We start from the raw sequence: 143,385 nt of genomic DNA on the forward strand, positions 1-143,385 counted from the left end.
AAAAACCCTAGGAATTTTGTAGTTTAAGAATTTGGGAGAAAATGGAGGAAGGAAAGAGGGAGAAGAAAAGGCGCCGGATGCGGCGAAAACCAGCGACGTCCGCCGGAGGAGAGCGAGAGAGAGACAAGAGAGAAGAGAGAGAACGTAGAGAGAGAGAAGGGTGAGGAAGAAGAACAATTCGTGCTTTTTTTTTCCATGTGGCAATTTTTGGTCCACATAAGCGCCATATCAGCTCGTATTGCCTAAAAATTGCCATGTCAGCCCGGAGCTTCACCGGAAGAAAAATTCATGGAAAAATTGTTCAGGCGTTTAAGTTCATGGAAAATTGGATAAAAAAAATAGTTCATGGAAAATTTTGAAATGGCACCAAAGTTCATGGTTTTTCACGGCATTAACCCTTATTATTATTATTATTATTATTATTATTATTATTATTATTATTATTATTATTATTCTTTATCCTAATAAGAGATATACATAGACTATAAACTCTACTCTTATCAAACTCTTTTAAGACTAGTATAAATAAAGGCATAATATTTACCCTAAGGATACACACACGCGCAGAACTCGAAGCAAGCACTAAAAATCGGTACACCCTTCTTCTTCTTTTGCAAGATTTAACTAGATTGTTTGTTTTCCTTATTCTAAACACTCAGCCCTCAAATTCTTGTAGTTAGTAACATTTATTAAGTATTTTTTTTCAAAATCGATGCTGATATTGTTTTTCAAATTTTTTTTATTTTAAATTTCAATTAGTAGACTGTTTTCAATCAAAACATTAGTCTGTTTTTGTATATGTTGGAATAGTTAGCAACCAGAGGGCTTAGCCCACTGGCCACCGGGTCCTCACTTAAGTGAAGTGACCCGGGTTCGATCCCTCTTGGGAGCGAATTGGAGATTGGAGATATAAGGTGGATTTGGTGAATGGAGAGATAAGGTGGTTCTTGGAGTGGATGGGGAACTAATTACTAACATCTAACATGACTTTGACCGATCAAAAAAAAAAAAATATATATATATATATATATGTTGGAATAGTTAGCGAGTTTGACTTTTATTAATAATTCTTTTATAGTCTTCTTTTCCTAATCACTTAATTATGTTTAATGTTTCTTTTTTTCTTCCTTCAATTTCGTTTTCCTTTAAAAGTTGACTTTTTGTCAATAGTGTATTTAAGTTATACGAATGATCATATATTAGATGTCACTCTTATAAACTCATTAGTTGGTTATTGTTTTAAAAAAAAAACAAAAAGATAATATATTTTTTTCTTTATTAAATTTTGGAATTTCACTCTGTAGCTTAATCAAATTTGTTTTGATTCTTAAAGAACGTGTATATATATATATATATATATATATATTAGATTTATTTATAGAATTTAAATTTAAGTTATAGTAGGATTAATATTGAAACGTTTTATCTATTTAATTAGGTGTGGTGCAGTTAGGATCCTCTTTCCGGATTTGATTGAATTTATAAGTTTCGACATTAAGGTGAGGGATTATATGCTTGTGGTTATATTCATGTATGTTTTTATATGCTCTTAGTTCATGTTTGATTATACTTGCTCAGCCATGTAGAAATACATGTTCAGAATATTAGCCATGTTGAAATACATGTTCAGAATATCAGCCATGTTGAAATACATGTTCAACCATGTAGTAATACATGTTCAGAAATTTAGCCATGTTGAAATACATGTTCAGAGGCTCTCAGTTCGCCCATCAGATTATCAGTATATGTGTATGATAATGTGAATTATTTGCATGTTTAAGCGTATGTGAATATTTGCATGGTTTCTCATTGAGTATATTTTCAATATGCTCACCCCTTATCTTTTCAGTTTTGCAGTTCCAGAGTTGATCAAGTGGCCATGGATGGAGAATGACTAGGGATAAGGATTTTTTTACATTGAACATTTTAGTTGAACTTGTTAAGTTTTTAGTTTATCGTTTTATTTTTTATTATATTTTATGTTGCTACTTTAGTTTTGGCAAATCAATTTTTAAATTAGTTTAAATTTTGATAGTCAAGCAGTTTTATTTTATCTATTAGTTCTTCAAGATTTTAAATTAAAAAGTTTATGAAAAATGAGGCGTTACATAGTATGTAACGCCCCAATTTTCATAAACTTTGCAAAAATTTTAAGAGGTAATAGATAAAATAAAACTTCTTGACTATTAAAATTTAAACTAATTTAAAAATCAATTTGCCAAAACTAAAGTAGTAACATAAAATGAAAAAAAAAAAATGATAAACTAATTAGACTTAACAAGTTCAACTAAAAAGTTCAATGTAAAATCTCTATCCCTAGTCATTCTCCACTTCCATGGCCACCTTGAACTGCAAAACTGAAAATATAAGGGGTGAGCATATTGAAAAAATATACCCAGTGAAGAATCATGCACATATTCACATACGCTTAAACATGCAAATAATTCACATTGTCATACACATATACTGATAATCTGATGGGCGAGCCCCTGAACATGTATTTCAACATGGCTGATATTCTGAACATGTATTTCTACATGGCAGAACATGTATTTCAACATGGCTGAATTTCTGAACATGTAATTCTACATAGCTGAACATGTGTCTAAACATGGCTGAGCAAGTATAATCAAACATGAAAAATAAGAGCATATATAAAAATATATATGAATATTACCATAAGCATATAATCTCTCACCTTAATGTCGAAACTTATAAATTCAATCAAATCCGGAAAGAGGATCCTAATTGCACCACACCTAATTAAATAGATAAAACGTTTCAATATTAATCCTACTATAACTTAAATTAAATTCTATAAATAAATCTAATATATATATATATATATATATATATATATACACGTTCTTTAAGAATCAAAACAAATTTGATTAAGCTACAGAGTGAAATTCCAAAATTTAATAAAGAAAAAAATATATTATCTTTTTGTTTTTTTTTTAAAACAATAACCAACTAATGAGTTTATAAGAGTGACATCTAATATATGATCATTCGTATAACTTAAATACACTATTGACAAAAAGTCAACTTTTAAAGGAAAACGAAACTGAAGGAAGAAAAAAAGAAACATTAAAACATAATTAAGTGATTAGGAAAAGAAGACTATAAAAGAATTATTAATAAAAGTCAAACTCGCTAACTATTCCAACATATACAAAAACAGACTAATGTTTTGATTGAAAACAGTCTACTAATTGAAATTTAAAAGAAAAAAAAATTGAAAAACAATGTTCTGATGCATCACCATCGATTTTGAAAAAAAATACTTAATAAATGTTACTAACTACAAGAATTTGAGGGCTGAGTGTTTAGAATAAGGAAAACAAACAATCTAGTTAAATCTTGCAAAAGAAGAAGAAGGGTGTACCGATTTTTAGTGCTTGCTTCGAGTTCTGCGCGTGTGTATCCTTAGGGTAAATATTATGCCTTTATTTATACTAGTCTTTAAAAGAGTTTGATAAGAGTAGAGTTTATAGTCTATGTATATCTCTTATTAGGATAAAGAATAAAAAAAATAATAATAATAACAATAATAATAATAATAATAATAATAATAATAATAATAATAATCTAGATGAAAAATTAATGGTGCATATCTATATTTATCATGTAATTATCTAAAAAAACTATGAGAGAAAAATACTAGAAATTTAACTTATATAATAAATCTAAAAAATATGAGGTGTTACAACCTTCCCTACTAAAAATAATTTCGTCCTCGAAATTCTAGTCATGCTTCTTGTGTCATCATAACTTTCTCTATCATAAGCGATCTTATAGGCACATTAACTTCTATTTTATCAAAACTTATCGTACATTTTTAAGGTTTTTCCGTCTCGTCTTGTTGTCCCATATAGAATAATTGTCCGTTTCCTCGCCTTTCGGGTTCCCTCCCTCTCTTGTTTGGACAAAATGTTGCTTTATGCCCCGATTTGCGGCAAAAATAACAAACTCCCTTTCGATACAAGCATTCTCCGGTGTGATACTTGTTGCACTTAGAACATTGTGGATAGGATCGTGGCGTTGCCTCGTTGGGTTTGTCGTCCATTCTCTCCTTCTTATTTTGCACATCTCTTTTTCCATCATTTGGATCCTCCCATTTCCTCTTTTCACTCCTAACCATATCCTTACGTGGTAGTTTATCCACTTCCAAACCCGCCTCCACTTCTTGCGCTCGTCTCACGGCCAAAGCATAATCCACAATTCCTTGTGCCGCCAATATTCCTCGGATTTCTGGTCGTAGTCCCCTTAAGAACCTATCCGCCTTTTGGTCATTGGTATTGACTAGGCGTGTGGCATAGCGTGAAAGCTGGTTGAACTTCATTTTGTAGTCGGTGATAGATAGCTCTCCTTGTTTGAGATCTAAGAATTCGGCCTTCTTTTGATTGTGGTAGGAGCGTGGAAAGTATTGGTTGGTCACAATCTCCTTGAACCTATTCCATGTCAACCCTTGTCGCGCTTGTTCGGTCATGGATCGCTTAAAGGACTCCCACCAATGGCTAGCATCCTCGCATAATTGAAAGACAACACATGAAACTTTGTGGGCATCGATGCACTCGATATGTTCAAATATTCTCTCCAGCTCTCTTATCCATTCCTCCATTGCTAGGGGTCCGCTCCTCCCGTCAAATCTTGGTGGATTATAACGTTGGAACTGCTCTACGACTACACTTGTGTTATTGCGTTGTGGGTTTTGCGCACCTTGAGCTTGTTGTTGAAAGAATCCTTGCATTGCGGCGATAAATTCTTGCATCCCGTTTTGTTGATTGGTAGGGGCTCTACAGGGCGGCATGGTTCTCACTTAATCAAGAAGACAAACACATTAAATTTCTAAGTGAAACCTAAATTCTTTAAATCGCAAATTCTCGCTTAATCTTTCATGTTCTTCTTGCAATTTCCTAATTCGTGCGTGTAAAGTAACTTCGGGTCTAGTATTGGTTTGCCGTGTACATGTCATCTAAACAATTCACAATTACAACTATTTCTAATAGAGCTAAACATAATAGTACTAGAACCAGTGGCGGAGCCAGGATTTTTGGGGGGGGGTGGGCTGAACTGTTACGGGGGTTCGGGGGCGGTAGTTTAATAATAATAATAACAACATTTTCATAGATAATATAGTTCAAAACATTTACTAAATTTTTTTTGGGGTGCATTCAATACATTTTAGACATTTTTTACTAAAATACAAATATATTAATAATAATAACAACATTTTCATAGATAATATAGTTCAAAACATTTACTAAAATTTTTTTTGGGGGCATTCAATACATTTTAGACATTTTTTACTAAAATACAAATATAATAATAATAATAACAACATTTTCATAGATAATATAGTTCAAAACATTTACTAAAAAAATTTTTGGGGGCATTCAATACATTTTAGACATTTTTTACTAAAATACAAATATAATAATAATAACAACAACATTTTCATAGATAATATAGTTCAACATTTACTAAAAAAATTTTTGGGGGCATTCAATACATTTTAGATATTTTTTTACTAAAATACAAATATAATAATAATAATAATAATAATAATAATAATAATAATAATAATAATAATAATAATAACAACATTTTTAGACATATTATAAATTTTTTTTTTCAAAATTTGGAGGGGGGGCTCTAGCCCCCCCTGGCTACGCCCCTGACTAGAACATAAAAGCATCATAAATAAAATATGTCATCTAAAACATCATATATGCCATATACTTGAACAATTTGAACACATACCTTGAAGTGGAGTCAATGCAGCGCATGAGTTTCGAATGACTAGGCTTGCTTAAAATTTTGAAAGCTAATTTTCTTTTAAACACGAGTCTACAGAAACGTAGACCCGCTCTGATACCACTATGTAACGCCTCATTTTTCATAAACTTTTTAATTTAAAATCTTGAAGAACTAATAGATAAAATAAAACTGCTTGACTATCAAAATTTAAACTAATTTAAAAATTGATTTGCCAAAACTAAAGTAGCAACATAAAATATAATAAAAAATAAAACGATAAACTAAAAACTTAACAAGTTCAACTAAAATGTTCAATGTAAAAAAATCCTTATCCCTAGTCATTCTCCACTTCCATGGCCACTTCAACTCTGGAACTGCAAAACTGAAAAGATAAGGGGTGAGCATATTGAAAATATACTCAGTGAGAAACCATGCAAATATTCACATACGCTTAAACATGCAAATAATTCACATTATCATACACATATACTGATAATCTGATGGACGAACTGAGAGCCCCTGAACATGTATTTCAACATGGCTGATATTCTGAACATGTATTTCTACATGGCAGAACATGTATTTCTACATGGCTGAACATGTATTTCAACATGGCTGATATTCTGAACATGTATATCAACATGGCTAATATTCTGAACATGTATTTCTACATGGCTGAGCAAGTATAATCAAACATGAACTAAGAGCATATAAAAACATACATAAATATAACCACAAGCATATAATCCCCTTATCTTTTTCCTGTGACACCCGGGGACGAAGTACGGAGTGATCGTCGGTGCAAAGAGGCACGGACAACGAGCGGCTCCGGTTAAGACTTCCAAGCGGAGAGGCGCAGGGATGAACCGGAACACACCCGAACGAGAGGGATTTCGAGAATATGCTGGTATGGGACTGCATATTCGAGGAGAGCTTAAAGGATTTGATTGGGCTACTCATATCAATAAGATGCATCTTCTTTTCTGGTGCCCACACGGAAGAAACTCCAAGGTTAAGCGTGCTTGGCTTGGAGCAATTTCGGGATGGGTGACCCCCTGGGAAGTTTCTCAGGAAGCGTGCGAGTGAGGACAAAACACGCTAGAAAAGACTCGTATTGGTCTGTAAGGACAGCCGTCAAGTATGGAGCCGGGCTGTTACAGGTGGTATCAGAGCCGAACCTCTCCCAGTACGGTGTAGTTCGGGGACGAACCAAGCGGAAGCTGGTGGGCCTGTGACGCCCGGGGATGAAGTACGGAGTGATCGCCGGTGCAAAGAGACACAGACAAAGAGCGGCTCCGGTTAAGACTTCCAAGCGGAGGGGCGCAGGGATGAACCGGAACACACCCGAACGAGAGGGATTCTGAGAATATGCTGGTATGGGACTGCATATTCGAGGAGAGCTTAAAGGATTTGATTGGGCTACTCATATCAAAATTTCCCGACATATAATTTATGAAGGAATTTCGATTCGAGGTGGCATGAAAAGATGCTCCAGAGTCTATGACCCAATACTCGGCCCTTTTCTCCATGGAACATATCAAGGCATCGCCTTCTTCTTCAGCCACAACATTGGCTTCGGTCTTTTTCTCGTTTCCCTTTGAAGGTACTTTACACTGCGTTCTGTAGTGTCCGACCTGACCACAATTCCAACATTCAACAGACTTTGATTTGTTGGAATTCTTGTGGATCCTGGAGCTCTGTCTGCCATTCCTTGACTTGCTCCGTTCACGCCCTTGACTTCTGTTTGAGTTTCTGCCTCTGCTTTCTGCATTTAAAGTGGCACCTGAAGTGGAGGCTATATCTAACTGTCTCCTGATCTCCTCGGTTAAGATCATGCTCACGACATCATCGAACTTCATTTTGGACTTACCGGTAGAGCTGCTAATGGCCGTAACTGTGCCATTCCAGCTCTCAGGTAACTGTCCAAGTACTAACAAAGCCCGGACCTCATCATCGAATTTGATGTCCACAGTGGTAAGTTGGTCCGTCACTTCGTTGAACTCGTTCAAATGTTCTCCAAATCTTCCGCTTTCTGTCATTTTCATATTGAACAATTTCTTGATCAAATGAACTTTATTTGCTGCAGATGGTTGCTCGTACATGCTGGATAGAGCTTTCATGAGAGACGCTGTTGTCTTCTCATGTTTTATATTGAAGGCGACTGACTTTGACAAGGTCAGTCTGATTGCACAGAGTGCCTTTCGATCAAGCACCTCCCACTCGTCCTCCTTCATGTCTTCTGGCTTTTCTTTCAAGGGCTTATACAGGTCCTTCTGGTACAAGTAATCATCCATTTGCATTTTCCAAAATCCAAAATTCACACCATTGAATTTATCAATTTTGGAAATTTTATCGTTTGTCGACATTGCTCCCACTCGATCAGAAAACACGATATTTTCTCAAAAAAATCGTTTCTGATGTGGAGGTTCAGTTTACACTGCAACCACAGAGCATACTAAGAATTTTAAAAGAATAATTACTGACTGATTGCGCACGAAATACTGTTTGCAAATTTACTATTCACAAATTCACTATTCACGTGAATAGTACCAGCGCTAGAAAAAATATTTTCGCCACCAACGTGGCTCTGATACCAGTTGTTGGGGAATTAGATGCAACTAATTCCGCCCTGGATCTAGTGTGACGCAATATTTTAGATATCGACCGATATGAAGCGACAAAATATTACACCGATATTTTTAACGTGGTTCGGCCAAACTGCCTACGTCCACGGACCCACACCAATATATTAAAGAATCTCAAAAGGAGGAGTACAACAAAAATACCACACTGTATTTTGTATCTGCCTACGCAAAGGCTATCTCTCAACTCACTTTTATCACTCGTGTATAACTTCTACACTGAAATTTTCTCTCACAAGATTTTTTCTCTCTCTAACAGAAGAAGAAATGTTTCTGTCTTGGTGGTTCTGGTTGTTTTTCAAGCTGCTACGAAGCACTTCAATTTATAGCCAAAAACTAAATAGTGTTAGCCTCCATATGAATAGTGTTTGCAGCAAAGGTTGAAATTGTTACCGCAATGCATGAAGGAAATTGTAGAAGCATTGAAATTGTCTTTGGAGCATTAAATGTTGAGCATGCATGAGCTATGCAATAGCCCACCATAGCCATAGCCCTTTTGACTAACACCCTATGCAATGAACTAGGAAGTAATGGTGATAATACTCAAACCTCATGATATTCGAATGCATCTAAAGTGTGATGAATTTATGTAAATAGAGCTTGCAAAAGAAGAAGCTTACCTGTTCAGAGCAGACAGTTTCTTAATGTAAGGATAAAAATCTCTAAGGTACTGATCCTCGAAAATCTCTAAGCTTACCTGTTCAGAGCAGACAGTTTCTTAAATGCATAATTTTAGGGGATTGAGGGAGTATACTTCTACGGAGGCATTTTCTTTATTCTCCTTGTTCAATGAATTTATCGATTTCTAAGCCTAATACGCGAGATTTTCAGGTAGTGAAAGGTATGTGCAAGCAGGGACGGATCCAGAATTTTTGTGTTACGGGGGCACAAAATAATTATATATAAAAAATACGTTCAAAAAAATTACTACACGATAATTCAAGTCTATTACAATTGAAATCTGCGAGTTTTCATTGACTGAAACATTTGCATGATTGACTCATTATCAACACTATCAAAAATCTCTTTCTCAATATATACAACCAAACTATCATTCATCCACTGATCTCCCATCCGACCGCGTAGACGATTCTTTATGATATTCATTGCAGAAAATACCCTTTCAACTGTAGCAGTGGCAACCGGAAGAATAAGAGCTAGTGTTATAAGCAAATAAAGCAATGGATATACCTCATGCTTTTTCGTCTCAACCATCTTTTGTGCAAGAGCTCCAATACATTTTAATCTTCCAAACCCATCAGTAGAACACATATCAAGGATATAAGTTTCAAGCTGATCATCAAGTGCCTCAATCTGAAATGTAGAGAAGTCTTGAGGGTAGAATCTAGCAAGATTAATCAATCTATGCTTATCAAAAGCCGAGAATGAATCATCTGGACATAAACATGCAACAGAAAGTAACAAATCTGTATTTGCCTCACTGAAACGGTCATTTAACTCCATGAGCTGCATATCTACGATAGAAAAGAACACATCAAATCGATAATGATGAAACGCCTTGATTTTTTCCCGAAGGTTGTAAAAGGAAAATTATGCTTCAATGGTTGACAAGGACCCCTCGATATGTATGCCCTTCGAACTTCATCTCGAATATTTGGATTATATTCCAAAATCTGAATTTTTAATCCCGGATCTGTAGGAAGGTCTTTTGCATCAAAACTGTCCCTACTTGATTTGGCACTATCATTATTTTTTCCAATAATAAATGGTGGTTCCAATGCTCTTTTATAAAATCTTTCCATGTAAACCTAAATTAAAATCATGTAATTCAATAAATCAAAATTAAAATAAAATTTTCGAAATAAACAATCATAAATCATATTAATATATATTACTACAAATTTATCTATGATTGTTTTATGATACCTGCTGTCTGTTGAGATAAAATCGGAGCTTCAAGCCTTCAATATGATTATATGAGATTAGGATGAAAAGAGGAGAGAGAGAGAGAGCAGTTCGTTTGAGGGTTTGGGTGGGATTGGGGATACTAGTAATTAAAAAGGAAAAAGTTGAGTGGGGAGGGGGCACGTGTGACATATTGGGTTGGGCTTTGGGGAATGAAAACAAGTATATATAACATATACATATATAATTAGTAAAAAAAAAAAATGTTGTGGGGGCACGTGCCCCCATAGTGATCAACGTGCATCCGTCTCTGTGTGCAAGATGAATCCCCAGATTTTCGAAAATCTCTAAGATTCTCGAAAATCTGGGGATTCATCTCGCACATACCTTTCACTACTTGAAAATCTAGCGTATTAGGCTTAGAAATCGATAAATTCATCGAACAAGGAGAATAAAGGAAATGCCTCCGTAGAAATATACTCCCTCAGTCCCCTACAATTATGCGTTTATTTTCTTTTTGGTACATCTCTCAAATATACAGTACTTTCTATTTTTGAACACTACCCCACACATAATTTAGACAATTTTACCCTTACAACTTACATTTATTTACCCCTAATCAACTAAACAATAGGGACCATTTCTCCACTATCAATACACTCAACAACTTTTTATTGAAGCTTGCGCCAAAAAGTTTGTCTACATATATTTAGGGGACAGAAGGACTATAAAATAGTGGTATGCATATACCTATACCTACACAATAATAGGAGCACGGAGTTGTAGAACTCGATGGATCTCCATATTTGCCGTCTCTTCCATGCTTGATTGAAAATCGGATGCTTCTCTCGGCACATATGTTCGCAGAAGAAGACCAGCTTATTACAAATTGTGATGAATCTCCATATTTAACGAGTTTATTTTCTCTCATATATATGGTGCAAACTGTCTATACATTAAGCTGAAATTCATCAAGCTGTTTAAGAATTTTGATTCATGAAAACAACTCTGCTCTATTACAACCAAAAAAATATAAAGAAGAAGCAAAAGTTTAAAAACGAGCGAGAGTTGATCTCAATATTGTGAAGATATTGTGAAACACAAGGAAGCGATGCAAGATAAACTCTTCACTCTAAGGAATCCACCAAGGAGGTTAGAGAGACTCGTCACCTTAAGAAATCCACCTAAAGGCTAAGAGAAAAGTAAGAAGAAATCCTTCTTCAAACAAGTTTAGAGACTCAATTTAAGTAAAACAGCCATAACTCCTTCTAGAAAACTCCAAATGACCTGTAGTTTATTGCATATGAAACTAGACTCATCTAGCTTCGAAACCATACAAGGCTCATGGGCTAATTCGTTTTCAATCACAGTCGGCTGCTCTTCAAAGTTGACCCATCTACTGCAAATTCATGCTGAAACTCTGCATCAAGGAAGAGAGTAGCAACAAGATATGAAGAAACCACAATTGCCAAAGCAATTACATGTCATTTACAAACACACAACCACCAAGGGAGAAAATCTAGATAGAAACTATCCAAATTAACACCAACAAGCAAAACATACGTAACAATGATGCAGACAATTGCATTACCTCATGGATTGATATTCACGATCCCTATTTCGGAGATTAAGTCTGAATTCTTGATCTTTGTTGCAATGCTTTTGGTTGTCACTATCTTTATCTCCTTCATAAATGGAAACGACCCAATCACTTCCGAGAGGGTATCCAGATATGGACAATCATGGATTTCTAATTTCTCGAGCTGAGACATTGCACGTTCTCCACATTCAGTGGCGGATTCAGGGGGGGCTAGGGGGGGCTGAAGCCCCCTCCCAATTTTTGAGTTTTTTTTTTTTTTTTTAAATATAGAAATTTATTTCACTTAATATATCAATATATATGTATATGTGTATATAAATAAGAAATAGAAGAAAAAATATAATACATTATTTCTAGTATATCCAACTATCCATATTAATTCTTTTTTCTTGTACATTGATTTGTTACATTTATCTTATTTTTATCCTATTTTTTTTCTTAATTAATTTTTAATGTTGAATTTGAGTCCATTCTAAAGTTAAAAGTAAAATTACTAATTATTAACAATGAAAGTTAGTTTATTTGTTTAGAAAATGAAATATATTTTTTTTAAAAGAATGCATAAAAGTATTGTTTTGTATACTTTCAATCTACTTGATGTTGAATTAATTGAATTGCAAACATATATCTATTATATTAAGTGATTGTTAAAAAAATGCATGAAAATAAAGTGTACGGAATGTTCAAAAAAAATTGCTTCGGGGGCTCCCGCCCCCGAACCCCCGTGTAAATGTCTACATACGTCGTAGATCAATAAATTCAGCCCCCCCTAACCTCAAATCCTGGATCCGCCCCTGTCCACATTGTACATTTCTTAGATTCCACAACTCTTCCATGCAAAGGACTCGAAGCTTGGGAAAGCCGTGTTTTAAGATCTCCATTTCTTGACCAGTGTATGCATTCCGCAATTTAAGGTAATGTAGACTGGGTAGATTCCTAAGTAGTGGCATGGGGTCTTTATCAAGACAGCTATTAACCAACGTCAATGATCCAATATATGGAGGGAATCTTGGAAGCCTGCTAAGGAGTCCATCCAATTTGAGTGTCCGGAGATTATCTAGAATAACAAGCTCATCCAAACAAGGCATGCTTCTGAAACGATACCCTCTTAAGATTAGGTGATTAATAAACGACAACTGACGCAATGACACAAGGATCTTGCTTACATCTGAGTTCCCATCCAATCCTACTATGCCCAATTTCTTAAATTTCATATTTTTGCCCAAGCGCTCATATCTCCAATTATCAACCGAGATGTAGGTTAAGGTCTTCAGATTCCATAGCGCACCAATTATCTTCAAAGGCTTACGGCAGATCACATCAGACAAGTAGAGGTGGCAAAGGCTACGCAATTCCCATATAATATTTGGCACCTCCACCATAAAGTTTTGAGCTATGTCAAGAACCTCAAGCTTTTTCAAGCACCGCAACGACTCTGGAAGCTCTTTTAAGTAATTATTTCTCAACCCCAAGTATCTTAATTCCATCAATGTGCCGATACTTTCCGGTAAAAACTTCAACCCAAAATCTTCCAAGTCCAGTATCCTAAGTTGTCGGTCAAAGCTCTTCCAATAAGACGGACTAGTGTCCAAGTAGCCACCTCCATGGAAGAAGAGAGAAACAAGATGGTTATCTTGATCAGTGGAGTAGTTGAACTTGTCTCTGCTACAAATGATAACACGATGATGACGTGGACTCTCAGAGGGCCGATTATTTCCATTGTTCCTTAGGATCTCAAAGTTGAATCCCTCCTCTGCTTTTTGGATGGATAGCATGTGTAGCACAATATTCATGCTATACTTCGTGCCCTTGTCATTGACATCAATAACAGATTCATTGATTAAACCATCTAAATATGATTCACATGTATGTTCTTCTGCTGCTCCTACTACATTCCAAATCTGTTTCAGCTTTTCTGCCCTCAAACTTGTATCTTCCTTAAAGAAGGCCATAGACAAGAAACATGACCTCAGTTTGGGATCCAACTTATGATAAAATGGTTCCAACAACTTCAATGTTGAACCAAAATCAACTGATTCAAGAAGTTGTTCCCATTTGCTCTGCCCTGAGACTTTCTTTTCCGCTAACTGTTTTCCCACCTCTTTTATAGCTAATGGCAGACCGCCACATTTTCTCAACATTTGTTTTCCCATATGCTGTAAGTCCATTGGGAATTTGTTGTCACCCGTCAATTTATTGCCATGGTTTATTGTTTTCAGAAACAATTGCCAGCTCTTGTTAGAATCCAAAGGTTTCATCCGATGAACATTTTCATCATATACAAGTATGTCGGAATGCATCGTATGACTTGTGAGCACCAATCTACTTCCATTGTCTGCTTGCATAAGAAGAATACAAAAAGGAAGAGTCAAAAGGTTAAAAAAACATTGCACACTAATTATGTTTAGAGGTTATTTTAAAATCTAAGTTAGAGCAACACGAAAGATGATCATACATACTTTCTCGTGGAAGAGCATTCAAGAAAGACCTCAAGCGCATTTGCTTGCGCATGTCATCGAGAACTATAAGATATCGCTTTCCTTGCAGGTGTTTGTAAAGCGTATCTCGGAGACTTGGGTTGTCCATATTCTCCAATAAGGAATATGCATGGAGATTCTGAGGATCTTCTAGCTGTTGTATTAGTTTGATAAGTAGCTCTTTCATAGTGAAGTAAGTAGAATTAGACACCCAAGCACGGCGCTCGAATCGATCAACGACGGTTGGATGGTTGAATATCTCTCTGGCAAGAGTTGTCTTTCCAATACCAGCCATCCCTTTGATAAGAATATTATTCAAGTCTTCTCCCCCACCAATAATCTTTTTGCTAATCAGAATCCCCACGTCTTCGTCCAAGCCCACCACATCTACATCATCTTCAACATTTTGTGATGATCTGATGTTGGACTCATCACCACCCAGGTTAAGCATCTGCTTTTGGATCTCTCCCATCCAACCATGGATGGTATCATAGTAGGAAGAAAAGGAACTATATTGTTTGAGTTTGAGAAAGTAGAGGGCATCGTCTGCCACGTCGACAAGATCACATACCAAAAAATTTGGGCTTCTTCTCTCTTCCAATTTCTTATCCCTCACAATATCCACAATCTTTCTCATCTCTTTAATTACGCTTTTCAAGAGCTCTTCAAGCTCTGGATAACTATAGTACTCTGTGTCCCAATAATTATAGTACTCTTCAAGCTCTTTAATTTCGTCGAGCTTCTGTATCACCGATAAGAGGAGGGCCTCCGACATGTTTCTGCTTCCACCAAACTGCCCCTAATTAATACCCAATTTAACAACATTAGTAGCTACGAAATACTCCATCCGTCCCACTTCAATAGGCTCATTTCTTTTGGACACCGAGATTAAGAAAACTTATTTTTTAGTAGAAAAGTGGTGTGGTTCACACCAATTAAGTACACATTTTTTACTCAAAATGGAAAACGAGTCTATTAGAGTGGAACATCCCAAAAAGGAAAACGAGTCTATTAGAGTGGAACATAATATGTGCGCACATAATGCCCTCCAAAATTTATTACCTAATTTAAATTATTATTATTACTAAATTATCCTTAAAAGATATTTTTTCTTTTATTAACTTCAACAATTTTGGAAACAAATTCTTGATATATATGGCCACTAATCAAGATGCCACTTTGTTTTAGAAATGATATGGAACGGTTTATTAATTCTTTTTATTTAAAATAAAAATATTTTATTAATCATTATCCAATCTACTAATATTTGTTTTAAAGAACAAAATTCACGGATAAGATAATAGTACGATTTTTTTTAAATATCCTTTAAAAAATTTCACAATATTCTTCCAATATTTAATTGCACAAACTATATAATATATATAAAAGAAGAGCTTTTTTTCCTCCAATTTTTCTCTCTTTTTTTCTTTCTCTTCTCCCATTAATTTTTTTAAAACTATTTTTATATGTATTTTTTTATAAAATTTAATTATTTTCTAAAGATCACCAAATTTTATTAATGAAGAATATGCATCTTAAATTTAAGTTTGTGACAAATTATTTAATAAGATATAAAAAAATCATCAAAAATAAATTTAAAATGAATAAATTATGAAAACTTTAATATATTTTATTTTCTCTCTTCTTACAATTTTTTATTTATGTTTGTGTACGGAAATATTTATTTATTTATAATAATAATAATAATAATAATAATAATAATAATAATAATAATAATAATAATAATAATAATAATAATAATAATAATAATAATAATAATAATAATAATAATAATGAGTCATGTTAATTTTCATTATCAAAAAATTTAAAATTATTTAATGAGTATAATTATCATTACACTTTATACAAAATTGAAAATTTATGTTTTTAAATTCGAGATTTTATTGAGTAATTTATATGAATTATTTCATTTATTTTTAAAACATTATTTGCATTTATTTATATTTTTTATTTTATTTAATATTTATACTTATTTATTTAAATATGTCGGTTATTTTTATGTTCGTCGTGCATCGCACGGATGGACGTACTAGTGTACTATAAGAGTAACACTTTTTGTTTTGTTTTTCCTTTCCATCTCCTTTTTCATTTGTGTTTTGTTTTTTCTTTTTGTTATTTTTATTAATTTATTTTCAAAACTATAGTAATTCCTTCATATGTTATATTTTTAATTTTGAGTTCATTAAATTTATTATGGTATAATTTTATTGATTAATTGATCGATGTTCTCAACGTATGATATTATTCTAAATATTTTAGCTATCCCTTCCTATTTTTTTTTAATTTCAAGTTCACTAATTTATTGTAATATATTGTCCTATAGTATAATTTAATTTAGTAATTGATCGATGCGTCAGCGTATGGCATTATTCGAGTTCTTAAATCTATCTATGAAATTATTTTCACCATTATAGTCATTCATTCATTTTTAATTTATATTTTTATTATTTCAAGTTCACCAATTCATCATATTATAATACCCTATTTGGTTATATTATGATTTCATTGCGTAATCGATCGACACATTATTCTCACAATTATAGTCATTCCTTTATATTTTTTATTTTAATTTCACTAATTCATAAAATATATTATATTATAATATAATTTTATTATTTAATCCATCAATGCAATATGGTCAACTTATGATATTTTTTTTCTCAATTATAGTAATTCATTTCTATTTTCTAATGTAATAATAATCAAATAATATATTATATTATAATATAATTAATTATTATTGTTATATGATAATCACTAAATTTAATATTATACTATTTGAGTTCATAATATTGTAATTATACATTATTTCAAATCAAATACTAATATTTAAATTAACACAACTTAACTTATAAATATTTCAAGTATTTATTAATTTAAATAAACAATTAATCAATTCAACAAAAATGGATCCAAATATTATTATATTAAAAACATTCGCAAATATTCTCTTGTAATGTGACAACTTATAATAATGTGTGTGTATGTTGGCCAAACGGTGAATGGTTACTGCTCAATACCAAAGGTCTTGGGTTCGAGTTCCCTGTGGCACGACTTTTAAATTTCTTTATTTAATATTGTTAGTGTAATAATAATAATAATAATAATAATAATAATAATAATAATAATAATAATAATAATAATTATAAGAATAATAATAATAATAATAATAATAATAATAATAATAATAATAATAATAATAATAATAATAATAATGTAAAATAAATAGGGTTGCATAATATGAAAATTCAAAATTGCTAAAAGTTCATACCTGAACTTCATTTTTGACGCCTTTTATAAATTATATTACAATAATAACCACTAATTAATCTATAGCAAAATAAACATTCTTTTATATACTTTATAATTTTTATTAAATTCTTAACATTTCAGAATGTAACATGCATGATTACCAATTAATATCCTATATCTTTCATCTTTAAGTTTATTGTAAACTTTTTATTTCTATTGACATTTATTAAGTATGAATATGAAATAATAATTTAACCTCACTTTATAATTTATGCATTCCGATTTATATTAATTAACGAAATGAAATATTGTACTATGTTTTATAGGAATGCAATTTGATTCTTCTCGTAGGATTTGACTTCATGATATATATATATAATATGTAAAAATTCATGATATATTAATGTCTAAAAAATTAATATTTGTATAAATTAGAATATAGATAATAAGTTATTTCAATTTAAGGAAATAAAATATTTTAATATTAAGGAAAGATATATATAAGATTCAATGAGTTGTCCCTTCCTTAATTATCGCTAGAGGATAAATATGTAAATTACAAATTCAATTAAAATTTGATTATTTTCTTAATTTATGAAAATGTGTAAAATGACAAAAAAATCCAATTATGTGCGCACATATTATGTGCATTCAGCATTATTGTTCCAACAAATACATAAATTATCAGCATAGAAAAAAAATGATTTTTGATTGAATAGAATTTACTCAAGCGAAAGATCATTGATTATCATGTGAATCTAATCGACGAAGCAGGAAAAAGCTACCCTTTTGTGATTTCTCTTCTTATCTTTGCTCGTGTTGATCGACTTTTTGATTCAATCCTCCCTTCTAATCAAATTAGCTGGTCTTGCTCTTCCAATGAATCCTTTGGTTTGAAGGGTAGAATGTAACATACTTAAAGTCAAAACAAATTTAAAAAGAAGTTTACACTTGACTAAAACTTTAAATGACTGTGTCGAAAATAATTAGGTCAAGTAAAATGAGACAAAGGATTTAATTTATTCAAGCTTCCGAAATGATAAATTTCGATTTAATAAAATTTTATGAAGGGCAAAAATTTAATTATCTATATCTATACTAATAGAAAAAGAGCCTAAGCATTCTATGGAACAACTTGTAGATTGCCTATTTTACCCCTATTATTTATTTTGTATTTTATATTTATAAAATAAATCTATTTGATATATATTTATTTGTCACCCAAATCTATAAATAATATTTTATACTTATAAAACCAAATATATACATAAAACCGTTGTCAAATTAATTAGATCAAAAATTTCTTCTACTTAGGTCCAATATTGATGTTTCCCTCATCTAATCTAATTACAATTTGTAAATAAATCCCGAATATAATTGGTATTTATACATCACAATTCGTTTTTCCCTAAAAGAAGTTCATCAATTAAACCAACGATCAAGGGGATTCCAAAATCTTATGGCATTAGAATTCTATTTAATTTATTGCATATGTTATTTTAAGGTTATTTTACAGTATTATATATTTATAACAATATATTATTCATTAGATATTACACTAAATATATGTGATATATATATATATATATATATATATAGCTATTGATAAGGCTTATAAATAAATATATTCATCCAATAAATTATCTAATGAAAGTAATAAATTAATAGATTTTCTAAAATAATAGATTATTAAATAAAATAACATTAATTACACGTACAACGTACGTCCTTTCTGCTAGTTTTATAAAAACTCCGCATAATTATGATGAGACTTCATATTATTCAGATGGAAGAAGGAAAATTACCTTTTTTGTGAAATTTCTTCTTATCTTTGCTCCCTCTCTCCTTGTTTTTGGATAGCTAAGAGTGATTTGGGGTCGTGGGTATGGAGGGTCGAGTGGAGGAGGGAGTTAAGGGAGAGGGAGAAAGGACTTGTGGAGGATCTCCGGTTGGTGATTGCTGATTTTGCTCCTTGTGTAGATGTAACAGACGGATGGAACTGGAAGGCGACACCAGATGGATGCTTCACAATCAAGTCGGCATATGAAATTGTGGCAAAAACAAGACAGGAGCAACAAGTTTTACCTTTGGAGATGGCAAGGGTTTGGAAGGCCCCAACACCAAATAAAGCCAAGGTGACGACATGGAGATGTCTTAGAAACAGATTGGCAACATGTGATAATTTGAGTAGAAGAAATGTTCAGATCAGCGTGGAGGAGAGATGGTGCAATGCATGTGTTTCTAGTGAGGAAACGACGGAACACCTGTTCCTCCATTGCTCGAAAGCAGCGACGGTATGGTATCAGATCTTTCAATGGCTCGACATCAAAACGGCAAATCCGAGAGGTATCTTTCAACACTTCATTTCTTTCATCGCGGCTGGAAAAAAGAAGAGAGAAAGAAGATTGCTTATAGCTTTGTGGGTGGGAACAGTGTGGTTGCTCTGGGAAAGCAGGAATGGTAGTCGTTTTCAGGACAAGGCTTGGGATATTGATAGACTTGTATTACAGATTAAGGGGAGACTTTGGAGTTGGAACGAGGCCTACAAAATCGTGGAGTTAGGAATTCCTTTTACTTCTTGGTGTTCCAAAGACTTTAAACTTGTTTTATTGTTTTGATTGGCATTCCTGATGCCTTGATCCATTTTCTTTCAATAAAAGTTTTACTTTACTGATCAAAAAAAAAGCTAAGAGTGATTTGACAATCCAAATTAAATAGAGTTGGGAGGGGTTATAAACTCACAAAGTTACAATTATGGTGTGACTCAACAAGTTATATATTTTATTGGGTAGGTTAAATAGAAACAACAAAATACATAATTTTCAACAAATATAACTTAAACAATTGCAATAGAAGACAAAAGGGGGAAGACAGATGCAACCCACCTTCTATATTTCTAAATTCCTAATAATGTCATCTTAGCTGTACTCGACGCATGATTTTTATAATTTGTAGTTGAAACAACCTTATTTCACCCAAATTAGGGATCAACTGTGGCTGGCTGGCGTCGGGTCGGGTTGTTTCAATTAATTGAATTAAAAATTTTATTAGTCGAACCAGATATTTGATGAAAGTATTAATTTTATTTAATTTGTATTATTTTTAGATTATTTAATATGAGCTATACACGTCATACTCCCTCCGTCCCATCTTCATAGTCCATTTACTCCCTTATTCCTTTTTTAGATATCTCACAATATAGTCCACTTTCTAAATTAAATTAGCATTAAATTTCTTTTTTTACCAAAATAACCTTATTTAAATATAGTCAAACATAGAATAAATAAGGGCAAAATTGAATAATTACATATATTTTGTATTTTTCAAGCACTATTTATTACATTTTTTTAACATGTGTGAAAAAGTGAAGTGGACGACTGAGGGAGTATTACTTTTCGGACAATCTCATGTGAGAGCGTCAATTAACGAAAAACAACAATTACTAGAATCATCAATTATACTAACTCAAAGTTTTTACAACATTTTTTATCATTAATTAACTCTCTTATGTGCGCAATTTCACGAGTAGTTATTTCTGTTGAATTTCAAAGTGAAGAAAATTCCTCACAATACAATTAAAAAACTGTCTCCAAAAATGCAATATATAAATGTGCTGGAAATAATCACATATCCTATTCTTCAAAAATCCATTTTTTCCAAGCCTCCATGACTGCTTGAAATAATGCCAGAGTTCTAACAATCTAGTAAATTCTACTATAGATATGGATGGCCTCAACAGGTGCCAAATGAAGTCATTTCTACAAAGAAAAAAGGTAAAAATAAAAATTTACAGTGAGATAAGTAAAACGACCCCAACGTCTTTGCATTTACAATATATTACTCTCCAACCGGCAACATCGTGCTGAGCTGCGTGCTAAAAAGATCTGCAAGCGCACTGCGAACGTCCATCTGCAAAAGAAATCGCGAGTTCGAGTTATGGTAATGTACAAGAAGTAAGAACTACAACGAAAACTGTCCAGTAGTGACACAGCTTTAGTGCCATTAAGAGATGTGTCACATAATCTATTACATCATTTGTGTAACAAAATTTAGATATGTCCACACATGCATTTATATACTTTTGCTACATACAAATATTTAAGTAAATTTTATTAATTAAACAAATTGATATACCCTCAAATGTTACTATATTAATTTTTTGACATGCTTTTGTTTTTATGACATACGTAATAGCTATACATCACAAAATGTAACGATTCTATTTAGTGACACTTTTCAGAGTAACAATCGTTCAAAAATTAAGTGCACGAGAAGAAACCCACAATAGTGGTTTTACAACTACTTTAAACGAGCCCCATTCATGAACTAGGAAGTAATGTTAATTTTTCTAAAAATGATCGTTGCTTATAAGCTGGAGCTTATTGTACGCATTATAAGTTGTTCAGAAGCTTACACAAGCCCTATGCAACGAACTAGAGCTAGGAAGTAATGGTGATATTCAAACCTCATGATAATCCAATTCATTCAAGTCTGATTGATTTATGAAAATAGAGCTTGCAAAAGAAGGAGCTTACCTGTTCAGAGCAGATGAGTTTCGTAATGTAAGGATAAAAATCTCTAAGGTGATCCTTGAAAATCTGGGGATTCATCTGGCACATACCTTTCACTACCTGAAAACACCGCATATTAAGCTTAGAAATCGAAAAATTCATTGAACAAGGAGAATATATACAATAGTGGTTTCAGTCAAAAATTAAGGAAAAAAGTATTTGCATAAACCTGTACCTTCACGATTATAGGAGCACGGAGTTCAAGAACTCGATGGATCTCCATATTTGCCGTCTCTTCCATACTAGATTGAAAATCAGATGCTTCTCTCAGCACATGTTCGCAGAAGGAGACCAGCTTCTCTTCAGCTATTCCTTCGGGTTTCTCTTCTCTGGCTGCTTCGTCGTCTTGAGCTTCAACTGGTGCCGTTGTCTTTTGCAGGATGTCGAGATAGATGCAAGTTGCAGTCAACTCCTGGCGGAGGAGATTCAATGGAGGCCTGTCGAGGAGAGACTTTTGCATTTTAGAAAATTGCTTCACAGGAGTAACCTAGTGAAGTCGAGGGCTCGTTTTAGCCAACCTTTCCGTAGGAATTTGCTGCATTCGCGATCTGAGGTTGGTATATGAGTTGTAGGTGGCGGCAAACTCTAGGATCGAGAACAAGATCTCCATCATCGTGATCTTCGCATCTGCGCTCAACTTGTTCCAGTAATTCTTCTGAAAGTCGAAAAGTGCATCATGCCAATGATATTAGCAAGAGGCAACAGTTATGTGCCCATCATAATGTTTATATGTAAGGGGAGCGGTTATCATACAAACCAGAATTATCATATAAAATAAATACACTATGAATTCACTATGAAAAATGATGAATTCAAAAAAAATAGTATAATTTTGTCACCTATGGGATCACAAATTCAATTAAGGAAAATAACGAATCCATCATAGATCTTTATGATCTAAAGGCTAAAAATAGTTCATTAGTATATTATATGGAGTATACCTAGACTAATTTGAAACACTCCCTATATGTAAGATTCAACCAAACATAAGTATACAAATTATTTTACGAGGTGAATCTCGCTGACAATATTTTCTGCACCTCCGACACTCGAAGAAAGGCTCATACATTAGCAAGATTGGGGAACCACATGGAACCAGAACAAGTAAGCAGAAACAAGATATACTAAAAAAAAAATCATAAACGCACGAAAGAGATAGTACCTGAATGCCATCAATCGAACCTAGAAGTAACAGCTGTGTCACGCATTTACTCCTAATGCTTCCCAACATCAGACTTTCCTCTGCATCTTTCGCATTAACTTCCTTATTTGCATCAGGAAACTACACCACACACACAAAACATAAGGTCGAATTTCTCAACGAATTATTTAAGCTCACGACGGAATCAAGATACACTAAACAGCCAGAACAATGACTCGTAAACGTACAAATTGGAAAAGACCAACCTTGGATGGAGAAGACGCCACCGCTGCATCAGATGTAAAGTTCTTTGGTTTGGATGTAAAACTTCTCATAAACATATTCCCCATAATTTTTTGTCCAAATGTTTGACTCCGCTGAATGCTTCCACCATCAGATTCCGTAGCTCTAGCAGATGGCGATGGCATGCCTACAGAAGCGACATGTCACTTTCTACTGATTTTGATTTGGAACTAGATGCTGATAATTTTCTTTTAAAACATATTGCTGCACGACTAACCTTGAGATCCCTCCATATCCACTGCGCGCATTGTTTCTTGATTTTGTTCCGGTGCGTTGAAGGATGGTGTTCCCACGGCACTCCCATTTGTATGAATCGCATCATGATTGTTATGAAATATGTCTCGGGACACTGGTGTGCCGCCGTCCAAGTCTCCTGATAACACTTTGCGATGCTTCCCATTCTTGAAGCTCGGATCGTTGAGAAGTTCACGTGGTTGGGTTGTATATACAGCATCTCTGCACAGAGTCATTCGTTAACGTACAATAAAATACTATGACCGCATATAGAGATATTGCGTGTGTGTGTGAGAGAGAGAGAGAGAGAGAGATTACTTCAAACTTTTCAACAAAGTAACCCAGTCGTCGGAGGTGAACTGGTGACCTCCAACTTCAATCAGATGAACCAATGCACCCAAAGCTATCGACACCACAGATTGATCAGTCTTTTTTGCACAATCTAAGAGTAAACTGAGCAGCGGGGGCAGCATAAAACACACATCCTGCATTAAACGAACATCAATTATCGAGATTCCATCTTCAACTTACGAAAACCTTATATAAAATCAGTAACCAAATTAAAGAATAATGCTTTAAGGGCAACATATATTGATGAGCCAGCCAAAGTTCAGCAACCAAAATAGTTACAAAACAGTGGTAAGAAATATTTAATAGCATAGTAGTAATAATGATAGTCATAACTATATGTTTGGACAACTTGGGCTACCTTGTAAAAACTATTGAAAAGGTCGCACAGCAACTGGAGAGCATGAATAGTGCTTTCACGAAGCCACTCTTCCTCCGAAGATATGAAATTCTCTTTTCCAGCATGTCTCACATGGTCAAAAATGGGGAACAGGATTTCTTGGAAAATACTCTCCCAAAATGCCGATGAGAATTTGCTTCCTCTCTCGTTCAGCAAATCGAATAAAACCTCGAGTGCACAATTACTGACCTCTGATCTTGGATCAGATATAAGTCTAGAAAGACCGGACAGCATGGGGAACCAATAATGCTCGGCCAATTTGCAAGTTTCATCGACTGTGTTATCTACGGATCTCCGAGAACCGGCTGGTATAAGGCCCTGGAAATGAGAAGAAAGATATAATTGATAGATTCATTAGCCGAGAGTTTGATTTAAATAAGCACAAATCCATAAACTATTAGTGAATTCCGGTTTTTCCCATGTTCTATAAACTTGATCGGAAAACATCAAAGTTTGTGTATTTATTCACCAACTTTATAGAACATGGGAAAAATCGGAATTCACTAATAATTTATGGATTTACAGCCAATTAACCCTTAAACAAAAAAAGCATATCATAATGAATAACTAAGGATACACGGAATATCTCCTTTCAAAAAGAAAACATTTGTATAAAACCCACAGAACTATTCCAAATTATTAGTACTTGAAAACAGACCTCTGAAAGACGATTCTCAGATATTCGGAGGAGAGCAATAGCCTTCAAGCTAATGTCGACGGAGCTCTTATTTTTGGAAAATGCAATCAGGCAGTTCACACAATCCATGAAGCAGTCAACAAAAACCTGATTGAAGTGCTCCAATATGACTGCAGCACCCTTTGTTAGACATACATATTTCTAAATCGTGCAAAAATGTCATAAGAGAAAGAGGAAGTTCGTTTCAAACCTTGTTCAACGTTCTCGAATGCACTTTCAACTATGGGTTCCAGGCCATCATCGGCAGCCATAGTGAAAATCATGAAAATGCTATGCCATCCAGACTTTATAATTCCAGCTTTAGATCTTATAATCTGTTTAATTCAACTAGAATACATTGATATCAAAAAAAGCAGCAATGAAAATCGAAAAAGATCAGATAGTACAGGGTAAACATACTTGAACAATGCCACCTAATATAAGCCTTCTTATGGATTCACTTCTGCTGCTTTGCATGAGCACGACGAATGGTTTTAGAATTCCTTTCTGGAAAGTAAAGTGTGAAAGCTCAGGATGCTCCAAATATTTCATCCCGAGTCGTTGTAGAGAATCAATTGCATATATTGCAACTTTTTCATCAGCATGACTCCCAGCAAAGATGAAATGTTGTGCCAAGACCGACCATATTCTAGCCCAAACCTGAAAATAGAACAAGTAGGACCATAATCATCCCAGGATTGCCAAAAAAGAATACATATATATAAATATAGATATAGATATAAATATAGATATAGGAAAGGGTGGTTCAAATGAAAACCCTTAATTATTGTGAGAATGAAGAACTATTTCCAGCTCTCGATCACGAAGATCTACAGTGAATGCATCACCTTGTTGGATGAACGCATCACCTGGGGCGAAAATTTTATTTTTTCGGGGTGCAGTAAATTTCACGAAAAATGCAGTAACTTTATACGTTCAGTGCAATGCTCTCACGAAAAATGTAGTTCTCACGATAACCAACCCCTATAGATATTTGAGGAGTAATTATATGACAAACGAACACTCAACAAAATTACTGTATAAGATAGAACTTTGTAAGGCGATCAAATTACCATGTGTATGCGAGCCATATTGGAATAGCTAATTCCAACAATCTTCTGCAAGCTAAAAGTACGAGCTGGTGACTGTTTTAATTCCTCGGCTGATACATTACACAATGCGGTAAAAAACTCAATCACTGATTCACTGGGCAATTTGACACTATTCGAGAAGACTTGTTCAGCTGCTTTTCCCGAGAGTTCTCTCAGAGATTGAATTATAGCATCTCTAGAGTTTTGATTTGCTCCTTGCACGATAGTTGCAGTCATAGCAGGCCATGAAACGACATATTCAAGACGTGAAATACATTCGAGAATGGCTAACCAAGAGTCTTGAAGGGCATACATATCGGTATCACACAAATCAAGAAGGGTCCGTAGAGCTTCTACATTTTTTCCACGCATATCTCTAGGCGCATGTAAGAAATTATACCTGCATTTCAATTTATCTGCTATTATTATGCTGCCCAAAGCATACCAGAAACTTGCAGGTGTACTGCTGCTATTAACATGCCTCTTTCAACCATGTCAAATTTTTTAGCTATATTTGGAATTATAATTGGTGAACTTGATCATTCAAAAACCTTTCCTCAAATCAAATCCCTCCAACCAAAACGTTTCCATTCGTAAAGCTACCTCAAAGATTTATAAAGAAGCCACAAATTTGTCTACTAAAACAAGACCATAGATTGTGTGCATGTATTGATTTTGTGGTAGAGTGATTAATGCCTAAGGCCAAAGGTATCAGGTTCGAGTCCACCACAAGATCTTTAAAAAAATTTGTTCATCAATAAAAGACCAAGACCATATAAGCTTTAGATGATAACTTTTGCCATTTTTATCTTCACGTTAAAAATTACATCTAGAGTATCACCATCTGGGACATGCTGATAAGATAGCCAGGAATCCTAAGATCACTTTTACGTGATAGAACAAGAATAAGTTGCTAACTATTAGGCAATGTTTGTGAAGACAAGTGACTAGAGTCGAGAGCTACCTCAGTAACGATGTCAAAAATGCATAGCGGATGGTGTTCATTCCAAGGACGTATGTTAAAAGTATTCCTTCCTTGAACCCTTCCATACAAATGCTAATCCTCATTGAGCTGTCTGGTTCGCCCATGGCGACAGAAAAAGTAGCTAGTAATGGCCACCCTACAACTTCAACCATTGGTCGTAAAATCTCAATCCTGTGAGAAGTGTAAAAGACCCCCTTTTTTTCACCTTGGTCCTTAATCACAGTCTGTATCTGATTAAGAATAGCCTCCTTATCAGACTTGGAGTCGGTTGAAGAGCTTCTTCTAGGAAAGGCCAGATTGAGAACACTGAGAAGGCCGCGTCTCCCGTTCAGTTCTAATTTATGCTTACTATTTTTCAAACAATCCACTGAATCATCTTTCATTATTAGTTCTTCTTTAACAATGTTATCATAGATCTCCTCCAAGAGTTTTTGGGGAGCAGATTCTTCAGCACTACTGGTATTCATGTGTATAAAATCGCTTTTGGACAGTTTCGGCCACCCCGTTAAATAGTGAGCATCAGCCTGAAGCATAATAATTGCATAAGAAAGCACATATGCTGTGTCTGCTGTCTTGAATAGACCAGGATTGTCGGCACAGTAGCTGCAGAAAAAAGCAGCAGAAACATTAAAATCCCAAAATCGTAGCCTTAGCTGATTAAGAATTACATAATCCTAGTGAGGTTTAATTGGCTGTAAATCCATAAACTATTAGTGAATTACGGTTTTTCCCATATTCTATAAGTTGGAAATAAATGCATGAACTTTGATGGTTTTTGGAATTCATCCAAAATCAAGAGTGCGGCCAACTTGAACATGTGTGTTACCCTGAACAACTAAGAAGCAAAGTACGATGCTAACACAGAAAAAGAGGTATCTCTCATCAAAGAATAAAAATTTTCCATTGGCATCATAATTTTTTTATAATTATATACCATCCATGCCTTTTGTATTCTCTATTTTTCTCAGGATGCTTCATTGAATGTGGTGGTACAACAAATAATGCTTACCGCTCTGCAAATGTCTCCATTATGCGATCAATCATCTGAGCTTCACCTGGAAGTTCAAACCCTTTGAGGAATTCATGTATTGCAATATCAAGTTTCATTCCGGAAAAGTTGATAGATTCCACGTAAGCATGCAAAACAGAGTTGGGGAATTCCTCATGCTGGCCTAAGTAGTCCCCAATCATAGCCTGAAAATCAGATTCTATAAGATAACTTTTCTAAGAGAAACAATGCAAACATTGATCATCATATCTACCTTGTCTAAATCAGGAGTATGTCGAAGAAACTGGGCAACTGAAGCTGGATTCTTCTCCACTACCTGACTGGATATTAAGTGCTCTATGCCCTTCGCTGGTTGCTCATTGAACTGTGCACATTGAAAGTATGAGCCTTCTAAACAGCTAAAAACATATTATTCGAGAAAAGAAATAGCTATATAATTTCATTGCTAGCACTGCACGCACATCAGTAAATGTTCCCAACTTTCGTTTTCTATTAGAAACCCCCAAACTTTCAGCGTTTTCCAAAAAACGCCTTGCAATACAAAATCCAGGGACGGAATGATGAGTCTTCTCGTTGGATTCATTGGTGATTATTTTTTCCGACTCCCCCAATAAAACGACATTGTTCCACCTAAGAATCCGGCAAGGTGACTCATCATTCTGTCGCTGGAGTTCATATAAAATGCCAGTTTTTGGAAAACAATGAAAGTTGGGGGTTTCTGAATAGAAAATGAAGGTTTGGGACATTTCTAGAAGAAGCTGAAAGTTGGGGATACAAAACATGATTAACCCTATATAAACTAAAAAATGTACATACCTCAGAGACAGAAGCTTCCACGGTGGACTTGTAAACCTTCAACTCCTCGAAATTGCTCGGTGATTCTCCTGTAACTTTTGATCCATCCAATCCTCTAGCCGAAACTTCAGATGATCTGTTGTCCTCATTCTGATTATCGGATTTTCTGTGCCCCTTCTCCCAAATTACTAGTGACTTGAGAATATTCACAAGACCCTAGAGTGACAAAACACACAGGTACAGGTCAACTCAAATGACAACGTGGAAGTTAGTTCTCATAATGATAAGATCTTGAGACGGAAGGCAATGGTCGAGATAGACCTGAAGAGATGATGTTTTAATCGATACTGTCTGGGTTGCAGTAGAAGACTTTGGATCCACATTTTGAGTACCTTGAGCAATTTTGGATAAATTGGCAACCTAGATGAGAAGAGACTGTATGATGATAAAGTTATACGGATTGAGCAAAGAAAATATCCTATCGAAAACACATACCATCTTTTCAAACAGGTTTGGTGCTTCATTATCACAATCGTAATTTACATAGAGGTCAACAAGCATCTGAGGATCCTTGCAGATTTTCTCCAATGCCCTGCAAATATTTATTAGAATAGAAACTTTACTAAACGATAATTAAAAGCCGACATGAACTGCTTTAGCCACAAGGTAGCAGAGCAAAATACTCGAACGGCCAGCATACCGGAGTACAACTAGCTTTTGGTTAAGATCTGATCCATCCAAAGCTTTTAGAACAATTATGGGAAAGAAAACTCCAATTTCAGCCTGTAAAAGGATTAATACGTTCAGCTTGAGAAGCCAATGGAGACGAAATATTTTGTTTGTCTAAGACAAGATGAACAATGTTTCTGAAGTTTGTTTGACCTTGAGACTTTCCCTAAATCGCAACAAAACAACTGAGAAAATCCCCGCTGCATGCTAGCAAGACATTAAACAAAATTATTAGAACTTCAACAGCAATAAGTAAAGGGTATCAAAGCACAACCATAACATACCTGAAATAAGACAGGAGACTGGGAAGCCGATGCCCGCAATAATGCAAATGAAAGGTGACCTCTTAATGAGTCAATAAGCTGAGAATTCTTTGTGAATGAGATACCGCAATCACCCAATATACCCTGTAAATCCACATGAACTATGTTTCGTGAATATACTTCAGTGAACAGTGAAAGGTTAAATGTCACTTAAATCAATTTGCCTACTAACCGTGAATCCTCAGTTCACATTAAATTGTTATTACCAAACAAATAAAAACACACTAACCCTCTAGGTGAAGAAATAATGCATCTTTTTATAAGAAATAAAAATATGCATTCATTAAATCAAAAGGTCTTCAATTCTTTATGTTTTGAGATCTATTAAGCAACCTTAAACAATCCTGTCTCATACCTCCTGAAGGTTTCCTTCCTCGCAATCTTCAAAATCTATCCTTATTCTGTCTAACCAATCAGACTAGCAAATTGTACGAAGATAACTCTCTCAAACCAACTATTTCATTACATGTTTACACACCATTACACCGACAAAAGCCTAATTTATGCCTAATCTATAGCTCTTCTTTTTGGGATGGGGGGGTAGGGAATGGTGGAAGACGGAGGTAAGGGAATTTTTAACCTGTAAAAGCTCAAGAGAGAGAATACGATTTTTGGTAGTAACTTCATCATTACCCTCCTTCATAGCCATCTGTAAACAAATTGCTAGATTAATTCAAAATGTTCAGACAAAAAAATTAAGCTAGCATGTAAGAATATTCCATCCAGATACACAAACCTTACAGAGAGTACGAAAAAGAAGTAAAGCATCACGTTGTGCAACACTCGTGCTCTTTTCACCCGTTCCTCTGAAAGAAATTAGCAATTTAGTTATTTTAAGTCAGAAGATAAATATAAATTAAAATAAGGAAACAGGGAAGAGGTACTGTTATTAAAATTTATCAGAAGATAAAGATAAAGATACACTAAATCAATCCCTATGCTCCCTTTGTATTAGAGACCATGCAACGTGTTCTTCTCCTACTTATGCGAAGTTGCAAACTCAGTATTGCGACTGTACCTTTCAAGTTTACTACCATCTTCAAGATCCACAACCTTCTGAAGGACAGCTTCGAGAGCCTATACAGAGAGGAGTTTTAACCCAAACTGCAGATATGAGATATCTATAGAGAAATCTTAAAGAATCTTATAGAAGCAAATGGATAAACATATCATCCAACTGCACAAGAAAGAAGTAAACATGTCAATGTAAGTGATATACCTTTATGTCAGTGCCACCTACAAGATTCTGAATTCCTTCACCAGACGCAATGAATGTACTATCTAGACGTTTCACAGATATAATGTCATTTGAAGTCATTTTTGGATCATCGTGATCACTGAGCGACACTTCTGAAACCTTTGAGTTTGACCCGTCCTCCATTTGAGCATCTTCGGTTTTAGGAGATTCCGAAGATACCTAAATGAAAAGGATGTATGTGTTCCATCATGTATAATCACTCACCCATGTTGACAATTATGCAAAAGAATTTTTACAGGGATGTATCTCATACCACATCATTTTCCATTTGTCTAAAAACGATGCTGACCATTTGTGTCAGTGATGCCCTTGCCGTTGCTTGGTTTATAGGACTCTTGCTAAACATGCCAGATAGTATTAGCACTAGATGATGTTTAAGTCAAACAAATCGAGACAACTTATTGAAGATACCTAGTAATAGCAATGTTAAAGCAAACTTTGATGACTCCCAGCAATGGCCCACCATGGACTGCATAAGAATACATCAAAAGATTACAGCATGTCAATTTAACGGGGCAAAAATATCTTAGTAAAGAAAATTCAATTAAGATTTTCTTGAGATAAGTCTGAACTGTATGTTTGCACAAATTTGTGTTGGTAGGATATGAAGGTACAGTGATACAGGGTCTATAAGATGTAAGAAGAAGTAGGATCGAACAAGAGGAAGTAAGAAGAAACCGCACGAAAGAATGTGGCATTTTCAGTTGTTTATGCAAATACAGAACAATCTAAGGGATTGAGCCTCCCAGGTGAAGGTAACTCCAGGAGAGCGGACAAAAGAAATACATTTTGAGGTGTTCGTAGCCATCCTTAAAGCACATATGGAGAAATCCATCAAACAAGAACTCTTCTAGACAATTCATCATTTTATGTATTCACTGTCTATTATCAACATAAAAGTCCAAGACATTTCACATATCTAAAAATAAAAAATACATATGTTTTGGCTTGTGCTACGATTATAAGGCCAAGCTTAGATTTTGAAATCATGCCATAGAAACAAAAAAAAAAAAGTCGTCAAAACCAAGGAGAAAAAATGACAAAAAGAAGCAGGTAAAAAAAAACCAATGTCATCATGCTTCATTTTCAAGAATTATATGGTAAAATGGGGTATCATAGCAAAATTATATTATATTAGGACAATTTAGCAATAATTGAACCCATAAAGTGAAATACCTCGAACCTTCGTGGATGCTATAGCAGTAAGAAGCACTTTCATTACTTGAAGAGTGACACTGCATTTTATTTTTTCAGGGTTATACTTGGGAAATGTCAAGTGACAGCTCATTGTTAATGTATCAATACATGTACCTGTCAGGTGTCGAATTATCTACACAGCCACACACCATGTTGAGGATGTCTGTCAATAATTTTGAATTATTATCGCCGTCAAGACCAGGATCACCTTCTAGATGATTGTACACAACCAGTTTCTGCATGTCATAAAGAAAAGAAAAAGAAATGTAACCAATTACATTAGATCCATCCATAACATGTTTTTGTTCATGAAAAGCCCTTGATACTTTAGAGTGAAAAGGATATGAAACATGATATGCAATCAATGATATGCGATTAAATTTATTCCTATTGAAGTTTGAGAAATGTAACAACCCAAATCAACATGCCCTGAAGTTGCAATGTAATAAGCCAAAGAGAATGCATATTAAAGAAAAGATAAGGTCGCCACATACACAGCAAAATATCAATATCAACTTTCATATTGGCAAGTATTAAATTGTGAATAACCCAGCCCATGAAGAAACTTCTATAAACTAAACAACTATGAACAAAATGGAGCACCTACATGAAAGCAATCCAATGCAAGTTCCACCAATTTAGTATTCTTCGTTTCAAATGCAAGCTTAAGGGGATCCAGCACAAGATCAGCATCTGCTTGTCCTTGCATATGACCAGCAACTTCTGACACTGCCGTGGTTGATCCACTGCTGCTTGTAGGTTCGACATCCTTAGCAGCCGATTCAGCTCCCTCATTTTTATCAACTCCAGAGTCAGATTCAAATGAACCACTGAAATAAAATATTGTACAAATTGAAACTATATGGGACAGAAATAAAGAACCAAGATTGCAGTAAATACGGAGATACTCCATCAGGGGAAATTAACCGTTAATCTTAGATACAAGTGGTCCATTTCTTAAGATCCGCAGCCAGAATAAATCCCATCTCCAGTATGGAATCACATTTTCCAAATGTGCTTAGTTGCAGGGGAAAAACTTACTCTCCAAAGGCAACTTATGTATCTATATTTCTCCACATGCATACCTACTTACATATCTGTATTTCTCCAAAAAAAAGTGAAAAAATAAAAATACAAATTTGGCTTCTCAAAACACAAATCTATTACTTCCCCTCGAAATTCTCTCTCCTACAACACATAATTTGGAAACATATATCAAACAAGCATTACTTCTACTCTAAATCATGTCTCAAGAACATAGCATAGAATTCACAACCAAATGTTGTATGATATAATGTATAGCGGATGCATGAGGACAGACTCAGTGATCCATATCAAAAACCAATGATATGCCAACAATCATATCATTAAGTTATCGTTTGATGTATGCATAACTTGATATACATGTTACATCACTGATGTTCTGAAGGCACGTGACTCCATTTAAGTTCTCTACTGAGGGAAGTGTATATTCTGAACTTCACTTAACCTACATAGCATTCTGGTGTATCTATGTATATAAATGAGTATGCGTGCATATAGACACTCTCATGAGCCTACATATCTTCCCCAAGGTTAGCAAAATAGCAATTATTTCGAATGCATATCCATGCACATTTCAAGCTTGATTTTCTCATCTAATAGTCCTTTATTCTTGCTCCCCTTCAGCCAATTGGATACCTAGGTTCTCCAAAGTCAACATCCGAACCAGTTATTAAGCAAATGCAGTTTGACAAAGATGAGAATGCTCGGATACAAGGATGAGATTTTCATAATATTATTTGCCAAGAGTACCAAAACCTAAATCTCACTGTCGCTAGAACACCTTTGCTTTGGAGCTGCCGATGAATCTTGCTTAGTCTCACCAATATTTGACTGTTGATTGAAATCCTTTCCACTGTCTGAAGCATCAAAGGAAAACGAAGAACATATATAAGCTTGAGAGATTTCAATTCTCATTAACAGCACAAAAATGTGAAACATACTGCCAAAATATTGCTGAATAAGGCATTGTTGTGAGATAAGCAAGCCCACACACATAGATCCACCACCACTCCCCCACCCCCAAGATAAAGAAAAGGAAGAACAGAAAAAGACATTCCCATGCAGAGACATAAAGTAGCCAAGGAAAAGCATAAACAGAAAGAAGTATTAAAACAGAAAATACATAGGTGAAAGATGGAAAACAGTCACAGAGAGGAGATGCAAAGAAAGATCATTGAACACAAAAGTCCTGAGAAGAATGGAAAGTGAATCAAACAGCTCAAGTAACCACCAGTTTTACTTTTAGAGGGCGTTTACTTTTCTTGATTGATAAGATACATGTTTATTCTCACTACTAGGATTTGTCCAATCCAACCCTTCCAATGGGATATGAATCAAGTAAAATTATCTCAAATGATAGATATTATCAAGGGCCTTTGGATATCCCAAAGTCCCAATCCATCTTAGCAAACAATGGATTAGCCTATACTATTTTTATCTATCTAGACTAATCCTCAAAAGTAAACACCCCCTTACTATAAGTTACTTGTTTTCCACAAGTGAATAATGGAGCTTTTATTTCTCTTACAACCTTAGAATGAAATAGCCCGCATTCACAAACAACGCAACACGTATTCCACACTACCACTTCCTAGAGAATCAAGCATCAAAGATAACTACTCCCCGAACTCAATCAAGTGTGGCAAACCAAACAAAACACAAAAAACATAAACTAAACAAAAAAACACCGCAACATATTGATCTCATAGAGCCTGAAATAGTAAAATGCTGAGCAAAAGAGACATTAATTAGGGATTCAAACTCACCCAAATACGTCTGAATGGCGGATTGAAGAGCATTGTATTTCTTGTTAGAACATTCTTTGAGCATCGACTCAAATGCCCGCGCCACAAGGTCACCCGGCGCGCCGCCCGACATCTCCGCTGACCCTTTTTATCCCCTCAGTTCAATTCAGTTCAGCTCAATCTGCATCAGAAATCCAACCATGAAAATTCGCAAAATTCCCTCGCTGATCAAATTGGATCAGGAACAAACGATCACATTTTCACATGCATTAGGTATACTAGATTAAGATCTTCCGATTAAACGCAGCGAAATGAACGAAATACCGAAGAAAATATTGAATTTTTCACCTGGTTTCTGCAAAAATTCTATCTTTGTTGGAGAAAAGTCAAGAGATCTGGCCTGGAAGAATGGGCGCTGAGAGCGCCTCTGTTTTAAGACAAAGCTCCGGAAACAGAGTCGTTGAAAATGTTGTAAACGCTTTTTGTTTTGTTGAAATGTATAATAGAATTTTTCAATGGGAATTTATAGGAAGAGTTCCTTTTTTTTTTTTTTTTGAGGAAATTTATAGGAAGAAATTGAGCACTCCAAAATTTAATTTATATCTATATAAGGAGATAAACGCTTTGGCAAAATTAATATAAAGTAAATGAAATTATCTCGTTTTATGTAATATACTTAATTCTCTCTCGTTTATTTATGGTAAGTTAAAAACATTTTATGTGTATATATTTACTATACCCTCCTCTAAATAAAAAGGGTTATGCAATTATCAATGTTTGACAAGTTTGATAGTTGCCATTGTATTTTATAATTGTTTTTAAATCCAGATTAATGTCCTTTATCTGCAATGTTATTTAGTTATGGTTTGAAAGAACTTTACATTTAAATAGTTCTACTAAAGATCAAATAGTAACTCATCATGATAATAATTTTGTTTACTATTTTTCTGTGATGAGTCTTTCGTTGTTTATTTCAAATAATTTTAAGAATCGCATAATTGTGTACTCGAATCTCACATTCACACAAGTTTTTTGTTGTTTTCTTCTTTTTTTCATTTTTGGAGAAATAAATAATTTAAAAAACTATGCGACATTGACAGTAGATTCAAATTCGAGACCTTTGATCTCAGACATTAACTATTATATCACTAGATCAATACATGCACACCATTTTTCCTCTTTCAAACCTCTTCAGAATAAATTACCTAAAATAAAGTCGCATGTGATCAATTGAAATGAAATAGATTCAGTAGTAACTAAAAAAATGCATGTACACATGTTGCGTAATTAATGAGCAAGTGTAAATACACAAAGCTCCTAGAAGTAGCAATTTTCCTTTTTCGAGGAATACTTCACATTACAACACTATAAATTTGTATATAGAGTTTGGAGTAGCAACTGCAACTCCACTATAATTTATCTATTCGCCCCTCTAATAATTTGATCTGCTTTATAGCATGACCAATTAAGAAATTGCAGAAGAGACCTCATCTTTCTGATCTGCCTCTTGAATGTTTAGTGATGAGTCCACATTCATAGTCGAAACCTCCAGGTTCGGAATCACAGGAGCTCGTTGCCTTCGCGTAACTGTCATTTTTAGGCCCTCTGTGGTGTGGATTGTCGCGCCAGTAGTCATCTTGACCTGCAAAGAGCAATAAGGGGGCGTTTACTTTGAGTTATAAGCATCTGACTGATTAGACGATCCAACTAAGTTCAAGAAATGTCCAAGCCATCAAAGTACGTGGTAGACTAGGCTATATTATTTTCGTGTATTCGATCAATTTAGTAAACAAGGGATTAGCCTTACTAGTTTTATCTAACTAAGCTAATCGTCAAGAGTAAACACCCCCTAATTGTATAATCAGACAACTTTCACATAGCATTTGTGTAGATGAAGCGCGATTAGCTGTGATTTTTGGAGATTACTTACAGGAGGGGCACTGAGCGCGAGTTGGAAATCAAATCTACGGACAAGCATGGCGACTGCTACAACAGTCTGCAAATCGAAGAAGATAGTTGCTCTATTAACGTCACGGTGACTATATATCACCATCAAAGTAATCAAGATTAGCCTAGTGGAATGTAACTTTGTGAAATATACATTGAAGAATATCCAGATAACTATTTAAAGATAGTTTACCTCGAATGTCGCAAACATGTCTCCGATACACTTTCTTGGCCCTCCCCCAAATGGCAAGTAGCTGTAACAGAAAAGTTTCCTCACATTAGCTGACGAATGTTTGGGATATCTGACTATTAGTTGGGAATGAAATTCCATGACATGTTAATATTTGAATAAGTTCTTCTCATTTTTCTTCGTGCTGTTCTGTCTAGCAGCCGACTGAATTCTTGGTTTTTGATAGTATAAAACCGAGATGGATTATAATATCTTCAGAAGATTACAATGTGAGTTACCATAAACCAAATAACCAGCCAGAAGGGCTTGAAAACTATTTAGGGTTCGATTTTGGAGTAGATAATTGAATTTGAGCTCATCCATTAGTGACAAATGAATCAGAAAACAAAAATCATTTTAGATTTGGAGATAAAATCAGTAGCTGAGGATTCAGACCTGAAATTCTGGTTTGTCTCATTTGGATTCGGGCCATCTAAAGGCCATCTTTCGGGATTGAATTTGTCAGCTTCCTCCCAATGATGAGGGGATCGGTGCAGATTCCACACGGATATGAATATATCTTCACCCCTGCAACGCCAACTCCGTTATATAAAAAGAGAGAAGGTCTATCTAAACAAAAATTGGCGATTTCATAGTTCAACAACAGATAATACGACACACTCATTCTAGATAGTCTGACACCACGGTTCCATGCCCCCGGTTCACCATTTGGACCATCAGTTTGACGGGTCAGGATTCGACGAAGCCTAACCAGCCCCCATATGGCAGATTATGATTACAGATTAATGACCCAGTAGTTCAGATCCCACGCTTCGAATTTGGCTATTCAGTTGAGAGTTTGTATCTATTTAAACACAAACTGTAAAATTTTGTACAAAACGATTTCAAAAGCTGGTGGGTCCACAGGTCGACCGGGCCCACGATTCTGATGTTAGGAATCGCTCCGACCGTTATACTAAAAGCCCATTGACCTGTTCCTAGGTCTAACCCGGCCCATGGCTGACCACTTCTAGGTATAATTCAAAACAATGAACTTGAATATTTTCTCAGTCGATAAGTTTCCAATATGTTATTCTGTAAGGTCAAGCTCAGTTACATAACAGTTCACTGTTCACTCTTGTAGTTTAAATGGAAACTTTTCAAAGTAACATATATCTCATAATATATTTCGTGGTTATTCAGAACTAACTTTTTAATCGGGTACTTCCCAAGTATGTCATCACCAAGGGAACGACGAATCAAAACAGGAGGCTGTGGATAGAGTCTCAACGACTGCGAAAGTTGGAAAGATGTAAAAGAAGTTAAAATTGAGAGATGAGAAATGCAGAGATAGCTTCCAACAAACATTTTGTTGTAAGGGCATTACTCACTTCATTGATAACTCTAGTCGTATATTTGAGCTTCTTCATGTCTTCAACAGTTGGAAATCGATCACCTAGAACTGAATCGACCTACATAGCAGTTTCAAAGATAACATCAATTGAAGTGATCATATATATGGGGGTTGGAATGCCTCAGACTTAGAGACAGAGGTGCAATGGACAAAGAGACAAACCTCATTTCGAAGCTTGGCCATCACACTAGGCTCCTAGAAGTTATAAAACAGTTAAGACAGAAATGCATAGTTAGAATCGTATTACTTTACAACATTTGGTATTTATCAAGAACAGAAGATAATTCATAATTATTAGAACTTAATAGGATAGTGTACCGTCTAATCCAATATCATAGAAAGTTTATATATACAACCCCATATATTTCAGTTATATACACATTTAAAGGCAATAACATTCTGGGAGTTGAAATACTTTTTTTTATTTATTTTTTGATAGATTAACAGTATTAAATAAATAAATTTAAAGACCGCGCCACGGTAGACTCGAACCCATGTCCTTTGGCCTTAGGCATTAACCACTCTACCGCTTGGTCAACACATGCACACATTAAAATACTTTCTTGCTTCTATGTTTACAAGCGCCTAGTTAATAGCATATCTCTCATCGATTTTTTTCTTTCATTTCGAAATCCTAGAACGGCATTTTGTTGTGATTCTACATACGCAATGGTCCAAATGACCAAAGAATGATAAGTTAGTGAAAGAAAAGAAATGTAAATCACGTGCCCCTTTTGGATGATGAGGAGATTTAAACAGTGGGCAGTCATCGTTAATACCTGTGAAAGAAGATAAAATGTCCATGTCAGCACAGCTGCAGATGTTTCATGTCCAGCTATGAGCATTGTCATTAGATCATCACGGAGTTGTTTGCTTGAAACCTATGGATTATCCGCATGAGGATCTTACCAGAAAATTCATGTGATATATCTAAAAATATACAGAAGAGATGAACCAATTCCGTACATCATCCCCGGATGCTAATAGGAAATGAAGAATACTAGGATCTCGTTCGTTCATGTACTCCTCATGGAACTGCAATTCTTCTTCATCTACAATTTTCTGAAAAAGTACAATAAGCATAGGTCAAGAAAAGTAAAAAAATTATTCCAGATTAGCAATAACATAGAAAATGAAAGAAGAGCATGAAACAAGCATCAGTAATAGACAAATAAACTTTACCTTACAAATTGCAATCAGATTGTCTAATGTTTCGTTCACTAGCTTCAGAGCAGTATTAACCTTCTTCAACTTTGGCGAAATATCTTTCCATATAGGAATCTCCCAAAAAGGAATTGGCGCGACACTTCTGTCCTCTGCTTCTCGTAAAACAGTGTAAACAGCCTGTAGCAAAGACGGCGAGCATCAGAGCTGATTTAACATAAAATAGCGGTAAGTGATCAGCTAAACAGTATTAACTTAAGAAAGAAAGAATTCAGAGGTGCCAAGCTGATACCTCAACAATTCCAGTATCAATGCTTAAAGAGTCGAAATCATAATTGAATACAGCTTTCCCAATGATATCTAATGTCAAACGGGAAAAAAGGGACTCCATCTCCACATCCTCACCATCAGATGCAGCAGTATCAAGCTTTTTGCATAGTCTATCAGTTGCATCTCCAAACAGGCTAAACATTGCAGCCACAAACTAAGAGGAACAATGTATAGTGATATCAGTTACATAACTTGCATTAACATATATACTAGCATTACATAAAGCAGGATAGCTCATGAGCCCATTACAGATCATATTTATCTTTTATTCTTTCTTGTTTTTTTCTTCTTTTTTGGGGGTTGGGGAGGGGGAGTACAATGGTTGCACCATCTTTGTACTACCTTCTGATGCAGCGCAGGCACTATAGCACGTCTTCTAACACGCCATATTTCCCCATCAGCAGGTATAAGTCCTTTCCCCATTACAAAGTCTAAAATTTCAGCTAAAATTCCCTGGTAGAAAATCAAAGAAACTGATTTTCAAAGTACGAACTTAATTCAGTTCACAAATAGATTCTGAAATCAAAATGTTCACGAGTAGACAAGAAACGAAGCAGAAATAGCTCATATCTGCAAATGCAATACCTTTGAATAAGATTTTGGATTGTCTTTCAATATATGTTTGGCGATTGAAGGATCTGATACTATTAGAAAGGACTGCAATAGAACCCCACAACAGTTACTCGGCAAAGCACAAATTTGAAGGAAATCAAGCACTAATTGAGCTGAAGCTAACCTTAGGACCAAATGTTAGTCTAAAAATACCACCATAAGTAAGGTAAAGCTCGTACAAGGGAATGAAAAAGGGTTCGTCTCTGATGGCAGCAATCGAACCTCTAGCCTCTGGAATCTTCAGATCCCCTGAACCACCGATGACATTGACTATGAACTCAACTATCTCTTTAGGCAAGCCCAATTTCGACAAACCATCTTTGAGTTTCGATTGAAAGCTATCATCCACAACAAACATGCAATTTACTATCCGGAAAAAGTATGAAACAAGAAAATAATAGCATAACACAATCTCTTATAATTCACATTCATAACTGCAGTATAAATGAAAATCATATAATGTTTCCGTTGATTGTAATCTAAATTGTAATCATTCGCTTTGAAGATTTGAATCACAAATCACTTCTAGGGTAACAAGTACAGAGCAAAATCACAAAATCCCCAATTCTAAAAGCTCCAATCCTTTTCCAATGGTACAACAAATAAAGCACATAGCGCAAACCCTAAAATCCACATTTGTACCTTGGCTTCTCAACTGTAAATTCGCCGGATGCTATTCGCGCCGAGAGCTCCGCCCGCCGCTTCTCTTCCAAAAGCCTCTCCACATCTTTCACCGCATCATCTCCGGGCCCTCCTCCTCTCCCATTACCCGACAACGAGCAGCTAACCATAGAATTCCCTGCAAATGCAATCTAGATTCACCAAACAATAAACACGAAAACAACCAATCCAGTTCTACATTACGCCTCATGAATCGTACCATTGAACTTCAAATTAACAGCTGGGTTGAATCTCCTCCTCCAGTCTCTCGTCTGAAACGTATGCGGCGAGAATTGATGGAAGGATAGACTCGCAGACATTGTTGTTTTAGAGAGAGAAAGGCGATAGGAGAGACGAAGACGATAAGTTAACTGTAAGTCGGCAGTCTGCCACAACTGCTGAGAAAGATTCTCTAATGCCAGGCAGACTGTACAATACGCGATGCGTTATGTACTACTTAGAAAATAGCACGATGATCTGTCGATATCAATATCGGGGTGGCGTTAGTAATATTAGGCCACCCAACTGCTAACGAACAAACGGAGGAATCTACTGTTGTTTGGCGCTATTAACATTGCGAGTGATACTTTCATTAAATTTTTAATTTTATTTTATTTATCGTTATCAAAATTTTATGCTTCCACGAAAGAATTTTCTATTTTTTCTTAAGAGAAGTAGCAAAATAGTCTCATATCATATGACCTCTAACAAATTTGTCTCTTCATCCTTTGATTTTGGACTGTCAGTTTCTCAATATCATATGACGAACGCTCAACTTCATTAAAAAAAATTCTACTTATTTTTTAACTATAGCCTACAAATTATAATGCTTCATTTACTCTTATTTTTTTTTGTATTTTTTCACTAATTCCAATACTAATTATAATATTTTTTCACCACTATCAATATACTAAATAATTTTTTCTTCGCTCTTAATTCACTCAACTATTTCTTCTTGTTAGTCAAACATCAGCCACAATTATTGAAGAAACACAATGTAAAGATTGTGTTGGCTGCTAGCTACTATTGAGAAGTCAAAGGTTAGGTAAAGAAAAATTGCAACTTAGCCCATAAATCTATATAATTAATCTATAATAGTTGAAAATGCAAAAAGCAGCCGTATACTTCTTCCACAACATTTAATGTTGTTGTCTCCCTCTCATGCCTATAATTATATATTAATCTAATTAATCTATAATTATATAAATTAATATTTGTACTCATCCATAACAAAACAGATTCATATAAACAAATTTCATGTTTATCAAAAATTCCCCTATAACTAATATAAATAGGGAATCATTCTTACCCCACGTTGATTTCAAAGAAAGCATTAGTATATGAAATTTTTACTTCTTTTCGCATAGAGCTATATTTTGTTTCCCAGTTCGTAGCTTAAAAGGTTGGCTAGACGAAGAAATTATTTTCAGGTTAAACGTATTTAGGAGGAAGTACGTACCACTTTTACCATTCGGATTAAACGTATTAACAATGTGACATAAATTTTGTGGACGGAGGAAGTACCACTTTTACCATTCGAATTAAAGGTGGGGCCATAAAATGTCGGATTAAAGGTGGGGCCATAAAATGTAATTATCCCTTAAATAAATTAAACCACCAAAGACAATCATTTTTAATATTTCAATCGCTCAGCAACGCTCCCTCCACCAATCCAAATTGTGTTATTTTAGAATTAATCAAGCTGGTAAACCTGGTCAGAGAAATGAAAAGAATATTCAAAGAAATGGTGATTGAATCACTCGGTTTTGCATTGATAAATTAATATTGAACAGATCAAACAACTCACAATTCACAACTCAGAGGTTTGACAAATCATTTGTGCAGAATCGAGATGGCTTATGAAGCTCTTGATAACCTGCAACAAACCTTGCATCAAATCCTAGAGCGCCGTGATAATCTCCTCACTCATTCTGTAAAACTACAAATCATATCCATCCGCGACCAATCTATTGTGTTGCAATGGAATCTCAAACATTATCCAAACAAAGAAAGAATCAGCAAGTAAGACACATGAGATTATTGAATATCTCTTCTGTGAAGAAAATATTTCATATCGTGGACCCGTAAAGCCGGAGGTCAGACTTGCAAACAGGCTGAGGGAATTAGCAGCACGGCTGGAGTCAGTCGTCGGAGATGTGGTGGATTGCATCAAGGGTAAGGGCTCAGTCAGCAGTCTGGAGTCAACCGTTGGAGACGTGGCGGATTACATCAAGGCTAAGAAGAGCTCAATCAGCAGCATAACTGATTATGCAGATGTTAGTTCATCATCAAGATCAGCAATCACAAGCAGCAAAGATGACGGCGTGGTTGGTTTTGAAGAAGATGTGGAAGTGATCAAGGATTGGCTTCTGGAGGGATCATCCAAACTACAGGTCCTACCAATTGTTGGAAGAGGAGACATTGGTAAGACCACGCTTGTTAAAATTGTTTACGATGATGCATCCGTTATGAAACATTTTCACATCTGCGCTTGGGTCACAATATCACAAGATCATAGTGTAGAACGTATTGTTCTAAATTTGCTAGCTTCCATGAAAGGAATTTCAGGATTAAGAGCAATATATAGAGATGTTGAAAGCGAAATTCCTACGGAGTCCTTAATTCGCAAATACTTAGAGTACAAGTATATCAGATATCTTATTGTAATGGACGACATATGGAGTAAGAAAGCTTGGGATGATGTAAAGATGTTGTTTCCTGATGCCGGTAATGGCAGTCGGATCATAGTCACCACAAGGCTGCAGGATGTGGCTGCTTATGTCAACTCCTCTAGCTTCATTCGTACTATGAGTCTGTTGGATGCGCCTCATAGTTGGAATTTGCTAAAGCAGAAGGTGTTCGGAGATAAAGACATTCCTATTGAATTAGAAGGCATTGGGTTCAAAATTGCTAAAAATTGTGGAGGGTTGCCCCTTTCAATCGTGGTGGCGGCAGGACTTCTATCTAAGATTAAGATTCATACTCGAGACTCATGGAAGCAAATTGCTGCAAACAACACGCAGCTTGATACAATAATTTGTTCGAGTTATACCCATTTACCCAATCATTCCGAGAAATGTTTCTTATATATGGCTGGCTTTCCAGAAGATTATGAGATTCGTGCCTCAGAACTTATTAACCTTTGGATAGTTGAAGGTTTTTTAAAACATTTAGATGAATCTAAAAGCTTGGAAGAGGAAGGGGAGGATTGTTTGGAGGATCTTGTTGACAAAAGTCTAGTTTTGGTCACTAACAGGAAGTCTGATGGGAAATTAAAGAGTTGCAGCCTTCATGATATTGTGCGGGAATTTTGTGTAAGGCAGGCTGCGAAAGAGAAGGTGATTCTTCCTGTTATGGATTACTTACCTACTCCCATCCTGCGAAGGCATTTTGTTCCACGTCTCATAAAAGATCATCACAGCATAAGTTTTAGTTTCTACGATCTACATCTAAAAAACTATGTGCATAGCTCACACATCCGCACCATAGTATGTATTCCAAAGAAAGGGTACAAATCCATAGGCGTTGTAGAGAAGTTTAGTTCGCTGAGGGTCCTTCATGTTTTACGTAGAAACGATCATTGGGATTGGGAGCCAGGTCAAGTGTTCGATCTGGTTCATTTAACTTACCTTGCTTCCAACATTCCCAGTAGTATTGTTCCTTCAGCCATATCAAAACTTCAGAATCTTCAGACTTTAATTATTTATAGATCTGAGGTTCTTTTGCCCATAGAGATTTGGGGGTTGCAGCAGTTAAAACATCTTATTGCCTTCTCATTTCAACCCTTACCCAACCCTGAAGGGGAAAAAAGTCCCCTTGAGAACCTGCAGGCACTTTCGCTGGCAATGGACTTGGTGTGGAGTAAAAGAATGGTGGAAATGATTCCAAACATTAAAAAGCTGGGAATATGCTACTCCAAGGTGAAGTTTGACGTGGATGCGAGCTATTGCCTTGACAATCTTAAACAACTATGTCGACTTGAGAAATTGAAATTGGAGAAGCAACATGAAGATTTTTCATCTACACAACATGATGAACTTGGATGGATTTCATTTAGACAAGCTAATAAGAGACTTGGAGGTCTAAACTTTCCTCTGCAATTGAGAAGGTTAACCTTGAGTGGTTGGAAGCTTCCTTGGAGTGATATGACCATCATTGGTTCATTACCACATCTTCAAGTGCTGAAGCTAAGAAACTATGCTTGCCATGACAGCTACTGGAAAACATCTAAGGGACAATTTCGTGAACTGAGATATCTGCTAATCGACAGGTCATATTTGGTTGATTGGACGACTGAAGCTAGCCACTTCCCGAGACTCGAGTGCTTAATGCTTCGTCAGTGTCGCAGTCTACGTGGAATTCCAACTAATGTTGGACACATTCTAACACTTAAACTGATTGAGGTTGAGGTTGACGGTAAGTCGTCCGAATATCTTTTGAGAACGGCAAAATGGATGGAAGAGGACCGGCAGAAGTTTGGATATGAAAGCTTTCAAGTTCGTGAGAAGTGTTCCTGATAAGATGCTCTCCTGACAATATAGATACTCCTTTTCAGGTTAGAGATTTGTAAAATTTGAATAATTTGGGTGCCTTTATTTCGAAACTAGAAATGTTTGTTTGAGCAAATTCATGACTCTTCTCCTTCTTTTCCAATATGCTTTGTTGTATTTCCGACAGCTGAATGTGGATATAGAAATAGTCAAAGCTGTATCAACGAATTAGAGATAAAAGGGAAGATAGTTACCGATTTAGATATATTTCTGAAGAGTTTAAAATTATTTAAGTCCACTATCTTAGGGAGATGTGCAAAAATAGGTCAATATTTTTCAAACTTGCAAGAATAGGCCAATATTTTTCGAATTTGCAAAAATAGGCCAAGTATTTTAATTGTTGGTGTTCTTATACCACATTTGGGCCCAATTCGGCCTTTATAGGCCATATTTTTGGGTCAAGTGACCCAAAATAGCCTGTTTGGGTTTAAATGTGGTTCACGGATGCCAACATTTAAAATAATTGGCCTATTTATGTAATATCGAAAAATATTGATCTATTTTTGCAAATTGCTTTAAAATAGTGGCCTTAAATAATTTTATACTCTATTTCTGAAAGTAGTATTTGTTTGTGTGTAAATGATCATATCACCTATTCATTAAATTCATATCTAAAATAGACCGTTCAAATAAATCCTATGTCTGGAAAACTTGGTTTTAAGGTCAAGAAAAGAGTCAGTTTCAAGTTCCAGCCAAGTTAAGTATATTGTTTTATTTCGTTGCCCATTAGTTTGCTCATGTTGCTGTCCCTTGGTATATTTCATCTGTGACTGTAATTGCATTAGCTAGAAAGTTTCAGAAACATAATCAGGAATGCACAGGAGCTCAGCCTCTGCTCTCTCTCTCTCTCTCCTCTGTTTCTCTCTGATTTAATTGTGGAAACTAGATTCATTCTTTCCATGTGATGCTCTCAGAGATGGTTAGCTGACTAATTAGGTGGTTGTTGCATGTAACTGTTCAACTCAGTAGATGATAAGTCTTCTAGAAGTCTTTTGAGATCAGCAAAATGGATAGAAAACAAACAACAGGTTTCTGGAAATGATAGCTTTCAAGTTCGTGTGAAGCGTTCCTGATAATTAAGCTGCTCTGCTGACAATATATATATACCATGTCTGCTCCTTTTTCAGGTTAGAGAGTTGTAAAATTTGAATAATTTGGGTGCCATTGTTTTGAAACTGCTCCTTATAGATATAAGGATGGAGTCATGAGAAAATGAGGGATTTAAATCTCTCCTTTTTTTCTTCATTTTTTTTTTCCATTTTCGAAAAGGGTGTATCACTCTTTCACAAGTTCAAAACACTAAAATTGGAGGCATCTACCAATTTAGATACCAACTTACATTACTTATTGTATGCATTAGTTGTTTCTTTACACAGATTGAATACTTTGTCACTCAAGTCCGTGTGATGTAGTAATAAAATCAAATACTTCACATGATTAACACTTAGTGCTCGTTTGATTCAAGTAGAGGAATGGAAAGGAAATGGAATCAAATAAAGGAGTGGAATGGTAACAATAACTATTACATTTATTGAGTGTTTGGTTTAACGATAGAAATGAAACATTAGTGAGGGATTCCCTTTCTTTTGTTTCCCCTCTATTTTGAGGGGTAACGAATTGAGTGATTGGATTACTCTCAAGTAAGGGTAATGATTATCTCATTACCCAAATCAAACAACAAGTAATTGATTCAATTACTTGATTCTCTTTCCAACCTCTAAAAACAACCAACCAAACCTGGGCTTAACATTAACTTGTTGAATGCTTGTTGTTAGAGGCAGGTCAAAGCTGTATCAACGAATTAGAGATAAAAAGGAAGAGAGCTACCGATTTACAAATCTTCATCGTGAAATTGAGAAGAGAGCAGCTGGAGATTCGCCCTGAGGAAAGCAGCCCAAAACTTTGATCCTCGTCAAAGTCTACAAAACAAGCCCGGAGGAGTTATCCAGAGATGGGAGACCACTGAAGGAGAGGGGAGCACTAGTGTCGCCGGAGAAGGAAGCTGTGTCTCTCAATCTCTCTATGCGTAAGAAAAGAGAGAGAGAGAGAGAGAAATGATAGGGTTGGGCTCTCTTTTTCATTCTTAGACTTGGGCCTTTTCTTTTATGGTTTTTATTGGGCTTTAGCCCACTAAGGCAAGGCTGCTATTTTACTCCTCGTCCATTGTGATAGTGAAAAATTGTAAAGAGGTGTTTGATTTGAATGATAATATACGATTGATAAAATAATTGAATTATTGGCTGTATGTTTCGATCGATGATGAATAGCTTTTGCTATGAAGTAATTGGTTAGTTCTATACGATGAGTGAATTTTTGGTAGAAAGTATTCAATACCACTTAAGATCCACTATACCAAATTTTATGTCCCAAGACTTCCATTTTTTTTTCATCAATTATTATTAATTAGTGTTTATTCCACCTGATTAAGGTATATAATTATTTTTTATCATTTAATTTCATTTTTATTAGTTAAAACATTGGATCTCATCCATTCAACATAAAAACATACTTCGTTTGAAAAAAAATCAAGATGCATAAAAACTAACCATTCACATTAGATGTCAAATACAATAAGGGAAGAAGTAGTATTGATTATTAGAATATATGTTTCATTTTCGAATAAATTTCTACTTGGATGAATCAATACATGCATTCGTGCAAGAACCATTTTTTTTTATTCTTCAATGTAATTTGAAGAAGCGTTTTTACTTGACAAAAACAAATGCTTATATTACTCAACTCTAATAAACCTGGTTTTGTAGTAGCTAGATCTGTCAAGCGTGACTTTAAACTTGCAATAATATTAAAATAAATTGAATATATTAATTTATTTATAATTGTGTCTGTTTATAGTTTATATATTTGGGCCTTAAATGGGCCTGAAACACCTTATTTGGGCTTTCCTTAATAAAATGGAATCCCTAGCTGATTTCATCATTATCCGTATCAAATCAATCCTCATAACAATATAGAGAACTTTGAACTCAAAATTGATTGATGTAGTTTGAAGACCATGATATAGGTTACTCCTATTTTCAATTATTATTGTCGAACGTATGTTTCTCCATTCCAAAAAAATTCTTATTCAATTATTTTGTTACCGAATGTCCTAAGCTAAAATTGAAAATGTGATCAGACAAATCCGGAACATGAGCTTCAAGAGCCTTTGATAAATTTTGAATTTAAAAAATCCTCAATATTAACTTGAGAATAAAATAGATAAATTTTAAAAGTTGGAATAGACATAAAAAAGTAAAACGAAAGGTTGAGATAGAATATGATATTAACCCAAGCAACAATATAAAAATATCTTATTGTGAGAACGGTAAGAAATTATTATTGATTTTCTTTGAAAACAAAAACAAATAACTTATAAATTAATTGCACTGGACCTATAAAGTAATTGTACTGAATTCTATACTAAATAAGTACCTTGAATTACTTATAAAATCCCGTACAATTAATTTAGGTTGCGTTATCTTTGGTTGTAAATTTATAATGGGAAAACGAAGGATAAACAAAATTTCACCCTTTAAATCCTTTCTTTATTTTCCCTCATTTGTAGTGTAAATGAGGAATGAGTATGGGTCAAATAGGAAATGAGGAAAAAGAAAAGAAGGATTTAAAGAGTGAAATTTTGTTTATCCTTCATTTTTCCATGATAAATTTACAACAAAAAATAACCCACCCTTATAATTTAACTGTAACTAATTTATAGGTCCAGTGAAAGAATTCTCAGTGTCTAACAATAAGAATTCTCCACTAAAAATGCTATCTATTCACTTGATTGCAATTTGAAATGGGAGATTTGAGTCCCTTGAGCTAGGTAGTGTGTGATTGGACTGGGTGACACGGTTTCGCACCGACGGAATAGTGATTGGATGGAATCGCACTGACGAAAAGATAGGGAATGGGTGGCTCAGTTTTGCTTTGAAATTAGAACATGGAAAAGAAAAATTGAACATATCACGACTCAAACCAGTAAACAACAATTTTGAGAAAATTTTTGTGCAGAATCGAGATGGCTTATGAAGCTCTTGATAACCTGCAACAAACCTTAGATCTGATCCTAGAACACCGCGATTATTTCCTCACTCATTCTGCAAAACAAGAAATCATATCCATCCGCTACCAATCTATTGCGTTGCAGTTGAATCTCAAACACTATCCAAACAAAGAGAGAATCAGAGAGGCAGCGAGTAAGACACATGAGATTATTGAACATCTCTTCTCTGATAAAGAGATAAAGCCGGCAATCAGACTTGCAATCAGGCTGAGGGAATTAGCAGCGCGACTGGAGTCAATCGTTGGAGACGTGGTGGATTGCATCAATGGAAACGGCTCAGCCAGCAGCTTGGAGCCAACCGTTGGAGACGTGGTGGATTACATCAAGCTGGGAAACGACTCCGATGTTAGTTCATCATCAAGATCAGCAATCGCAATTGTTGGTGTTGATAAAGATGTGAAAGTGATCAAGGATCGGCTTTTGGTGGAATCATCCAGACTATGGGTTCTCCCAATTGTTGGAACGGGAGGCATTGGTAAGACCACACTTGTAGAATTGTTTATAACGATGCATCCATTAGGCAAAATTTTGATATCTGCGCCTGGGTCACAATATCACAAGATCATAGCGTAGAACGTATTGTTCAAAATCTTCTAGCTTCCACGAAGGGAATTTCAGATGCTAAGAGCGACATCCCTATGGAAAACTTAATTTACGACTATCTAAAACGTCGGAGGTATCTTATTGTTATGGACGACATGTGGAGCAAGAAAGCTTGGGATGATGTCAAGATGTTGTTTCCTGATGCGGGTAATAGCAGTGGGATAATAGTCACCACAAGGCTGCAGGATGTGGCTGCTTATGTCGACTCTTCTAACTCCATTCATAATATGAGTTTGTTGGATTCACATCAGAGCTGGAATTTGCTAAAGCGGAAGGTGTTCGGATATAACGACATTCCTATTGAATTGGAAGACATTGGGTTCAAAATTGCTACAAATTGTGGAGGGTTGCCCCTTTCACTTGTGATGGCGGCTGGACTTCTATCTAAGATTCCGATTCATAATCGAGACTCATGGAAGCAAATTGCTGCAGACAGCGGGCAGCTTGAAACAATAATTTGTTCGAGCTATACCCATTTACCCAATCACTCGAAGCCATGTCTTTTATATATGGGTGGCTTTCCAGAAGATTACGAGATTCGTGTCTCAGAACTTATTAACCTTTGGATATCCGAAGGTTTTGTAACACTTTCAAATGGATCTAAAAGCTTGGAAAAGGAGGCAGAAGATTGTGTCGAGGATCTTGTCGAAAGAAGTTTAGTTTTGGTTACCAACAGGAAGTCTGATGGGAAGATAAAGAGTTGCAGCCTTCATGATATTGTGCGGGAATTTCTCGTAAGGCAGGCTGCAAAAGAGAAGGTAATTCTTTCTGTTATGGATTACTTACCTACTCCTATCCTGCGAAAGTATTTTGTTCCACGTCTCATAAAAGATCATCACATCATAAGTGCTAGTTCATATGATCTACATCTCAAAGACTACGGGCATAGCTCACACATTCGTACCATAATATGTATTCCGAAGAAAGGGTATAGATATGTGGGCTTTGTAGAGAAGTTTAGTTCGCTAAGGGTCCTCCATGTTTTACGTAGAAATGATCACTGGGATTGGGAGCCAGGTCAAGTGTTCGATCTGGTTCATTTAACTTACCTTGCTTCCAACATTCCCAATAGTATTGTTCCTTCGGCTATATCAAAGCTTCAGAATCTTCAGACTTTAGTTATTTATAGATCTGAGGTTCGTTTACCCATGGAGATTTGGAGGTTGCGACAATTAAGACATCTTATTGCCTTCTCATTTCAACCTTTACCGAACCCTGAAGGGGAAAAAAATCCTCTTCAGAACCTGCAGGCACTTTCGTTGGCAATGGACTTCGTGTGTAGTAAAAGAATGGTGGAAATGATTCGAAACATTAAAAAGCTGGGAATATGTTACTCCAAGGAGAAGCTTGATGGGGATGCGAGCTATTGCCTCAACAATCTTAAATATCTATTTGAACTTGAGAAATTGAAACTGGAGATGCATGTAGATTCTTCATGTATAGAACAAGAATCGGAGATGCCTGCACGTGAAGATTTTTCATTTAGAGGTCTAAACTTTCCTATAAACTTTCCTTTACAGCTGAGAAGGTTAACCTTGGGTGGTTGGAGGCTTTCTTGCAGTGTTATGACCATCATTGGTTCATTACCTAATCTTCAAGTGCTTAAACTAAGAAACTTTGCTTGCCACGGCGGTTACTGGGTAACATCTGAGGGAGAATTCCGTGAACTGAGATATCTGCTAATCGACGGATCATATTTGGCTTATTGGACGACTGAAGCTAGCCACTTCCCGAGACTCGAGTGTTAGTCAAAAGTGGCTGCCACCAACCTTCTTCACCAACCACCTCACACCAACCACCTCTCACCTACCACCTCCAAATCTTCCTATAAATAGAGAGCTCTTCTGCAGCATCCAACACACAACACACCAAACAACAATCTAACTTTCAGCTAGAGAGAGATAGAGAAAGAGAGAGAGAGAGAAAATTCTTGTGAGAGAAAACTTCAGTGTGGAAGTTATACACGAGTGATAAAAGTGAGTTGAGAGATAGCCTCTGCGTAGGCATATACAAAATACAGTGTGGTATTTTTGTTGTACTCCTCCTTTTGAGATTCTCTAATATATTGGTGTGGGTCCGTGGACGTAGGCAGTTTGGCCGAACCACGTTAAAAATATCGGTGTCATTTATTTTTCTCGTTTCATATCGGTCGATATCCAAAATATTGCGTCACACTAGATCCCGGGCGGAATTAGTTGCGTCTAATTTCCTAACAACTGGTATCAGAGCCACGTTGGTGGCGAAATTTTTTTTTTCTTGCGATGGTACTATTCACGTGAATAGTGAATTCGTGAATAGTAAATTTTGCGAACAGTGTTTCGTGCGCAACGGTAATTATTCTTTTAAAATTCTTAGTATGCTCTGTGGTTGCAGTGTAAACTGAACCTCCACATCAGAAACGAATTTTTTGAGAAAATTATCGTGTTTTTTTTTTTTGATCGAGTGGGAGCAATGTCGACAGACGATAAAATTTCCAAAATGGAGAAATTCAATGGTGTGAATTTTGGATTTTGGAAAATGCAAATGGAGGATTACTTGTACCAGAAGGACCTGTATAAGCCCTTGAAGGAAAAGCCAGTGGATATGAAGGACGACGAGTGGGAGGTGCTTGATCGAAAAGCACTCGGCGCAATCAGACTGACCTTATCAAAGTCAGTCGCCTTCAACATAAAGCATGAGAAGACAACAGCGTCTCTCATGAAAGCTTTATCCAGCATGTACGAGCAGCCGTCTGCAGCAAATAAAGTTCATTTGATCAAGAAATTGTTCAATATGAAAATGACGGAGAGCGGAAGATTTGGAGAACATTTGAACGAGTTCAACGAAGTGACGGACCAACTTACCACGGTGGACATCGAATTCGATGATGAGGTCCGGGCTTTGTTAATTCTTGGGCAGTTACCTGAGAGCTGGAATGGCACAGTCACGGCCATTAGCAGCTCTGCCGGTAAGTCCAAAATGAAGTTCGATGATGTCGTGAGCATGATCTTAACCGAGGAGATCCGGAGGCAGTCAGATGTAGTCTCCACTTCAGGTGCCGCTTTAAATGCAGAAAGCAGAGGCAGAAACTCAAACAGAAGTCAAGGGCGTGGACGGAGCAAGTCAAGGAATGGCAGGCAGAGCTCCAGGATCCACAAGAATTCCAACAAATCAAAGTCTGTTGAATGTTGGAACTGTGGTCAGGTCGGACACTACAGAACGCAGTGTAAAGTACCTTCAAAGGGAAACGAGACAAAGACCGAAGCCAATGTTGTGGCTGAAGAAGAAGGCGATGCCTTGATATGTTCCATGGAGAAAAGGGCCGAGTATTGGGTCATAGACTCTGGAGCATCTTTCCATGCCACCTCGAATCGAAATTCCTTCATAAATTACATGTCGGGAAATTTCGGAGAAGTATATCTCGGAGATGATCACCCATGCATCGTGGTGGGCATAGGAGAAGTACAGATCAAACTCAATGGATCTGTATGGAAATTGAAGGACGTGAGACACATTCCAGAGTTGAGGAAGAACTTGATCTCCGTCAAGCAATTGTCAAGAGAAGGATGTGATACACACTTCTCAGGTGATTATTGGAAAATCACTAAGGGCGCAATGATTCTTGCACGTGGCAAGGATACTGGAAGCCTATACACAACGATGAATGCGTGTGTGACAATTGCAGTTGCTGATAGCAAGAAGAATGCAAATTTGTGGCACCAAAGACTTGGGCACATGAGCCAGAAAGGGCTCAAGTATATGCATTCGAAAGGGAAACTACCAGAGCTTCAGTCTGTTGATATAGACTTTTGCGAAAGTTGTATCTACGGGAAGCAGAAGAGGGTGAGTTTCAATACCAGTGGTAGAACTCCGAAGCAAGTAAAGCTTGAGTTAGTCCACACAGATGTTTGGGGCCCAGCAGCAGTTTCATCCAATGGCGGAAAGTCTTACTTTGTGACTTTCATCGATGACCACTCGAGAAAGGTGTGGGTTTACTTCTTGAGACACAAGTCAGAGGTGTTCGAGGCGTTCAAGAAGTGGAAGGCCATGGTGGAAAATGAAACTGGTTTACGGATAAAGAAGTTGAGATCCGATAATGGTGGAGAATACGAAGATATGGCGTTCAAGAAATTTTGTTACCAGGATGGCATCAAGTTAGAAAGGACGTTGCCAGGGACACCACAACAAAATGGAGTTGCAGAACGCATGAACCGGACGTTGACAGAAAGAGCTAGGAGCATGAGGATACATGCAGGACTGCCAACACAATTTTGGGCAGAAGCTGTCAACACAGCGGCATATCTCGTTAACCATGGGCCATCTGTACCATTGGAGTACAGAATACCTGAGGAAGTTTGGAGCGGCAAAGAAATTAAACTTTCTCACTTGAAAGTATTTGGTTGTGTCGCGTATGTACACATTAGTGATAATGCCAGGAGTAAGCTCGACTCCAAATCACTAAAATGTACTTTCATTGGATATGGTGGAGATGAGTTCGGGTACCGTTTTTGGGATGACAAAAACAGGAAGGTCATTCGAAGCAGGAATGTCATATTCAATGAAAATGTGATGTACAAGGACAGGAATGCAGTGCAGTCCACCGACACAACAAGTGACGATCCAACATACGTTGATCCAGATGATACTGCAGAGTGCAGTACATCAAAGCAAACAGATGAAGGTTTGCAGACGGAGGAGCCCAACTCTGAGGCTGATCCACCACAGTCTCCAGTTCCAGCTCCAACTCCTATACCCAGGAGGTCATCTCGACCTCATGTTCCAAACAGGAAGTACATGAATCAAATGTTACTGACCGATGCTGGTGAACCTGAATTCTATGAAGAAGCATGTCAAGTCGGAGATTCTGTCAAGTGGGAGCTTGCAATGAAAGAAGAGATAAAATCTCTTATCTCTAATATGACGTGGGAACTAGTTGAGTTGCCCAAAGGAAAGAAAGCTCTACACAACAAATGGGTGTACAGAATCAAAGAAGAGCATGATGGTTCAAAGCGATATAAGGCAAGATTGGTAGTCAAAGGTTTCCAACAGGAAGAAGGAATTGACTACACAGATATCTTTGCTCCGGTTGTAAAGTTGACAACAATCCGATCGGTCCTGAGTATTGTTGCAACGGAGGACTTGCATCTAGAGCAGTTAGATGTGAAAACTGCTTTCCTCAATGGTGACTTAGAGGAGGAAATATACATGCAACAACCAGATGGATTCTCTGTCAAAGGAAAGGAGAAGCTGGTGTGCAAGTTGAAAAAGAGCCTGTATGGCTTGAAGCAAGCTCCGAAGCAATGGTACAAGAAGTTTGATGGATTCATGCAGAAAAATGGCTACATGAAGTGCAATGCTGACCATTGTTGTTACTTCAAGAGGTTCGAGTCCAGCTATATCATCTTGCTACTTTATGTTGATGACATGTTAGTAGCCGGCTCAGACTTGAACGAAATCAAGAAGTTGAAAAGGCAGCTTTCAGCGGAGTTCGAGATGAAGGACTTAGGAGAAGCAAAGCAAATTCTCGGGATGAGAATTTACAGAGACAAGCAAAAAGGTGTTTTGCAGTTGTCTCAAGCCAACTACGTCAATCGAATCTTGCAAAGATTCAACATGAGCAGTGCTAAACCGGTTAGCTCATCATTAGCTAACCATTTCCGCCTATCCAAAGAGCACTCTCCAAAGACTAAGGAGGAAAGAGACTTCATGGCTAAAATTCCTTACGCCTCAGCCATTGGAAGTCTGATGTATGCCATGGTCTGTACTAGACCAGATATCGCTAATGCAGTGGGAGTTGTGAGCAGATTTATGGCAAATCCAGGAAAGCAGCATTGGGAAGCAGTAAAGTGGATATTGAGATATCTACGTGGATCTACTGATAGATGCTTGTGTTTTCGACGAGGTGATGTAGCACTACAAGGTTTTGTAGATGCAGATTTTGCCGGTGAGGTAGATCGCAGGAGAAGCACTACCGGTTATGTCTTTACTGTTGGCACGACTGCTGTTAGTTGGATCTCGCAGATACAAAAGATTGTTGCTTTATCCACTACAGAAGCAGAGTACGTGGCAATCACCGAGGCTAGCAAAGAAATGATCTGGTTACAAGGGTTGTTGGCAGAATTGGGTTTTGATCAGACGAAGAATGTCTTGCACAGCGATAGTCAGAGTGCGATACATCTGGCAAAGAATTCAGCATTTCATTCTAGAACAAAGCATATTGGACTTCGTTATCATTTCATCAGATCTCTGTTGGAGGATGAGGTGTTAATACTTGAAAAGATCCAAGGAGCTCAAAATCCAGCCGACATGCTTACAAAGGCAGTAACCATTGATAAATTGAAGTTGTGCTCAGCTTCAATTGGTTTGCTAGAATGACAAAGACAGAAAGGCTGCTGCGTTGATCGAGGTGTGAAGACAGATTGAAATCAGTCTTCAAGTGGGAGATTGTTAGTCAAAAGTGGCTGCCACCAACTTTCTTCACCAACCACCTCACACCAACCACCTCTCACCTACCACCTCCAAATCTTCCTATAAATAGAGAGCTCTTCTGCAGCATCCAACACACAACACACCAAACAACAATCTAACTTTCAGCTAGAGAGAGATAGAGAAAGAGAGAGAGAGAGAAAATTCTTGTGAGAGAAAACTTCAGTGTGGAAGTTATACACGAGTGATAAAAGTGAGTTGAGAGATAGCCTCTGCGTAGGCATATACAAAATACAGTGTGGTATTTTTGTTGTACTCCTCCTTTTGAGATTCTCTAATATATTGGTGTGGGTCCGTGGACGTAGGCAGTTTGGCCGAACCACGTTAAAAATATCGGTGTCATTTATTTTTCTCGTTTCATATCGGTCGATATCCAAAATATTGCGTCACACTAGATCCCGGGCGGAATTAGTTGCGTCTAATTTCCTAACATCGAGTGCATAGTGCTTCGTCGGTGTTATGATCTATGTTCGATTCCAAGTAATATTGGAGACATTCCAACACTTAAACTGATTGAGGTTGACGATATGTCGTCCGAAACTCTTTTGATATCAACAGAAAGGATAGTAGAGAAACGAAGGAAGTCCAAAACTCTTTTGAGAAACAACAGGGGAATAATATTGAAACGACGGAATTATGTAAATGATATCTTTCAAGTTCGTGTGAAGCGTTCCAGATAAGCTGCTCTTTTTCAGGTTAGAGATTTGTCAAATTTGAATAATTTGGGTGCCTTTATTTCGAAACTGCTCTTTATAGATATAAGGATGGAGTCATGAAGTCATCATCTTTAGATTTAATTTTTTCCAAAACAATTGGTGAAAATGCACAATAATTAAGGGCAGATTGGCTATGTTTGTGATGATAAGTCGTCTAAAACTCATTTGAGATCAGCAAAAGGGATAGAAGAGAAACAACGAAATTCTGGAAATGATAAGCTGCTCTTCTAACAATATAGATACGATGTCTGCTCCTTTTCAGGTTAGAGATTTGTAAAATTTGAATAATTTGGTTGCCTTTATTTCAAGAACTGCTCATCATTTTCAGATTAGTTTTTTTCCAAAAATATGGATGGAGTCATCATTTTCAGATTTAGTTTCTTCCAAAAATATGTATGGAATCATCATCTTCGTCTCGTTTGAATATTTAATTTGCTACTTGGTTTTGTTAGATGACTCGTATAATTACTTTTTTTCCCCCTCTGCAGAGTTCAGAATGGCCGTTGTTTATGATGTAGCTCATCAAATACTCGAATGTTCAAATTAAGAAGGCAAAAAGCTGATGGTAGAGTATAGTTACAGTGGATGATATGTTTGTTTGAGTGAATTCACGACTCTTCTACTTCTTTTTCATGCTTCTGTTGTAATTAATGCTCTATTCTATTCAAGTACTTCTGCCAGCAGAATGTGGTGGATTAATTAACATTCCTTCTTGCAATTATTAACATACCAAAAATTAAGGGTTATTAGCCTGTAAATACATGAACTTTTTATATTTTCTGAAATTTAACATGACTTTTATTTTTAGCCCACAAATACACGAACTTAGCATTTTTTTTTTTGACATCGGCATGAAAAAACTCTATTTATTGTTGAGGTGGAGGTCGAAATACATGACGTGGACTACGAAATATGCACTTGAATAGAGTAATTTGATTCATTATTTTGATTGGAGAGTGAATGACATGGTATACCGGCCTTCACATTAATAGTAAATTAGAATTTTTTCTTGTCGATGTCAAAAATCAGAAAAAATGCTAAGTTCTTGTATTTGGGGGCTAAAAATAAAAGTAATGATAAATTTCAGAAAATATAAAAAATTCGTGTATTTACATGCTAATAACCCAAAAATTAACTGCTAATGATGGTCTTTTTTATTTCTATTTTTTGTTTTGATATAACAATCGAATAATATTATAGTTGGTTACTACTTTTTTTAGAAATATTTTTAAAAATATTAACAAAACTCGGTCGTAAAATCCTCGATTTTATATGTAACACCTCCTTAATAGTTTTCACAAATCACAAACGATGAGGACTAAATTTAGTGGGCTAAAGCCCAATAAAAACTACTAGTCTATGACAAAAGGCCCAAGTCTTAAAATGAAAAAAGAGAACCCAACCCTCTCACTTGAATTTCTCTCTCAACTTCTCTCTCTTCTCCGGCGATACTGGTCGCCGCACATTATTACCACCGCCACCGCCACCGCCACCACCTTGCGCAGCTTCATCAAAGGGTCGGGCTGTTCCAGGCGAATCTCCTGCTGCCTTGAAAAAATTTATTGTCCAAATTACCAATAAAGTATAACTGTGTAAATAAAAAAGTAATGTTGGTAATAATGTTATCAACAGAATGTTAATTTTGTTAAATTTTAATTTTTAGTGTGAAATATTGAATGGGTGGCTCAGTTTTGCTTTGAAATTACAACAAGAAAAAGAAAAATTGAACATATCATAACTCACAACCAGCAGCAAACAACCAGATGGGATCCTCTGTCCCACAATATTATGTGTACCACATGTACCACTCTTCATTTCTTTGTTTTATAAATTGTTTTTTATAAAAATAAAAATTATTATTATATTATAAACTCTAATTAGTATTTACCATTGAAAAATTAAAATTTTAAAAATTATATACCCTAACTTTGAATTAATGAACCCAAATAATCTATTATTAATTCAAATAAATATAAAAAAATAATTATAAACCCTAAATGGATTAGTGAACCCTTGTTAATTATCTTTATATTATATAAAAGCATAATAAATTAAAATTGAATAAAAATAATTTATAAATATAAAAAAATGAAGAGTGGTACACGTGGTACACACTATATTTTGGGACAGAGGATCCCATTTGGCAAACAATAATTTTGAGAACTCTTCTTTTTTGGGTAGAATCGAGATGGCTTATGAAGCTCTTGATAACCTGCAGCAAACCTTAGATCAGATCCTAGAATACCATGACGATCTCGTCACTCATTCTGTAAAACAAGAAATTTTATCCATCAACGTCCAAGCTGCTGTCTTGCAGTTGAATCTCAAACATTATCCAAACAAAGAAAAAATCAGAGAGGTAGCGAATACAGCATATGAGATTATCCAATATTTCTTTTTTGGAGAATATCTTTCAGATTGCGGATCGACAGAGCCAACGGTCATAGTTGCAAACAAGCTGAGGGAACTAGCACAGAGACTGGAATCAACTGTTGGAGATGTGGTGGATTACATCAAGGGAAACGACCCAATCAGCACTGTAACTGATTCTCATGATGTTAGTTCATCATCAAGATCAGCAATCACAAGCAGCAAAGATGACATTGTTGTTGGTTTTGAAGAAGATGTGAAAGTGATCAAGGATCGTCTTTGCAAGGGATCATCCAGACTACAAGTCCTCCCAATTGTTGGAACAGGAGGCATTGGTAAGACCACGCTTGCTAAAATTGTTTACAATGATGCATCCGTTGGGCAAAATTTTGAGATCTGCGACAATATCACAAGATCATAGTGTAGAACGTATTGTTCTTAATCTTCTAGCTTCCATGAAAGAAATTTCAGATGCCAAGAGCGACATCCCTATGGAAAACTTAATTTACGAGTATCTAAAATGTCGGAGGTATCTTATTGTTATGGACGACATGTGGAGCAAGAAAGCTTGGGATGATGTCAAGATGTTGTTTCCTGATGCGGGAAATAGCAGTGGGATAATAGTCACCACAAGGCTGCAGGATGTGGCTGCTTATGTTGACTGTTCTAACTCCATTCATACTATGTGGTCGTTTGGTTCGAGTAGAGGAATGAAAAGGGAATGGAATCAAATAAAGGGGTGGAATGGTAACAATAAGCATTACTTTTATTGAGTGTTTGATTTAACAATGGAAATGAATCATTAGTAAGAGATCCCCTTTCTTTTGTTTCCCCTCTATTTTGAGGGGTAACAAATTGGGTGATTGAATTACCCCTAAGTAAGGGTAATGATTACCTTATTATCCAAACCAAATAATGAGTAATGGATTCAATTAATTGATTCCCTTTCCAACCTCCAAAAACACTCAACCAAACATGGGCTATGAGTTTGTTGGATTCACATCAGAGCTGGAATTTGCTAAAGCGGAAGGTGTTCGGATATAACGACATTCCTAGTGAATTGGAAGACAGTGGGTTCAAAATTGCTAAAAATTGTGGAGGGTTGCCCCTTTCACTCGTGATGGCGGCTGGACTTCTATCTAAGATTCCGATTCATAATCGAGACTCATGGAAGCAAATTGCTGCAGACAGCGGGCAGCTTGAAACAATAATTTGTTTGAGCTATACCCATTTACCTAGTCACTCGAAGCCATGTCTTTTATATATGGCCGACTTTCCAGAAGATTATGAGATTCGTGTCTCAGAACTTATTCACCTTTGGATATGTGAAGGTTTTGTAGCACTTTTAAATGGATCTAAAAGTTTGGAAGAGGAGGCAGAAGATTGTATCGAGGATCTTGTCGAAAGAAGTTTAGTTTTGGTCACCAACACGAAGTCTATTGGGAAAATAAAGAGTTGCAGCCTTCTTAACAGGACATTTCGTTTGGGACGGAGGGAGTACCAATAATACATTCCACTTTTTCTTAACACCAGCGTAAAAAACAATGCGACATAAATTTTAGGGTTAATTGCATATAATATCACGAACTTTGTCCGATATCCATTTTCCTCACTTTCTTTAAAAATTCCATTTTTTATCAAATACTTTGATATTTGTTCAATTTCCCCACGATTTTTGTTCCGATGACCGAAAAAATGACATAGCAGTAACATGGATTTAATTTTACACGTAACACTAACGTGGAATATGTATGAATTTTAAATTAGACATATAATATTAAATCATAATAAAAAAAACCCTAATTTCGTTTAATTTCTCATTTTTATCGGGTAAAATGAAATCAAAGATTGCTTTTGGCGCTAGAAAAAAACGATTGCTTCCTCTCTAGACCAGTGTCGAAGTCTTCGTGTCGAGGTCTTCTAAACCAGTGACGCCGATTGCTCGTTGATTGCTGGCGCCGATTGCTTCATGTTTTCAGTCTTCCAAATTAGTGCGCCAATCGTTGGCGCCCTTGCTTCGCCCATTAGTGGAGCTGATTGCTGAAACGAAGGTTTTAATGTTTAAACTAAAACACATCGTTTAATTTATCGGAATGGCGTGTGCCGGTGAGCCACATCAGCGCCACGTCGATTCCGATTTGAGGGTAAACAAATAATCGTGGGGAAATTGAACAAATGTCAAAGTATTTGATAAAAAATGAAATTTTTAAAGATCGTGGGGAAAATGGATTTCGGGCAAAGTTCATGATATTATATGCAATTAACCCTAAATTTTATGGACGGAGAAAGTACCATTTTTACCATTCGGATTAAAGCTCGGGCCATAAAATGTAATTATCCCTTAAATAAATTAAACCACCTAGCTAAGACAATCATTTTTAATATTTCATTACTCAGCAACTCTCCCTCCCCAACAAACCAATCCAAAATTGAGTTATTTTATAATTAATCAAGCTGGCAAACCTGGTCAGAGAAATGGAAAAAAAATATTCAAAGAAATAGTGATTGAATCACTCTGTTTTGCATTTATAAATTACTAAAATTGAACAGATCAAACAACTCACAATTCACAACTCAGAGAGGTTTGACAAATTTTTTGTGCAGAATCGAGATGGCTTATGAAGCTCTTGATAACCTGCAACAAACCTTAGATCAGATCCTAGAACACCGCGACGATCTCCTCACTCATTCTGCAAAACAAGAAATCATATCCATCCGCTACCAATCTGTTGTGTTGCAATTGAATCTCAAACATTTTCCAAACAAAGAGAGAATCAGAGAGGCAGCAAGTAAGACACATGCGATTATTGAATACCTCTTCTCTGATAAAGAGATAAAGCCGGCAGTCAGACTTGCAATCAGGCTGAATGAATTAGCAGCGCGACTGGAGTCAATCGTTGGAGACGTGGTGGATTACATCAAGCTGGGCAACGACTCAATCAGCAGGGTAACTGATTCTGCAGATGTTAGTTCATCATCAAGATCAGCAATCGCAAGCAGCAAAGATGATGACGTTGTTGTTGGTTTTGGAGACGACGTGGGAGTGATCAGACGTCGGCTTTTATGGGGAACGCACACACTAAAGGTCATCCCCATTGTTGGAACAGGAGGCATTGGTAAGACCACACTTGCTAAAATTGTTTATAATCATGCATCCGTTGTCGAAAATTTTGATATCTGCGCCTGGGTCACAATATCACAAGATCATAGCGTAGAACATATTGTGCTAAATCTGCTAGCTTCCATGAAAGAAATTTCATCAGTAAGAGATGCAGAGAGCGACGTTCCTATAGAGTCCTTAATTCGCAAGCACTTGGAGCTTAGCAGGTATCTTATTGTAATGGACGACATGTGGAGTAAGAAAGCTTGGGATGATGTAAAGAGTTTGTTTCCTGATGGTCGTAATGGAAGTCGGATCATAGTGACCACAAGGATGCAGGATGTGGCTGATTATGTCAGCTCCTCTGACGATGTTCATACTATGAGTTTGTTGAATGAATATTATAGCTGGAATTTGCTAAAGCAGAAGGTGTTTGGATATAAAAGGATTCCTATTGAATTGGAAGATATCGTGAAGAAAATTGTTCAAAATTGTGGAGGGTTGCCCCTTTCAATTGTGGTGGTGGCAGGACTTCTATCTAAGGTTCATACTCGATCCTCATGGGAGCAAATTGCTGCAAATGACGGGCAACTTGAGACAATAATCTGTTTAAGTTATACTCATTTACCTGATCACTTGAAGTCGCGTCTTTTATATATGGCTGGCTTTCCAGAAGATCAGGAGATTCGTGTTACGGAACTTGTTAATCTTTGGATATCTGAAGGTTTTGTAACATGTTCAGAGAATGGATCTGAAAGCTTGGAAGAGGATGCCGGAGATTGTTTGGAGGATCTTGTCGAGAGAAGTCTAGTTCTGGTCACCAAAAGGAAGTTTGATGGGAAAATCAAGAGTTGCAGCCTTCATGATGTTGTGAGGGAATTTTGTGTAAGGCAGGCTGCGAAAGAGAAGGTAATTCTTTCTGTTATGGATTACTTACCTACTCCTATCCTGCGAAAGCATTTTGTTCCACGTCTCATAAAAGATCATCATAGCATAAGTGCTAGCTCGTATGATCTACATCTCAAAGACTATGTGCATAGCTCACACATCCGCACCATAATATGTATTCCGAGGAAAGGGTATAGATCTGAGGGCATTGTAGAGAAGTTTAGTTCACTGAGGGTCCTTCATGTTTTACGTAGAAATAATCATTGGGATTGGGAGCCAGGTCAAGTCTTCGATCTCGTTCATTTAACTTACCTTGCTTCCAACATTCCCAATAGTATTGTTCCTTCAGCCATATCAAAGCTTCAGAATCTTCAGACTTTAATTATTTATAGATCTGAGGTTCGTTTGCCCACGGAGATTTGGAGGTTGCGACAGTTAAGACATCTTATTGCCTTCTCATTTCAACCCTTACCCTACCCAGACCCTAAAGGGGAAAACATTCCCCTTCAGAACCTGCGGGAACTTTCACTTGCAACCGACTTCCTGTGCAATAAAAGAATGCTGGAAATGATTCCAAACGTTGAAAAGTTGGGAATATGTTATTCCAGGGAGAAGTTTGACGCGGATACGCGCTATCGCCTCAACAATCTTAAATATCTATGTCAACTCGAGAAATTGAAATTGGAGATGCACGTAGATTTTTCATGTATAGAAATGGAATCGGAGATGCGTGCACATGGAGATTTTTCATTTAGAGGTCTAAACTTTCCATCGCAGTTGAGAAGGTTAACCTTGAGTGGTTGGAGGCTTTCTTGGGGTGATATGACAACCATTGGTTCATTACCAAATCTTCAAGTGCTTAAACTAAGAAACTATGCTTGCAAAGGCATTCACTGGGAGACATGTAAGGGGCAATTTCGTGAGCTGAGACTTCTGCTAATCGACGGATCACATTTGGTTGATTGGATAACCGAAAGCAGCCACTTTCCGAAACTCGAGTGCCTAATGCTCCGCCAGTGTCCTAGTCTATATAAGATTCCAAGTAGTATTGGAGACATTCCAACACTTAAACGGATTGAGGTTGATGATAAGTCGTCCGAATATCTTCTGAGAACCAAAACATTTCAAGTTCGTGTGAAGCGGTCCTGATAATAAGCTCCTCTTTTGACAATCAGGTTTGACAATCAGGTTAGAGATTTGTAAAAATTTGAATAATTTGTGTGCCTTCATTTCGAAACTGCTCTTTGTAGATATGTTTATTTGAGCAAGTTCATTACTCTTCTACTTGTTTTTCAGTATTCCTCTGTTGTAGGATTTCCGGCAGCTTCTTGTATGCATTAGTTGTTTCTAATCTGTATACAAAGATTGCAATTATATTTAACATATCAAAAATTGAATACTTTGTTTGTTAGTCAAACTATCAGCCACAATTGTTGAAGAAACATAATGCAAAGATTGTATACTTCTTCCACAACATTTAATGTTGTTGTCTCCCTCCTTGCCTATAAATATGTAACATTCATCAGCTTCGTAATGTAGAGAGAGCAAGAGTGAGTTGAAGGGAAATCTAAAATACGAGAGTTTGAGGGTTTGAGACAAAAGCTTAGTTAGAAGCTTTTGGTGTGAGAAAATTAGAATTTTCTCAGGGTATAACGGGTTGTGAGTTGAGTGTTGTAAACACTGTATATTTTTTTCTCTCGTGCTAAATAGATCTGCAGCAGCTCCGGAGACATAGGCATGATTGGCCGAACTCCGTTATCAAATTTGTGTCTTTATTATTCCGCATTTATTTCGCTCTCGCATGTCTGGTTAGAGGGAAATTGCACCATTGTTACTCAACTCCATGTGATCTAGTAACTAAAATCAAATATCCTTCACATGATTAACACATTATATTAACTTGTTGAATGCTTGTTGTTAGAGCCGTGTCAAAGCTCTATCAGCGAATTAGAGATAGAAGGAAAGAGAGTTACCGATTTAATTATCTTCTTTGTGAGATTGAGAAGAGAGCAGCAGGAGATGAGGGTGCGCACGGCGGTGGCGGTGGCGGTGGCTGTGGCAATAATGTGCAGCGAGAAGTGTCGCCGGAGATGGAGGCCGTGCCTCCAAAATCAAGAGCAGGTAGGCTCTTTTTTATTCTTAGACTTGGGCCTTTTGCTTTATGTTTTTATTGGGCTTTAGCCCACTAAGGCTGATATTTCAGTCCACATAGCTTGTGATTTGTGAAAACTAAGGAGGTGAAATACTTTCTATATATATATATATCTATCTATTATATATATTGATAGTCCTCAATACATAAATTGATAGAAACTAATATAATACTATATAATTTTTTATTTGATTTTAGTCTTCTTCATTACTTTAATATGTCTTGTTTTTTGTGTATATACTATATTTTATTTATTTTGCAGCTCAATAAATTCGGTCATGGGCTGTGGACAGGCCAGCCCTTCTTCAATATTGAAGGGGCAAAGGCCTAGCACCTCCAAAATTAAAAAATAATCTTATTCATAATAATTTAATATTTAATAATTTTAGATTTATTATATAGATTGAATTTCTAGTATTTTCTTCTATAGCTTTTTTCTTTATAGTTACATGATACATATTGATATGCAGCATTAATTTTTATCTAGGCTATTATTATTATTATTATTATTATTATTATTATTATTATTATTTCGATTCTTATTAGAACTAGAACTCTTTTATCATCTTTATTCCAAATCTTATTAGGAGATATACATAGAAAACAATCTTTATAATTATCAAAACTCTTTAAAGACTAGTATAAATAGAGACACAATTTTCCCCCTAAATTACACAAATACGAACATCTTGAAGGGAGCATTAAATAAGGTATTCCTCTTAATTATTCTTATTTACGTTTTTGTATCAGACCGATTGTTTTTAATAATTTTAATTTAAAGTTTAGGCAAGGTAGTTTGGTGTTTTTAGTTCCGGAATATGCTAGAATTATTATAGCCTTATAGGTAGAAAGAACTAATTAAACTGTTCAGATGAAGTGATTATCACGTAAGTCATATGCACGTAACATGTGTTATTCGGTTTTGAGTAAATCAATTTCAATTACTCAAGTAATCCTTCGAATGTTTAGGATTTTTTTTTTTAAGAGAATTAGTTCAATTTAGTAATGATTGTTTTTTTCACTTTGTTTGCCAACTAGTGCTGCTGCTTTTTTTTTTTTTTTTTTGAGTTTTTAATGAAGTTACTTAAATTTGATTTAGGATTTAAGTTTTGCTTTTTGCATCAATCACCAGTGCATTAGTCGTTTTATTATGTTTTACTTTCAAATACATTTATTTAGGATAATAACAATAATAGGGAACAAATTTTATATATATATATATATATATATAGAGAGAGAGAGAGAGAGAAAAGTTAAACAGAGAATGCTAAATATTTAGAGAATAGAGAATTCGTAAAATAAAAACGAATATATCTACAATTTTTATGAACAGATCAATGTACCGCATGAACAACAATTTGCCCCGGGTTCGTATCCTGTTGGTGGCGAGTTTTTCTCTTTTTTTACTAAATACGTCTGTTCGTAAAATATATAGACTTGTTCAAAATGAAATATATAATAATTCTCTGTTTAACTTGACCCTATATATATTATAAAAATATTTAATATTATATCCCGACTTTTAGATTTTACAAAATCGTTAGATGGGGTAGATTGTTTAAATGTTTTGAATTGGCATATGTCTTATAAAATTGTTAGTCTCTTTATAGATGTTTATTTAAAGATATTATTGAAATAAGTGCATCACAATTAAGACTCGCGTCTCAAGATCGTTTTATTTTGATATTTGTAATCGTCATTAAAGTGAGGGATTATATACTTGTGGTTATATTCATGTATATTTTTATATGCTCTTATTCAGGGACGGATCTAAGAATTTAATTAGGACCGGGCGAGATTTCATCGGATAATTCTAATGAATTTTTAGTAAAGAAAACAGACCGGGCGACCGGGCGACTACCGAGATTTCATCAAAATATAAATATATATATATAGGTAATAAAAAAAAAATTGACCGGGCGACCGCCGAGATTGCCCGGCCTCTAGATCCGTCTCTGCTCTTATTTCATGTTTGATTATACTTGCTTAGCCATGTTTAGATACATGTTCAGTTTATCATGTTTAGATACTTGATCAGAAATTCAACCATGTTGAGATACATATTCAATATATTATGTCCAGATACATGATTAGTTTCAGAGGCTTTCAGTTCGCCTACCAGATTTATCAGTTTATGTGTATGACAATGTGAATTATTTTGCATGTTTAAGCGTATTTGAATATGTGCATTGTTCCTCACTAAGTATATTTTCAATATGCTCACCCCTTATCTTTTCAGTTTTGCAGTTCTGGAGTCGAGGTGGCTACGGAAGTTGAGAATGACTATAGATAAAGATTTTGCATAGAAACTTGTTACGTTTTAAATTATCGTTTTTATTTCATGTTACTACTTTAGTTTTGGCAAGTTGATTTTAAGTTGGTTTAAACTTTATTAGTCAAGAAATTTTATTTTTAACTATTAGTTCTTCAAGATTTTAAATTGAAAAGTTTATGAAAATTGGGGTATACCACTATGTAACACCCCATTTTCATAAACTTTGTAAAATTAAAATTTTAAGAACTAATAGACAAAATAAAATTTCTTGACTATCAAAGTTTAAACCAATTCAAAATCAACCTGTCAAAAACTAAGGTAGTAACATGAAATGAAAAACGATAATTTAAAACGTAACAAGTTCACTTAAATTTTCTATGCAAAATCTTTATCTCTAGTTATTCTCAACTTCCATGGCCACTTCGACTCCAGCACTGCAAAACTGAAAAGATTAGGGGTGAGCATATTGAAAATATACTCAGTGATCGAGGAACCATGCACGTATTCACATACGCTTAAACATGCAAAATAATTCACATTGTCATATACATATACTGATAATATGATGGGCGAACTAAAAGCCCCTGAAACTGATCATGTATCTGGATATGATATACTGAACATATATCTCTACATGGCTGAATTTCTGATCATGTATCTGAACATGATAAATTGAACATGTATCTAAACATGACTGAGCAAGTATAATCAAACATGATGAAATAAGAGCATATAAAAACATACATTTCTGATCATGTATCTGAATATGATAAATTGAACATGTATCTAAACATGACTGAGCAAGTATAATCAAACATGATGAAATAAGAGCATATAAAAACATACATGAATATAACCACAAGTATATAATTCCTCAACTTAAATTCAAAGACAATAGAATCAAAACCGGAAAGAGGGTCTTAATAGCGCTTCGCCTAATCACATAAATATGATTACTGAACATTAATCTAAAATTCTAAACAATCCTAAACATTCCAAGGATTACTTGAGTAATTGAAATTGATTTAACCTAAACTTTAATGTAAAATTGTTAAAAACAATCGGTCTGGTACAAAAACGTAAATAAGAATAAGAGGAATACCTTATTTAATGCTCCCCTCAAGATCTGCTTATGTGTGTAATTTAGGGGAAAAATTGTGCCTCTATTTATACTAATCTTTAAAGAGTTTTGATAATTATAAAGATTGTATTCTATGTATATCTCCTAATAAGATTAGGAATAAAAATAATAAAAGAGTTCTAGTTTTAATAGGAATCGAATTAATAATAATAATAATAATAATAATAATAATAATAATAATAATAATAATAATAATAATAATAATAATAATAATAATAATAATAATAATAATAATAATAGATAAAATTAATGCTGCATATCTAAATGTATCACATGTAAATATTAAAAAAAAAAAGCTATAAAAGAAAATACTATAAATTCAACCTATATACTCCCTCCGACCATCAACTAAAGCCCTACTTGCACTTAAAATTTTGTCCACCATATAAAGCTCTATTATGCCTTTTGTACCTTTTTACTATCATTCTTTTCTTATATTTATTACTATTTGCCAGTAGTGGCACCCCCCATACAACACATTTATCACTTTAGTCAACTACTTTATCACTTTAGTCAACTATCCTTATATTTCACTCACAACACCTTTATCAACTTTCTTAGTTTCCGTGTCGAACATAAAATGGGGCTTTAATTCGTGGACGAAGGGAGTAGTAATAAATCTAAATATTTGGGGTGTTACAATCATTTTCTTATTTGGGCTTTAAACAAGAAGATTTAGCATGAAAGTTTATAAAACATATTCAAGAAACATATCCAAAAATGAAGGAGCTTAGCCTCTCATGTTTTAAGTAATTTGGTATTTTTCCCATAAATTATATTAGTGCCAAAAGTACCACCCGAATTTGTGCCCAACCCGTTCTCATCCGCCAAAATTAAGGACAATACAGTTCGAAATTGGAAAAAATTGCCAATTTTTTTATTTTTTTAAGATGGATGGCCAAATATTGAGTTTCAGTCCCCAATATGGTTATATGAGTGCATATTCTCATTTTTGTTATTACTCTAACTCACACTCTCTCTGTCCACGATAAGTGTGGTGTGGATGGGAGGATATGAGTTTTAAGAAAAAATTGGAAGATGTGTACAAAGTGAAGAAAAAAATCCACTAAGTCAATTTGTTAGGTAATTAATAAATTATTTGTGAGATAGATCTTTTATAAGTAGTGTATAAATGAGGGTAAAAATATAAGAGTATATATCGTAAGATGAAAAAACCACACTTATTATGGACAGACGAAAATGACAAATAGACCACACTTAACATATCCTTGTAGGATGGATGGCGACAAGAGGGAGAGGTGGGGGTCGAGGCAGCGAGGTGTTTGAGGCGGCGACGGATGGCAGCGAGAGGGAGATGAAGGGGGTCGAGGCGGTGCAGGATTTGAAGAGACAAAGAAGGCGGCGACAATAGGAAAGGCAGCTGACGAAAGTGGGAGGGGAGGGAGAGGAAGGAGAGGAGGTAACGTGGTGGTGACGTAAGAAATGAGGTGGGAAGCGGCTGCCGGCCGGCAGTGGCGGATCCAGGATTTTGAATTTGGGGGTGCAACAGATAATACATATTCATAAACGTAAGAAATATTTAATATTCAAAGTAATACATTTCGAAACATTGTTAAGTTTCAAAGTCATACACTTCAAAATATAAAAGAGAAATATATAAATTAAATATTTAATTTGTTCTTCGACGAGTCTTTGTTATTTGAAAGCGTTTTTCACGTATCGTCATTAGAAACTTGTAGAATTATATCTTTCACAATGAAAGTGATCAAACAATCTTTTAAAACTAAATCTATCATGCTATTTCGCAATTTATTTTTGACATACTCTATTTTTTTTTTAAAAAAAAATCTCATTGAAGATTGAAGGTTAAGTTGTTGTCTATTTTGTTCATTTTCTTATTTATTTTGGTGATAGATTGTTTCTTTAGATTGGAATTTAGAACTCTTTTTCAGTTAGACTTATGTTTTGCATTGAACTTATAATTCTATTAAGGGTACAAGTACAAAATATAAAATAATTTATATATAACTATTCCCCTTGCACTTAGCTGGATCCGCCCGTGGCTACCGGCTGGAGGAGAAAAAATAAAATGAGAGAGAAATAAAGGATTGATTAAGAATTTTTATTAAACTTTAATTACGGCCCAAAAAGGAAAAGACCATGTTACTTGAGACGGTCTGAAAAGAAATACAGCTATAAATAATGGGATGGAGAGAGTATTATTTTTCTATTTTAATAGGTACTAGTATTTTTTTTTCAAATAATATTTTTTTAAAGAAGAAATTGCACTTTTTCAGTAATATTAATTTGGAAATAAATAGATTTTACAACTATTTTGACTCTGCTTTTATTTATAAAAAAAAAAAAAAAAAACTATTTTGACTCTGCTAAATTAATATTAATACACTCTTAAACAGATAATCGTTCTAATTCATTTACACCAATAAAAGAGAGAGAAAAAAAGAAAACCTTCAAATTTAATTTGTTGTCCATCAAAATCTCCCTCTTTTTTCTCCGGAATCAAATGATCAAATGCTTAGGAAAATTGCTCAAACGTCTGACGAAGGCCCATATCTTCTTCCATTGATATCATCAATATTCATGCATTTTTCACCTGTTCAAAACAAGAAACCTGTTAATTTTTCTTTTATAGTGTAAATGCATAATCACAATATATATTGGGATTGAAAATTGATAAAAACACATGCATTCTTGGCAATATCATGCAGAATTCTTGCGTGCTGGGATCATCTTTGAGGTGTTAGGGCAATAAAAATGGCGTAAAATTTTGTATAGAGGGCATTTCTACATCGCTTTTTGTTTTTTTAAAGGGAATATCACCCATTGTGTTTGATAAAAGTCGCGAGAGAAGAATTCTGGAGATATGGGCTGCTTCTCGTGTTTTACGAGAAGGAAACTTAAGGGGAGGAAGAAGAATGAGCCTATAACTAGAGCTAGCCCTCAACCACCTCCTCCTGGTATGCATTGTTGTGATTATGATCGCGGTTTATTGCATAATAAAATGAAATTTTTGTTACAGAATTATTTGGAATGAAATGATCTTATTTTGATTGAATTGCTAAATGACATGTTTTGAGAAATGTTGAATGAGCGTTAAAGCTCATCGCGTTTCGAGATTTTGTTTCAAAGAATAAGTTCGCGAGCCTATTCACAAATAAGGTCACGAATAGGCTCGTGAACCTATTCGCGAATAAGGCACGCGAACAGGTTCGAGCCGAATATGTTTGCGAGTTTATGAGCCGAACATATACAGGCTCGAGTTCGGCTCGATAATTTTATCGAGCTCGGATCCAAGCTCGAGTTCGGCTCCTTTAGGAGATGAACGGATTTCAAATGAGCTTGTTTCTAGCCGAGCTCCGAATAGCTGTCGAGGAGCTTGGTTCGTTTACAGCCCTATATAAGCCCATGTTCATTACCATCTGCTAGCCGATTGATTATACATAGGAGTATTTTCTTATAACTTTATTTAATAATAAAATTTAAAATTAAAAAAAATATTGTCAATTTATGTAAGGCTAGTAATAGTAATAAATTTTTCTCAAAAAAAAGTAATAGTGATAAATTAATATATTTTGTCATTCTTGCTCTACAAAACACTCACAATACACGAATTAATTAGGAAAAAAAAAATATAGTTATGACTTATGAGCATTATTTTCTAATTCTGATATTGTGATAATTTAAAATGGTATTACGATTGTATTAAACTTATCATTTATCTCTAATTTTATTTCAATTTCAAAAAAAAAAATCTCTAATTTTATTTCTAAACATTTTATTATATTTTAAAAAAATTCATTTGAAATGGAAAAAATTATTATCTCTTTCAGTACGTGTTGCCAAGAATTCGCCAGTAGTTGCCGAAAACAAGGCGGAAGCAGAAGCAGTAGCAGTAGATGATGATGGACCAAAAGCATTCAATTTCCGCGAACTCGCCACAGCGACGAAGAATTTTCGACAAGAATGTTTGTTGGGAGATGGTGATATTGGGAGAGTGTATAAAGGGGTTCTTCAATCTACTGGCCAGGTAATGCATATCACACTACAAGAAAACGCGGCTCTAACGACCGAATTTTCGGTCGTTAAACTCGAAAAAACGGTCGTTACAGACCTAACGACCGAAACAACGACCGAAAACTGTGGTCGCCATTTTGTTCGTCGTGTGGTCTTCAACGACCGTTTTTTTTCGGTCGTTGAAATTCAACGACCGAAATTTAATTATAACGACCGTTTATTCGGTCTTTAAAACCGTAGCCAAGCTCCCAGGGACGACGAAAATCAGGGATTAGCGACCGAAATTCGGTCGTTGATCAACGACCGTTTTAAAACGGTCGTTGGTGATCTCAGAAGATCAACGACCGTTTTAAAACGGTCGTTGATCAACGGCCGAATTACGGTCGCTAAGCCCTGATTTTCGGTCGTTAAACAAAACGGTCGTTGTTCTTCCGAAAGAATTAACGACCGTTTTTAACTCGGTCGTTGTTTAAAGACCGAAATTTCGGTCGTTATAGGTCGTTTTTCCTGTTTTTTCCGTCATTTCTTAACGACCGTTTTTCGGTCGTTGCTAATTTTAATTAAAATATTAATAATTTCGGTATACAACGACCGAAACACGGTCGTTATAAATAATTATTTCGGTCGTTAATATTAAATATATTTAAATAAATTAAAATACAACGACCGTTAAAAAACGGTCGTTAAATATTTCCGAAAACTTAAAAATATCAGAACTCAAATTTAAATAAATTAAAATACAACGACCGTTAGAAACGGTTGTTACATTAAAAATATATCAAAATTCAAAAAAAAACCAACGACCGTAAAAACGGTCGTAGTTACGGTCGTTATAAGTTAACGACCGTTTCGTTCGGTCGTAGGAAATAAAAAAAAATAAGATTTAAAATATTAAACAAAACGGTCGTTAATATTAAAATTTCGGTCGTTACGGCCGCCTTTTTAACGACCGAAATTTTCGGTCGTTAATTTCGGTCGTTGGAGTCGCTGTTTCTTGTAGTGTCAACGGAGATAGGATTTTAAAAAGGGTTAATAGTGTTTTATGTCCCGAACTTTCATTTTTCCATAAACAGCCTCGAACTTTCAGTTTTTTCATAAAATGTCCCGTTATACAAAATTTGATGACGGAAAAATGACTTATCTCGCCGAATGAAATATTTTGGGGACCTGTCATTGTTGGAAAACCATATTAGAACCCACCATTGTTAATAAATGCTAAAGTTCGGGATTTTTTGTGATCAATTTGTCATTGAATTTCGTTAGTGGGACATTTTAGGGAAAAAATTGAAAGTTCGGATTTTTTTAGAAGAGAATGAAAGTTCGAGACATTTTATGGAAAATGCTAAAAATAGGCGGACGAAATTATATTTTTGAATTTAAAAATAAGTTTGGGCAAAATGTGTTCGATTCAATTCGATTTGAATTTTTGATTTTGTTTTTATATCTTCTCAACAGGTCATGGCTGTTAGGCAGCTAGATAGAACTGGAGCACAAGGAAGCAAAGAATTTCAAGCAGAAATAATTAAATTAAGTCAGCTTCATCACCCAAATCTGGTGACAATAATTGGATATTGTGCTGATGGAGATCAAAGGCTTCTGGTTTACGAATACTTGCCATCCGGTTCCTTGGAAAATCATTTATTTGGTAAACTTCTAATTCCAATAGATTAATTATGTTTTGTGTCTCCAACTTTTAACGTTCGATAAATGTTTTAAATTTTCATTTTTATTCAAAAACCCTCAACTTTCAAAGTTTAAAAAAAAAAACAAAAATGTCTTGATGTACGAAATGTGGCAATGGAATGACGAGTCACTTGCCAGACTGACTCTAAGGCAAGGCGACTCATTATTCCTTTGTCGAATTTTGTATAACAAGATATTTTTTGTAAACCGCCGAAAGTTGGGACACAAAACATGATTAGCCCAATCCAAATTTTGAAGGGTTAAATCTTATTTTGTGTCTCCAATTTAAGTGTTTTTCAAAAAATGTCTGGAACTTTTATTTTCGATTAAAAAAACCTTCAACTTTAATTTCATAAGATATCCCGTTATAAATGACGAGTCATCTTAACAGTTTATTAAGTGGAACAACGTTGTTTTCTCGGGTGAGGTAACTCATCATTGCGTCATCGAATTTCGTACGATCGATCTTTTTTGGAAATACATTAAAAGTTAGGGTTTTTTGAATAAAAAAACGAAATTTAGAAATATTTTTCGAAAAACACTGAAAGTTGGAGACATAAAACATAATTAACCCAATCTAAATTTCACCCTGTATAATTTACAAACACCATTCATGATCACATCTCTTCTCATTGTAAAAAATGGTTTAACTTTGCAGATATTCCAGCTGATCGAAAGCCATTAGGGTGGCCTGCGAGGATGAAGATCGCATACGGCATAGCTCAAGGGCTGGAGTTTCTGCACGAGAAGGCCGACCCGCCCATCATATACCGCGATTTGAAGGCATCCAACATCTTGCTGGACGAGATCAACAATCCGAAGCTGTCGGAATACGGGCTGGCCAAGCTCCTTCAGGGCGGCAGCAACCCCAACGTGTCGCCCAGGATGGTCGCATCTTATGGCTATTGTGCGCCCGAGTACGAGATGCACGGCGTGGTCACCGTGAAGGCCGATGTCTACAGCTTTGGCGTCGTCCTGCTCGAGCTGATCACGGGTCGGAGGGCCTTCGACAGCCAGAGGCCCACGGAGGAGCAAGCTCTCGCAAATTGGGTGAGTAAAACTCCTAACCTATATATGGTTTAATTTATCAAAACAGCTATTTTCATATTGTACAAAAAATGAAGATTGTTAGTTTTTGCTTAAAGTACTATTGTGCCCTTAAGTCGCGACTAAAAAGTTTTTTGGTTGTGAATTGTAGGTAAATTTAGGTCGTTTCACGACTAAGAAGCTTCGTAATTGTAAACTGTAGACGATATAGAGTGAATTCACGACTATGAAGCATTTTGATCGTGAATTATAGCCAAAATAAAGTCAATTCACGACTAATAAGCTTCGTTTGTTGTGAATTATAGATAAAATACGGTGAATATATGATTATAAAGCATTTTGATAGAAAATTACTACCAAAAAATAATATCAATTCACAACTAAAAACTTTTGTTGTTGTGAATTATAGACAAAATAGGGTCAATTCACGACTAACGAGCTTTCTGGTTGTGAATTATTATAATGATAAGGGTAAAATTATAAGAATGACTATTTTATATATATATTTTTTATCTTATTGGCTATTATTTATTTTTACAGCAGCAAAATGATTATTCTATTAATTCACTCTATATATTAACTAGAGTTGTCAAACATGGTCCGATTGTCCATTGCTTGGTCCAACTCCAACCTAGCCAAGTTTATCATATGACCCGATAGCCTCGGGCCAATCCAATTTATCATATGGTCTTGTTGGCTTGGGTCGGGCCGGCCCAGGCTGACTATTCGTTAACTAACTTTGTAACGACTTTTTTGGTAGGTGAAACCGTTTCTCAGAAACCCTAAAAGGTTTCCTGAGATGGCGGATCCACAACTAGGAAACGACTACCCTCTAACAAGCTTGAATCAGGCAATTGGGGTGGCATCGATGTGCCTTCAGGAGGAGCCATCCGTACGGCCTATGATCGCAGATGCCGTGGCTGCATTGAGTTTTTTGGCAATGGCTCCTCCGGAGTCGCCCGTTCCAGCTCATCTTGTTCCAATGTTATCAACCAAAGTTAATCCAGATAGTTTGTAACAATGTAGAGGCCAAAATTTATTGGCATAAACAAGAAATATAAATTTCAACCAATGTGTTGTTTTTTTGTCCAACTTTTTTTTTGCCTATAGTTTTTTTATATTAATTCATGTTGTGATCATAGGTGCATTGTTAAAACAAGTAATGTTATTGAGAAGCATCTAGGTTAAACTTACCATTATAACAACTATATGAGAGTTGTTTTTTAGCTTGACAAATTTAAGATTTCCACTTCATATAATTCTGTGTTTTATGTCTCATCTCGGAATTTCGGATGAGATTCAGTATCTCATAATTTTTTGTGCTACCGCGTGTCTCACTATTTTATTTATATATTGATTTTAATAATATTTTCAGTAAAAAAATAAAATCATTATAATATTATGAATCATACTTAACTTTAATTCAAAGAATTGAAATTAAAAAATTATACCCTATTTTTGAATTTATCAACCCTAATAATGAATTATTAACTAATAAAAATGAAATTAAATGATAAAAGATAATTATATACTCTAATTGAGTGGAATAAATCGTAGTGAATAATTAGAATCAAAAAACTAATTAATAATTTCAAAATTAAACTAAAACATACGAAATCAAATTTGATGAAGAAAAGAAGAAAGAAAATCATAAAAATTGAGTCGAGTGGGACACCAAATTCGGTAATACTGAATTTCAAGCGATGTATAATAAGCAGCTCTCTTATTTTGTGTATTATGTAGAGGTGGACGCACAAAAAATATTTTGGGAGAAATTAAAAAAATTGAAAACTAATTTCCTGCAACATAATATAAGAGTGCTAAAATCAGAAATTTAATTAAAGCCAAATAATAAATACGAGGTTTAAAAACTGTGGTTTTGGGGGTGTGCTTAGCAATTACCACTCCTAAATTAAAACAACACTATTAAAATAAAATACATATGTCTCAATGTTACATAACGATAAGCAAATTAATTTAGTCTGTTATTAAACACATCATGAGACAAACACCTTCTAACAATCAGTCTTTTCTCTGCGATGACGACTCTCCATTTCCTGAAAAAAAATATATATATGATTTTTTATAAGTAAAAAATAGGATTAAAATAAACTAAAAACTTAATTTTTCCGTAAAGACTACAAACCTCTTGCGCATAATCTAAACATAATTACACTGAACTTTAATTAATGAACTCGTGGTTCTGGATTCGAATTCATGAAAGATATAATTACTTTATAGATTCAGTGCAGTCGTAGTGTGAATACTAAAAATTAGGTTTTTAGTATTTAACCCTATCCAAAACACATACTATAGTAATATATATGTAGATTATCATATAATTTTATTGAAATATTGTGTTTCATCAACTAAAGAAAATTTACCGTTTCCATTTGTTGCAATGAAGATGCGTAAATGTGGGTCGACAGGAAGACCGACATCCTCGTACCTCTGGTCATACAATGAATACCTAAAATTCCATATTTGATATATTAAGAGGTTAAAATTTTAATATGCAAATTGATCAAATAAATTAGATTTATATATAAATTTTACCTTCCCTCATTGTAGCTGCTGCTTGAACTGTATCTATGAAGACTTCGACCAAGAGAATTCCAACCTTGATAATTCGGAACTGCATCATCTTGCGAAGGCGCTTTCCTCTGCAAAATAAAATATACATATTACATGTACTGATGAAATAAAATATGAATGTGTAACACAAAAATATAGTGGATAAACCCTTGAGACAAATCAAGATTCGAATCCAGTAAACTATATATGTCTCACAGTAAATATGTATGTTTGAACGAAATAAAATAAAGGGGCAACTAAACTATATAGTCGTAGTTTGTGTTCTCAACTTTCAGCATTTTTCTAAAACAATATCTTCAATTTACGTTTTCACTTTAGAAACCCTTTGCTTTGAAAAAAGTTTGATTTATGTCCCACCTAATCCGATGAAAAATTGATGAGTAACCAAGTTAGGTGAATTCTTAGGGTTTAGAAATTTTCCTCGAATTTTATATCGTATAATGCAGCTTCTGACCAGACGACTTAGCTCATTATTCCATTGCTGGATAATAATATAAACGAGACATAAATCAAACTTTTTTCAAAGTTGATGATTTTTTTGAAGTGAAAAACTAAAGTTGGGTATACAAACTACATATGATATATATATAAAAAAATTGAATGCTTAACTGAGGGTTCGAAAAAAGTAGAAGATTTTCTTTTGAATTCTAGAAGTACGTGGAACAACTTAATTTTAATTCTATTTATTATTTTCCATGAAAATAAAATGTATATAAATATAGAATTCATACCTTCAAAGCTGATGATGAGGGGCCGTTAGAACTACTTGGATTGCCAATGCCTAGGTCGAAGCCACTTGGTGTATTCATTGGATATGGAGTTCCTTGAGTGCTAACCGATCTAAGTATAGACATAAAATAAGTTAGTTTTAAATATTTTTTTAACTTAAATCATAAGATAAGCTAGGCATCATATAAAATAAGCTAGCCAACAACATGGTATATATGAGAGTCAAAGGGTTTTTTAAGACAGTAATTTAGATTGATTTGGAAATTAGGACAATAATTTTCGAACTTGTAAAAATAGGACACTAATTAATAAGTGTTGCACCCGCAGGACATTTTTCGGCCAATTATCGAATTTTCGGACTTTCCCGCATGGACCAAGCACATGAAATACAATCTGGAGCCGTAAAAATGATAGGCTTGCCACATAATCAACCCCTCCGTGCCGCGGGTTGTCATGTGCTTGATCCGTGCAAAAAAATCCCAAAATTCAATAATTGACCCATAAATGTTTTACGGGTGCAACGCTTATTAATTAGTGTCATATTTTTACAAGTCCGAAAGTTATTATCCTAATTTCCAAATCAACCTAAGTTATTGTCCTAAAAAATCCTCTGACTCTATCTATGAATAGAGGGAGTGATTATTATAGAAAGTAGCTATATTTATCATATAAAATAAGTCCATTATGAATTCGCTATGAAACATAATGAATTCGCTATGAAAAATGATGAATTAAAAAAACAATGAAATTTTTATCATATCTTATAGGATTCAAACACTAGACCACAAATGCATTCAGACGGTCTAACACAAAACTTTTTTTTTTTTTTGAATTAGGCATAGAATAAAAAGATGCAACACTAATTTTAGATCGTCTTATTTGTAGTATTATAAGTTCGATTTCTTTATTATATTTACATATTATATCTCATATTTCACTTCACATTTAATTCTCAACTAGCATTTGCACCCCGTGCAATGCACGGAAAACATTTTTATATTTTTATATATATAAATTGATACCAACTCAATTAAATATAAGAAAAAAATTAATTTTCACTTAATATATTTGAGTTGAATATTTAAAAAATAAAAAAAACAAAGAAAAATTCACAATAATAAAAATTGATATTGTGAAAAGGCATAAATAATAAGTAAAAAGAATAAAATAGAAAAAATTTATTTATTCAAAAAAAGAGGAGAGATGAGAGAGAATTTTTAAAAATCATTAATCTTTAAATAAATATAACTCTCCATTTTAAATCAAATATTTACATAAAATATATCAAATGAATGCTCAAATTTCACAATTTTAGAAAGAAATAATATTAAAAAATAAGAACACAAAGAAAAAATTATATTGTACAAATAAAACTTCAATTTTTTATAACTACAAAATTGCCACTTATTAATTTTGAAATCAATTTGAAATTGAAAATTATCTTCTTAATATATTATAAATTATTATATAAATATAAATTTATAAATTATTTATAACCAATGCCTTATAAATTGTGTATATATACACATATAAACATATAATTCATTATGGAATTATAAACGTGGGTTATGCAATTTTTATTTTTAAACGTGGGGTGTGCATTTTTTAAAAAAATTATGGGTTATGCAATTTTAATTGAGTTAGTTACTTAATTTTTGAATATATACAATAAGTCATTATTTTTGTAAGAAATCACAAAATTGCCATTGAAATTGATTTAAATTAATTTCTAATTGAAAACTGCTGTTTTAATATAGTATAGATGTTTACCTAAATGGAAGTGAAGGTTCAACTGTTGCGGCATTGTTTTGCGCTTGTTGTGCCAAATAAGTATTTTGAGTTTCCACGTCATTTAATAGACCAATCATTGAGCTTCCAAATGGTACCTGCATGAATTGTACATGCAAAAATAAGAAAAATATATAAACAATTTTTTTTAAGGAAATAAACAACTTGGTAAAAATAACACACTTTAGTCTCATTTTCTCAACTGACAAATGATGGAAAAAGGTATATAATATAATTAATGTTGGATTAATCCCTAAATAATCACAACTTTTGATCCATTTTGCAATTAATTAAACACCACTTTCAAAATACCTTTAATAATAACTTAACATTTTGATCTATAGCAATTTCGACATGGATCCCTCGCATTTTAAGTGCTAATTAATACTATGCATTTCAATAACAAATTTTTGTTTGAAATGAGGGTTGTCGAAATTATTACAGATTTGGGTTCGAGGATTTCTTTATTTAATATGTATCCAAAAAAAAGATAGAGTTACTAATAAAATATTTTAAAATGGTGTCGAAATTGTAAAATGTATCAAAAATAGTGATTTATTCATCGATTAATCCTAAAATATCTTACCTTGAGTGATGAGGTTGTAGGGCTTTTTCCATTGTTGGAGATGTTGTCAATGCCTAGATCAAAGCCACTGGGTGTGCTCATTGGATATGGAAAGCCTTGAGATCTCATTGATCTAAATCAAAAGGTAAATCAATCACTAATAAATAAATTGTGTTTAATGAGAACCAAAACCATGAGAGATGTTCAAATGAAAATCATTATTTATAAAATAAAAATGGAGAATCATTTTCAGTCCTTTTTCGATCATCAAGATCGACAGTGGATTCACCATCTTGTTGGATGAATGCATCTGATTTCGAATCCTGAAGAGAGAGATCTTTCTTTAAATACATTAATTTTAACAACAAATATATTATTCTCACGAAAAGTGCAGTTCTCATTATAACCATAACTTCAAAATCATACTACAACACATGGACATTATCTTGGTTCTCATTTATTCAATTAATATGCACATAAATTACTTAATTTTATATTGATTTTACCTCATGGAATCTAAATTCTCAGACACCATTTCATTGTTTTGAGCATGAGCTGCCGAATAAGCATTATGCATGCCGGTATTACCCGATGCATCAATTGCAGAGCTTTCAAATGGTACCTATCATGAATAATGTAAAATTTGTTTAATATATCACAAAATAGTGGGTGGTTTAAATAAAATTAATTATTCTTATATATTCTAGTAACTAAAAAACAACTTGCACTATTGGTACCCGTATATTCTATTATTATCATAAAAAAGAAACATTATTATTGCACATGAGTACTTTTTTCGTCCATAAAACATCTTTATAATTTTTTTCGCCAATTCAAAAAACATCTTCCTACTCTTTTATTAACATAATATCACTAATTATCACCCTCAAAACTCCCACATATTGCCACTAATGGACTCACATAAATCCACTAACTATCATCAGTATTTCTAAATTATGGAGCCCTTTTTCCACTTACCAAATACACAAATAATTTTTTTTTTAACCCTTATCCACTACTATGAGGAAGATGTTTTATGGATGGGGTATTATTTTACGTTAAAATTCAATCTACTACCATTGCTCTATATTTGACTCAAATTATATATATAAAAAAATTATCATTATGTATAAATAATCTTACCAAGGTTTGTGAGGATCCAATTTGCACCCCTCCATTTGCAGAGGCAGATGATAACATATGAAATTGAGGAGGCATATTTGATAATGATAGGTTGTATCTATTCATCATCATCTCATCGTAGTGTGCTTGATCTTCACCCAATATCATTGCATTATTATTGCTCTTAAATGATTGACTCGCTTGATATCTATTAAAAAATCAAAAGTTACAATTTTCATTCATTTTGCAATTACAATACAACTATTGAAATGTAAACTTACTATACTTAATTTTTTGTGTCACTAAAATATTGATACAAATTTCAGCATTATAATTAATTATAGTGATCTTTTAGTTGATTTTGCAATATTGCAAAACCAACTAAAAGATCATGATATTAGATAATAAAACCCAAAATAACAATTTATTAGAAGCAGAAGAGTACTTACAATTACAAACAATGACAAAACCAAAAGGAAGCAGGTTAGTTTCTATAATGAATATTAAGTTATTAACATAATCAATCTTTAAAAGTTACAAACTACTGAAAAGTTGAACTTACAATACTAATTTTTTATTTTCTTGTCACTAAATATTGTTCAAATTAATCTCCGGCACAAAAGGAAATAAAAATTCAGCATTATAATTGCAAATCCAACTAAAAAAATCGTGATTTTTAGATAATAAAACCCAAAATAAAGTAGCAAATTAAAGAGTACTTACAACTGCTGATCACGTGATTGTAAATTACCATGCGAATAGGCTGCGGAAAAATCCACATTTGCTCCATGAAATTGTGACACCATTTCCCCCTTCTCACAAGCATAATATTTAATTTAATCATCATGATTACTTAATATTTAATTATCCAAAAACAAATACATAAACCGTATATATAATATCCCATATGAAATCAAAGGATAGATAAAAAACAATTCCACCTGTAATGGACCTCTTGAAAAATTCAGTGCACCCTCAAAATTTGAAGTTTGATATTCACTTGTTTCAGGGATGCTAAAACATTATTTAGATAGTTAGAGACGCATGAATAATATATAAATATTATACATATTAAAATTTTAAAATTTCGTCTAATTATTAATTAATTAATTAATTACCTGTATCTTGAATTTTCAACTGGGAAATCTTGGGAAGAAGGATTCACAATAGCACGCAGTTCATCATTATAGTTTTGCTTCCTTTGATTTGATGGCGATTTTGCTGAGCTTGATCCTTGTTCCATTATTTAATTCTGAGAATATTATATATATATATATATATATATATATATATATATATATATACAACACAAAAATTTTAATATTATTATATCATAGATTCGAATTTTAAGCCATAAAACAATGCGAAAAAATATAAAAAATTTCCATGTAATAGTAACTTAGAAGATGAAAAGAAGATCAATTTAAGTACAAAACATCCTTAGTTATTATTCTAGACGATAACTTCACTTTTCTTTATATTCATTTTGGGAAAATAGTGAGAAACTTTCATTAAATCCTACAAAAAAATCAACATTTTTTTTTTCATTTTCAAGTAAAATACAATATGATTGTTGAAAAATGAAAATAACACACATGTGCGGATTAAATATCATAAATACGATGTATTTATTAAAGTCATATCGTTCTTTGCACGCCGTCAACTTTTGGATTAGATATGAACTCCTATTGAACACGTATCAAGAAGCGACAATAATTCATCAAATTACTACACGACAACGGAATATAATAAACATTAATAAATCAACAATACTTTTGGAGCAGATACGAACTCTTATTAAACACGTATCGAGAAGCGACAATAATTCATCAAACTACTACACGACAACGGAATATAAGTAAACATTAATAAATCAACACACGCTCGAAATTATTAAACTTCAAAACTACTAAATAACCAACATTGGATCTACCTAGAATTAAAAATATGCATCTTTGATCTCATCAAACATACAAATCGAGATTTGATTGAACTCAACCTAAACTAGCACAATAAGCAAATTGAAATCAACCAATACCTTTGCAAGTAACTTAATATTGATTTAAAACTCTTCAAATCTGCAAAGAGTCATGAATTTGATAACAAAAGAAGAATATATATAAATGAAAACTACTTTCACCAAAGGGATTGCAGTCTTCACTTCTACACAATAAAAAAATGAATTCACATTTACTTTTCTTTTAATGATTTATAGGGGTTCAAGCCCAAACCGGATTAGGTAAAAATGAAAATTGAAAAGTAAGAATTAATAACTTTTTTCATGCTGCCGTTTGTGTAATCTGCTCTGTATTATAGGCATCCATTGATACATGCAAAAGCATTTAATTTGAGATTTGAAATTTAAATTTCTATGCCCATGAAAATAAGGGTGTAAGTATCTGTAAGTGCTTGCCTTATATTGACCAAAATGAACTGCCTATTAATGTTATTTGAACTTATATTAAAGTATCCGTTGTGGATTAACATAATCTAAGTTTTTCTCAAAAAAAAAAATAATCTAAGTTAAATTTTAAATATTATTCGATTTGAAATGTATACATTTTTGGATCTTTTGTGTGATACACTTGGCATAAACATAAAAAGGCCCATAACTTTTACGAGCCCAAATAACAAAATGAAATAGTGTTTGTTTGGGGGAGCCCAATTGTGTTACTTTTAAGATCCGTTTATTTGTAAAATTTTAAATCAAAATCATTGTGACGGTGGAGCCCAATTGTGTTACTTTCAAGATCCATTTATTTGTAAAATTTAAACCAAAATCATTGTGGTGGTGGAGCCCAATTGTGTTACTATCAAGATCCATTTCTTTGTAAAATTTTAAATCAAAATCATTGTTGTTTAAATCGAATGGATCCTAATTATAATAATAATAATAATTATTATTATTATTATTATTATTAACACATCATGTCATTATCCTCCTGTAGTGACCCGCTCTTTTATATATTTTAAATCCAGTATTTCGTGTTTATTATTTTTCATCAGTGAATGGAACCGGTTATTATCCGGATATGAATTCAGCTTATGATCCTGAATTTATATTATTGAAGCAGTCAGTGATGTTTTTCAAAAGTTATAACTGACTTAGCGAAGTCATGTTATTTATTGAGCGAGATGAGACTATCGATTCTATTATTTATAATTACTTAAGTCGTGGATTATTTCCGACTCGTGAGTTAATTAAATCTACGGAGTTAATTTAGATTCATTTTACAACCTGTCAATTCTAGCAAGGTGGGAAATCATATGTCGAAAAACGGGATTTATTTAAATAGATGGACAGTATCAAAGCAGATACGAGCACGCGATTCATATTACAATTGCAAAAGCACCGAGATATACGAATATATCTCATTTATTCACCACAATCAACCTCCATTTCTATCTTCTAAATTACACCAACACCAAGTACCAAAAGAAAAGAATAGAATAAGAAAAGGAAAAAGAAAAATGGGCTGCAAGCCGCCTACTTTACAACCTATCACCTTTTACAATTTACCTGCTACTTTATCAAAAGGAGGAAAAGAGAAAAGGAGGAAAGAAAAAAATGAAACGTGTGTGTGTGCACAAAGAAGTAGCTGCCACATCACCCTTTCCTTTCCTTCCCCTCCAACAGTTGGATCAACTATGCCAAGGTACCACCTATAGAGAGTTTTTCAGCCACCCTACGACAGCACCATCCCCTCAGCCAACCACCATCTCCAATCCTTTAACTTTACAGCCAACAACTCACTTATTAAAGCACCAGCCTAACACTTCATTCCTTCTCTCATACACCAACCACCAGAAAGGGAGATGAAGAGAAGTTAATTCCTGCTGCCAACTGCCAAGTATCGAGAGTTCCTTCCCCATCGAATTCTATAGCAACAAGCAGCCAAAAACCAAACATTCACAAGGTACATATTCACTATCTCAATTACTCCTCATGCTACATGATTCACCATCAAGCATGCTTCAGTTTTATAGAATGCGGAGTTCATAGATGAGTAATATATGCACATATAGACTTAGCAAAGTCACAAGCACAGAAATCAGTTCATACGTATTTATTTTTCTCACATGAGACAATGATGGGAGTTCTTATGACAATAGCAAAACCATGATGCCTAGTTTCAATCTATAGCATAATCGACAATAGGAGCCAAAGGTTTAATTTACGGACTGCACTGAACTAGAAAAACCACATCTTGCTGCTTTTGCATTTAAAAATACTAAGAGTTAGGGTCGAACCTTGAGAGGTTTGGGCAGAGAACAGAGATGGTGTTGAAAAACAACACGGGTCGATGGAGGCTATGAGTGACTGCTCCGATACGCCGAACATCTAGCAGCGGCGGCAGCAGCGGCCCCGCTCGCTGGTCGCTCAGTGACGGCGGCGGTGACGATTTCGGGTGGAGGAGAAATTAGGGCTCGCCCTTTCTCCTCGAGCATATGTAATTGAGAGGATAGACATAGAAAGGCAGAGAAGATGGTGGACGGAGAGCCAGCCGACGTTCGCCGGATCCCAGTTCTTCAACGGCGGCGGCGATTTATGATAGGAGAAATTAGGGCTCTTGTTGGTGTGATTTCTGAGGGATTCACTCGAGAGGTGAAGGCGTAAGAGAGAAGCAGACAGGGTCGCGCCGACCGATTGTGCAGCGACCTCGCCGGATTTGCAGAAGCAGCAGACGCGGCGGCAGAACTCGCGTAGAGAGAGAACGATCGGCGCCGATTGAATCGCTGGATTTCGGACGAAAGAGTAGCAGCAGCGGCAACGATGATATTTCAGATCCATGGTCCGATTTAGGGCTCTGCGATGAAGAGAAAAGGGGGCGTTGGCTAGACGTGTAGGAGGTCGACGCCGGTGATAGCGGACGATGGCTGGACCGCCGGAGAAGGTGGAACCGACCGAATTTTGAGGGGCGCCGAGCGAGCAGGCTGGAGAGGAAGGGGCGAGCAGCTCCTTGAGAGAGAGAGAAGAGTGAGACGGCAAGGTGTGCCGCCCTCTGCCAGGCACGGCCGCGCCGGCAGCGGCGGCGGCGCCTGCCTCGGCTGGAGACGGATCGAGAGAGTGAGGGAGAGATCGGCTCCTTGAGAGAGATAAGAGAGAGGACCGACAGTGAGAGAAAAAGAGAGAATGGGCTTTGATTATTTTAAAACTTGGGCTTCACTTTTAAATGAGAATTGGGCTTTCTTTTATTTTGGATGGGCTGGTAGTGATTGGGCCGAAAATTTTTGAAAGAGAAAGAATTTTGGGCCATTTTCCTTTAAATACTAATTTTGGAGCAGATTGGGCTTTCTCCTTATTATTATTAGCTTGGGCTTTCACAGTTAAATTCGAATTGGGCCAGTCTTTTATTTAATTGGCCCTTCTCATTAATTCTATTGGGCTCGATTAATTTAAGGAGTTGGGCTGATGCATATATTTATGATGGGTTATTATTCTAATCCCATTTATATTTTATTGGGCCAGTTTAATTCATCACTTGGGCATAGTTTTATTTAATTTTAAGCTCAGAATAATTCATTCTATTCTTGGGCTAATTTTAAATTATGGACTGAAATTTTATTTAGTTGGGCTTTACATGATTTATTTATTTGAGCCCAACAGACCTTATTTTAATATCGGCCTTATTATTTTATTTCTTTGGGCCGAGGCTTATTTAATTGCAGCTGGGCCTTGCGTACTTATTTAACTTAGCCCAGCTATTCATTATTTATTCATTGGACCAAGATTTATTTAATTACTTAAGCCAATGAATTATTTCGATTGGGCTTTCGTACTATTTATTCAGGCCCACTTCTACTTAATTAATTATCAGGCTGCCTTGTTGAGCCTCTTAATTATTGAGCTTATATTATTGTTTCCTTAAGGCCAAATATTATTTTGAGCTACCATTATTTATTTGAGTTAAGCTACTCGTTTTATTTAATTAATTGGCTACTCTCTTTTGAGCCTATTAATTATTTGAGATTATATTAGTAATTATGTTTCTATCGAAAAGCCCGATAGTTTCTACAAGGTCACACCTCGTTTAAAGCCGAGTTAGTCATTTTTCAATCAAGTACAAATGCGAGATTTATTTCACAACTAGAATATTACGATGAGGAAGGAAGAAGCACAACTTTATTCGACCGCGTTAGACGAGAATTAGTTAAATCTATTAACAAGGATTAATAGTAGAATTCCCGATTATCGCTCAAAAGATTAGATCATGCATACCAGATTCATGCATAGTTAAATTACACTTTCTCATTAATTAAGAATTTTCCTCGAGGCAATGTCTTATTTTATATTCTCGTGATTAAGGTCAAGCGCGAGAGTAAGAACTACACAAGGAGTTAGAGTACCTTAGCAAAACTTTGCTATCAGGTGGGCAATTCCTTACGCGTAAATAAAATGCTATGCAAATGTTATGCTTTAAAATGCAAATTGGATCTTCAAGTATGGTATGCTTTATTACGCTTAAATGAGTTAAGCTTTATTATGCTGCACGTTAAATGATTTACGCTATGCTGTTTATACTATTTACGCCCTATGTAATTTACGCTTGATTACACTTATTTACGCTTGAATGCTTTACGCTGATAAGTTTATGCTTATGTTTGATGCTTGCGTCTGTTGGGGGAGGCCTCCCTCAACAGTACGATGCCGTGTCCGTTGAGGAGGGCCTTCCTCACGGCGCGATGCCTGTGTCCGCTGAGAGAGGCCTCTCTCGCGGCGCGATGCCAGTATGCCAGTATGCCAGTGTTACAGCGTCTATTGGGGGAGGCCTCCCTCAATAGTACGATGCCGTGACCGCTGAGGGAGGCCCCCTCTCACGGTGCGATGCCCGTGTTCGTTGGGGAAGGCCTTCTCCACGACACGATGCGTGTTTATGATTGTTAATGATGAAGAATGCCCTTATGCTATTTATGAATTTGGAAATGTTTAATGAGCAAAGGATATGAAAGAAACTCATGCCTCTTATGCGATATTGTGAAATTGTTAATGATGTTATGTTATATGCTTGGCAACTGCCCACTAAGTACTCTTGTACTTAGCCCTTCGATGTTTATGTTTGTGCAGGTTGAGCTGTGATGGGCGATGAAGTGTTGTTGCTGAGTGGAGTTTTTGTCGAACTTAAAGTAGGCTCAGAAAGGGTACATGTCTTCATACATGTATCTCAGTTATGCATTCCGCTGTAAACACTGATTATTTCAGTTACGCCTTCCGTTGCAAACTCTGATAATATTTTAGCCAAGCCCCTAACGATGCCTTTTTCTTTTTAAGGAATATAACGCGTATACAAGTTCTTTGAGTATTCTTTTATGCGCCCATTTCTCAACCCGCTTCTTAATTTCCCTTCCCCAGTCATGATTTTCCCGGATTAATTATCCTTAATTAAGGCCGGTCGTGACAGAGTGGTATCAGAGCAGTTCGTTTGCTCTGAGCCTAAGAGTTATTTAAGCCAAACTTAGAATGGATCACTAAAGTGTCTAGAGTTCAATCGACAAAGCTCAGCACTTCATCGCATCACACTCAACGAAGCAGAATGGTATGCTCTTCCAAGTTTTGAGTTAATGTTTACAAAAAGTGAGAATTATCGTAATAGCAAAGTGAGTAACTGTTAATAGCTATGTTATGTTGTTATTGAATGAAATGATTTACGCAAGCACGATTAGGTATGCCTATGGAATGAATCCCTATGAACATAGAGCTATTAAGATATGAGATCACCACTACTACAGAACATAGAAGCAAACATAGAAGAAATTAGATTGTATCTTTTGGCGGCTATAGTGAAGGCAGCAAGATAAGTGATGCGTATAGAATAATTTTTAAGCTCATAATTTTATAGCCGCTATAAATCTCCATGACTTATGTTTAAGTATCCAATTTAGATGATGTGATATTATATGCTTAAGAATTGATATGACTCATGGATTTGAGATGCTAAGGACCCTTAAAGCTTACTACATCAATGCTGTCATTGGAGTTATGACTTGTTTACAAGTTATAATAAGTTGACCTTTACAAGAATTCTTTCGAGGTTTGTATTAGATTATGCTAGAGTGTACTAATTGACACATCCTTGCTATCAGAATGCCGCCTAAGAGAGGACGCCCTGTGAGAAACAATAACAATCGCAGAAACCATAACGTTGTACCAGAAGAACCACAAGATGCTCAAGGACATAACCCACCCCCTCCGCCCCCAACTAGGAGAGTCGAAGAACTCTTTTTAAGGCAGAACCCACCTACGTTTGACGGAACGAGTGAACCGGCTGAAGCTGAGATTTGGGTGCGTGCCATGGAACGCATCTTCAACTTTCTACGTTGTACTGATGAGGAGCGCCTATCTTGCGTCTCGTTCCAGCTAACAGGATCAGCGGATTTCTGGTGGGAAGCACGTCGAAAAATTCTGACACCAGAACAATGGGCAATTTACACTTGGGAAGATTTTAAGACAGGATTATATGATAAATATATTCCGAAAAGCTATAGGAAGAAGAAAGAAGCTGAGTTCTACGAGTTAAAGCAAGGAAAGAAATCTGTGGTTGAATACGACAAGGAATTCTGCAACCTGTCTAGGTTTGCTCCGCAACAAGTGGACACAGATGAGAAGATGGCAGAGAAATTTTGTGCCGGTCTGCGACACGAAATTAGGATGACTCTAGCGAGCCACGGAGGACTCTCATACACGGAGTCTCTGAACAGGGCACTTGACATTGAAGCTGCGATGCCGTCGGACAAGTCCGCCCCACCGTTTATCTCGACGCCAAACGACTTACCGGCAGCCTCACATACGCTCAAAGGGAAACGCAAGTGGGACAACAATGAAGACAATATCAATCAGACTAATAAGACAATGTCGCAAGAAAATGAACGGGCTGAACAGTATGTTCAACAAAGGCACGAGGCACAGACTAATCTCGAGCCAACTGGAGGTAACCAAGGTCAGAAAGGAATTTCACCTTGCCCAAATTGCGGTAAGATGCATAGGGGTATCTGTCGGGCTGGAACTAACGGTTGTTACAATTGTGGCCAAAAAGGTCACTACTCCACGCAATGCCCCAACAGACAACGAGGTTCAGCAATTGGGAACACCCACACCCCCTTGCCAGCAATACGTGGACACTTGCGAAATCAGTCTCAATCACATTAGTGAAAGTCTTATGGAGACATCACGGACAAGAAGAAGCCATGTGGGAACTAGAAGACAAGATGAAGGAGAAATACCTCGAACTGTTTTAGCAGAGATATGCAAATTTCGGGACGAAATTTTTGTTAAGAGGGGTAGTATGTAGTGACCCGCTCTTTTATATATTTTAAATCCAGTATTTCGTGTTTATTATTTTTCATCAGTGAATGGAACCGGTTATTATCCGGATATGAATTCAGCTTATGATCCTGAATTTATATTATTGAAGCAGTCAGTGATGTTTTTCAAAAGTTATAACTGACTTAGCGAAGTCATGTTATTTATTGAGCGAGATGAGACTATCGATTCTATTATTTATAATTACTTAAGTCGTGGATTATTTCCGACTCGTGAGTTAATTAAATCTACGGAGTTAATTTAGATTCATTTTACAACCTGTCAATTCTAGCAAGGTGGGAAATCATATGTCGAAAAACGGGATTTATTTAAATAGATGGACAGTATCAAAGCAGATACGAGCACGCGATTCATATTACAATTGCAAAAGCACCGAGATATACGAATATATCTCATTTATTCACCACAATCAACCTCCATTTCTATCTTCTAAATTACACCAACACCAAGTACCAAAAGAAAAGAATAGAATAAGAAAAGGAAAAAGAAAAATGGGCTGCAAGCCGCCTACTTTACAACCTATCACCTTTTACAATTTACCTGCTACTTTATCAAAAGGAGGAAAAGAGAAAAGGAGGAAAGAAAAAAATGAAACGTGTGTGTGTGCACAAAGAAGTAGCTGCCACATCACCCTTTCCTTTCCTTCCCCTCCAACAGTTGGATCAACTATGCCAAGGTACCACCTATAGAGAGTTTTTCAGCCACCCTACGACAGCACCATCCCCTCAGCCAACCACCATCTCCAATCCTTTAACTTTACAGCCAACAACTCACTTATTAAAGCACCAGCCTAACACTTCATTCCTTCTCTCATACACCAACCACCAGAAAGGGAGATGAAGAGAAGTTAATTCCTGCTGCCAACTGCCAAGTATCGAGAGTTCCTTCCCCATCGAATTCTATAGCAACAAGCAGCCAAAAACCAAACATTCACAAGGTACATATTCACTATCTCAATTACTCCTCATGCTACATGATTCACCATCAAGCATGCTTCAGTTTTATAGAATGCGGAGTTCATAGATGAGTAATATATGCACATATAGACTTAGCAAAGTCACAAGCACAGAAATCAGTTCATACGTATTTATTTTTCTCACATGAGACAATGATGGGAGTTCTTATGACAATAGCAAAACCATGATGCCTAGTTTCAATCTATAGCATAATCGACAATAGGAGCCAAAGGTTTAATTTACGGACTGCACTGAACTAGAAAAACCACATCTTGCTGCTTTTGCATTTAAAAATACTAAGAGTTAGGGTCGAACCTTGAGAGGTTTGGGCAGAGAACAGAGATGGTGTTGAAAAACAACACGGGTCGATGGAGGCTATGAGTGACTGCTCCGATACGCCGAACATCTAGCAGCGGCGGCAGCAGCGGCCCCGCTCGCTGGTCGCTCAGTGACGGCGGCGGTGACGATTTCGGGTGGAGGAGAAATTAGGGCTCGCCCTTTCTCCTCGAGCATATGTAATTGAGAGGATAGACATAGAAAGGCAGAGAAGATGGTGGACGGAGAGCCAGCCGACGTTCGCCGGATCCCAGTTCTTCAACGGCGGCGGCGATTTATGATAGGAGAAATTAGGGCTCTTGTTGGTGTGATTTCTGAGGGATTCACTCGAGAGGTGAAGGCGTAAGAGAGAAGCAGACAGGGTCGCGCCGACCGATTGTGCAGCGACCTCGCCGGATTTGCAGAAGCAGCAGACGCGGCGGCAGAACTCGCGTAGAGAGAGAACGATCGGCGCCGATTGAATCGCTGGATTTCGGACGAAAGAGTAGCAGCAGCGGCAACGATGATATTTCAGATCCATGGTCCGATTTAGGGCTCTGCGATGAAGAGAAAAGGGGGCGTTGGCTAGACGTGTAGGAGGTCGACGCCGGTGATAGCGGACGATGGCTGGACCGCCGGAGAAGGTGGAACCGACCGAATTTTGAGGGGCGCCGAGCGAGCAGGCTGGAGAGGAAGGGGCGAGCAGCTCCTTGAGAGAGAGAGAAGAGTGAGACGGCAAGGTGTGCCGCCCTCTGCCAGGCACGGCCGCGCCGGCAGCGGCGGCGGCGCCTGCCTCGGCTGGAGACGGATCGAGAGAGTGAGGGAGAGATCGGCTCCTTGAGAGAGATAAGAGAGAGGACCGACAGTGAGAGAAAAAGAGAGAATGGGCTTTGATTATTTTAAAACTTGGGCTTCACTTTTAAATGAGAATTGGGCTTTCTTTTATTTTGGATGGGCTGGTAGTGATTGGGCCGAAAATTTTTGAAAGAGAAAGAATTTTGGGCCATTTTCCTTTAAATACTAATTTTGGAGCAGATTGGGCTTTCTCCTTATTATTATTAGCTTGGGCTTTCACAGTTAAATTCGAATTGGGCCAGTCTTTTATTTAATTGGCCCTTCTCATTAATTCTATTGGGCTCGATTAATTTAAGGAGTTGGGCTGATGCATATATTTATGATGGGTTATTATTCTAATCCCATTTATATTTTATTGGGCCAGTTTAATTCATCACTTGGGCATAGTTTTATTTAATTTTAAGCTCAGAATAATTCATTCTATTCTTGGGCTAATTTTAAATTATGGACTGAAATTTTATTTAGTTGGGCTTTACATGATTTATTTATTTGAGCCCAACAGACCTTATTTTAATATCGGCCTTATTATTTTATTTCTTTGGGCCGAGGCTTATTTAATTGCAGCTGGGCCTTGCGTACTTATTTAACTTAGCCCAGCTATTCATTATTTATTCATTGGACCAAGATTTATTTAATTACTTAAGCCAATGAATTATTTCGATTGGGCTTTCGTACTATTTATTCAGGCCCACTTCTACTTAATTAATTATCAGGCTGCCTTGTTGAGCCTCTTAATTATTGAGCTTATATTATTGTTTCCTTAAGGCCAAATATTATTTTGAGCTACCATTATTTATTTGAGTTAAGCTACTCGTTTTATTTAATTAATTGGCTACTCTCTTTTGAGCCTATTAATTATTTGAGATTATATTAGTAATTATGTTTCTATCGAAAAGCCCGATAGTTTCTACAAGGTCACACCTCGTTTAAAGCCGAGTTAGTCATTTTTCAATCAAGTACAAATGCGAGATTTATTTCACAACTAGAATATTACGATGAGGAAGGAAGAAGCACAACTTTATTCGACCGCGTTAGACGAGAATTAGTTAAATCTATTAACAAGGATTAATAGTAGAATTCCCGATTATCGCTCAAAAGATTAGATCATGCATACCAGATTCATGCATAGTTAAATTACACTTTCTCATTAATTAAGAATTTTCCTCGAGGCAATGTCTTATTTTATATTCTCGTGATTAAGGTCAAGCGCGAGAGTAAGAACTACACAAGGAGTTAGAGTACCTTAGCAAAACTTTGCTATCAGGTGGGCAATTCCTTACGCGTAAATAAAATGCTATGCAAATGTTATGCTTTAAAATGCAAATTGGATCTTCAAGTATGGTATGCTTTATTACGCTTAAATGAGTTAAGCTTTATTATGCTGCACGTTAAATGATTTACGCTATGCTGTTTATACTATTTACGCCCTATGTAATTTACGCTTGATTACACTTATTTACGCTTGAATGCTTTACGCTGATAAGTTTATGCTTATGTTTGATGCTTGCGTCTGTTGGGGGAGGCCTCCCTCAACAGTACGATGCCGTGTCCGTTGAGGAGGGCCTTCCTCACGGCGCGATGCCTGTGTCCGCTGAGAGAGGCCTCTCTCGCGGCGCGATGCCAGTATGCCAGTATGCCAGTGTTACAGCGTCTATTGGGGGAGGCCTCCCTCAATAGTACGATGCCGTGACCGCTGAGGGAGGCCCCCTCTCACGGTGCGATGCCCGTGTTCGTTGGGGAAGGCCTTCTCCACGACACGATGCGTGTTTATGATTGTTAATGATGAAGAATGCCCTTATGCTATTTATGAATTTGGAAATGTTTAATGAGCAAAGGATATGAAAGAAACTCATGCCTCTTATGCGATATTGTGAAATTGTTAATGATGTTATGTTATATGCTTGGCAACTGCCCACTAAGTACTCTTGTACTTAGCCCTTCGATGTTTATGTTTGTGCAGGTTGAGCTGTGATGGGCGATGAAGTGTTGTTGCTGAGTGGAGTTTTTGTCGAACTTAAAGTAGGCTCAGAAAGGGTACATGTCTTCATACATGTATCTCAGTTATGCATTCCGCTGTAAACACTGATTATTTCAGTTACGCCTTCCGTTGCAAACTCTGATAATATTTTAGCCAAGCCCCTAACGATGCCTTTTTCTTTTTAAGGAATATAACGCGTATACAAGTTCTTTGAGTATTCTTTTATGCGCCCATTTCTCAACCCGCTTCTTAATTTCCCTTCCCCAGTCATGATTTTCCCGGATTAATTATCCTTAATTAAGGCCGGTCGTGACACCTCCTCAACCCCCTAAGTCCTAAATAGTTATACTTTATTTTTGTTTTACTTTTTATTTTTATGATTTTTTGTAAATAGAGAAAATTTAAAACGTGGTAGTGAAAATTGAGAAAACAAGAGGCCAAAAACAAATGGAAAAAAGAGACAACTTCTCCCGCAACAAAGCATTGTACCTTTCGCTGCAAAATTAGTTTCTTTTTTGGTCATTAGCGATTCAATATACGAAATTTGAAAATTATAAAAAATTTAAAAATAATGGCTCATTTTATTTTATTTTTTCACAAATTTCAAGATCTTTAAAAGCATATACAGATTAAAATATTATTGCAATTTTCCATAATTTAAATTTAAGTTAAAATTGAATCGACCTAGTATCATGACACAATTCTAATTTAAACGACGATGTTTTGATTATGTAATACTCTGTTTTAAATCTTTTTTAAAAGAAAGATTCATATCACCCGTTTTTCCCTTCTTCATGTCTCTTATCACGTAAATAAGCTAATTTGTGATGTACATTGATAGAATAAAATTACATCATTTGAATTAGAGTTGTGTTACATTATTAACATCATTTTAGATTCAATTTTTATTGAAATTTGAATTATGGAAAATTACAAGTGTTTGTTTTTCCTTTTGTCGATTCTTATAATTTGTGGAAAAAAAATAAAATAAACCAAAATTGATGTATTTTTGTTAAAATATGGTATAGACATATTGTAAGAGAATTTGAGAGATTGTAAAGATTGTTTCTTGTATTTCTCTTACTTATTTTCATATTACATTGATATCTATTTATAGAATACAACATGAAGCAAAGTCATACAAAATCCTACTAAAGTCACACAAAATATATCTTTAGACTTTTGCTAAATATTTCTATACTTCTAGATGTAGTTGTTTCTTGACTCTGATTAGTATTTTCAACACTCCCCCTCAAGTTGAGTAACGGGATTCCCGATATTCAACTTGCCAAGAACTTCTGAAAAATTCTTGGAGTTCACAGCTTTGGTGAGGATGTCTGCTAGTTGGTCTTCAGATCTTACGAATGGGAGCGTCACAATACCTCCTTCAATTTTTTCCTTGATAAAGTGTCTATCAACTTCTACATGTTTTGTTCTGTCGTGTTGAACAGGATTTTCTGATATGCTGATGGCTGCTTTATTGTCACAGAACATTTGACATGTCTTTGTCGGTTGAAGACCTAATTCAGTCAACAATCTTCTTAGCCACAGGACTTCGGTTAATCCACTCTTGATTCCCCTGAACTCGGCTTCTGCACTAGAGAGTGCTACCACTTTCTGTTTCTTACTCCTCCATGAGACAAGGTTGCCCCCAATAAAGGTGAAGTATCCTGCTGTTGACTTTCGATCGACGGGATTTCCAGCCCAGTCAGCGTCAGTGTATGCCTGTATTTCAAGATGTTCAAATTTCTTGAATAACACTCCATAATCAAAAGTTCCTTTCAAATATTTTACAATCCTGATCGCAGCTTCCATGTGGTTAGCTTGTGGTTGGTGCATGAATTGGCTTACCACTCCAACGGCATAAGAGATATCAGGTCGCGTATGAGAAAGATAGATGAGTTTTCCCACTAAGCGCTGATATTTTCCTCGATCAGTAAGTTCTGCTCCTTCCTCAATCTGTAGCCCGTGATTCATAGCAATAGGCGTCTCTGCTGGCTTGCAATCTAGCATTCCTGTTTCTGCTAGAAGGTCTAGAGTATACTTCTTTTGGTTGATGAAGATCCCCCTGTTTGACCTGAGAACTTCTATTCCAAGGAAGTACTTAAGTCTTCCCAAGTCCTTCATCTCAAACTCCTTGAACAGCCTATCTTTCAACTTTTGGATTTCTTCCAAGTCGTTTCCTGTTATGATCATATCATCAACATAAATGACTAAACAGGAAATAAGGTCACCTCTCTTCTTCAAAAATAAGGTGTGATCGGCATTGCTTTGCTGGTACCCAAACTTTTTCATGGCCGTGGTGAATCTCCCAAACCAGGCTCTGGGGGATTGTTTGAGCCCATACAGTGTCTTCTTCAATTTGCATACTTCACCAACTCCGAATTCTTTTGAGAAACCCTGGGGAACTTCCATGTAAACCTCCATTTCTTCTTCAAGTTCTCCATGGAGGAAAGCATTTGTAACATCGAATTGGTGGAGATCCCAATCCTTATTAGCAGCAATAGAGAGGAGAGCCCTGACGGTGTTCATTTTTGCAACAGGAGAGAAAGTCTCCTCATAGTCGATCCCATATATCTGTGTGTACCCTTTTGCGACCAATCGAGCTTTGTATCGCTCAATTGACCCATCTGGTTTTCTTTTGATGGTGAAGACCCACTTGCATCCCACAGTTTTCTTCCCTTTTGGCAATCTGCACTTCTCCCAAGTATGATTCCGATTTAACGCACTGATCTCCTTCTTCATGGCCTCTCTCCAGTGCTTAATTTCAAGAGCCTGTTCAGCTGTCGTCGGGATATCTTCATCATACAATGCTGCTTCATAAGCAACAGCAGTTCTGGATAGATTTCCTTTAGCGATCTTTCCAATAGAATACCGAGAGTTCTTCCCGACCTTCTCCGGAGTGTACCTTTTAGGAGGAATCCCTCGAGTACTCCTAGGAGGCAGCACGTATCCCTTGGTATCTTTCTCTGCAATATTCTCCTGTTCTTCATCAACAACTTGATGAACATAATCAGGTACCTCAGAAGATAAAGTTTGTTCTGAATGCCTTACCTCGGATATCAATGGTGGAGGAGATATAGAATCAGGGTACCGAGGAGATATGGGCTCTGTAGTGGATGAGACCTGCTCGGTGGCAAGGTTAACTGTTTCTGTTGGTCCTGCTTCCGTACTTGGCATTGGTAACCAGCTTAACAAGTCTATTTTATTTCCTTGCTCTCTCTCCCCCTGACTGTTAAGTTGGTTATCATAGAAGAACTCAGTTTCTTGAAAATCACAATTCGTGGTGGTTAAGACTTGACGAGTTTTAGGATTGTAACACCTATACCCTTTCTGATTAATGCCATAACCTACAAAGACACATTTAATGGCACACGGGGAAAGTTTAGTTCTTTCATGTTTGGGGATATGGACAAAAACAGAGCACCCGAAAACCCTAGGTTGGAGAGTAAGAGCAAGAGGGACAGATGCCAAGGTGGAGAGTTTTTCTAAAGGAGTCTGTAACTGGAGAGTTCTAGTGGGAAGACGGTTTATAAGATAGACAGAGGTAGCAACAGCTTCAGGCCAGAAGTGTGTGGGTACTTTAGATTCAATCATCACAGCTCTAGTCATTTCAAGGAGAATTCTATTTTTTCTTTCTGCCACACCATTTTGTTCAGGGGTATGGGGACATGTAGTTTGATGGATTATCCCCTTTTTTTGACAAAATTCCTGCATAGATCTATTGACAAATTCCCCCCCATTATCGGTTCTAAGAGTCTGAATGTTTTTCTCAAATTGAGTTTGAATCATGGTGGAAAAATGGGTAAATTTTTCAAAAACTTCAGATTTGTGTTTGAGGAAATAAACCCATGTCATCCTTGTGCAATCATCAATGAAAAGCAAAAAATATTTAAAACCCGGACCTCCGGCAATAGGTGAAGGTCCCCAAACATCAGAATGAATTAAAGAAAAAATAGATTTAACCACAGTATTATTAGGTTTAAAAGAGTGTCTGTGGCTTTTAGCCAAAATACAAGTTTCACAAGACAGAGTTCCCCCTTTTATTAATTCAGGAAATAATATCTTAAGATAACTTGTGGAAGGATGCCCTAACCGACGATGCCAAAGCCAAGCGTCACGGTTAGCAGTTCCGTGAGCGAGCATCACCTCGCCTTGTTGAGCTATCTCATCCACATAGTATAACCCATTTCTCTCAGTGCCACGTCCAATAATCTCCCCCGTCCTGATATCCTGAAGAAGACAAAATTGAGGATTCATTAGCATAGTACAATTTAGTTCTTTTGTAACATGGCTAATAGACAAGAGTTTATGAGACAGAGAAGGGACATATAGACAGTTTGAGAGGTGCATAGTAGGAGAGATTTCTATGGTTCCAGCCCCTTCAACACGGGTTAAGTCACCATTTGCAGTTTGAACATGTGTTCGGTATGGTGCTGATGCCTTCATGATATCAGTTTTATCAAAAGTCATCGTATCAGTGGCTCCACAATCAAAAATCCACCTTTTATCCCTATCCCTATTATCAGATGAGTTTTGATATGTAGCGGAAGATTTTAGGGATTTTCTACATAAAAGGCTGGTATTTTTCGTATTACACAAAGGTTTGGGGTGGTTTTTTAATTTATGAAAAACTAGGGAGTTAGTTTTCATAAGATGGGGTTCTTTCTGGAATTTAGAATAGTTCAGGGGTGGTAATTTTGAATTTGCAAAATTTGAGGGACTTGACCCCAAAAAATGGGGTCTTTTATAGTAATATGAGAAAATTAGGGGTTTATGTTGCAAAACACCACCAAACCCTTTATTTTCACCCCCAATACCTGCGCCTCCTTCATAGGCGACTTCACCTCCTTCATTCTTTCGATGAATCAGCCTGTCCGGACGTTCTACAGCCGCCTCCGCCGCCGCCGGTCGCATCATGGCCGGTGCCGCCGCCCTCACGGTCAGCGGAGACTGATCTCCAGCCGCCGACATCTCCCTCGCGCCCCACGTTCCAGCTGCCAGTCGGTCGACAGCCATGGCCTCCGACACCGTGGCCCACGCCGGCCGGTTTTCGGCCACCGCCGTTCCGGTCGGTGTTGCTCCACTTCCGTCTGCCATTTTTCCTTTCGCTATTTTGTTGTTGTCTTCCCACCATTCCGGGTAACCAACAATTTGGAAGCACATCTCTTTGGTGTGTTTGTTCATGCCACAATGAGTACAGTAGAGCTTGGATTTATCTTCCTTTTTTCGATTTTGGAAGTTCCCTGAGCGTGGTGGGTTGTTCCTGCTGGTGGCGGTGTGTGGTGGTCGGATTTCAGCCCGTTGAGTAGGGCGGTGGACGGCGGCGAGTCCGGCTCCGACTCCTCCCGATGATGAGGCGTCGATGTCGGCGTGGTTGGTTGCCGGCTGCAAGATTTGTAGTCGGGCGGCCTCTCTTCTCACTTTCGAGAACGCCGATTCCGCTGAGGGAGCCGGGATTTCCTTGAGGATATCCCGTCGAACGTGGTCATATTTTGAGTCCAACCCGGATAGAAATTGATACAGACGCCGACTCTCGATGAGCTTCTGGTATTTGGTGATGCCCTTTTCGCAGCAATCCAGCGGATTCGGCTCCCGTGTGTCGATGTTGAGCCATATGGCTTGTAGTTCATTCCAGTAGTCCTCTAGGGTAAGTTGTCCTTGGTTCACCTTATTTGCTTTCACCTCCAAGTCGTAGATTTGGAGCGGATCTGTGGCTCCACTACCGTATGTTACTGCTAGACTGTCCCAAACGGCCTTAGCCGTCTGATGTTGGGCGAAGTTCATCACTAGTTTCCCTTCCATATTCTGTAGTAACCAAGAAAAAACAGCCAGATCTGTTTCTTCCCATTTGTTGTAATTCGGATCTGCAGGTTTTGGTGGTGGTGGTTGTCCGGTGATGTGTCCGGACCTGCCCCTGCTGCCTATGGCTACCTTCATGAGGCGTGCCCATAGGGGATAATTGTTGCCATGTAATTTGAATCCGAGCACGACGTTTTTGGAGTTTCGCATCAGATTGGCTATTTGTTGGGTTAGCTCGTTTGTATCTGATTTTGGTTCTATGATCTGCCTTTCTTCTGACATTGTGATCTAATTTTTTTCAGGAAGGAAAATGGAGAAAAAAAACGGCTTGGCTGCCTTGATTTGGGTTGAGGTAAAAAAGGAACAATGAGGAAAATTTTTCTGAGTTCCAAGGATTAAACATGCTTTGATACCATGTTAAAATATGGTATAGACATATTGTAAGAGAATTTGAGAGATTGTAAAGATTGTTTCTTGTATTTCTCTTACTTATTTTCATATTACATTGATATCTATTTATAGAATACAACATGAAGCAAAGTCATACAAAATCCTACTAAAGTCACACAAAATATATCTTTAGACTTTTGCTAAATATTTCTATACTTCTAGATGTAGTTGTTTCTTGACTCTGATTAGTATTTTCAACAATTTTTTCACAACTTTCTAAATTCCGAAAAAAAAAAAAATGAGCTAAAGGTTCCGCAAATAACTCTTGCTTTTTCCAGCTCATTTCCACCTGCCCGCCGCCGGCTATGAGACTCTCCGGCGACTCACTCACTGCCGCCGCTCCTCAAATTCTTCTTCCAAAGTCTGCATTTTCGATCCAACGGCGTTTTCAGCCTCACGGCGAGTCTGTCACCGCCGAGGCGGCGGCGATTCTGTCTCAGAGTCTCGCGCACATCGGAAAATTCGGGTGCCAATACGGCGCGTCGTCACAATATGCTTCTCAATTCGGAGATTTGGCGCCGGAGGCGCAGCGTGGAATTGAATCGTTGAGTTTTGAAGTGCGAAGCCCTTCTTCTCCACCTAGTTTGATTCCGCGCCCTACATTGAGCTTGAGCGACCAAGCTTTTTTGCTCCTTGCCTCCATCGGTTGCACGGTAATTTACTTCCTCATCCGCCAATCAATTTCGTTTCCTATTGTTTGGACTCGGTCTCTGTGAGTCTGTGATCTTTATCTTTTTTAACTTTCAATTTAGTATATTTGATTTTTACACAGGAGTAACTGCATCGATTAGTGGATTTTCCCTGATTTCGGGTTCGGGTCACCGAAAATTTCGGTACGGGTATTCGAATCCGAACCGACACCCATTGTCGGTGGCGGTGGGTGGTCAGTGACAAAAATGCTTACGTGCAAACACTCTTTCAAGTTTAATTATATATATGCGTTGTATCTTTCACACTATTTTTACCATAACCAATTACAAGAGTGTCGGCAACCCCTTTCTCTCTCTCCAAAATATTTGTACCTGTCATTGACGAAACGAATGTGATACTGATTCCAGTGAGCAATAGTGGTTAGAAACACTTTAATAAAGTCCAGTTGTAAGCGCTCTTATTGGACAAGATTTGCCAGCCACCATTTCTCTCCCTCTCTCTCTCTCTCTCTCTCTCTCTCTCTCTTCCACTTCAGTTGCAGATCTTCATAGCAAGAAGAATCTGCAACTATGGCATTCTGCTTCAAATTCACAGCTCCCACCATTTTGCTGCTGTTCTTGCTCTCTTGCTTCTCCTTTCCTTCAACAGGTAATCTCCCCTTTTTTGTTGGATTAGTATGGAGCATAATTTCAATTCGAAAGTCTCTTTTTTTACTTGATGTAGTTGGTTTAATTAGAGGTGATTATCTATAGAATTTTGCTTGAACAATTACATTTTCGAGTGATTGGAGCTTTTAGCATGAAAAAAGAGGAAAAAGTTTGTTTCTTGATTGTTATGAAGCATGGATCTTTGAGTTCTTGAAATGGGATTTGGATAATGAAACTGTTTTTTCCATAAGAAAAAACTGGAAATCTATTTGTGCATAGAGCTTTTATTTGTCTTGTTTCTATAGAGGGAAAGATCAACAGTTTGAAACTTTATTGACATTAACATCAGGTATATCCTATTGTTGCTCCAAATAACTTTATATCTTTCCTAAGTTCCCAAATCAAGTAATCGTGGGACTGCTGTGATCTTGAAAACAGAGTCTTTTCCGAATTTAGGACCTCAAAAATGGCTGATCTTAAAACTACATATCCTATTGTCGGTGCAGTCACTTTATAAGTTGAGTGCAAGAATTCTCACAATAAAAAGTTTTTATTTGGAACTCACCTTGTGTTTATCCCCTTTTTCAGAAGCGTATGATGCTCTTGATCCGAATGGAAATATCACAATAAAATGGGACGTTATCACTTGGACACCCGATGGCTATGTGGTAAGTGTTGCTACTAATCTCAAACAATAGAATCTTGCTTATTGCTTTGCCCCATTGTGTTACATTAGTTCATTCAACTAAATGTCATGTTCTTGTATACTTTTCTGTGATGTATATATGTTCCCACTTATCTGATTTGGTCGAAGATTTAGCATTCTAATGCTTGTTCTTATATGTTTTTGAGCCTCCAAATGTTGTATCAGACTCCTCTCCTGTGATGATAGTTTTGTTTGTATAAAATCTGATTAAAATTGCACTGGCATCTATCTGTAAATGGATAGGCTGTTGTAACAATGTTCAACTTCCAACAATATCGTCACATCCAAGCACCGGGTTGGACTTTGGGGTGGACATGGGCGAAGAAGGAGGTGATATGGAGCATGATGGGAGGCCAAACTACAGAGCAAGGGGATTGCTCAAAGTATAAAGGGAATACCCCCCATTGCTGCAAGAAAGATCCAACAGTCGTGGACCTATTGCCCGGAACTCCCTATAACCAACAGATTGCAAACTGTTGCAAAGGAGGGGTGATTGGTTCATGGGGGCAAGATCCGACTAATGCTGCGAGCTCGTTCCAAGTCAGTGTTGGCGCTGCTGGGACCACCAACAAGACTGTGAGGATGCCCAGGAACTTCACCTTGAGAGCACCGGGTCCTGGATACACCTGCGGACCTGCCAAAATCGTGAAGCCTACCAAATATGTTTCTTCGGATGGGAGGCGAGTCACTCAGGCAATGAGTAAGTTCTTTGAATCAAATTGTTCATCTTGTTTATTGGATGATCATGATACTTCCTGAAAATGAGATTTTCTTGATCAATGGAGAAAGCCCTTTTTGTTCAACATGATACCAAAGTGGAATGATTGACTCGTTCCATACTAGAAATAATCGTAGGAAGCTGATGAAGATAGAATCGTATCATATATTATATCTTTAATTATTGATTTGTCTTGTTGGTCAAGTTAGTTTGTTTCCTTTTAGATGTTTAGGGTTTTATTATAAATAGGAGTTTTATTTATGTTTTAAGGGAGTCGAATTGAGAGTTAAAATGTAGAGGGTGGGATTGTTCCCTTCTCGCGGTGTTCTTCCGGTATTCATGAGTGAATCAACGGATTAACCCTTATTGTACGCATTCCGGTATACAGTGGTTATCAACGGAGTTCGTATATTTATCAGTATCAAATATATTTCACGCTTCTACCTGCATCAGTTGGTATCCAGAGCCTTGCTACGCTCCTACGCGATGTCTCCCCGTCAATCAACCGTTCAGAATGTTCAAGATTATCTCCATCGTGACGACGACCTTCTGTCTCAACAATTCAAGGAATTACGAGCACAGAATCGAGAGATCTTTGACTTCCTACACGGTCAATATGATCGACCCTATGCAGAACATCATCAAGGACGTTTCCGATTCGAGGACGAATCGTTTCAAGGATGGAGAGAATGATGAAGATAGAATCGTATCATATATTATATCTTTAATTATTGATTTGTCTTGTTGGTCAAGTTAGTTTGTTTCCTTTTAGATGTTTAGGGTTTTATTATAAATAGGAGTTTTATTTATGTTTTAAGGGAGTCGAATTGAGAGTTAAAATGTAGAGGGTGGGATTGTTCCCTTCTCGCGGTGTTCTTCCGGTATTCATGAGTGAATCAACGGATTAACCCTTATTGTACGCATTCCGGTATACAGTGGTTATCAACGGAGTTCGTATATTTATCAGTATCAAATATATTTCACGCTTCTACCTGCATCAGAAGCCTTATGTATTTGAAGCTGTTGATTTCTGTATATTCATTCATGTCTCTCTTCTTGCAGTGACATGGAATATTACATGTACATATTCACAGTTTCTGGCTCAAAAAACTCCCTCTTGCTGCATGTCACTCTCGTCCTTCTACAATGACACGATTGTTCCTTGCCCGACGTGTACCTGTGGATGCCAAAACAATGCTACAGATCCAGGAAGCTGTGTCAAGTAAGTCTTCCCATTCCCTCATTCTCTCTCTCTCACACACACGCTCATCTTTTTTCGGGTTCTTCCCTGCAGTCCGGACTCACCATACCTCGCTTCAGTCGTTTCACAACAAGAGAAGAGCAACAAGTACGCGCCTCTAGTCCAATGCACGAGCCACATGTGCCCCATTCGTGTCCACTGGCACGTGAAGCAGAACTACAAGGACTATTGGAGGGTTAAGGTCACCATAACAAACTTCAACTACAGGATGAATTACACCCTGTGGAACTTAGTCATCCAACACCCCAACTTCGATAACCTGACGCAGATATTCAGCTTCAACTACAAGCCTCTCAATCCCTACCAAGATATAAGTAAGTGATCATGCTTTCTTGATCACATCATCTCTAGTAACTAACTCTGTTTTCATATTGGGACAGATGATACTGCCATGCTATGGGGAGTCAAGTACTACAACGATCTGCTCATGGAAGCCGGCCCTCTAGGAAACGCGCAGTCAGAGTTCCTATTCCGCAAGGACAAGTCCACCTTCACTTTCGAGAAGGGCTGGGCCTTCCCTAGACGGATTTACTTCAATGGTGACAACTGCGTCATGCCACCTCCCGATGAATATCCGTATCTACCAAGTGCCACCACCCGCCAGAATGTCTCCTTCCTTCAGCTGCTCATCGCTCTATTGGCCGTCGTTTTCGCATGTTTTTAACAGAGATTTGGCATCGTTGAGGAGGAGGATTCGACGTTCTTGGCATTTCTATGCGCTACGAGATATATCAGAGTCTCAGACTTGAGATTATACAGCAGCAGTGAACTCTGGTGCACAAACTGGTGCAGGGCATGAAAAATGGTTCCAGTTCATTCTTCAATTGTGGCTCGTGTTTTTTACATGGCATGCATTTTAGATCTTGCAATTGTTGATACTATTTATGTATAGAATTGTGATGAGAATAACAACATTTTGGTAGATACAAGTGATGTTTGATTGTTGAAATAGTGTTGAGTGTAAGAGTTTCATAAATATAGAGAGACAATTTTTACATACATGTTATTTCATTATTAATTTATTATTTGCTATGCGTGTGTATATATATGTTTTATTAGGAATCGGATTTATGCTTTGTTTAATTGTAGCATATATAACATTTTGGTTTGATTTTGTTGTGTGAAAGTACAAATATTTATAATAAAACTTTTTTTATTAAATATTTATTATAAAACTTAATATAATTATGTGCATATAAAACAAATAGTTTTTGCAACACGCTGATGAACAAGTTACAATATTGTAGCGAATGCGCATTGATGTATGAGAATATAACAATTATAAATTTTTCATTTACTTGATAAAGTATTGTGTTCTGAACAGATTCAGCTAATAATGAGTCAGCTGATTTAATGCAAATCATTTTAACATTGGTATTGATATCTAGATAAGTTTGTTCTAAAAGGATGTAGTTTTTTTTTTTTATGTTATTTATTTATTTACATTGTTTATATATAGATCAAGTATGGAACTATATATCTATGTACTCAAAATCCACATCCATTCCAAAAAATGTATACATTATTCTTAGCTATCGTTTTACGGATCTCTAATCATAAGACTGTCCTATCAAACTTTGTGTTATTTTTATAGTATTTGATATAGTCTGATCATCACTATATAAATCGAGAGTACTTACCATCATGAAATTAAAAATCACAAAAATCATTTTCATCAATTAACATATACTAGAAATTTTTCTTCGCTGCATGCATTTAGTTGGGCTATCGTCTTCATCAACATATATTATTTGGGTAGACTTAGACTATATATTTATTTTAAAAATATAAATTAAGAATTGTGAATAGAATTTTCACCACCCAAGCCAAGAGAGAGAACCGACAAAAAAGAATAGCCGGCGCCATATAATTGGCAGTTGTTTTTGCATCGTGGAATATTGAACATCCTTGCGCACCGACACTCACATAGTCACATTAATATTTTACTAGTAATAAATAATCAAAGCCCTCAAAAAAAAAAAAAAGTAATAAATAATCAAATTAAAATCTGATAGTTTTTTTTTTTTTTTTGAACAGAAGGGATAACATTCATAACCAAATCAAAGAATGTTCACATCATAGGGAAGCTCCCTATAGGAAAAAGGAAGAGAATTAGCAAAGGCATTGGCAAGACACCTTCCACATATATATTCAGTGGTCGCGCCCTAGACCGTGGTCGCGGATTTCTCAAATCCCGCCCTAGCACCCTGCACTCCGCGGCCGCGTGCTATAAAATTGCAACTCGATTTTTAAACTGATTTGAATTGATTTAAAATTGAAAATTGCCGTATCAAAAAAAAAATTAAAAATTGTCTTTTTAATATGTTAATTATAGATTATAGATTTGGTTAATAATACTTGCAAAAATCAAACTTTATTAAAATCAAATGGATCATAATTATTAGTCTTTTAAGATATTACTTCCTCCGTCCCAATATAAATGTCTCATAGCTTTTGGGCACGAAAATTAAAAAATATGTAGAAAGTAGATAAAGTAGGTTGATGGAAATTATTTAAATACTAGTTATAGAGAAATAATATATTACCAAAAAAAGAATGTGACATTTTTATTGGGACGTCTCATTATAAAAAGTGGGACATTTATATTGGGACGGAGAGAGTATTATTATTATTATTATTATGTACTCCCTTCGTTCCACGAATCTGGACACGTATTCCTTTTTGGGTCGTCCCACGAATTTTGAAACATTTCTAAATAAGGTAATAATTATTACCTTTTATTTCCTACTTTATCACTTTTATACTTTATTAACTACACACTTAAAATACTAATGTACAATTCCTTAATTCTCGTGTCGAAACCAAACGTGTCAAGATTCGTGGGACGGAGGGAGTAGATCAATTCATGTCATTATCAGAATGAGATTCAGTGTACCACACTTTATGTCCCATTTTGTGTCCCACTTTCAATTTTGTTTAATTTCTTATAATTTTTTTTTCAATTTCAACTTTATATGCTTTAGTTTAATTTTGTGATTATTAACAAGGATTTATTCCATTAATCATAAATACTCCTAAACTCCTTCTTCATTCACACAACAACAATTCTTCTCCTTCACTCTTCCAACATTTCTCTTTCAATATTTCCTTTTTTTTCTTCAAAAAATGGCGGATCCGTTGCACGATTCTTCGTCTGATTCAACCGACGGTGTAGCTCAAGGCTTCAAGCGATCATGGACGAGATAGAGTTGCACAAACAATTGATGTCTCAAATCTGTTCCCAACCGACGTCGGAACGTGTTAAACGTCCCCGGTCTTACGTCTACCGTGATCGTGAGGATGTCCATCTACGTCTTATGCAAAACTACTTCAACGACAATGCGACGTACGGGTCTACATTTTTCCTTCGACACGGGGCGTGTAACAGTTACTCTACGGAGAGTGCTGGAGCAACCCCGATTTTCTTCGAGGAATACGTACAAAGAGATACACTTCTCCGAGATAGGCAGACATGATTTGATGGAGCACGTTTGGGCACGTTTCGGACTTCTAAGACCAGAATAGTTATTTTAGGAATTGTTTTTATTTAATTAAGTTTTATGTAATTTTTAGGATTTTAAAATTAATGCAATTTAAATTTGAATTAAATTGTGTTATTTAAATTTGAACAATTAAATTTAAATGAAAAACATAAAAATCAAAACTAAAAAAATCAAGTAAGCTATCAAGAAACTCCACTGTGACCTCCTTACTCATTGTGGTCTCCTCCTATCAAGTAAGCTATCAAGTAAGCCCAGTGCAGATGCTCTAAATCCTAAATAATTATACTTGATTTTTTTTTTTGGAAACAAATCATTATCAATTTGGGTAGAGAAAAAATCTGCACAAGAAATCCAAATTACTTGCATTTAGAGAGGGAAAAAAAGAAAACTGCACAAGAAATCCAATTTACATGTTGTAACGACGGATTCTATATCCTTGTGTGATCTCCCATACTATTGATGCAAACAACTCGAAGGTTGTCATTTCCCATATCCTTCTGTTCTTCCTCTATTCCTTTGGCCGAGTTGACAACATCTCTGTTCCCAAACTCAACTTCAATCAGTTCAAGTGACGGAAAATCTCCGACATCAGCCGGGATCTCCTCCAGATAGGGACACTGGTGAAGCAGCAGCTTCTTGAGTTTTGGGAAGTGATCGGATCCAGTCATCCACTTCCGCAGACCACATCTCTCGATGAGCAGAAAGCTGAGGCTACCGAACTCGTCTTCAGCGGTCTCCCATTCATCGTCTTCGCACCATAATTCTCTCAGTTTAAGCACTTGAAGATTAGGCAACGAACCAACAATCGCCATATCTCTCCATGAGGGAATTATCCAACCTCTCAAGCTCAGCTTTTTCAACGACTGAGGAAAAATAGGATTAGACATCCCTTTAATTCCTGGATACACCTGCACCTTCAGTTCTTCAAGCTGATGCAGATGTTTAAGATTTTCCAAGTGACCATCATAATACTGTGATGGATGCGAGGATATAAAATCGTCTACGAGATAAGAACTTTGCTCGAATTCACATCTTGATGAGTACAATATTCCCAGCTTCTTTATGTTGGGAATCATTTTCACAAGCCTATAAGTGCAGTCGAGATTGCTTACTCGGGATAGCGTCTGCAGATTCTCCAGAGGAAAAGAAGTGGCTCCTTGTGGGCAAGGCAATTGATCAAATGAGGAGACTAGATGCCTTAGTTGCTGCATTCTCCAAATCTCTCGAGGCAGACGCACCCAGCTCTCGAACACGTTAATGATCAAAGTCTGTAGATTCTCCAGGTTTGACACGGCTGCAGGAAGCTCCACCAAACAGTCCAGCACAAGGTATCTCAAACCAGAAAGCCAAGAAAAAATTTGTGACGTTGATAATAATCCTTGATCAGCACCACCCCACTCTAAGACTCTGAGACGTTCAACATCTTCGAGAGTTGTTTCTACAAGAGTTCCATGGACATTTGTGTCGTATAGAGGAATCTTGTCTTGATCAGCTTTTTCCTTGCACAAATCCCTAATCAGATCGTGGAGTCTGCAGCTTTTGATTTTGCCATGAAGATTCTTCCTTCCATCAAAAACTAGACTTCTTTTGATGAGATCCTGCAAACACTCTTCTCCCACCTCTTCCAAGCTTTTGGGTGCACTAGTGGCGTCATTAATGAAACCCTCAGCTATCCATAACTTGATGAGTTTCTCTACATGGATGTCGCGATCCTCTGGGAAACCTCCCATGTATGCGAAACATTGCTTCAAGTGACGAGGCAAGTCTGTGTAGCTCAAAGACAGGATCTTCTCAAGCGGCCCGTCTCTTGCAGCAACGACTGTCTTCACTTTCTCCGCGAATTCCTCCCACGAGGCTCGAGCCCTGTCCACCGTGGAAAGTAGCCCTGCTGTCACCACAATTGCTAGAGGCAATCCTCCACAGCTTCTTGCAATGGCCATGCCAATGTCTTTAAGTTCCCGGTCACAAACTCTATTCATAAACACCTTTTGCCGGAATAGCTCCCAACTTTGATCCTCATGCATCAACTGCATCTCATGAGGAGGGCTGCTATTTGCGCCATAAGTAGCCACATCCTGCAGCCTTGTGGTTAATATGATTCGGCTTCCATTTCCATCGTCGGGAAATATCACACTTAGATCATCGCATACGCCGATATCCCAAATATCATCCATTACAATGAGATACTTCCTCTTCATTAATGTTTGGGACACCTTGGTTCCCATGGATCCATGGCTCTCTTCGACTCCTTTCACCTCTGGTTTAAAGGATCGCAGGAGAGTTGAAAGAACTTCTTCATCGCTATAAGATTGAGATACTGTGACCCAACCACAGATATCAAAGAGGGCCTGAATTGAAGGATCGTGGTAAACATTTCTAGCAAGAGTAGTCTTTCCGATGCCACCCATCCCCACGATCGGGATGATTTGGCGCTGGCGTGATTCTGCACAAAGCTGTTTCGTTATTGCCAGAAAATCATCGTCGCCGGCGACAGTTGGTAGTCTTGATGAAGTAATCGACATAAATTATAGTTGTGCAGTTCTCCTTCTACGAGAGAGAGAGGTATGTCATGGGATTTGGAGGAGAAGGAGATTGGAGAAGGAGATTTCGTTGGGGAAGAAGGACTGGGGTTTGAGAAAGGGTAAGTTGTTGACTTGAAAGATGAATACGACTGCCCTCAAAAAAAAAGAAAAAAAAAAAAAAGAAAGATGAATACGACCAAAACAAAAGTACAACGCAGCTTCGATCTTGTACATACACGTGGCTGAGATCAAGGGTTGCAGTTCGGTTGGTGAAAGGCGTGTTATTTTTATAGTATTTGATATAGTGTTATTTTTATAGTATTTGATATAGTCTCTCAGAGCATCCACATTGCGCTACCCAATGACCCTTATTCGACTAGCCCAATGCAAGGTATGCCTACTCGAGAGCTACTCGTTCATTTGAGTGTACCCAATTTTGCTTAAATTGTGGCGCGTGTAGAACGTGTTTTACACGCGCCCTTATAAAAAATAAAATAAAAAATTAAATTCAAATTTTGAAAACGACAACTTTTTGGTAGATTTTAATTTTTTTTTTAAATTTTTGATCCATTTGACTGTTTTTTTTATATTTTTTTTTCTTTTTTTCTCTTCTTTCAACCTCTTCACCATCTTCAATCTTCTTCCACTTCCATCTCCTTCCACCATCTTCAATCTTCTTCCTCTATCAATCAACCTTCATGGATCCATATATACAACCCAAACATATATGATCAAAATTGGTGCCCCGATCTTTCCGCCGATTATCATCCTGATTTAGCGGGATGCAACTTGGGGGATGACCCTCCAATCGGTGATGACTCTCCAACCGGCGAGGAGTCACCGGCGGCCCATAGTTCCTCCAAACCGAAGAAAAGAGGCCGGAGGATGGAAATCGCCTACAAGATCAAGCATGACAAGAAGGCGATGGCGGAAGGAAGGACTATCCGTCATACCTACACCCTCGAGGAGACGGACCTCATCGTCCAAATTTGAACGGAGGAGACCAACGACGCCATTCGTGGGATCGATCAAAAGGGGGAGGCGTATTGGACACAGATTCTCGACCGTGTCAACCCCCTCATCGGCTCCAACCTCAAACACCACCAAATTCAAGGGCATTGGGCCCGAGTGAGCGCGGATGTGCGGCTCTGGGAGGCAATTTGGACAGAGACGCGCACCCGGTGGCCTTCCGGCCATTCGGACGACATGCTCCGGGACAAGGCTCAAATCCTCTTCAAAGGTAGGAGCCCAACTAAGAACGCGTTCAACTATTGGAACACGTGAAAAATTCTCCGGAACAACCACAAGTTCAAGTCGATGTACCTCGAGGGAGACGTGCATTCCTCGAAAAGGACAAAGACTACGGAGATGGGCGAATTCACCACCTCGGTGTCGGGCGAGGAGATCTCGTCTTCCCGGCCAATTGAAAACAAGACGGCGAGAACGGCGAATGGGAAGGGGAAGGCGTCGCAGAGCTCGGAGCCTCCACCTGAATTCGTGGAGAGGTTGGACAGGTCCGACCAGAACTTGAAAGCAATCACCGCCGAGTACGCCAAGAAGAACGAGCTCAAGAGGGAGGAGCTCGATATGAAGCTCCTCAGCACAGATACTACGCACATGACGGATGCACAAATGACATTGTACAACTACATGGTCCAAGAAGTGCTCAAGCGTCGTGGACTTATCTAGAGTAAGATTTTAATTTATGTAGTTTTTAATTATGTTTTTTAGGTTTTAATTTAGTATTTTTAAATTATGTCTTTAGGTTTTTTTTTGGGGGGTATGTTGTAGGATTTTAAATTAATGCAATTTAAATTTGATTAAATTGTGTTATTTAAATTTAAGCAATTAAATTTAAATGAAAACCATAAAAATTAAAACTAAAAAAATCAAGTATGCTATCAAGTAAACTCACTGTGGCCTCATCTACTCAATATGGTCCCCTGCTATCAAGTAAGCTATCAAGTAAGCCCACTGTAAATGCTCTCATCATCGCTTTATAAATTGGGAGTACTCACCATCATGAAATTAAAAATCACAAAAATCATTTTCATCAATTAACATATTCTTATTGTCTTCATCATCATATATTATTTGGGTAGACTTAGACAATATATTTATTTTAAAATATAAATTAAGAATTGTGAATACCGGATGTATTCTGTGTGAAACATGATAATTCACCGTGAAAATTAAAGTAAAGAATTTAAAGATTTTTTTTTTAGAATTTTCATCACCTAAGCCAAGACCACAAATTCATTAAGTAAAGTGACAAGTCCACTGTAATCTCTACTATCTAGCTAAGAGTTAAAAATGATTGATTATTTATATTGTAACATGGGTTTTTCTAATACTCCACTGTAATATCTACGATTTAAGAGTTTTTTTTTAAATATATATAGGGTTGAGATTCAATGAAAATTATACATGAATAAATTTATGTACAAATAAAGATAACACATGAACAATCACACTAATTGAATACGATGGTTTATATATGTGTTTCATTGGTAATTTGTTCATATTTATTGAACAAATTTAGGGTTATGTATTTTTTAACAAATCTCAAAGTTCGTGGAAAAAACAAAATGAGTCAAAGCTCGTGTATTTTTTGACAATCTTCAAAGTTCATGAGAAAAATCAAAATGAGCCCAAAGTTCGTGTATTTAGCGTCAATGACTTTGTTTTTATAAAATCAAATGATCCTCAACAAAAATCTTTTGTTGTGATACTTGATTTGTGTTTGGGCCCAATGAAAACAAGTGTTGTGTCTGGTTCTTCAGATCTCACTATCGAAAATATGATGCCACATGCAGTCATAAATAAGCAATCTGGCTCCGAGGAAGACATACGCGGCATGGGACATGATGTTCACGCTCCCTTTTGCTTCGATCAACGATGTCACAGTTCCTTGTTCCATTCTCACACTGCATGCGCACAAACAAACCAACATTAGTAATCATATATATATATAGGGGGCCGCTCCAATGAGACCCTCTAATTTTAGTGAGATTTAGGGCACAATCTGGTGCATTTATTTTATCAATCCTATGGCTGATATTGTATCTGGAGGGTGATTTTTTTTTCGCAGGGTTCGAATCCTGAAGGGAGCAAAATATTTTAAATTTTGTTATTCATCAGTATATACTGCATTGTTCATCAGTATATACAGCCCTGTTCATCAGTATATATATCTTATTCACTACGAATTTTTTAAATTTTATTTTTCATCAGTATATACATCTTGTTCATTAGATATACGTTTTGTTCATTAGTATTATATGTCTTATTCATTGTACTCATGTTATACGAAAAATAGGGGGTCTCACTGGAGCGCGCCCCTATATATATATATATATATATATATATATATATATATATATATATATGATGAGAATGAATGAGATTGAATTCCTACTTGGGAAGAGACGCAGTCTTATGACGCAGGCTTTGGGATGAAGCGGCCGTGGTGGAAACTTCTGCCGGAAACATCAGGGCTGTATCTTGTAGAGGATAGGTTAATTTAGCATACTTCCCCTCCTTGTAAAATGCATACCTATACACTTGCTGAGAATCAATCCCACTAACACATTCTGCACAACACGATTGCAAGAGTTGAAAGTGCGACTTGATTTGCTTCACGTTGCGTCGAATGATGCCTTGGGGCCGTTGCTCGTTATATTTGGTGACGATGGTCCCCCAATATACATCACCTTTTTTGTCGGGTCCTTTCACGAAGTCAAGCGTAGGCTCCCTGGAGCGACGGTTGATTCTTGCGAGAACGACGAGAAGGCTCCGCTGGAGTCTGAAACGCGGAGGAAGGCCAAGAGCGCGCTTGCTAGACGCGGTGTTGATGTGGGGCTCAACCGAGCTCGATGCACACCGCTCACCGAGCCCTATTACAGATGCTCTAAAAACTAATCAAAGAAAGCATATACTCCCTCTGTCCACAATTTAATGTCCTAGTTGCCTTTAAAAATCTGTCTACAATTTAATGCCATATTTTGCTTTTAGTACCCTTTTACTCTTCTTCTTTTCCTATATTTACTATCCTTTGCCACTAATGGACCCACCTTAAAACACCTTTATTATTTTTATGTTATATATTTACTACACTTTATCATTAGTGAACCCACTCACAATACCTTTATCACTTTAGTCAACTACTCCCTCCGTCCCATTATTAATGGCACGTTTTCCTTTTTGGGTTGTCCCGTTATTGATGGCACGTTTCCTTTTTTGGAAAAAATAAGAGAGTGTTTAATGTTAATGAAATCCCTAATTAAAAGCCTAATTAAATGCTCTAACCCTCTTTCCCTTTTACACTCTCTCTCTCCTCCGCTGCCCCCTCTCTCCTCCGCTGCCCCCTCTCTCTCTCACGGCGACGGCGACTGCTACACCCTTGCCGGCTATCCTCTTCCACGGCGACGGCGTGGCGCCTTCGCGTCCATCCATCCTCCTCCGCTGCCCTCTCTCTGCACTCACTCTCGATCTCGGTCATCGCCGCCTCTCCTCTTCCACGGCGACGGCGCGGCGACTCCGCTTCCCCCTCACGCCTCCACCGCTTCCACTACCGCACCTCACCATCTCCACCTTCTTGCGCCGCCTCCTGCACGCTGCACCCTCCACTGCAAATTCCTTCCTCCATCGCCTCCACTGTAGTGGTGGAGAAAAAAATCCTAGCAGCAGCGGCTTGAGCGAGAAGACGGTGCAGATCTTGGCTTGTTGAAAAATCGGGTCCGCCTCCACCCTTTGTGCCGCCTCCTCCGCGCCCCTTTCTGAAATCCGCCTTCAATAATTGGATCGCCGCCTCCACCGCCTCCATTGACTTCACAGGCGCAGATTGTGGATTTGGTGATTTGGTGATCTAGGGTTTTTTTTGGTTTGTTGATGAAGATGAATGTTGGCTGGATTTGTTGTCGGATTTGGATTTGGATTTGAATTTGGTGATTTAGTGATTTGGGGATCTAAGGATTTGCCGGATTTTTTTGTTTGTTGTCGGATTTGGTGTGGGCATTTCTGTGTCGGCCACACCCAGTAGAATGCCGACGAAGGGGCGGTGGCGGCGGCGGCGGCGGCGGCCTCGCCGGTGTTGATGAAGAGGGGTGTTGATGAAGAAGAAAGTTAAAATTAATTAGTAGTAACATTAAACATGTGGTCCCTACCACTTTTCTTCTAATACAATTCTCCTTAATACCCGTGCCGAAAAGAAACGTGCCGTTAATAACGGGACGGAGGGAGTATTTTTTATCACTTTAGTCAACTACCCTTATATTTCATCCACATCACCTTTTTCAGCTTTCTTAGTCTTCGTGCCCACACCCAAATAGGGCATTAAATCATGGACGGAGGGAGTATATTCTATAGTGTGTGTGTGTGTTGGTCAAACGTTAAGTGTTAATGTCTAAAATTAAAGGTCTTGAATTCCAACCTACTGTAGTTCGATTTTTAAATTTATTTATTTAATATTATTAGTTTATATATAGAAAAAAAAACCGACAAAAAGGAATAGCCAGTTCCATATAATAGGCAGATGTTTTTGCATAGTGAAATATTGAACATCCTTGCGTAGGGATGTCAAAAAGCCCGAAACCGACGGTCGACCCGAATAAATCGATAAAAAAAGTGGGTTAGGGTTGAAAATTTTTAGTCCGAATGGCCCGAACCGAAAATAGCCCAAGCCCGATAGGGTTGGCCCGAAAACCGATAGGGTTGGCCCGATTAACCGAACACATTCTTAATAATTGATTTTTAAACTTTAATACTTTACTTTTTAATTCGGTAATAACATTTTGATGTTTGTAAAATATGTTTTGATTTTGTCCAACGGTTAATAACAAACATCTATAATATAAAAGTAAAAAAAAGATAGTTATTTATGTTAAATCTATATACAATTTTTATCATAAACGAAATTAATGTTAGATATTATGTAAACTTATGTTAAAATAATACTAATTTTTGTATCTAAAATAAAGCAAAATATCTTGATTTAAAAAATACGACATATTTTTATTACAAAAATATGATTATTTATAAAAAAAATAAACATATAAAAAAATTGTAAAATTTGCGGGTCCGAACGGGCTAGCCCGAAACCGAATGGGTTAGAGTTAGGGTCAAAAAAATTTAGCCCAAAAAATAAAAAAAACCGATTAGCCCGAATCGAAAATAACTCGAAACCGAGTGGGCTGGCCCGATTGACATCCCTATCCTTGCGCACCGAGACGCGCATTAATATTTTACTCGTAATAAATAATCAAATTAAAATATGATAGTTATTGTAAATATATCTATAAGATATATCTTATGTGTGTTGACCAAGAAACCTCCCTAAAAACCCTAGCTTCCTACTTGTATAAATAGAGGCCTTTAGCCTCCATATTGAATACACTTCATTCGTATTCTCTACTCTATTCTCTACTCTATTCTCTTGCTTCTCTCTAGTTTATAACACGTTATCAGCACGACTCTCCTAGTTCTCTCATCTTCCTTCAATTGTAGAAAGGTAATTCTATTTTATTTTTGTGTCATCAATATATGTCAATTTTATGTGAATCATATAAGAGTGTAGTTAATTAAATAAATTCATCTCTATTTGATTTCATGAAAATCTCTATTTGATTTCACGAAATTCTCATATTATGTATATTTTATTGAAGAAGTTTTAGGATTTTGATGGCTTGATAACCGTGAAACCTAGTTTGAGAGAATATGCTTTATTTGATTAATTGATTTCATGCATCCAATTGTAATTCGTATGGTTTTCAGAATCTTACATTCCATGAATCGTATATGTCTATTGCTATTACAGTCATGTTGTGATTGGAAGGGCTTGTTGTGAATTGAAGTAATATCTAAACGAGTGCTGATATTTATTTTGTCCTTTTTTTTTTACCATGAACCCTAATCAATAGAACCGACATAATTGACAAGCATCTAATTATATCACAGTTTGATTCTGATTCTAATTTTATTTTCAATTTGGAAGTTTTTATATTGCTTATTGTGATAATAAAACTTTTAATGGATCGAATGTTTTTTATTACATTAATCTCATATATTGTTGAGGCTGCATATATTAAATGCTTTTGAGATATAATATATCATTGTTGACCTCTGAAATGAATTAAATTATATAAAGAGGCCAAATTTAAAGTGCCCATTCTCTTATGCAAAATTTGAAAAATGCCCTCTCTTACTATGTAAAGCACTTCATGCCCTAAATGTGTGAACTGCCGAAAATGCCCATAGATTATGATGGATGTGCATTGTTTTCCGCAAAAGGTCTTACACATCTATGACAAAAGTTGTTAAAGTGTAAGAAAAACATCAATGTCATGAATTAAAGATTGAAATCGGTCAAATTATTGTTGGAACAAGTGAAAGACCGACACAAAAAATAATATTTATTTATTTTTGAATTAAAATCGAAGGTTTTACAAGTAAATCGTACGCTAATTAATCAATGGAAAATAAATACTAAAAATTAACACAATCGATATTAGCACTCAAAACACACATTGGAACAAAAATAAAATCTGTCTGACCGAAAAAAACAAGTGTCCGACCGGACACAAGGTTTTACCGGTCGGACACATATTTGTTCCGATCGGACAGATTTTTTTGGTTCCATTGTGTATTTTGAGTGCTAATATCGATTGTGTTAATTTTTAGTATTTATATTCCATCGATTAATTAGCCTTCAATTAACGGACATATTTTTTTTAAAAAAAAATTGATGATAAACGACAAATATGATGTGAAATAGCCTTGTCAGTAAAGTATTCATGTCAAACACTCTAATTTCATTGAAATTCACGTGAAATGAAGGAGTCTTTGTTTATATATGAGTGAATTCTCTCATCCGATAGAAATGCTCTCATCCGAACACTCAAAGTGAAAAAACACTCAGTCAATAGAAATTCTAATATTTTCCAAGTGGTGAAGCTATTATTTGTGAATTCTCTCATCCGAACGTTTAAAGGTATGTCATTTTACGTTTGAAATGTAATTTAAGTTGGTTATTGCTTATTTTCAATGTTTTGTTTTATCCTATATGCTTATGCGAATTATTAGCATATTATAGCATACTATGATTTAAAGCTACGTTTGAAGGAAATACATGTGAATTAGAGCACATTCTATCATGTTTTAAAGTATTAATTAGTAATTATTACTTACATTTTAGTTCTATACATATATCTTGCTACATAACTCATGTTAATATGCTCGAAAATCATGTGTCCGCCCGGACAAGTGTCCTTGAAAATGTGTCCGGCCGTGTGTAATTATATATTATGTAATACACGGCCGAACACATTTCCTCGGAAATTTCCCCGGGCGGACAGATGCTTTTCGAGTGTATTAACATGTTATATGTTGTATTTTTACATTTTATTCCCTTTACATCATATATTTATTTATTTATTATTTTTTCTGTAGATGAATGAATATGGGAGATACTTTTTGGTTAATTATGGAGGTGGCTTCAATGGTTATGAGCACATCGGCGGCTCTTCAAAGAGTTTGCATATTTTCGAAGACACAATGGCCACTACGGTGTACATGATAAATCACCTGATGTTGGAGAATTCATTGAGCACTAATTACAGCTTGTATTATTTGACGAAGGGATTAAATGGCAGGGTATACAGTAAAAATCTTCTTGCCGATGACAATGATTTGCTTCAGTTGCTGGTGTCCCAGCCACATTTTCCTGAGATTTATGTTGTCGAAGACGATTATAGTGGAGGAGTGTATGTTCCTTCGTTCGATCTCCCTCAATCTTCCGGGTATGTAGGTGAATCCAGTGCAACATTCGAAGGTGGGGACGGATTGGAAGCAATCCAAAGATATGCTTATTTAGACCTATCAGCCGGAGATTCACCGGCGCAAGAAATTGTTGAACCGTCGGTCACTTGGGGTAATGATCAGTCAACGGGTTGGCCTTCATGGGATGAGCCAAATCCGTACCATTATGATCACCTAACAACTGATCGTTGTTGGGGTCCAGCTGATGATCAATATACGTACGCGCATCAGTTTGTGGAGAATGCTGGTAATGTAGATGAAGATTATGTTCCATCGTCTGAAGCCGAGACTGATACAAGCGCCTCTGAAGACTTGTCGGAGCCAGAGAACGAGAGAAGGGCGGGGATTGAATATGAAGGTTGGCAGAATTTGTAGATCGATGACGATGATGACGAACAGGTTCCTGGAGCAGATGAACTAACTAATTGGTTAGTTCCGGTTATCCCGTTGGACGCTGCAGCGGCACTTGTGGATATTGAAGATTATCAGCTACTGCTTCGGGAGTTGTCAAAGAATATGTATTTCAATAGCAAAGATGATCTGATCGTTGCAATCGGTCTGTGGAACATGAAGCAGGGCAAGGAATTTTCTGTCACCAAATCAGACAGCAGACGAATTTACTTCAAATGCAAGCATTCAGATACGTTCCCCTTCAAGCTCCATGCATCGTCACAAGATGGAGCCATTTGGGGAGTGTATAAGTTCACCAATGAGCACTCATGCGACGGTGAGCTAGGGCGCGTAGCGCGAATAAAGGCCCCCGCAAAAGTCGTCTGTAACACCCCGCCTATTTATATTAAGTTTAGAATTTATTTTAAGAGTAGATTAAATGATTTATGCCGGAAGATAAAATGAATTTATTTTAATTTCAAAAAAAAAATGATTTACAAAAGCACTTATAAATTTAGTTATTAAATTTATATGTATTGCATATTTATTTAATTTAGCATTCAAGCATTTTCACGAGCTTCTACTTAGCAAACCCTGAGGAATTATTACAGTTCCAATAATTCAATCCTGAGGGATTTTAATTATCAATCCTCACTCAACTCACTTACACTCATACCTCCCATCAGCCGCCCTACACCTATTCAAGCAGCCCAAAATTCAGACTTTATGCCATGCTTGGCAGAGGCAATCAAATGCCCCATTTTCAACCTCCAATCTCATCCCCAAGTCAAATATTGCAGGCAAATCTCCATCAAATCTCCATCAAATCTCATCCCGTCAAATATTTCAGCCCAGCTGCCCTATTCACAACCCATGCTGCTACACTACTCATCAATCCATTCAACTGTTAACTCATTTTTTTTCTTTAAATGATCTTTCCTCATTCACAATCATCTTTACCCAGCTGCAAGAATTCATACGGTAAAGTTCTCTCTTCAACTCAATTTTTTCTCAACTATGTAAACCAACTCACACACACTCAATAATCAGTCATTCATTTCACAAAGAAGATAATCACCGATTACATAGACATAGACATAGACATAATTTGATTTGCATATCATACACATATGCATTTTCTGCAAATTGCTAATCAAAGCTTTTTAAAGGGAATAAGCTATCTTTTACATGTATATGTTGAGTGTATGCTTGCTGTGGTGAGAGTCGAGTCAGGGGAGAGAGGGAAGGCGGCGGTCAGCGGTGGCTCCGAGCTGCTGTCTGGCCGGAGCGCGTAGAGAGAGAGAGAATGAAGCCGAGGGTGCGTGTGTTCTGTTGGCTGGGTCGGAGCTCGGCGGCGGCGGCAGCGGCCTGGCAGCTGCTGTCTGTCGAAGCCAGTGAGGGAGAGAGAGATGGGGCGGAGGCGGCGGCGTGTGTGGCGTCGTCGCTGCCGGAAATTTAAGGTAGGGTCGATCTAGAGTTTAGGGATCTAGGGCCCCAGTGGGATTTAGAGAGAGAGGAAGGTTAGGAGGGAAGTGAGGTGATTTAGGGCTTGGGTTTGGGCGAGCGGCGGCGGGGTGGTTTCAATGCCGCTGCGGCCGCCGGATTTCAGAGGGAGTCGGCGGCCTGAGGTGGTGCGTCGTGTGTGTATTCCGTGGGAGAGGGACGAGAGAGAGAGGTCAGAGGGTGGCGTGGCGTTGACCGGGGTTCCCCGCGGTTGCTGCTGCGCCGGAGGAGGGCCGGCGTTGGCCGGAGATGATGGAGAAGGGGTGGGGAGCTGGGCGACTGTGTGGGGGTGTGCGTGTGTTGTGAGAGGTGTGTGTGTGTGCGTGAGTTGTTTAAAAAAGAAGAAGGGGAGAAAATAGAGTTGGGGGTTTGGGCTTTGTTTGGGCCGAGTGTTTGGGCCGAGTGTTTGGGCCGGGTATTAATTAGTTTTGGGCTGCATTTTTTTTATTTGCTTGGGCCGATTTTAATTTGAATGTTGGGCCTTTGTTTTAAATTTTAATGGGCCGATTTTTATGAGTTTTGGGCCGAGTCAGTTGGGTCATTTTCAAATTTTAGCTGGGCCCTTATTTATTTAAAATTTTGGGCTGCCTTCTATTAATTTATTTGAGCTATACTAATTTAATTAATTTGACTATCATTAGTTTGATTAATTATTTTAAAGAATAATTTGCATAATAATATTACATTATTATTATGTGCATATGTTAAGTGTGAGTACTTATTATATGATTAAGCCTGAAATAAATTTGCATATGCATTTTTGCAAATAAAAGTACTCATGATTTAAATTGATTTTCATTAAATCCAATTACCCAAGAAAATTGAGTAAGGATATTGTTGGTGTCCTTAGCTCAGCAATTTAGTTTTCAATTATTATCTATTAAATTTCGAAAACCCGGCGTGATGAATCATAGTAGTTAAGTGCACCCACTAAGACTTTAAGATTAGATTCATGAGACCTATTAAGATTATAGATTTCTTGTAGGCTTTGTGGATCGTGAGGATTAGCACTGCTATACCGATTCAGAGTTAAGATTAAACGACATGCATTGTCTAATCAGGTGGGCTTATTTTCCAAATGTATGATTTAGCTATTGAGCTTAAATGTTTCAATGAAATGAAAACTGTTTATCCGATAAAATATTTTGTGCACTCTGCTCTGTTTAAGGCTCGCAACAATGAATCGATCGAGGTTCTCTCTTGACCTAACACGTTATTTGAGAATTGTGTACACCTATTAGCTGACTCGGTGGGTTGATCTCCATTCGGGCACTAATCATGTATGAGGCGTTATAAGGGTGCTCGACGGGATGTGTTCCGGAGCATTTGGTCCCAAATGGGAACTTGACTGGGTTACGCCCTCAGTTCAAGTAAGCAGGAGTAATGGATCTGTCGGTGGCTAAAAGGTCCGAGATCACAGCGAGTAACGGAAAGGGAGTGTGACAATTGCGCGCAATATAATAAAATGTTTTAACATGCTTAGAAGTTCTTTCAATTTAAAACCTTCTAAGTCATGTCATGTATAATTGGATAAACTGCTCTTATGATTATGAAATGTTTATAAAATTCTAGCCCACTAAGTACATTAGTACTTAGCCCAAAATTACTTTCAAATGTTTTCAGGTTGATTGGTCGGTGCTGACGGGGCAGAGCTGAGGCTAGGGTTCAACTCCGTATTTTGTCTTCCGCTGTTGCATTAGCTCTTATTTGTCTTATGTTTCTCTATCTTAAAAACTTTTATGTTAAATTCTGAATTATGTTTCTTATCGAGCTTAGACTCTCAACTCTAGCACTATGTTATTTAATATTGGTTATCAGAAGCATGAAACCAAACTTGTGATCCTAAGATTTAGAATGTTATTAATTGATTATTATCAGTTGATTTATGTCTTTCTTCACTCAAAGGGCGTTGCCCGACTTCTTATCCTATTATTTGAATTTCACAAGGTCATTCCCTTGTTCATTTCTATGATTTTAGTCGCACCCCGATTATAGTTTATTCCTTCAAGAATTGGGGTGTGACAGAATGGTATCAGAGCATAAGTTTTCTTTCATGTCTCTGATAACCGTAAGCTTCTAATGTCGAGTCTAGAATAGTTCCTCTAGGCTTCTAAGAAAATTTGTTGACCCTCAGCTCGCCGTCACACTGCCGCAACAAAAGGTACGACTTAAAAATTTCAATGATTTTAAATGCTTTCAAAGTTTTTAAGAAGTGCGCGCTTTCAATGTATGATGTTATATGAATTGCTTATTGCTTTCATATTGTTATTTTGAGCCTTTAACTCATATAACCAATGTATGTATGTATGTCGTGTTTGGGACTACCCGAGCCCTTAACGAATCAATGAATTTATGGTCGAGTTAGATTTCATTAATCTTTCCGGCTTAAGAAAAATTTTATGAAAGGGGCATTTATTGTCCATATGTTTAAAGGTTTCAAAAGAAACAAATGATTAAATGAATGAAAAGTTTTATGTTATCGTGTTAGGTCCACTGCCTGTACGATATGAATGATGAGTCTCTTACAAACCGTTTGAGTACTACCCAAGGATACTTTAGAAATGTTAGTCGTGAAAGCTCCGCTTGATCGATTTAAGTAAGGAATGATAAGATAGCAACGTTTAACATAGATATGTTACAACGTAGAAGAAATGTCGTGAGATTAAGGTTTCACTTAAGTTATTCCACTTAAGTTTAGATTAGTTTCCACGTAGAACTAGTCTTTCACATGGTTACACTATAGAAGCGATATATCTCGTGTATATCTATATATGTATGTATGTATGTATGTATGCCGAATGAGTCTCTTCGTCTGCTGATTCTCGTCCGTCAATCAGAATGGAAGGTGCACCAAGAGGACGTGGTAGAGGGCGCGGACGTGGCCGTGGGCGCGGTAGGGGATTTGTACCCGAAGAGCCTATTCCACAAGTAGCACCAAATCGCACAGCCGAGGAAAAGTTTCGCAAGGAAAAACCTCCAACGTTTGATGGATTGGGCGAACCTGCGGATGCCGAGAAATGGGTTAGGGCAATAGAACGGATCTTCAACTACATCCGTTGTGATGATGAGGATAAAGTGGCATGCGCAACTTATCAGTTGGTGGACGAAGCTGACTTTTGGTGGGAGTCAGTGAGGCGGACTATGACTGACGAACAGTGGGAGAATTTCACATGGGAAGAATTCAAGGCTGAATTGTATGAGAAGTATATACCAGGATGTTACCGACAGAAGAAACAGAATGAGTTTTGGAATCTGAGACAGAAAACGGGAACTGTGACTGAGTACGACAGGGCCTTCAACCAGCTATCAAGATATGCTTCGACTTTGGTGGACAGTGATGAGAAACGCGCAGAGAAGTTCAGAAACGGATTTCGTCACGAGATAGCGATTTCCCTAGCAAGTCAAGGGGGTCTCACCTACGCGCAGACATTAAGCAGAGCCCTCACTATTGAGTCATTGTTGCCAAGGGAAAAAGGAAAATTCCCCGGACAGTCTGAATTTGTACCATCTCAAGATGGTAGTAAGGGAAAGAGAAAATGGAATGAAGGAACTGGTGGAAACATTGGAAATGGGAAGAAACCATGGGTGGCGAATCAAAATCAGAACCAACATCAAAATCCACACCCTCAAGCAATGGTTCAAACTCCTTGCCCAAAGTGTCAAAAACTCCACCCGGGAGAATGTCTGAAAGGAATGAACGTCTGCTATAACTGCGGGGAGGCCGGGCATTATGTCTCGACATGCCCAAAGAAGGGAGGAGGAGCACCCCAACAACAAAATCCGGGAAACCAACAGCGACAAAACCAAGGTCCTAGAGGAAATCAGGGGCAACCACAATACGCTAGGGCCTATGCCATAAACCAACACCAAGCAGCAGGAGATCACAGAAACCTGGCAGGTACGATTAATGTTTTCGACATGTCGATTATAGCTCTATTCAATACTGGAGTATCCTATTCTTTCATTTCATATGCTGCTTGTAAAATATTAGAATTGACGCCACAATCGTCCGTAACTACGTTAGAAGTTAGTACAACTGACGATGAAAGACTGCTACTAAGGACGTCACCGCGAACTCAGAGCTCGATATAGGCGCCGAAACATTTAGACATACTTACATATTATTCCTATGATAGAATTTGACGTAATCCTCGAATTGGTTGACTTACTCAAGTCAGCGCCACGATACTTTTTAACAAGAGAATGATCCCTCTTCAATCTTTAGGAGAGGACGAGACAACCTTCCACGACATAACGACGCACCAGATTTTGAGGAAAATTTTCTAGTTGCTAAACGATGTCGCGCTGTTAGGGAATTGAGTACATATATGATTTAGTGCCGCATAAGAGTTGAGTGGAATGAAAGTCTAGTATCCAAACTAGATGACCCAGATATGCGATTTCGAGGACGAAATTTTTATAAGGAGGGAGGAATGTAACACCCCGCCTATTTATATTAAGTTTAGAATTTATTTTAAGAGTAGATTAAATGATTTATGCCGGAAGATAAAATGAATTTATTTTAATTTCAAAAAAAAAAATGATTTACAAAAGCACTTATAAATTTAGTTATTAAATTTATATGTATTGCATATTTATTTAATTTAGCATTCAAGCATTTTCACGAGCTTCTACTTAGCAAACCCTGAGGAATTATTACAGTTCCAATAATTCAATCCTGAGGGATTTTAATTATCAATCCTCACTCAACTCACTTACACTCATACCTCCCATCAGCCGCCCTACACCTATTCAAGCAGCCCAAAATTCAGACTTTATGCCATGCTTGGCAGAGGCAATCAAATGCCCCATTTTCAACCTCCAATCTCATCCCCAAGTCAAATATTGCAGGCAAATCTCCATCAAATCTCCATCAAATCTCATCCCGTCAAATATTTCAGCCCAGCTGCCCTATTCACAACCCATGCTGCTACACTACTCATCAATCCATTCAACTGTTAACTCATTTTTTTTCTTTAAATGATCTTTCCTCATTCACAATCATCTTTACCCAGCTGCAAGAATTCATACGGTAAAGTTCTCTCTTCAACTCAATTTTTTCTCAACTATGTAAACCAACTCACACACACTCAATAATCAGTCATTCATTTCACAAAGAAGATAATCACCGATTACATAGACATAGACATAGACATAATTTGATTTGCATATCATACACATATGCATTTTCTGCAAATTGCTAATCAAAGCTTTTTAAAGGGAATAAGCTATCTTTTACATGTATATGTTGAGTGTATGCTTGCTGTGGTGAGAGTCGAGTCAGGGGAGAGAGGGAAGGCGGCGGTCAGCGGTGGCTCCGAGCTGCTGTCTGGTCGGAGCGCGTAGAGAGAGAGAGAATGAAGCCGAGGGTGCGTGTGTTCTGTTGGCTGGGTCGGAGCTCGGCGGCGGCGGCAGCGGCCTGGCAGCTGCTGTCTGTCGAAGCCAGTGAGGGAGAGAGAGATGGGGCGGAGGCGGCGGCGTGTGTGGCGTCGTCGCTACCGGAAATTTAAGGTAGGGTCGATCTAGAGTTTGGGGATCTAGGGCCCCAGTGGGATTTAGAGAGAGAGGAAGGTTAGGAGGGAAGTGAGGTGATTTAGGGCTTGGGTTTGGGCGAGCGGCGGCGGCGGTGGTTTCAATGCCGCTGCGGCCGCCGGATTTCAGAGGGAGTCGGCGGCCTGAGGTGGTGCGTCGTGTGTGTATTCCGTGGGAGAGGGACGAGAGAGAGAGGTCAGAGGGTGGCGTGGCGTTGACCGGGGTTCCCCGCGGTTGCTGCTGCGCCGGAGGAGGGCCGGCGTTGGCCGGAGATGAGGGAGAAGGGGTGGGGAGCTGGGCGACTGTGTGGGGGTGTGCGTGTGTTGTGAGAGGTGTGTGTGTGTGCGTGAGTTGTTTAAAAAAGAAGAAGGGGAGAAAATAGAGTTGGGGGTTTGGGCTTTGTTTGGGCCGAGTGTTTGGGCCGAGTGTTTGGGCCGGGTATTAATTAGTTTTGGGCTGCATTTTTTTTATTTGCTTGGGCCGATTTTAATTTGAATGTTGGGCCTTTGTTTTAAATTTTAATGGGCCGATTTTTATGAGTTTTGGGCCGAGTCAGTTGGGCCATTTTCAAATTTTAGCTGGGCCCTTATTTATTTAAAATTTTGGGCTGCCTTCTATTAATTTATTTGAGCTATACTAATTTAATTAATTTGACTATCATTAGTTTGATTAATTATTTTAAAGAATAATTTGCATAATAATATTACATTATTATTATGTGCATATGTTAAGTGTGATTACTTATTATATGATTAAGCCTGAAATAAATTTGCATATGCATTTTTGCAAATAAAAGTACTCATGATTTAAATTGATTTTCATTAAATCCAATTACCCAAGAAAATTGAGTAAGGATATTGTTGGTGTCCTTAGCTCAGCAATTTAGTTTTCAATTATTATCTATTAAATTTCGAAAACCCGGCGTGATGAATCATAGTAGTTAAGTGCACCCACTAAGACTTTAAGATTAGATTCATGAGACCTATTAAGATTATAGATTTCTTGTAGGCTTTGTGGATCGTGAGGATTAGCACTGCTATACCGATTCAGAGTTAAGATTAAACGACAGGCATTGTCTAATCAGGTGGGCTTATTTTCCAAATGTATGATTTAACTATTGAGCTTAAATGTTTCAATGAAATGAAAACTGTTTATCCGATAAAATATTTTGTGCACTCTGCTCTGTTTAAGGCTCGCAACAATGAATCGATCGAGGTTCTCTCTTGACCTAACACGTTATTTGAGAATTGTGTACACCTATTAGCTGACTCGGTGGGTTGATCTCCATTCGGGCACTAATCATGTATGAGGCGTTATAAGGGTGCTCGACGGGATGTGTTCCGGAGCATTTGGTCCCAAATGGGAACTTGACTGGGTTACGCCCTCAGTTCAAGTAAGCAGGAGTAATGGATCTGTCGGTGGCTAAAAGGTCCGAGATCACAGCGAGTAACGGAAAGGGAGTGTGACAATTGCGCGCAATATAATAAAATGTTTTAACATGCTTAGAAGTTCTTTCAATTTAAAACCTTCTAAGTCATGTCATGTATAATTGGATAAACTGCTCTTATGATTATGAAATGTTTATAAAATTCTAGCCCACTAAGTACATTAGTACTTAGCCCAAAATTACTTTCAAATGTTTTCAGGTTGATTGGTCGGTGCTGACGGGGCAGAGCTGAGGCTAGAGTTCAACTCCGTATTTTGTCTTTCGCTGTTGCATTAGCTCTTATTTGTCTTATGTTTCTCTATCTTAAAAACTTTTATGTTAAATTCTGAATTATGTTTCTTATCGAGCTTAGACTCTCAACTCTAGCACTATGTTATTTAATATTGGTTATCAGAAGCATGAAACCAAACTTGTGATCCTAAGATTTAGAATGTTATTAATTGATTATTATCAGTTGATTTATGTCTTTCTTCACTCAAAGGGCGTTGCCCGACTTCTTATCCTATTATTTGAATTTCACAAGGTCATTCCCTTGTTCATTTCTATGATTTTAGTCGCACCCCGATTATAGTTTATTCCTTCAAGAATTGGGGTGTGACAGAAGCAACATATTTAGCACAGAAAATACACGACGACTGCGAGATCTTGAAGCCGAAGGCCATCCAGCTGGAGCTGCGACGTGAGTTTGGCGTACAGATCAAGTACGATGTTGCATTGCGAACCCGTAATCGAGCGACTGAGATGGTTTATGGTCGACATGATCAGTCCTTCGAGATGCTGCCCAAGTACTTATACATGTTGAGACAATCCAATCCTGGTTCGATGGTGGAGTGGGAAGTTGACGATGATGGCCGATTCAAACACTTATTTGTTGCTCTTGCAGCTTCGGCTACCCCTTTCATGTTCAGCTTACGACCAGTGATTGTCGTCGACGGCACACACTTGAAGGGCAAGAATAGGGGTATTTTGTTTGTTGCAGTGACGAAGGACGGCAACGATAGTTTGTTCCCACTCGCGTATGGTGTTGGCCCGAAAGAGAACGATGAATCGTGGACTTATTTCATGTCACGCATTCGACCTGTTTATGGCCAAGCCAATCCACTTTTGATTGTCTCTGATCAACATATCTCCATTGCCAATGCTATCAGGAATGAGTTACCAAATGCCACCCACGGCCTATGTTACTACCATTTGCAAAATAACCTGAAGCATTACGGTAAGGCAGTGGTCGAGGTGTATCGACAAGCTGCATTTGTGTACGAGAAGTCCGACTTCACTAGGGCTATGAACGCCCTGAAGGTTATGAAGAGAGCCGCGTACGATAAACTAATGGGGATTGGGCCGAAAAAGTGGGCTCGTTCGATGTGTCCTATGCTTGTGCGACGCTACAGTTTTATGACATCAAATGCTGCTGAAGCTTTTAATTCCAGATTGTTGTGGGCAAGAAGACTTCCTATCTGCTCGATGTTAGAGGCAATCAGAATTGTTATTGAGAAATGGTTCAGCGAGCGACTAAGGGCTGCACAACAAATCGAGCAAGGCTTGACTGCTGAGGCCGGTAAAAGGGTAGCTATTGAAGTCCAAAAAAGTCGTCGATACACTGCACAAAGGTTGAGTGGCATGAAGTATAAGGTGCAAACTGCTGACAGAAGCTTTAAGGTGGATTTGGAGAAGAAAAAATGCGAATGTTGAGTATTGCAACTAGACCAACTGCCCTGTTCTCATTCAATCGCTGCAATAAGGTACGAGCATTATTTCTAAGGCGGGTTCAGTGAAATGTAAATATGTTCTAATGTTCGTTATATGAATACTGTCGGAGTTTGTTTGTTTTTATAGTGAGGCCGGTGATACGATCGCGGAGTATGTAGACTCGTACTACATGAACAAATTTCTTATCGATACTTACTCTCGCGAAGTTAATAATCTCCCGCTGAGACGCCAGTGGTTGGTTCCCGAGCACATCGCTGAGCAGGTTGTATTACCTCTGATTGTAAAAGGTCAATTGGGGCGCCCAAAAGAAGGTAGACATCGAGGTGGTGGTGAAGGCAGCAGCACACAAGCAGATGAGTCTTCAAGCATCAGGCGTCGTAAACCAAAGAAGTGCAGCATCTGCCATGAAGAAGGACACAGCAAGAGAACGTGCGCTGGCAGGGCGACTGAGCCCAGGGAGTAGTGGTTTGTATTTGTGTGTTGTAACAGTTAATGATATTGATTGAATTATCTTATTATTCGATAAGCTGAAATGATTAACTGGAAATAAAGTTCGTTGAATAACCAAATAGAACCACACATGAATGTAACAATATACAACACTATGTAAAACCAAGTCTACTGCATCGGGCCTTCCAAGTTTCACACAACGAAAATATAGATCTAGCAATCTTGCTCCTATATGCCCTCACATTGCTATTACCCACTCAATGGATGGAGAGCCAGATATCAGTCGTTCAGCATACATGCAGATGAAAGGCCCGCAGCTGACAGCGTCCTGCTGCTGAAACTGAACCTCCGCTGGAGCAAACTCCGCCGTCATAATTGGCCACCTCTCCTTTGCCACTGTCGAATCAATGGATTTGTTGTCTAGCCACTTCGACAACTGAAGGACAACTGGCAACAATCTCAGTAAAGGTAGTAGGTCACCATATCGAGCCCTTTGATTTTGAACACTAAGATTGTGGAATACTGGGTCATAGACCTCGCAAACGGCTTCTCCTAACCGAATCCGACATAGGATAAAATGGTGGCCAATTATGACTGGCATGAGAACCTATGACAAACCATAATGAATTGATAAGAAACAACGATAAAGCACAAATGACTAATGACAAATAATTGTTTAACTGATTACCTGTGTGGCATCCATCCATCCTATTTGACCAGGAGGAAGTTCATGGCCCCGAAGTGCTTTTCCACGTACAGCGCAGATCCAGTCTATCTCAGGCTCCCAACCATCAGCCATTGTTGTACTAGTCAATACATGATACTCCGCTGGAGTAAACTCACTTCCTGCCCACTTCACCAATAGAGCGTCCCACTCTTTCTTGAGGTATATCTACAGATCAAATAAGTAATTAATAATTTATATCCGCACCAATGAAAACATATAAATAATGAAAGTTTACTTACAAACCAATTCGTGTCTACTATGACTATGTTATTCATATTTACGTCATCAAGTAAATCCAGGGAATCTCGAAGTCTATTTCTCAAGGTCAAAAAATACAAGTCAATATCCTGCAACAAAGTTAAAATCAGAAAGTTAGTAGAAAATAATTTAACAATGTTAAAATCAATAGATTATTTACCCCAGTTGTGAATTCCTGGCTGACATTCTCCACCCGCGCGAAGTCGTCGTACTCCCGCACACCACCACTGGCCTTGATATACACCTCACCAGCCCTACCCGCTCGATATCTAGCAACCCACTTCTCATAATGGTCACTGCAGTGTTGTGTCACTGGACGTGGCATTCGGCTATTAACCCAAGGCGATCTCTGAAAGTTAGACGGACGCCTCACCCTCTGACTGCGACGCGGTGGCTGCTCTGCCGGCGTGTCACGACCGGACTTAATAAAGGATAATTAAGCCGAGAAACCATGACTAAGGGAGGAAGATTAGAAGCGGGGATAGAAAGGGTAAATATATATAATGAAGGATCGAACTTAATCTTTGACAGCGAAGGGGACATTTATAATATATCTTATGTTTAACGTCCATAAAGATTCAATTAACTAGTAAGTTCGGATGAATCCGACTTAATTCAAAAGACTTATTACTTAAGAATACGCAGCGGAATAACATAATCTGATTACATGTATGAAGACATGTATCCAAGAGTTCATTCATTTAACTTTTGACAAAAGCTCCGCTCTTCACTTCATCTTCATCAGCCACTGCTCAACCTGCACATTTAGAAATATATGCAGGGCTGAGTACGAGAGTACTCAGTGGGCACGTATGCCTAATTATACACATCATTGCGTAAAAACTATAAATTGTCATGCCATCATAAACAGTACAACAAGGGAGTTTTAGCTAAAAGGCCCAAGCTTACTAAATTCATTTGTGATTCTTAAAGTTCGTCTGCAGACTAAGTTCTCTTGTAATCTATCATATCTGGAACTGTGTGCCGGAGAGGTGGCCACCTCTCACGGTCACTTGACCGGCCAACCCGCTAGATGACTCACGGTCACTGGTGTACACTAGCCCTGGCAGGATAGCTATCAACTGCTCAAGACCCGAATTCGATTGCATCATTGGCAAAGCCAAAGCAGATAGATATCATACTAAAATTTAAACATTTTATGGCAAGACAATACTTGAAATAACTTTAACTCAGAGATTTTGTCATGAAATAACTTGCTCGAACGTAACATTTAAACTCATTTGATATATATGAAAGTAATGCCCACCTGATAGCAAAGCTTTGCTTCAGTTCAGTAACTCCTTGACTAGCTCTTACTCTTGCGCTTAACCTTTAATGCGAGAACATAAGGTCAAACCTTAGCTCAATGAAAATTCTCAAATAAATGAGAATGCGTATAATAAATATGCATGACTCATATTCCTTTAATTATTAATCCAATTATTGGATTAAAGCTCGTCTTATGATATCGGATTATTAATCTTAATTAATCCACTCATCTTAAGGTATACTAACCCACTTATTAATTAATAATCTTGTTCAAAAGAATCCATAATCAGAATTAACTAAATCCAATTAATAGATTAATCTAAACTACTCTTTATCGGGCTAAATAAATAATAGGAAAATCTTATTATTAAATAGGAGCAACATAAGAAAGCTCAATTAAAAATAAAGAACTGGGCCTAGAAACTATTTATTAGGGACACCCAGTATGCTTAACAAGAATCGGCCCGGTTAGTAAAATAGCCCAGCTGAATAATTAAGCCTCAAATAAATCAGCCCATGAATTCGGCCCAATAGCAGCTAGCCCATCCTCATTTCTTTTCTTCATTTTCGGTCTCTCTCTCTCTCTTTCGCTTCATGTTCAAGTCCGCCTCACTCTCCCAGTGTCACGGCTGAAACAGCCTTCTCTCTCTTTCTCGCTCCATCTCCAGCCGGTTCCGCCGCGAACGGCTCCGGCAAGACCGTGCCGGCCGAGCTTCTGCTGCTGTCTCTCAGATTTAGGGAGGCCACCCAAAAATTTGAGCCCTAATTCTCCCCCTTCCAAAATCGAGCCCTAGCTCTCCCAAATCGGAAATCACCGCCGCCGCCCCTGAACTTTCGATGAGCCGCAGTCGTTCCTTCTCCCAAATCGGCGACGCCGGTGTAGAGCCTGAGCCCGGCGCCATTCCTCACCTCTTCTCCCTTCTGGAAACTTCGGGAACACGCACACACACACCCGAGGCAGAGGTCGAGCTCTGGTCCTCAGCCCACTCTCAATCTTGCCGCAGCCGTTGCGTTTCTCGCCGCCTCCGTCGATTCCCCGAGGTCTGACGGTTCGAGCCACGCCACGCTGCTGCTGGATTCGGGCGAAGGGTACTCCGCCGCTGCTGAAATCCAGAATCAGCGAGAGCCATCGCCGAGGTCGGGAGTCATCTGCCGTCGGAGGAAGGCTCTTCCGCCTCAACGAACAAGCAGTCAGCCTCCGGCTGATTCCGAATTTCTCATCGACGAAGGTTCGGTTCCATCTCTCGGTATAAAAGCAAAAGTAGCAAGCTATGGTTCTTTCTTTCTAGTTCGATTAACTGTGATTCTCTTGGTTCCTATTTATCGATTATGCAATAGATTGAAGCTAGGCATCCTGGTTTTGCTATTGTCATAAGAACTCTCATCATTGTCTCATGTGAGAAAAGTAAATACATATGAACTGATTTATGTGCTTGTGACTTTGCTAAGTCCATAACATATACTCATCTATACATTTTGTATTTCTACTTAAATCATTCTTGTTGGATGAAATGCAAATGGGATTCGAACGAGCTGAGCTTAGTAAAATACCTTGCAAAATGTTATATGTTTGAGGCTGTTGTTGAATGAATTGGAACTGAAAATTGGTGTTGTTGTTTCAGTAATTGCAGGTTAAATCATGGAAGAAGATGGTGAAGTTTAAGCCAAAGCTTACCTCCTTTGAAGTCGGCAGCAGTAAATGAAGTCTTTCTTTTCTTTTGGTGAAGTTTTTAGTGTAGAATGGGAGTGGTATGAAGGAAGTTTGCTGCTGAATTATTAAAGGAGTGAATTTGGTAGCTAATCTTGAATATCTAGTCCTCTATGCCATGTGAAAGCCTTGAGAGAGAATAGGTAAAGTTGTGGCTGATTGACAGCTTGTTTGTTCCCACACGCATGCCTTTCCTTTTCTTTCTTGTTGCTGCCGTAATAATAGGAATGTAGGGAGTAGGCTAGGAATTGAGTGATGTTTGTAATAGATAGTGTAGAGTTGCGGCTGATTGTAAAGTTTGAAAAGTTGTGGTGTGACTAATAAAATCCTTCAGTATCTTGATAAAGCAGTATCTGATATTAATCCCGTGTCTTGCTAATATAGCGTATCTGTAATACTAATCCCGGGTTTTGTTAATAATACTAAATACTCTAATAATTCTCGTATTTCGATAGCTGACTTTTCGTCTATTAATATCGTGACTCGTAGAATCAATCTAAATTAAATCCGTAGATTTAATTCACTTCACAATTCGGAGTAAACTCACGACTCAAGTAATAAAGTTAAATAAATAGAAATAATATTTCTATTGCAAATAAAATAATAACTTGACTTCGCTAAGTCAATTATCATTCTGAAATAAATCATTGACTACTCAATAATTCAATCGTGGTCATCTCAGGTAATGACATCTAATTCAGAACTCTGAGCTGAATTAACTGAATATTAATCACTGGATTAAATCAACTGAAATATGTAAAAATAAATATTGCATTTATTGCTCTTAATCATAAAATAAAATAGCGGGCTACTACATACTACCCCTCTTAACAAAATTTCGTCCCGAAATTTGCATATCATTGCAAAAAGGTTCTGGGTACTCTCTCATCTTGATTTCTGTCAGACTATCTCAATCATCTCATTCATCGTGTCTGGTCCTAAAATTTTCCTTACACCTACTTTATCTCAGTAGAGTGGTGATCTATATTTTCTTCCATGCATTGCCTCATAAGGCGCCATATTGATTGTTGCCTGATAACTATTATTGTAGGCAAACTCAACCAATGACATCACTGTTCATCACTTTCACCTTTTGCCTTGTACTACTTGTAACGTGTCTTCGAGAGTCTGAATTATTCTCTCAACCATCTATATGTTTGTGGGCAAAAGGTGGTACTGAAATTTAACCTTGTGCCTAATTTCTTCTACAAGTTCATACATAATCTAGATGTAAACTTTGAATCTCAGTCCAAAGTGATTGACACGAGCATACCGTGGAACGCACAATTTCTCAAACATATAATTGTCCTAATTTGTATGATCCGTATGTGATCGGTATTGATATAAAACGAGCTCATTTCGCAAGTCGCTCCACTATTACCCAGATGGCAGCACTCCCACTTTTCGACTTCGTAAACTAGTCACGACATCTGTTGCAAAGTGCTCTAACTCCCATTATGAGATCTCAAATGGTTGTAATTTTCCATATGGTCTATGGTGCAAAGCCTTCAGTCTTTGGCATGCTAGGCATCTCTCAACAAGTGTAGCTATATCTTTCCATCGGAATTCTTCTTTCAAGTCTTTGTCATTTTATGCTTCCTGGGTGGCCAGTATATGGCGTGTCATGAGCTTCGCTCATTATCTCATCTCTGAATTGTTCATCGTGTGAACACACACAATCTTTCCTTAAACACCACAACATTACCTGATGCTTTGTAGCAACCTCTAGGTATGCCTGATCTTATTGCTATACGTAATTTCCAAGGTCTCATAATTTGTTTGTGCCTCTAAAATCTTTCTTCCCAAATCGAGCGTTACTACCATCGTTGCGATAATCCCTTCTACAGATTCTGGTGGTTAAACAACTTCTAAACTTATTCTACAAAAATCCTTCATGAGTCCCTCATCCCGAGTGAGGAGAGATCCCAACTTAAATTGAGTCTTATGACTCAATGCATCAACTACCATGTTAGCTTTGTCTGGGTGGTAGTTATTAGCACCGCCATAGTCTTTCACTAGTTCGAGCCATCTCATCTATCTCATGTTAAGATTCATTTGCTCGAAAGAAAAAAAATATTTCAACTTTTATGGTTTGTGAACATCTCACCTCTAAATCCATATAGGTGGTGTCTCTACTACAACTAGTTCTAGATCATGAGTTGGATAGTTCAATTCATGTGGTCTAAGCTTTCATGATGCGTATGCTATCACTCTTCCTTCTTGTGTTAACACGCAATCGAGTACTTCCTTGGACGTGTATACATAATCCACCTATTCTTTGAGCAGCAGGAGTCGATTGATTATTAAGGGAGAAAATCAGTTTGAACTTCAGGGAAAGAGTTAGGGCTTTGCTTCCCTTTCATGGTTGAGACGAGAGGAGAGGCGAGTACGACCATCGCCGGCTGACTCGCCGGATTCGAGACAAGGGCGTGACAGCAGCGGCGACTCGCCAGAAATTCAGGGCATCGGAGCTGGAGAATCACTGAGGCCGACTGGAACCATGGCCGAGAGAGAACGGCCGGCGTCGTGGCCCGGAGCAGCAAACGCTCGAACTGGGCGATTTCCCCTTTTCTGAGATCTAGGGCTCGACTGATTTCTGCGCGGAGAGAGATAGAGGACGACGTCGGTTTGACGCATCGGCATCCGAAGCAGACCGGAGCCGACGGCCGCTGAACAGCCAAGGAAGAAGGCGGCGCTGCTGTTTTGGAGAAAAAGAGAGACGAGATCGAGAGAGAGGACAGCGCCGGGACTTAGACGACGTCGGGGTAAGACTCGTCGCCGGTAGAAGCCAACCAAAGCAGACGGCAGCTGAGTGGTCGGAGAAGAAGGGCCGATCGAGCGCCGATTTTGAGGAAGGGAGCAAGCGGCTCCTTGAGAGAGAAAAGAGAGAGGCGTGCGTCTATTTTGAAGAAAGAGAGGGACCGAATGGAGGAGATAAGGAAATGAGTTGGGCTAAAATTTTTAATGGGCCTCTTTCAACTAATTGATTATTGGGCTTGTTATTATATCCAATTGGGCCTTGTTTTATTTTTATGATTGGGCCACCTTTAATTGGTTTCGGAACAGGCTGAATTTTCATTAAACCAAGCCCAGTTATTTTATTCAGTTGGGCCTTATTTATTTATTCAGATGAGCCTTTATTATTTCATTTCAATTGGGCTGAATTATTAATTACAGCCGGGCCTAGCATACTTCATTTATTTGAGCCCAACTATTAGATTATTTATTCATTTGGGCCAAGATTTATTTACTTACTTAAGCCAAGGAATTATTTTCAATTGGGGCTTTCATATTAATTATTCAAGCCCATTTCTGCTTAATTAATTATTGTTTTGGACTTCAGATTTAAAGTGAGCTATCATTTTTTTTCATTAAAGCCACTGGTTTACTTAATTAATTGGCTACTCTCTTTTGAGCCGATTAATTATTTGAGGTTACATTAGTAATTATGTTTCTATCGAAAAGCCCGATAATTTCTACAAGGTCACACCTCGTTTAAAGCCGAGTTAGTCCTTTTTCAATCAAGTACAAATGCGAGGTTTATTTCACGACTAGAATATTCTGATGAGGAAAGAAGAATCACAACTTTATTCGATCGCGTTAGACGAGGATTAGTTAAATCTATTAACGAGGATTAATAGTAGAATTCCCGATTATCGCTCAGAAAATTAGTACATGCATACCAGATTCATGCACAGTTAAATTACGCTTTCTCATTAATTAAGAATTTTTCTCGAGGCAATGTCTTATTTTATATTCTCGTGATTAAGGTCAAGCGCAAGAGTAAGAACTACACAAGGAGTTAGAGTACCTTAGCAAAACTTTGCTATCAGGTGGGCAATTCCTTACGCGTAAATAAAATGCTATGCAAATGTTATGCTTTAAAATGCAAATTGGATCTTCAAGTATGGTATGCTTTATTACGCTTAAATGAGTTAAGCTTTATTATGATGCACGTTAAATGATTACGCTTATTTACGCTTGAATGCTTTACGCTGATAAGTTTATGCCTGTGATTGATGCTTGCGTCTGTTGGGGGAGGCCTCCCTCAACAGTACGATGCCGTGTCCGTTGAGGAGGGCCTTCCTCACGGCGCGATGCCCGTGTCCGCTGAGAGAGGCCTCTCTCGCGGCGCGATGCCAGTATGCCAGTATGTCAGTGTTACAGCGTCTATTGGGGGAGGCCTCCCTCAATAGTACGATGTCGTGACCGCTGAGGGAGGCTCCCCCTCACGGTGCGATGCCCGTGTTCGTTGGGGAAGGCCTTCTCCACGACACGATGTTTGTTAATGAAGATTGATGATGAAAAATGCCCTTATGCTATTTATGAATTTGGAAATGTTTAATGAGCAAAGGATATGAAAGAAACTCATGCCTCTTATGCGATATTGTGAAATTGTTAATGATGTTATGTTATATGCTTGGCAACTGCCCACTAAGTACTCTTGTACTTAGCCCTTCGATGTTTATGTTTGTGCAGGTTGAGCTGTGATGGGCGATGAAGTGTTGTTGCTGAGTAGAGCTTTTGTCGAACTTAAAGTAGGCTCAGAAAGGATACATGTCTTCATACATGTATCACAATTATGCTTTCCGCTGTAAACACTGATTATTTCAGTTACGCCTTCCGTTGCAAACTCTGATAATGTTTTAGCCAAGCCCCTAATGATGCCTTTTTCCTTTTAAGGAATATAACGCGTATACAAGTTCTTTGAGTACCCTTTTTATGCGAACTATGCCTTTTTCCTTTTTAAGGAATATTTCACGCGTATTCAAGCTCTTTGAGTATTCTTTTATGCACCCCTTTCTAAACCCGCTTCTTAATTTCCCTTCCCCAGTCATGGTTTTCCCGGATTAATTATCCTTAATTAAGGCCGGTCGTGACAGAGTGGTATCAGAGCAGTTCGTTTGCTCTGAGCCTAATAGTTTATTTAAGCCAAACTTAGAATGGATCACTAAAGTGTCTAGAGTTCAATCGACAAAGCTCAGCACTTCATCGCATCACACTCAACGAAGCAGAATGGTAAGCTATTCCAAGTTTTGAGTTAATGTTTACAAAAAGTGAGAATTATCGTAATAGCAAAGTGAGTAACTGTTAATAGCTATGTTATGTTGTTATTAAATGAAATGATTTACGCAAGCGCGATTAAGTATGCATATGGAGTGAATCCCTATGAACATAGAGCTATTAAGATATGAGATCACCACTACTACAGAACATATAAGCAAACATAGAAGAAATTAGATTGTATCTTTTCGTGGCTATAGTGAAGGCTGCAAGATAAATGATGCGTATAGAATAATTTTTAAGCTCATGATTTTATAGCCGCTATAAATCTCCATGACTTATGTTTAAGTATCCAATTTAGATGATGTGATATTATATGCTTAAGAATTTATATGACTTATGGATTTGAGATGCTAAGGACCCTTAGAGCTTACTACATCAATGTTGTCATTGGAGTTATGACTTGTTTACAAGTTAGAATAAGTTAACCTGTACAAGAATTATTTTGAGGCTTGTATTAGATTATGCTAGAGTGTACTAATTGACACATCCCTGCTATCAGAATGCCGCCTAAGAGAGGACGCCCTGCGAGAAACAATAACAATCGCAGAAACCGTAATGCTGTACCCGAAGAACCACAAGATGCTCGAGGACATAACCCATCCCCTCCGCCCCCAACTAGGAGAGTCGAAGAACTCTTTTTAAGGCAGAACCCACCTACGTTTAACGGAACGAGTGAACCGGCTGAAGCTGAGATTTGGGTGCGTGCAATGGAACGCATCTTCAACTTCCTACGTTGTACTGATGAGGAGCGCCTATCTTGCGTCCCTTTCCAACTAACAGGATCGGCTGACTTCTGGTGGGAAGCACGACGAAAAATTCTAACACCTGAACAATGGGCAAGTTATACTTGGGAAGATTTTAAGACAGGATTATATGATAAATATATTCCGAAAAGCTATAGGAAGAAGAAAGAAGCTGAGTTCTACGAGTTGAAGCAAGGAAAGAAATCTGTGGTGGAATACGACAAGGAATTCTGCAACCTGTCTAGGTTTGCTCCGCAGACAAGAGAAGCTACGCGGGAACTTGAAGACAAGATGAAGGAAAAATACCCCGAACTGTTTTAGCAGAGATATGCAAATTTCGGGATGAAATTTTTGTTAAGAGGGGTAGTATGTAGTAGCCCGCTCTTTTAATTATGATTAAAACTAGTAAATGAAATTTTTATAAATAAATCCAGTTTATGGTCCTGATTTTTTTTTTTCAGAAACGG

The 143,385-nt window shown here is 36.9% G+C and overlaps 12 protein-coding genes and 5 long non-coding RNA genes across 20 annotated transcripts; 10 read left to right on the forward strand and 7 right to left on the reverse strand.

Moving 5' to 3' along the window:
- Positions 1-11,154: 11,154 nt before the first annotated feature.
- On the reverse strand, positions 11,155-12,054 carry LOC131017451 (uncharacterized). Its single transcript, XR_009099616.1, has 2 exons — positions 11,863-12,054; positions 11,155-11,691 (listed from the first exon to the last, which is right to left on the reverse strand). It is a non-coding gene; the product is annotated as an uncharacterized LOC131017451 (long non-coding RNA).
- Positions 12,055-12,081: 27 nt separating this feature from the next.
- On the reverse strand, positions 12,082-19,485 carry LOC131018288 (putative inactive disease susceptibility protein LOV1). Its single transcript, XM_057947014.1, has 5 exons — positions 19,427-19,485; positions 18,407-18,507; positions 14,331-15,141; positions 12,646-14,206; positions 12,082-12,091 (listed from the first exon to the last, which is right to left on the reverse strand). The coding sequence occupies exons 3-5, from the start codon at positions 15,121-15,123 to the stop codon at positions 12,082-12,084; spliced, it is 2,364 nt and encodes a 787-aa protein (XP_057802997.1). The 5' UTR covers positions 15,124-15,141; positions 18,407-18,507; positions 19,427-19,485.
- Positions 19,486-21,205: 1,720 nt separating this feature from the next.
- Positions 21,206-35,950, reverse strand: LOC131017439 (brefeldin A-inhibited guanine nucleotide-exchange protein 5-like). 2 transcript variants are annotated; one of them, XM_057946185.1, is made up of 34 exons: positions 35,819-35,950; positions 35,492-35,651; positions 34,507-34,582; positions 33,289-33,511; positions 32,796-32,917; positions 32,661-32,719; positions 31,896-31,953; positions 31,738-31,822; positions 31,446-31,643; positions 31,245-31,303; positions 30,963-31,032; positions 30,807-30,875; positions 30,188-30,310; positions 30,057-30,110; positions 29,875-29,957; positions 29,670-29,766; positions 29,496-29,594; positions 29,196-29,390; positions 28,633-28,743; positions 28,380-28,564; positions 27,350-27,973; positions 26,368-26,785; positions 25,715-25,954; positions 25,506-25,629; positions 25,277-25,425; positions 24,580-24,936; positions 24,189-24,355; positions 23,854-24,092; positions 23,600-23,763; positions 23,355-23,474; positions 22,711-22,847; positions 22,368-22,629; positions 22,157-22,252; positions 21,206-21,530 (listed from the first exon to the last, which is right to left on the reverse strand). In XM_057946185.1, exons 2-34 carry the CDS (start codon positions 35,601-35,603, stop codon positions 21,459-21,461), a joined length of 5,247 nt encoding a protein of 1,748 aa, XP_057802168.1. In that variant the 5' UTR covers positions 35,604-35,651; positions 35,819-35,950; the 3' UTR covers positions 21,206-21,458. The 2 variants fall into 2 exon arrangements, with proteins under 2 accessions (XP_057802168.1, XP_057802169.1); XM_057946186.1 differs by lacking the exons at positions 35,492-35,651; positions 35,819-35,950 and having other exon boundaries at positions 34,493-34,508.
- A 743-nt stretch (positions 35,951-36,693) lies between these two features.
- Positions 36,694-42,317, reverse strand: LOC131017455 (protein LUTEIN DEFICIENT 5, chloroplastic). Its single transcript, XM_057946211.1, has 16 exons — positions 41,987-42,317; positions 41,749-41,905; positions 41,231-41,444; positions 41,080-41,151; positions 40,837-40,947; positions 40,457-40,648; positions 40,183-40,344; positions 39,967-40,062; positions 39,780-39,881; positions 39,163-39,195; positions 38,978-39,058; positions 38,797-38,879; positions 38,043-38,174; positions 37,611-37,671; positions 37,401-37,466; positions 36,694-37,112 (listed from the first exon to the last, which is right to left on the reverse strand). The coding sequence occupies exons 1-16, from the start codon at positions 42,084-42,086 to the stop codon at positions 36,936-36,938; spliced, it is 1,839 nt and encodes a 612-aa protein (XP_057802194.1). The 5' UTR covers positions 42,087-42,317; the 3' UTR covers positions 36,694-36,935.
- Positions 42,318-43,618: 1,301 nt separating this feature from the next.
- Positions 43,619-48,567, forward strand: LOC131018289 (putative late blight resistance protein homolog R1B-14). Its single transcript, XM_057947015.1, has 3 exons — positions 43,619-43,699; positions 43,776-47,443; positions 48,092-48,567. Exons 1-2 carry the CDS (start codon positions 43,619-43,621, stop codon positions 46,281-46,283), a joined length of 2,589 nt encoding a protein of 862 aa, XP_057802998.1. The 3' UTR covers positions 46,284-47,443; positions 48,092-48,567.
- Positions 48,568-50,337: 1,770 nt separating this feature from the next.
- On the forward strand, positions 50,338-52,733 carry LOC131018290 (putative late blight resistance protein homolog R1A-10). The gene is made up of 2 exons (XM_057947016.1): positions 50,338-50,857; positions 50,980-52,733. The coding sequence occupies exons 1-2, from the start codon at positions 50,338-50,340 to the stop codon at positions 52,731-52,733; spliced, it is 2,274 nt and encodes a 757-aa protein (XP_057802999.1).
- Positions 52,734-57,888: 5,155 nt separating this feature from the next.
- On the forward strand, positions 57,889-58,891 carry LOC131017456 (uncharacterized). The gene is made up of 2 exons (XR_009099620.1): positions 57,889-58,145; positions 58,655-58,891. It is a non-coding gene; the product is annotated as an uncharacterized LOC131017456 (long non-coding RNA).
- Positions 58,892-60,354: 1,463 nt separating this feature from the next.
- LOC131018291 (putative late blight resistance protein homolog R1B-12) lies at positions 60,355-62,043 on the forward strand. The gene is made up of 3 exons (XM_057947017.1): positions 60,355-60,871; positions 60,987-61,192; positions 61,543-62,043. The coding sequence occupies exons 1-3, from the start codon at positions 60,355-60,357 to the stop codon at positions 62,041-62,043; spliced, it is 1,224 nt and encodes a 407-aa protein (XP_057803000.1).
- A 949-nt stretch (positions 62,044-62,992) lies between these two features.
- On the forward strand, positions 62,993-66,834 carry LOC131017457 (putative late blight resistance protein homolog R1B-14). The gene is made up of 2 exons (XM_057946212.1): positions 62,993-65,699; positions 66,446-66,834. The coding sequence occupies exon 1, from the start codon at positions 63,148-63,150 to the stop codon at positions 65,671-65,673; it is 2,526 nt and encodes an 841-aa protein (XP_057802195.1). The 5' UTR covers positions 62,993-63,147; the 3' UTR covers positions 65,674-65,699; positions 66,446-66,834.
- Positions 66,835-72,491: 5,657 nt separating this feature from the next.
- On the forward strand, positions 72,492-77,910 carry LOC131017458 (probable serine/threonine-protein kinase PBL25). Its single transcript, XM_057946213.1, has 5 exons — positions 72,492-73,031; positions 73,905-74,101; positions 75,544-75,733; positions 76,430-76,821; positions 77,579-77,910. Exons 1-5 carry the CDS (start codon positions 72,938-72,940, stop codon positions 77,834-77,836), a joined length of 1,131 nt encoding a protein of 376 aa, XP_057802196.1. The 5' UTR covers positions 72,492-72,937; the 3' UTR covers positions 77,837-77,910.
- A 9,040-nt stretch (positions 77,911-86,950) lies between these two features.
- LOC131017459 (uncharacterized) lies at positions 86,951-89,299 on the reverse strand. The gene is made up of 2 exons (XR_009099621.1): positions 87,869-89,299; positions 86,951-87,496 (listed from the first exon to the last, which is right to left on the reverse strand). It is a non-coding gene; the product is annotated as an uncharacterized LOC131017459 (long non-coding RNA).
- On the forward strand, positions 87,394-90,817 carry LOC131017460 (uncharacterized). The gene is made up of 3 exons (XR_009099622.1): positions 87,394-87,534; positions 89,925-89,987; positions 90,684-90,817. It is a non-coding gene; the product is annotated as an uncharacterized LOC131017460 (long non-coding RNA).
- An 860-nt stretch (positions 90,818-91,677) lies between these two features.
- Positions 91,678-97,240, forward strand: LOC131017461 (uncharacterized). Of its 2 annotated transcripts, XM_057946214.1 has the most exons (3): positions 91,678-93,873; positions 96,264-96,326; positions 97,023-97,240. In XM_057946214.1, the coding sequence occupies exon 1, from the start codon at positions 91,701-91,703 to the stop codon at positions 92,760-92,762; it is 1,062 nt and encodes a 353-aa protein (XP_057802197.1). In that variant the 5' UTR covers positions 91,678-91,700; the 3' UTR covers positions 92,763-93,873; positions 96,264-96,326; positions 97,023-97,240. The 2 variants fall into 2 exon arrangements, with proteins under 2 accessions (XP_057802197.1, XP_057802198.1); XM_057946215.1 differs by lacking the exon at positions 96,264-96,326.
- Positions 93,290-95,638, reverse strand: LOC131017463 (uncharacterized). Its single transcript, XR_009099623.1, has 2 exons — positions 94,208-95,638; positions 93,290-93,835 (listed from the first exon to the last, which is right to left on the reverse strand). It is a non-coding gene; the product is annotated as an uncharacterized LOC131017463 (long non-coding RNA).
- Positions 97,241-103,511: 6,271 nt separating the features above from the next.
- On the forward strand, positions 103,512-108,274 carry LOC131017465 (protein COBRA-like). 2 transcript variants are annotated; one of them, XM_057946218.1, is made up of 7 exons: positions 103,512-103,945; positions 104,065-104,591; positions 105,179-105,258; positions 105,540-105,996; positions 107,077-107,236; positions 107,309-107,589; positions 107,656-108,274. In XM_057946218.1, the coding sequence occupies exons 2-7, from the start codon at positions 104,513-104,515 to the stop codon at positions 107,937-107,939; spliced, it is 1,341 nt and encodes a 446-aa protein (XP_057802201.1). In that variant the 5' UTR covers positions 103,512-103,945; positions 104,065-104,512; the 3' UTR covers positions 107,940-108,274. The 2 variants fall into 2 exon arrangements, with proteins under 2 accessions (XP_057802201.1, XP_057802202.1); XM_057946219.1 differs by having other exon boundaries at positions 103,543-103,945; positions 104,045-104,591.
- Positions 108,275-111,206: 2,932 nt separating this feature from the next.
- Positions 111,207-113,300, reverse strand: LOC131018292 (putative late blight resistance protein homolog R1B-14). The gene has a single exon (XM_057947018.1). It carries the CDS (start codon positions 113,298-113,300, stop codon positions 111,207-111,209), a length of 2,094 nt encoding a protein of 697 aa, XP_057803001.1.
- An 18,427-nt stretch (positions 113,301-131,727) lies between these two features.
- Positions 131,728-132,678, forward strand: LOC131018293 (uncharacterized). Its single transcript, XM_057947019.1, has one exon. The coding sequence runs from the start codon at positions 131,728-131,730 to the stop codon at positions 132,676-132,678; it is 951 nt and encodes a 316-aa protein (XP_057803002.1).
- The last annotated feature ends 10,707 nt before the right edge of the window (positions 132,679-143,385 follow it).

The sequence above is a fragment of the Salvia miltiorrhiza genome, chromosome 3, assembly GCF_028751815.1.
Source record: "Salvia miltiorrhiza cultivar Shanhuang (shh) chromosome 3, IMPLAD_Smil_shh, whole genome shotgun sequence".
Lineage (NCBI taxonomy): Eukaryota > Viridiplantae > Streptophyta > Magnoliopsida > Lamiales > Lamiaceae > Salvia > Salvia miltiorrhiza.

Bases quoted from the DNA above. Each gene is read 5' to 3' on its own strand.
- LOC131018288 (XM_057947014.1), bottom strand. From the start codon at position 15,123: ATGTCGGAGGCCCTCCTCTTATCGGTGATACAGAAGCTCGACGAAATT. The intron at 14,207-14,330 runs GTATGTATGATC...TTATGCAAGCAG, and splicing joins GAATGCTCTTCCACGAGAAA to ACAATGGAAGTAGATTGGTG.
- LOC131017461 (XM_057946214.1), top strand. From the start codon at position 91,701: ATGCCGCCTAAGAGAGGACGCCCTGTGAGAAACAATAACAATCGCAGA.
- LOC131017455 (XM_057946211.1), bottom strand. From the start codon at position 42,086: ATGTCTGCGAGTCTATCCTTCCATCAATTCTCGCCGCATACGTTTCAG. The intron at 41,445-41,748 runs GTACAAATGTGG...TGTGGATGATAG, and splicing joins TTTACAGTTGAGAAGCCAAG to CTTTCAATCGAAACTCAAAG. The intron at 37,467-37,610 runs GTAAACTATCTT...TTCGATTTGCAG, and splicing joins ACATGTTTGCGACATTCGAG to ACTGTTGTAGCAGTCGCCAT.
- LOC131018292 (XM_057947018.1), bottom strand. From the start codon at position 113,300: ATGTCGATTACTTCATCAAGACTACCAACTGTCGCCGGCGACGATGAT.
- LOC131018290 (XM_057947016.1), top strand. From the start codon at position 50,338: ATGGCTTATGAAGCTCTTGATAACCTGCAACAAACCTTAGATCTGATC. The intron at 50,858-50,979 runs GTAAGACCACAC...AAAATCTTCTAG, and splicing joins TGTTGGAACGGGAGGCATTG to CTTCCACGAAGGGAATTTCA.
- LOC131017465 (XM_057946218.1), top strand. From the start codon at position 104,513: ATGGCATTCTGCTTCAAATTCACAGCTCCCACCATTTTGCTGCTGTTC. The intron at 104,592-105,178 runs GTAATCTCCCCT...CCCCTTTTTCAG, and splicing joins CTTCTCCTTTCCTTCAACAG to AAGCGTATGATGCTCTTGAT. The intron at 105,997-107,076 runs GTAAGTTCTTTG...CTCTTCTTGCAG, and splicing joins GCGAGTCACTCAGGCAATGA to TGACATGGAATATTACATGT.
- LOC131017457 (XM_057946212.1), top strand. From the start codon at position 63,148: ATGGCTTATGAAGCTCTTGATAACCTGCAACAAACCTTAGATCAGATC.
- LOC131017458 (XM_057946213.1), top strand. From the start codon at position 72,938: ATGGGCTGCTTCTCGTGTTTTACGAGAAGGAAACTTAAGGGGAGGAAG. The intron at 73,032-73,904 runs GTATGCATTGTT...TATCTCTTTCAG, and splicing joins CCCTCAACCACCTCCTCCTG to TACGTGTTGCCAAGAATTCG. The intron at 74,102-75,543 runs GTAATGCATATC...TCTTCTCAACAG, and splicing joins TTCTTCAATCTACTGGCCAG to GTCATGGCTGTTAGGCAGCT.
- LOC131017439 (XM_057946185.1), bottom strand. From the start codon at position 35,603: ATGTCGGGCGGCGCGCCGGGTGACCTTGTGGCGCGGGCATTTGAGTCG. The intron at 26,786-27,349 runs GTAGCTCTCGAC...ATTGAAATGCAG, and splicing joins TTTTTGACATCGTTACTGAG to GTATAATTTCTTACATGCGC. The intron at 22,848-23,354 runs GTACTATCTCTT...TTCGACTTTCAG, and splicing joins GTTCGATTGATGGCATTCAG to AAGAATTACTGGAACAAGTT.
- LOC131018291 (XM_057947017.1), top strand. From the start codon at position 60,355: ATGGCTTATGAAGCTCTTGATAACCTGCAGCAAACCTTAGATCAGATC. The intron at 60,872-60,986 runs GTAAGACCACGC...TTAATCTTCTAG, and splicing joins TGTTGGAACAGGAGGCATTG to CTTCCATGAAAGAAATTTCA. The intron at 61,193-61,542 runs GTTGACTGTTCT...GATTCACATCAG, and splicing joins TGCAGGATGTGGCTGCTTAT to AGCTGGAATTTGCTAAAGCG.
- LOC131018293 (XM_057947019.1), top strand. From the start codon at position 131,728: ATGGTTTATGGTCGACATGATCAGTCCTTCGAGATGCTGCCCAAGTAC.
- LOC131018289 (XM_057947015.1), top strand. From the start codon at position 43,619: ATGGCTTATGAAGCTCTTGATAACCTGCAACAAACCTTGCATCAAATC. The intron at 43,700-43,775 runs GTAAAACTACAA...ATCCAAACAAAG, and splicing joins ATAATCTCCTCACTCATTCT to AAAGAATCAGCAAGTAAGAC.